Raw genomic sequence first — 121905 nt, forward strand, 5'->3', positions numbered from 1 at the left:
TCCCTCCTTTGTTACATTTCCTCTGCATGAACCTATCCTTTTATTCTTAATATAGGATTGAGACAAGGATATGGTCAAAATGGCTTTGGATTCTCCAAGGCAAGTGGCGGAGACTGCGATGGGAAAAGTCCCCGAACTAAGGGCTCCTAGAGATATCGGTTAAATCAGCTCGGACCCTTCCCTGAAGCAATCTGAGTTTAGTTTCAGAAACGCACCTCTGACAGGGACCCGCTGCAGACAGGCCAACCCGTCTCCATGTGCTGGGGAGCCTCTGAGAACGCCTGTCCAGTGGGCACTGCTGACAGTTTCCCGTGGATTTAGAATTCACATGCAGAAGGCGTGTCTGATGGTGCACATGACTTGCACAATTGTGCTAGTAACTTCTTGAGCATCGTATGAATGTTCTGGGTAAATCTGTGCCTCTTTAGGAAGCATATACCCACAGGAGTCGTTTCCAAACCTTTCTATAATGAGGAACACTCATTAAAGTTAAAAAAATTGTAGGATAATAGTTACTTTTGCTACCCACTGATTGAGAAAACACAGGTGTAATTACAAAAAAAAACAAAACACTCCTTGCCTGGATGGAAGTTAAGACTCAGAGGTTGGAAATCACTGCTTCTCTAACACTGCAATATCTTTAAAGAGCCCAGCTTTACGGATGATTTTCATCTTAATCAGATTGACATTCACCAGTAATTCCAGCCAAAAACACCTGTGCCTGATGTCATGGACATACGTACATATAGTTCACTCAATAACAAATAATTCTACTACATGTGGGACATGTACAAAAAAGATCATAGAATAGGCTATAATGCAAAGCGATAAATTTCAAAGAACTAGAACGACACAGATCAAATTCTCTTCTATATAAGTTAATGGTAAAAAATTAACTTTAAAACTCCCCGTATGCTTAATATTTTTAAACATTTAAATAACTCATAATTCAAATAAACACAAAATTTGAATTATTATAACCAAATGATATTTAAAATACTATGTATCAGCAATTGCAGAGCACAGCAAAAGGAAATGTCAAGGAAGACATCATTTTAATGCTCATAATAGGAAAGCAAAGAAGGCTAAAAAAGTAAACACTCAACTTCAGAAGTTAGAGGAAGAAATGATAGAAGAAATCACAACAGAATAAAAAGAGGAAAATAATATGTATAAACATAGAATAATAGAGGATCGAGAATAGACAAACTGATTAAGGAAAAAGAAACAGTTTAAAAATACAAAATTAGGAGCACAAAAAGCTATATCTAAAAATATCACAGATGATTTTTTAAAATTAAGAACACATTAAGAACAATTTAATAAAAATATATTTGCTAATAATAAAAGCAAACAAATTTGCTAAAAATTTACTTGCCCAATTTACCCCTGAAGAAAGAGAAAGTCTGAATGGTCTCCTAGTCATTAAAGAATTTGAATCTGGAGTTAAATTCTACCAATTAAAAAAAAAAAATAAGCCCAGATTTTTCTGAATATATCCAACATTTTATAGAGCTATAAAATGAATCCCTATTCCCCAATTGTTCTTCAAGGCCAAAATATCCTTGATCCAAAACCAGAGAAAGACTTTGCACGAAAGAAAAATTATACTGCAATCTCACTTATGAATAATATGAAAAAAAATCTTAAACATAGCAAGCCAAATATAGCAGAAAGTAAAAAATATGAACTCCTGCTCGGTTTAGGTTTATTTCTGGAATATAAGGGTAGAATTCACATTGGAAAATCTCTAACTGTAGCTCACCATATAATAGATCAGAGGAGAAAACCATCTCGTCATCTCAGTATTGCAAAAAGAGCGGCGAAGGGAGTTTTAAAAAGGAAGAGAAAGCGTTTGGCAGCCAGCAGGGGACGCTCCTTGGTGGCGGAGGAGGCCTAGTGAGCACTGGCAAAGGAGCTCCTGGCTGTGCTCTGTCCGCAGCTGGGCCTCTCCGATGAGAGCTGGGCCTCTCCGATGAGAGGTCACCGGGCGCCTGGTCACCACAAACCCACCCCTCCCTTCTCCTGTTCGGGGAGCGGCACTGACCGACAACCCCACCTGCCACCTCCGGATCCACCACCACTTTCCCCTGAGGCTGCACATCCCTCGGGCTGCTCCCAGCCAATGACTGACAGCGGTGGTGACAGTGCGAGCCCATTTTGCAGGTGGGACTGGTCTAATGGACGGCTTGGCCTCAAGGATTCCCCCCTGGCCTAATGAAAACTCTCCTGGCTGCACTCAGTCTGAAACCCTCCCTCCCTCCCTCCGGTCCTCCCTCCCTTCCTTCTTTTCATCCTTCCTTCCCCCTTTTCCTTTTGTAGGGGTCATGCTTGCACCCCATTCGGAAGGCTCTCCTTAGCTACCTCTGTTTTGTTCCCTTTATCCTTTGCAGCGTGTCTCCCCACACAGCTCTTGTATGTCTCCCCATCAGAGCACTTGTTTCTGGGAGACTCTCAGCTGACACTGTTGCTGCTCCCGCGCACGCAGCGCTGTGTCTGGAGGCCTGGCCAGTGCAGCCTGCAAGGCCTGATGCGGGTTTTAGGTACACGAGGGTAACTGACTCCGTGGCTCTCTCTGTGCGTTTCTGCTCCCACGGCTCTACTTGAGCTGCTGCCTCCACCTTCCCCAGCCTCCACTTATGTAAGTCTAGTCCATCCTAGGAGACCCAGCTCATCCAAGGGACTCCTCCTAACCCCCCAAGTCGGAATAACCTCTCCCTCTACTAAAGTCAGCGGCACTCCATGGGGCTACAGCACTGGTCACCACGTGTCACTCATAGCTTATTTGTGTGCATGATTTTCTACCAGATGATTCATTCTTGAAACTGTGGCCTTGGCCAGATAACTCCTGAAAACTGCTCATGGCAGTAAATCTTAGAATGGAAGCAAGACTGAAACCTGGCCCGGCTGGCACGGCTCAGTGGTTGAGCATCGGCCTATGAACCAGGAGGTTCGACTCCCAGCCAGGGCACATGCTTGGGTTGCAGGCTTGATCCCCAGTGTGGGGCGTGCAGGAGGCAGCCAATCCGTGATTCTCTCTCATCATTAATGTTTCTCTCTCTCCCTCTCCCTTCCTCTCTGAAATCAATAAAAAAATATTTTTTAAAAAAGATGGTTCCACATGGACTAGGCTCCACTCAAGACTCTTCATATCTGTCCGACTCCCCCTTGCTGCAACATCAGCGTAGTGTCTCTTTTGGGGGGAACTTTGGCAGACAGATGTGGCTGGCAGACCCTCTCACAGAAGGAAAGCCAACATTTCCCGTTATGCTTAATCCAAGATCCTCGAAGTTGGCCAACACGAGCGCTTTTAAACCTGTAACAGCGTCAGGTGGCCGTCCTGAGCTGTCCCCGGGAAGGCCTGCGGCTCCTGGTAGGTTTGCACTTCTCCCGTGTGTCATGCTGCTGTAGGCTGAGCCACTTCCTTGGAGCAGGAGAGGGAAGGGATCGGGGATGGGCATTTGGAAAAATTCCCAAGGTTAGAGGTCAGCACTTCCCCTTCCTGCTATTGAAGTGCAGGCCCAGGCTTTGCCAATGCCCCTCGGCCACGACCTCTCCAGCCCGCAGGTCGGCCCTTTGGTGTGCCAGCCTTGGGAATACCCCCAAACCCTTTCAGAGGTCACCTCCTGAGAAAATTCTGGAGAAACCTGTGGGCCGGGGCCCTGATTCGTGCACCACCAGTAGCCACAGCAAATGCAAACAAACAAGACGTGGGCACCAGGGCGTGCTGGCATAAGTGGCGATAAATTTAGCTTTCAGCTTTGTAATGCTGTCAAGGAGCATGCCAACAAACTTAATTTTCCTCAGAAATGGCTTGTTATTGCCAAGCGTCCTGTTCATCTGATAAGAGAGGAGACGTGGTTTGTGTTCTGTGCACACTGGGTTACTGTGGATACCGGTGAACGGAGCCATCCCGGGATGAGGGGGAACGATGGGGGCAGGGTGACTTGAGGGTCCTTAGCTCTGAGTCTCTGACGCTGAATGAACGAAAAATAAGCAGACAGCACACACTGACATGCCTCGTGTATTCAGGGAGCTGGCCCTACCCCTTAGCTCTTGGTCCCTGTGTTTTCTGGGTTTTAGAGAATAATGAACTTGGAATTTTAAAGGCTTGAGCTTAAATCCAGGTCCCGAGTTTGTAGCTCCATCTCATTTTCCATGGCTTTGAAATGAGAATACCACCGGTAGAAGGTCTCTCAGCTAATAGTAACCTTAAATTGCTCTTATGGGCCCAAACAGTCCAACCCTGAGAGGCTCTGATAAAAGGTTCCTTTGTAATTTTTATGAACTTCGAAGGATACTGTGGGGACCACAGGGCTCCCACACTGCGCTGTTTCAGGGACATCACGTACGCCGTGTCCACATGAATTCTGCAAAGCAGTGGCTCTGGATACTATTAAATGGTATTTATACAAAAGTACCTCCTACTTATTTTTAGAATATATTTTTTATTGATTTAGAGGGCAAGGGAGAGGGAGAGAGAAACATCAGTGATGAGAGAGAGTCATTGATCAGCTGCCTCCTGCAAGGCCCACACTGGGGGTCAAACCCACAACCCAGGCATGCGCCCTGACCTGGAATCGAACCGTGACCTCCTGGTTCATAGATCGACACTCAACACCAAGCCATGCCAGCTAGGCATACATACTATTTATTGATAAACTGACACAATTGTCGCAAATCCATATAACAACATTGCAAGAAGGAATTATCTCCATTTTAGAGATGAAAAATCAGAGGCTCATAAAAATTCAATGCCCCACAGCACTCCAAATAACAGTTCATGACTGAGGGTAAGGAAAGAAGGTTTGAAATCTGCATGAGTTTAAAACTTGGGGTTTTCCCACTATTTTGTCAGTATCAAATACCTTTGTAGTAAATGGGTATTTTTTCACCCATTCAACAGATACTTTTTAAATGCCAGTAATAATAATAGTCAACAACTATTGAACGCACTCTGAACCAGGCTGAGGATACAAGGGAGAAGATCAGCATTGTCCCTGAATAGATGAGGGTTAGTGGCAAATAAGACAATAGCTAATACGTTTGGGCTTACTGTGCGACAGACACTGTTCTATGTTTTACATCATTTAATCCTGGCACCGACCTGCTGAGGCAGATGCGACCTGTGTCTATTTTACAGAAGCTGAGGAACAACAGTAACTGGCTCAGGACTGCACAGCTGGTCAGCGACGGAGCCGGGTGACAGCCATGGAGTTTAGCTGCAGCCGTCAAGCGCTCACCCGCTAGCAACGCCAACATTGACCACGCCAACCATTATTTCGCGCCTGCTGTGACCAACGCCACAAAATAAAGGCATTGTGGTAAAGCATATCATATTGCATTTACTTATTTATACTCAGAGGGCACTCGTATCTCAGCTTTTATTCAGATCTATGTATGCCCTTATGCAGAGAAAGACGTCTAGGCATAGTATGTATGTGTGTTTAAATGTATGTACTTTAAAAAAAAAAAAATTCTTAACCACTATCATCTCTGAATAGTAGCGTTTCAAGTGATGTTTAAAAGTGCATTCTTATTAAGGTGATTTGCATTTGCACTTGACTTGTAAGTATTAAGACCTGCATATATGCTCTTTTTGGGGAGCCCTTCTGGCCCTTGTCTGCTCTGGGGGTGGGGGTGAGGAAGCAGTAGCAGATGGGACAGCCCAGGGACTGAGGGAACAAGTCTTGAGAACAAAAAAAGAGAAGTTGAGAACTTCCATCCTAGAGCACAAATGTATTTATTGTCAGACTATTTTCCCCTGGCAAGTGTTGAACACTTTCTACTGTGTCTGATAGGAAATAGAGGTGCATTTCCCCTGCCGGCCCCCTTTCCCCGTTTACCAGGGGCAGTTACATGCATGTATCAGGCGTTGGAGGCAGAGGTTGTCTTCTTAGAAGAAAAATACTGAATGCCCTGGTTCCATGGGCTGGAATCAAGGAATCAGCCCATGTTGCCATCATCTGTGGAGAATACACCGATAGCATTAATAAACCCAGTGACCCTCAATTCTGAACCTTTTACTCCAATTCCCCACCCCCACCCCCACCCGCAATTTGCCCATTCTTAAAAACGACTGATCACTTCTTTTCTGGAAAGGGAAAGCCATGATCAGGCCAGAATGCTACTCACTGTCTGAGCTTCTCTGAAACCTGAAACACACACACGAAAGGGCCCATGCCCAGAATGTACAGCTTGGTGCGTTTTCACCAACTAGACACGTCCATGTAGCCAGCAGCCAGAGGAGCACCCGGCCAGTGCCACCCAGACGCTTCCCTCAGCACCTCTCCGGCCATGGCCTGGCCCTCCGCTCAGGGGCAGCCCCCTCCCCATCTCTAACAGCACAGGCTGCTGCCACTGTGTTTGAACTTTAGCCATAGAACCTTCCAGTGTGTCCTCCTTCGGGGCTGGTTTCTTCCAGCGTGGTGTCTCTGAGACACGTCCACGCTGTTGTACAAAGGTGGTTCTCCAGCACTGCTCCATAGCAACCTACAGTGCGTGTGAAGTTTTTATCAGTTTTTATTCATTTTTATCCGTTTTTATTCATTCTCAACACAAGAAGCTAAAATTACTCAGGTACTGATGTCAATTTTTTTTTTCCAATTTCCTAACTCCCTCGAGTGGATTTTCCCAATGGTTCTGCAGGGAAACTTTGTACTATAGAAAGAAAGATGTTGGATTCCCGTTAGGTCTGGTTTGTTTAGATTTTTCCACAATGGGAAGCGGAATGCTGCCCGGGAAAGGCATCCACTGCTTATCTCCCACATTTACCAGTTGGTGTGACTGACTTCCTGTACAATCCCCTTGGTGCTTGAAGACAGGAAGAGACAAGAGACGCTGCTGTCTCGGCGCTCCTGTCCTGGTGCCCAAACCAAAGCTGGGGCCAGCCCTGATCATGACCTCGTTTACCCTGGCCTCTTAGGCTGCCCCCTTCTCCTGACCACCGTCTGCCTCCCCGATGGCTCACGAAGGAGCGTGTGGTCATGGCCTCTTCTCCATCAGTAGGTCCACACCACCCAGCAGTGATTTAGCTCAGTGGGTTGCAATGGTTTCTCTATCACTTATCCACACAGCTGGGATCTTCGAGACAGCACGAATAAGGCCATTCCTCAGACCCGGACATGACCCCTTGTGTGTGCTTCTGTCTTTAGATCAGAGATGCTGGGAGATGAAGCATCTCCTAAGGAGAGGAACCTAAGTCGAATGACCTAGGGCAGCGGTTCTCAACCTGTGGGTCGCGACCCCTTTGGCGGTCGAATGACCCTTTCACAGGGGTCACCTAAGACCATCCTGCATATCAGATATTTACATTGGATTCATAACAGTAGCAACATTACAGTTATGAAGTAGCAACGAAAATAATTTTATGATTGGGTCACAACATGAGGAACTGTATTTAAAGGGCCAGAAGGTTGAGAACCACTGACCTAGGGAGACCCAGGGAACCCCCGTGAGAGTATGAATTTCCTGCAGGCAGTGGGAGGCAATGTGCAGGTCCATACTTGCAGAGGGCTGCCGGCACCATCAGCATTCTTGGGCGGGATCACGTGGCTGCACTGGTGAGGCTGGTCCTGTGCATGGGATAGAAGGAGCCCAAACTCTGGCTTCCCTCTGTCTCCCTTGGCAGGAGTTTCACGGTCGCATTGAGAAACTCAGCTTTTCTCCTTCAAAACATCCGTCCGATCCCATTCCTGAAGAATGGCTGTGGTTCTGGGCACCGAAGTGAGGCAACTTAGAGGAGAAGCCAGACTGTGGCCAAGTCCTACCCAGTTGGAGGGCCGGGTAGAGCTCTGTGTCATTGTTACTGTGGTTACGAAAAAGAAAATGAATTAAGTGACGGCACTGGGGATGAGGTAGTTGCTGACATTTTCACTTACCCGACAGTCTTTCTAGAAATCCCGCAGCCTGGCTCTCCAACTCTGGGAGTGTTTGGAAACTGAGCCAACCCAGGGAGGAGAGCTTTCGAGGAGAAGCTCGTCACACTGCTGCTGACTGTGCCCAACACAGAGCCCAGCGGGGCCGGCTTCACGCAGCCTGGTGCCCGGATCACACGTTCTCTGTGCGTGTTTCAGAAGCATCCGTGGCTCCCCAGGGCCCCACAGAGGAACGGACAGTGGCTGAGCTTTTGTTTTCGGCCAAATGGGGTCATGGTGACATGGAAAGCAGGTGCGCTTCCAAGTCAGACTCTGCGGCCGTAGGTGTAAGAAGTGACTCAGCACGTCCTCGCTCTGCAGTCCTGCACAGGGCAGCTCACCTTGTTTAAGCATTGATTTGTCAAGTGTCACTCACACAGCCTGAAATCAATATGTCATACTGTTAATTACCGATCTTAAGGGAGCTTCTCCCACCACATCAGGACCGTAAGGGTTGGGACCTTGTGTCTGGCTCGTTGCTCCATCCCACCATGCTCGGCAGTGTCTGGCACGTGCTCAGTAAACATTTACCAACTTGGTAAGAACCACTTTAATTGAAAAGAGAACCTACTGAGGTTTTGATTAAAATTACATTAAATCTATCCACTCATTCTAGGAGTATTTGTATGTTTAATGACTCGTAAACATAATATATCTTTATATTTATGTTTCCTGTAATGTTTTCAATAAAATTTTATACTTTTTTTGCTATAAAGGCACTGCACATTTTTTGTTAGATTTATCCCTAGGTATCTGAGGTTTTTTAAAATAAAAACATCACATTTTCTAATTCTTTGTGTCGACACTTAGAATTGCAACTTAATTTTGTATATTATTTATTGAGTCATATTTAAAAATTTTTAATTGGTTCTATTTAATTTATCTGTAGATTGAGGTTTCTACTCAATCATATCATTTGCAAATTAAAACTATTGTATTTCTTACTCTCCAATCCTTATGTCTTTTTTTCTCTCTTACCCTTACCGCGTTGTCTAGGACAACTAGAACACAAGAAGTAGAAATAGTGGGATTCTGTATTGTTCCTGATTTTAAAGGGATGTTTCTGGTGTTTTGCTATGAAATTTATTATTATAATCATATAGGTTTTCTTTGTAGATACCATCCTTCACATTATGGGCGCTCCCTATCCTATTTTTTTTTTTAATGGAGGTTGAATTTCATTGAACATACTTTGTGCATTGAGAAGATTACATGTTTCCCTTCATCTGTTAACAGGGACAATTATATAAGCGATTTTCTGATGTTAACCTTATTTTGCATTCCTGGGATAGGTGGGTCAGGGTGCACCACGCAACCTCTTCCTTGTTTACATAGGCCACAGAGGGAAAAGTAAACTCAGGGAAGTGGAGTCACTTGCCCAAGGCCACACAGCCCGAGCATTTGTAAAAAGTGATTATTGAATCTTGTCGTTCTGAGAGATGTAGACTAGGAGTGGATTCAGCCTAGAACAGTGACGGCGAACCTTTTGAGCTCGGCGTGTCAGCATTTTGAAAAACCCTAACTTAACTCTGGTGCCGTGTCACATACAGAAATTTTTTGATATTTGCAACCATAGTAAAACAAAGACTTATATTTTTGATATTTATTTTATATATTTAAATGCCATTTAACAAAGAAAAATCAACCAAAAAAAATGAGTTCACATGTCACCTCTGACACGCGTGTCATAGGTTCGCCATCACTGGCCTAAAAGGTGCTCAGATGTTACCAGCAACCTCTGCATTCAGAGAGAAGCACGCTGCCCCTTGGGTAATGGCAGCTGGAACACACCTTGCCCGGCAGCCCTGCTGTCTGGGACCCAAGGCTCCATTCAGGGCCATGCAGGTCCCCATCGCCTCTTCAGTAAATCCTCAGGGAGGACACTCGGCAAGACAGCTCCCTCTTATCAGGAGCCAGGACCACAGAATTGTCTGAGGGTTAAAAAATGAGACTTGATGCCCTAAGTGGTTTGGCTCAGTGGATAGAGTGTCAGCCTGTGGACTGAAGGGTCCCAGATTCAATTCTGGTCAAGGGCATGTACCTTGGCTGCGGGCACACCCCTAGTGGGGGGTGTGCAGGAGGCAGCTGATCAATGTTTCTCTCTCATCGATGTTTCTAACTCTCTATTGCTCTCCCCTCCTCTCTGTAAAAAATCAATAAAATATATTTTTTTTAAAATGAGACTTGATTTCATTTTTTCCAGCTAAGTGACTTTATGCAGCTGCTATTTTTCCATGCTTTGCTGTTATAATCTGTTGTTTGATATCACAGTGGGAGCATAAATGTATTTTAGTTAATGACCCATTTTGATAACCAAAATATTTGGATGTCAAATGTTCCAAAGTGCTCATGGAATTTCTATTATTCCAGCTTCTATGTTCCACTAGCATTCCCCTCTTCGAATTTAACGGGTTCTTAGCAATGTGGCCTCCAGCACACAGTGACAAAACAAGCAAAGCACTTTTCTAACAGCAAGCAGACTGACCCATCGCGCAGGGCAGGCAGCCAGACAGCCCAAGAGTCCACTGACGGATGAACGGATAACAAAAATGTGCGCACGAGCACACACACACACACACACACACACAATGGAATACCATTCACAGCCATCATAAAGAATAAAATCTTGCCATTGTGACAGCATGGATGGGCCTTGAAGGCATTATGCTTAGTGAAAAAAAGTCAGAGGAAGACAAATACCATATGATCTCACTGTATAAGGAAATTTTATAGGACCAGACAATGAACTTAGGAACCTAGACTTTTTCGTGTTCATTACTTTTTGTGTTACTGAAAACTGTAAAGGAGATTAGAGATACATGCGGAGGTGGCAGTCCTCAAATGTTCTCTACGGAAGGTGAGACCACAGTGTGACAGAATGGTCCATACTTTTAGGGGAGGTTCAGCACTAAGCCTCCCACACACTCCACACTAGGGATCAAGCCCACAATCAGGGCATGTGCCCTGACCAGAATCAAACCCAGGACCTATGAGTCCACAGTCCAATGCTCTATCCACTGAGCCAAACCGGGGCTATCATACCCTTTTACAATGAGCTGGTCAACAGTAAGTAGTGTTTTCCTAAATCTTGTGAGCTGCCCTAGCAGATGAGCTGGGCCTGAGGAGGGTCATGGGAACCTCTGACGTACAGCGGATGGGTCAGAAGCTCAGGTGACAACCTGGACTTGAATGATCTCTGAAATGGGGGCGGACTTATTGGCTGAGCCCTTAACCTGTGGGCCTGAGCTCTGTCCAGGTGAATGGTGTCAGAACTGAGTTAAATGGTGGAACACCAGCTGGTGTCATGGGATGGCCTGGTGTCAGGAGCGCTGTGTGTCAGTGTGACAGGAGAAACCCAGGAGGACTGGGTTCCCCACACAGAACAACATTGAAACTCTCGGGTACTCTTAACCCCTTCCTGTAGCTCTACCCTCACACCTAAGTTTTACTCCTAGTTAATAGCTTTGGAGGACAATCAGGGCCTATTCTACTTCTCACATACTCTCCCTAACCTCTCCTGTTGATAGCTGTACTATGTATACAAGGTTGCCAAGAAATCTGGAAATATAAATGAATACATATGAATGGTTTGTTGATATTATATTTCAGTACATTATAAATACATTATAAATAACTAGAGGCCCAGTGCACAAAATTCGTGCACTCAGGGGGGTTCCTCAGCCCAGCCTGCACCCTCTCACAGTCTGGGAACCCTTGGGGGATGTCTGCAGGGAGCGGACCTAAGCTGGCAGTCAGACATCCTTAGCACTGCCATGGAGGCAGGAGAGGCTCCCGCCACCACCACTGCACTTGCCAGTCATGAGCCTGGCTCAGGGCTTCCTGTTTTGAGCATCTGCCTCTTGGTGGTCAGTGCATGTCATAGAGACCTGTCGTCCTGCTGTTTGGTCAATTTGCATATTAGTCTTTTATTATATAGGATAAGTTTTACTTCTATTTGCCTTTCAGTATGGCATGAATCTTTTATAAGGAAACATTACTTTTATATTTTCATTTTAGCAAAAGGCTTTCTTTTTTAAAAAATATTTTTTTATTGATTTTAGAGAGGAAGGGAGAGGGAGAGAGAGAAACATCAGTGATGAATCATTGATCAGCTGCCTCCCACACTGGGAATTGAATCTGCAACTGGGTCTATGGCCTGACTGGGCATGAAACCACAACCTCCTGGTTCATAGGTTGAAAATTTACCACTGAGCACACCAGCCTATGGAAATTTATTTTTATTAATTACATTGACAGATGGGCTACAAAATTTACATTTTATTGCAATAACTCCAGCTATAGAAAGAGAAGATCACTTATTAAGCACAGTTTAAGTACAAACAAGCCACCCAAATTAAAATCTCAAATAATGCTTTTTCCTGTCTCTTCTTGCAGGAAGGAAAGCAGATTCCCGGTGGCGATTGTGTCTCTTGGTCAGACACTTCACTTTTATCCAGAGCCAGGAGCACAGAGTTATTCAAGGGTTTAAAAAATGGGACTCGACTTGATTACTTCCAGCCTAGTGATTTTATATGCAGCTATTTTTCCGATTATTTATTTTATTACAATCTATTGTTTCATGTCACAGCTGGAGTTCATATGTATTTCAGTAAATTACCCATTTTCTAACCAAAATATTTACAAGAAAAGGAAGCAATTTTTAAGTGTATGTGTCCATTATTAAACTTTAAAGTTTAAAATGACCTATCTACTTAGAGCCATGGTCAGCAAACTGCGGCTCGCGAGCCACATGTGGCTCTTTGGCCCCTTGAGTGTGGCTCTTCCTAAGCCTTAGGAGTACCCTAATTAAGTTAGTAACAATGTACTTACCTATATAGTTTAAGTTTAAAAAATTTGGCTCTCAAAAGAAATTTCAATCGTTGTACTGTTGATATTTGGCTCTGTTGACTAATGAGTTTGCTGACCACTGACTTACAGGATTCGCTCGGGGGCCCAGGCAAGGGCAAGGGCCCAGGTCAGGTACACAGCCCTCCCTCCCCTTCCTTTTGGCTCCGATACTATCTGTGGCCTCAGGGTGTTGACTCTCAGACCTTCCCCTTGGACTCTTTCCTCTGAGACCTCTCTCATCAGTTCCCAGGGACACAACCCTCAATCTCACCTGGCCCGACCAGCCCTGGTTCAGACCTCTCCTGCCAGTACAAGGCAAGGCTCTCAAAGGAGGTCATACATTTCTGAGTCTGAATTTAGGAACCTATCGTAGGGGCAAGATTTTTTTTTTTTACAAGGGAAAAATTCTATATTCACCTGACCCATAAGAAATTCACTATAATTGAAAATATTATTCTCTTTTAAAAAAAATAGTGTATGTGCAGTGTGTGTGTATGTGTGTGTGTGTGCAGTGTTTGTGTGTGAGTATATGTGCAGTGTGTGTATGTGTGCAGTGTGTGTGTGAGTGTATGTGCAGTGTGTGTGAGTATATGTGCAGTGTATGTGTGCAGTGTGTATGTCTGTGAGTTTGTGTGTGTGAGTGTATGTGCAGTGTGTGTGAGTGTGTGTGAGTATATGTGCAGTCTATTGTGCAGTGTGTATGTGTGTGAGTTTGTGTGTGTGAGTGTATGTGCAGCATGTGTGTGTGCAGTGTGTGTGTGTGTGTGTGTGTGTTGGGAGGCAGTATAGAATGCACTTATCCCCTGCAATTCCTCTGTTTAACCTGCTCAGTAACAGAACAGATGAGACCTCTCATCTGAGCCCTGACATTGATGTGAGATGTAGCTTGATGTTGTTTAACTCTTGATTCCTCTTTAATGAGCAGAGAATAAGCCACCGAAACCCAAGAGAAGGGTGTCCGGAGCACTTTCCAGTGAGCACTTGCTAATGAGTGAAATGATGAAGTCCAGGTTTTAGTGTAGTATTGTTTCCACGGAACTTGAATTTGAACTTGAATCCTATCTTTTCCATTTATCATATCAGCTCTGTCATCTCGAGCAGGGCATTCAACCCTCCAAGCCACAATTTCCCTTTTATTAAAAGGTAAGTAACACTACTCTCCATAGATGGATCAGCTGTGCCAACGGGATCTACCTCTTCAAGGTGTGGGAGGACTAAATGAGATGGAGCTGCTAAGATGCTGAGCGCAGGGCCTGGCCCAAGAACAAGAGCTCAGTATAGAATGCAGAGCCCAGGGCCGGCAGCTCATCAGGTTCACACCTCTGCCTCGCTTCCTCTAGGCGCGTCAATCGTCTGCTTGTGGTGCTCGTGTATAAGCAGCCACCACTGAGCTGTGTCGAGGGTGCTGGGGTAGGTGATAACCCTCCTGTGGTTATGGCAGCCTCTGGTAATCAAAGGGCCCCACACACAATATGCTTTGAAATAGTAAAAATACTTTAATGAGAAAAACCACTTCCTAATTCATCTGCCGAGTGAAGAGTGTTTGCTGTGTGTTCTGTCCAACCACTGAGCTTGCACAGAGAACCGGTTTTTTCACTCAGCTGAAGGGTCATGTCCTCTGCGCACCCTTTCCAGATGCCTCTCCACCATCAGCCTGTTATCTGGCCTCTCGCGGGCTCCCACAAGAGCACGTGTATATGCTGCCTCCTCCATGCCGTTCACTGTCTTTCCATGCCCGTCTCCCCACCGGTCTCTGAGCTCCCTCAGGCCAGAGGCAGTGTCTCCCTCATCTCTGTGTCTCCAGGTGATGGTACCAAGCAGGTCCCACAAACACCCGTAGGATGAGTGGAGGGATGCTTGGGTCGGGCTAAGCGGGCATCAATATGGCAATTCGGAGTGTGTCCTGAGAATCCGACTCCTATGTGGGTGGGCAGTTGTGAAATTCACACTTACTGTCTGAGACCTTTGCCAAAATGACAAATTCCCTGGCCTTTCCTTCCCTTTCAAAAACTGAGAGCAAAGATAGAAACAAGGAAGGCCTGATCGGAACACCACAGCCCAATATAAATAGAATTTCAGCAGGAAGAGCTGGAAGTTCCCCCAGCTGGTCTCAGACACCCTCCAAAGCCCTGTGGGAGGGCGGCCAGCTTGGGCCACGGAGGTCTCAGCTGCTGCGGAGGGACAGATACTTCGGGCCATGCGGCCCCAGGGCTCCTTTGCCAGGGAAGTTTTGATAAGCCCCCTTAAGCTGTGGGGAGGTGGGATTGATCACTCATGCCTCACCTCCATGTTGTATCTACATGTAAACATCTCCTTCTATATTGGGCTTTATTTTCAGATGTACCTTGAGCATAAACATAATTTAAAACATCAGAAAGTTTGTGATATGTTATTATTATTTCTCATTTGAATTCTTTATTGTTGAAAGCATTGCATATGTCTCCCTTTTCCCCCATTGACATCTCCCCACCCTTTCCCACCCCCATGATATGTTATTAAATGAAAAAAATCATTGTACTGAATATAGAATTTTATCCCAATTGCACTGATGATGGTATTATGGGTGATTTTTTTTCTTTTTCTGTGTTTTTCTAAAAAAGTTTAAAAACAAGCATGTATTATATTAACAATAAGGGCGAAGGCTATATATATATTTTTTAAGTTCTAATGGGTCATCCTACAGAGGGACCAGCTGTGCACGGAGCCTCCCTGAGAACTTAGCTGCCTTCTATTTGACCGGATGACAGATGGTGCCCAAAAGACACCTGGCGTGGTCTGGGTGCCCACCTCTCTAGCCTCCTGGATGCCTTCCAGCCACCAATGCTGTTGGGAGGCTCCAGGCTGCTCCCCTTATTGGCCTAGAATGTTCTCTCGCCAGTGAAGTGATGCTGACGCTAACTAAGACTTCAGCTCTGAGGGCACCGTCGGGGGCCTTCCTCAGGGCAAGTTCCCATCATGCCCTTTCCTTGAGCACACCTTTTGCTTCCTGCGTTTAATGGTAAGATTTTTCTTTAATATCTTAATGTCCACCCCCTCCCCCGCTCCCCAAATAAAGCAGCCGTGAGCCCCATGATGATTTTGCTCATTCCTGAATCCTTGGTGCTAGCACCTGCCTGGAGCTTTGAGGGACTTACTAGTAAAGTATTTCCTGCCCTAACCGGTTTGGCTCAGTGGATAGAGTGTCAGCCTGCGGACTGAAGGGTCCCAGGTTCGATTCCGGTCAAGGGCATGCACCTTGGTTGCGGGCACATACCCACTAGGGAGTGTGCAGGAGGCAGCTGAATCGATGTTTCTCTCTCATCGATATTTCTAACTCTCTATCCCTCTCCCTTCCTCTCTGTAAAAAAAATCAATAAAATATATATATAAAAAAGTATTTCCTGTGTCTAGACTGCACCACTGGGATAAGATAGAGGACAGAGGGAGGCGAGGGGAGACTTACGGTGCCCCCCAGAGCCATCAGGCCTATCGAGGAACCCGCAGTGTTGGTGTCTGTTCTCTGAGAGATGTTGCCAGGGACTCGCATGGGCAGCGCCCCTGCCCTGGGGATCTGCAGTCTACTATGAAGAGAGGCGAAAACATATATGAACCAGATGAGACTTCTAATTAATTTTTTTGGAATTGTAGGTTTCATGGCCACATAACTGGAAACAGCCTAAATGCTCTATGGAGATGTTGTAGTAAAATATAGAAATGTTTAGAAAAGTTTAAAAATTTCTAAAAAATGTTAAAAAAAGTTTTTAAAATGTTTGAGTTAACTTTCCTGAAACTTAAAGTGTGATATTAAGGACACATTCCCCACTGCCCTGAAGTGTGTGTGCCCCATAGATAAGGATTTGAACTTCAATTACTGACTCAGAGTAAGCATATGTAGCCCCTCGCCCTGTTTAAGATTAACATGTATGCATTGACGTAATTCATTGGTAGCCACCTGAACTGCTGCGGGTACGAAACAGGCTTTAAAAATTGGTCCTGACCAGCCAACAGTGCTCGCCTGTCGAGACAGCCACAAAGGCACGTCCTTTTGCCAGTCTGGCAAGTGACGCCACTCTGCCAGAGGACAGAAGAATGGCTAGTACCTCCCGATCGAGAAGCGACCAAGCTCTCGGGTGAGGAACGTCGGCCCCTGCACCCGGACCAGCCCAGCCCAGGTGCTGGACCCCAGAGGACAACACCACTGGGATCCCGTTTAGCTTGTACCCACAGCATCAGGAACTTTGTGAGTAATAAAGTGCTGTGCAATTTCATATGTTTCATGTGGTGTAATTCCTCCGGCAGCTAATTGAATCATTTTGCGTATGCTTAAAACTGAAGCCTCTTCGCTAGCAACTACTTGAATGTCCGAACACCTGGACAGTTAAAGTTTATCTCAAAGAACGCCTTGGATAACTCCCCAGATCCTTTCCCGGGATCTACTTGGGACAGGAGATGATAACCAAATGAGCAAATGGTGTTCGGCCTGAACAGCTTTGAAACAAAGTCCAATGGTATTTTCCTCCCACTCCTATTCCTGGGATCTTTTCCTACTTCCCTGAAAACCCTTAACATTTAACATCCAACTTAAAACACGTTGAGTCCAGTTTTAGAACCTACAGCCTATCTTTCACCTTCCCTCACACCCACCTGAGAAACTAGGAAAGGGAAAAAGAGGCCATGGGAAAGGGCTGGAGTTGAGAATGAGAGCAGAGGAAGTGGAGGCGAGTGGAGCAAAAGCACAGGGAAACTGGCCTCGCCCTCAGCGCCCTCAGCGAGCCAGGGATTGTTCTGAGCACTTGATGTGCAAACCCAGTTAGTTGTCCTAACACTTCTGTTTGGTGACTGTGGGTGACTGGTTTCCTTGTTTATGAGTGCGCTCAGGGGACTGAGTCACAGGGGGTAACTGGCCCAGGTCACACAGCCGGGGGCTAGTGGAGCCCAGCTGTCTGGCTCCCGGGAGTGTGTGTGTGTGTGTGTGTGTGTGTGGCCTGAACCTGCATCGCTGCCTCCAAGTCCCCTGCCCCCTCTACTTCCTTCATCACCTCCTCTGTCACCAGGCTTTGTGTTTCTGCCATGAAATCATGCCCTTCCTCTAGGCCCCCATGTCCTCAGTGCAGATGCAGCTCCCAGCTCCTTAACGCCTCACGGTCTTGGGCCTCCCTCCAGACCTTTCTGTTTCCTCCAGGTTTAGTCCAGGCAGGAGATGCCCACTGACGAGCTGGAACGCTCGTGGGGGAGTGGAGGCCAGCCCGACCCCGCAAGCCAGGATTCCGAGAGCAGAAGCCGCAGTGACGGTTTTCTGACTTGACAGGAAATATTTGATATTTGCTTGTGTTGTCTGACTGCAAGTCTGAAAAGTAACAATGGCAGCTGACACTGAGCGCCCCTAGGGGTTTCACCTGGGGCTCCAGCGTAGCTGCTACGATGGACTCATCCTCACCCAGCAGCCCTCAGGGTAAGTCTGTCACTGCCCTTCTGCTTCCCAGCCCAGTAAACGGAGGCCCTGAAAGTTTCAGTCACTTGCCTAACGGAGAGCCACACTCAGCCAGGGAGGAGACACACTCTGCCAGGGGGCAGGCACACTCGGCCAGGGGGCAGGCACACTCAGCCAGGGAGGAGGCACACTCTGCCAGGGGGCAGGCACACTCGGGGGGGGGGCGGGGCGGGGGAGACTCAGCCAGGGAAGAGGCACACTCAGCCATGGGGGGAGGCACACTCGGCAGGGGAGGGGGGTGGGGGGGAGGGGAGACTCAGCCAGGGAGGAGGCACACTCGCCCAGGGAGACCGGGGCAGTGTGGTCACAGCGCCCGTCTCACGCTGCGCTACACGCTGTCCACTCCCATGCACCGACCCTTCCACATTTATGTCTTTTTCTGACATAAGAAGCAGAAGTTCCTTCCTAATAATGACCCATGTCTGTTTTTTTTTGTTTGTTTTAAATCCTCACCAGAGGATATTTTCCCATTGACTTTTAGGGAGAGTGGAAGAGAGAGGGAAAGACAGACAGAAACATCCATGTGAGAGAGACACATCTACTGGTTGCCTCTTGCACAAGCCCCGACCAGGTCCTGGGCCAGGGAGGAGCCTGCAATGAGGTACATGCCCTTGGCCGCAATCGAACCCAGGACCCTTCAGTCCTCAGGCCGACACTCTACCCACTGAGCCAAACCGGCTAGGGCCCCATGTCTGTTTCACATTTCATTTCAAAACTCTTTCCAGCAATCTCCCCTGCCCACTGTTGCCAGAATCCCTCAGTGGCCTTTTCCATTCCTGCCTAATCATTGTCCTGCGGTATTTGCTCCCTCCCCCAGAAGCTGCCGGGATCGAAGGCAGGCGCTGGGGCCTCTAAATGAGTGGACAATGGACACTAAGTCTTTACAGTCAAGATAAAGCTTGCTTTCCAAACAAGTGACCTTACGGTGGGGCTCATGTCATCATCAAAGGGGACCTGACCCCGGTGAGGGTGCTCCCCCTGCCTGCTCCTCGGGGATGCCCGGCAGTGAGTCACACCTGCCCGGCTCCAGAGCATCCCCCATGGGAGTGCGACCCCTGCCCCTCGGCCACTGCTCTGCCCGCCTCCAGCTCTGCTCCTGGGTTATCAGCTTTCATTTCGTGGGAAGGGCTGTGGTGGATTTCTGGCAAGTGAGTAGGAAGTTGCTGTTCTAAACAACTGACACTGAGGGCCAGCAGCAAGACTATAAGAACAGGAGGCGCCAGGGCTGGGCAGACAGCAGAACCAGCCGGGTGCAGAAGAGATGGTAAGTCCACGTCTCTTTCCTCCGGGCAGGGGGTGACATGAAGGGGTTTGGGGCTGACTCGGACAGGTAACAGGTCAGGAAATGAGGAATAGCAAGGCTCGCGGCTCTCTGTGGACGAGCCCTCAGAGCTTGTGAGGGTTGCAAAGCCTGCCGTCGCCTGACCCACCCTCCCCGCACTCTCGGGAGCGGAGGTGATTTCCAGGGACTCTGGGCTGGGGCTGGGGTTTCACTGAAGCTGCACGGGTAGGTGTGGCGCTGTCTGCCCCTGGGCTCCTGGCCTCTGGAGTCCAGGATGGCTCACGGGGACTCCCCTGGACCCTTCTTCATCCCTGGGCCCTTCTCCATCCCTGGACCCTTCTCCAGGGATGCTCTCCTCTCTGGGTTGAACGCAAGGCTGAGCACGTGCCTGGGGCTCGCCTACGGCTGCTGGGTTTCCCCTCCCCTGCCTCCTATTTCTTTCTCTGAGCCCCAGGCATCTGCTGGGACTGGTGGGGCATGTCCACGTGGTCTCAATTTCTGCCCTAAGTCTCAGTCCTGCCAGTGACTCAGTTTCCTCCTCTGTGAGATGATTAAATAGTATTCTGCTCTATAGTGTCATTATGAGGATGAAATAAAATTACGCTAAAAGCAAGTAGCTCTGAGCCTGGCCCATAGCTACTGGTAAGTAAAGGTTCCCCACCATGGTTTGGAGAAAGAGAAAGTGCCTGGGTTTAGTGAGGCTTGGGTCCAGGGAAGATCCGAGGAGAAAGGCCTAATTCCTTAACATGAGCCGAGATGAGTACCTCCTGCAGTCCCAGGGCCACAGCCCAGGCAGCTGGGCAGGACCCGTCTCTGTGTTTGAGTCTCTTCCTCTGGGACGCCTCGTACCTGATTCCCCACCGCCCTGCTGCAACTGCAGTGCGCTTTGCTAATTCCTGTAACGAGGACACTTTGCTAATTTGCGTGCCGAGGACTCTGTCGGGAGACGGGTAGAGAACGATGAAGAGAAGAGGAAGGGGTTTCAGCCTGGCCTGAGCTTGAACCCTGATGACATAAGCATGTGGGTCACTCTTGTCTTATCTCTGGCGTATCCTAGGCTTCCTGAATTGGTCAACTTGAATGAATGAGCAGTCATCCCTCTCTTCCTTCTGTTCCCTTCGGGGTCCTCCTCTGTTTCGGGGGGAGGCTAACCTATTGGGTCTTGGTGTTCTTTGAGATTCAGATGAAAGGAGTCCTCTTCCCAGATAAAATGAAAACATCCACATAAGCACCAAACTCCGTGGAAAACCAGAGGGGGGTCCCCAACCTCCATGTGGGGCCCAGGTTGAGAGAGCCCCACCTGTCACCAACCAGGCTTTATGCTCAGAAACTCCTCGTGGAATCCTCAGCTGAGATGGGCTCTGCAGTGAAGTGCAGGGCGCCACGCCCTGGAATTGTTTTAAATGTCACAAAGGCACGACCTCTTCCTTTGCTCTTTAACACATTTGACTTTCAGGGATTCAGGAACCTGAAACCATGTGTGTAATTTGGCTCAAGTTCAGAGAGTGGCTTCAATCAGCCCCTAGGACCTGTGGAGAGAGGTTAAGGTTTAGCAGCGGGGTGTTCTCAGTCGGGTAGGGCTCGGCGGTGGAGCTCCTGATGGAAACATACAGGAAAATGGTGCTAGTGTTAGTCAAGGTTCTAGGGGCTGAGGAGCAGAGCAGGCCTGGATTCTCTTTCATTTATTCATTCTTAAAATATATTAAATATAAAATAGATTAAGTATATTAAAATATATTATTTTTTTTAGAGAGAAGGGAGAGGGAAAGAGAGATAGAAACATCTCTGAGAGAGAAACATAGATCAGCTGCCTCCTGCCCCCCTCCCCCCTCTACTGAGGATGGAGCCCGAAACTGGGGCATGTGTCCTGACAGGGAATCGAACTGGCGACCTCGGTGCATGAGACAATGCTCAACCACTGAGCCACACCAGCCGGGCTGGATTCTCTTCCATTTATACCTCTACCCATCTTAGATCTGTGGCATCTAGTTCTTACTCTTCCTTCCATTACTTGTTTCTCAAAATGCAACTAAATGGTTCATATTTTCCTGGGCTGGCCACTGGCTATTAGAATGTCCAGCTTCAGAGCTCTGTGAGTGGGAGCTTGTCAATCCCTCCGAGATCACAAGGGCTTGCTGTGTAACAGTCGGCGCTGAGAGAAGACCCCCCGAGCTCACCCTAGGGCAGGGGTGGGGAACGGCCAGCTCATGGAGTCCCTTATAAAGTCCCTGAAATCATTGGGTCTGGCCCTGCCAAGGCATTCGGGGTGAGTTAATTAAATGTTTGACCAAAAATAGCAAGCTAATGTTTAAGTTGATAGCTTTGTACGGCCCCCAAGAGATGCTATAAATATCCACATGGCCCTTGGCAGAGAAAAGGTTCCCCACCCCTGGCCCAGAGAGTAGGCGCAGGGTGGTTTCCTAGATGACACTCTCTCCTCTGTCTTTGAGGTGTCTAACGTCTCTGGTCAAAAGGCAAAACAGAAATTTTATAACATCGAGTACAAAACAATCCTTTATACTTGTGGGGAGATAACTCAGCCATTATCCAACAGACTTTTTAAAAAGTTTGGTATTTTACTTTCCTTTTAATGGTGCCATTTCCCCCGAGTAATGGTGACCAGCTGCCTAATTTAAATATATGCTTTAATTCTTAGTGTCGATGTCCTTGGTTTCCTCCGGTTCCTATTTCTAATTTTCTGTTCGGCTTAGAGACCTCTTTTTTCACGGTGTTTCATTTTGTATTTTTTATGTGGGGCTACTAAGATCCGTGCACCAACACCACCACCCAGAAACGTAGGGAAATACTGTTCCATCGGCTGTGAAGCCTGGACGCTGCTAACAAGTTGGATAGTTCTGTCACCTCAATGACCATCACCTGTGCTCCCCGTGCGCACTCCCGCTGGCCCAGCCCCAGCCAGGCCTCTGCACTCTCACGGGGACCGTCACAGCAGCCTGCTGCTTTCACAGAGCACCCTCCTGCTGCTCACTCACCCCTACACCATGGGCAGATGCAGAGGTTCAGGATGCTTCTCTGTCCAGAACCCTGGCCATTGGAGTCCTTCTGCGACTGTCATTTCAGACGCACAAGACCTGGCCCCTTGCAATTTCACCAGCAATCGGTCCAAATCACTACCTCTCTGAAGCCCCACCCCCTCCACCTCCAGCTTCTCATGGCACTAGAACAAAGTCTCATCCCGCTGCTTTGCTTCCCAGGGTGAAACGTCACCAGCTTCATCTCACACCCTTCTCCCCCTTGCCCGTTCCATGCCAGCCACCCCGATGACTTCCTGTTCTCCACACTCTCCACTCTTAGCGCCCACCAGAGCCTTCACCATCGCTTTCCTTCCGTCTTTAATGTGCTTCTTCCTGCTTCTGGCCGCTGGATTCTTCTGGTCACTGTGCTCTTGGCGGCACGCCCCCTGACCTGGCCTCCGTGTCTAACGTAACCACCGGGCCCTCTGTCACACGACTCCACCTGCACTCCCTCCCTGTCACTTATAACTGCCTTCTACATCTCCTGTTTCCTCGTTTCGCACTGTTGTATATTTATTGATGTTTGTTTCATTGTCTGTCTTCCTCAATGGGACAACATTCCATTAGGACAGGAATTACGTTTGTTTTTATCATGTTAACACTAGTGCCTTGAACAAAGGCTGACACATCATCGCATGTAATAAATCAGCAGTCATTGAAGTGCGCGGTGGGAAAAGCCCAGGTGGTGAGAGGGAGCTCTGATCCTGGTGAGGGAGGACGGATGCGGTGATGGCCGCTCCTCGGAGGAGGTGTGTGGACTTGCAGAGCGAGGCACACATGGGAGGAGGGGGTGCTCTGGGCTCGAGGACACAGAGAACATACAGTACATCCAGGAAACTACACGACGTTGTGTTGTGACTTCATTGTTGGGGGGTTCGATGGAGGGGTCATATCAGGAGCTGAGACTAGACCAGCGATTTTCCACCCTTTTGCCTCCTGGCACACATAGACTAATTGCTGGGATTCGAAGGCACACCAAAATATATACATATTTTTTGCCAATCTGACAAAAAATAGGTATAATTTTAAAAATATATTTTATATATTTTTATTGATTTCAGAGAGGAAGGGAGAGGGGGAGAGAGATAGAAACATCAACGATGAGAGAGAATCACTGATCCGCTGCCTCCTGCACACCCCACATCGGTGATCAAGCCTGAAACCCGGGCATGTGCCCTTGACCAGAATCAAACATAGGACCCTTCAGTCTGTAGGCTGACGCTCTATCCACTGAGCTAACCTAGCTAGGGCAAAAATAGGTATAATTTTGAATCGTGCACAGTGGATGGCTATTGTAGTGTTGGCTGTTGTCATTTTTTAAATTGACAACATAAGAGAAAAGAGGCAGTGTCCCTGACTAAGCAGCCAGGTATTGCCTGTTTTAAAAATCCTTGCAGCACACCAGTGGAGAAATGTTGGACTAGACAAATAGGGGAGGTCCCGTCTTAAAGGACCCGGGTGTGTCATCTTGACAGTGAATGGACTGCCCAGGCAGCAGGGCCAGCTGGTGGGTTGTACGTAGTGAAGCAATGCAACCCGATGCTTGCATTAGGAATATCATGCTGACTGCACACTAGAGGAAGGTGGGAGACGGGCAATCTTGAGGAGAGGCGAGGGGTTAGCCGATGAGTGTGCCGGTCCCGGAGAGAAGGGGTGGCATCTAAGGCAGTGCTGTAGGGTGAAGTGGAAATCTGGAGAATGGCCAGGTATCTCGTCACCAGGTGCAGCCAATAGGATCCATGTGAAGGGTTTGGACGAGGAGATCCCCCGTCTTCCTTCCCTGGTCCCAAAGCCAATATTCAGGAACTCCAAGATGGAAAAGTGCCAGGCTTCTTATACAACCATAACCCACTGCCTGGGAGACTTGCCCTGATTTGAGTCATGTCTGCCCCACTATCTAGTCAGCCTGTGGTCAATAGTGCGTGTGACACACACACACACACACACACACACACACACACACACACCATACACCCTGCAACACCCATCACTGGAGCATGGGCTATGCAATTCAGAATTTCTACACAGGAGGGTTTTAGGTGGCAGTCTGGCTGGAAGAGCGATACAGCTTCAATGCTAAGCAAGTGCGTACATTGATAGATGCGTTGGGGTGTGGTGGAGGGGCACCCAGGCAGCAGCGAGGCTTGGCCCGTCACATGCTCTGCCATCTACCACAGCGCAGCATGGATGTGGAGGCCTGGAGGTGCATGAAGGTAAAAGAGTGAAGTGGTCAAGCTCTTGTTTCAAAGTCAGGCTCTGCTGCTGTCATTTCAAATCCATCGTTTTAGACTCTCCAATCTTTCATGTTTTCATGTGCAACACGGTGGTGTTGGGCAAGAAGAGCATTTCTACAGCTGACTTACCGAAAAAGATTTTTAAAAAATGTTCATAGATTTGATGAGATCCCAGCAGAAGGAACTCATAGAAAACAATACAGGCTACAGATCCAAGGGGAGAGAGATATATCCGAGTAGAAATATATATGTACACATGCATGTCTATGGAGCGCTGGACGGTATTGTGATCCCTGCTGAAATGGCCAAGCAGGAAGGCCAAACGTGGGTCTATAAGCCACAGCCCAGCCCAGCACCACGGTGCTCACAGTCCACGGTGTGGATCAGGCCCTTTTCGTGTGACTTCCCATTATCCTTGGGTGCGGCACACCAGTTCCTAAAGGGAGATTATTGCAAAATAATAATGACTGTTTTTTTACAATCACATTACAAAATGTTTTATAGAAGAAAAATATAAATAGCATGAAATAGTTACTCAACACATATGCGTCAAATGAAGGGAGAAACGACACGGCATCGGTGTGGAGTCCAACCAGGTGGGACTCAGATGCAGAGCAGCGAGAAACAGGAAGTGGGAAGAGGGCTTGGCCACCCGCTTAGTGGAAACGGGCAGGATGGCAACCCAGCATAACGGTTCTGGACTGGAGTGTACAATCGCACTGGGAGGACGCTCTCTTCTCGTTTCAGGCTCGCTGCCCGAGCCCCACCTGGAGCTGGAGGTCTCGGGGCGTGGTCTTCATAGCCGCCCAGCTCCTCCGCCTCGGAGCCCTGCTCTCAGGTAACCTTTCTGTTAACCCTGCATGAGGCCCCGAGTGGTTAGGGTAACTTCTCCAAGTGGGAGAAATTAGGGATGGAAGCCGGTTGTGGTGAGGATGGGGAGCTGTCCTAGCCCAGATTCCTGGAAGGAAAAATGCTCCCACCACCATCCCACTGTGAGACAAGGCTTCAGGAAGAACTGGAATGATCCGTCTGGGACCAAGTTCCCCATCCATCCAGCACAAGAGGCCCAGGCCCACGTTACTCTGACAGACCCACAATTTCTTTAAAAAATATTTCCTTCTACTAGTAGGTCAAAGAAAAAGTTTATAGGATACAATATTAATAGTTTCGTCTTTATGCCAATGCAGTTGTAAAATATAGAGGCTTTTTTGTTTGTTTTAAAATATATATTTTTATTGATTTCAGAGAGGAAGGGAGAGAGAGAGAGAGAGGTAGCAACATCAATGATGAGAGAGAATCATTGATCAGCTGCCTCCTACACACCTCCCACTAGGGATCGAGCCCGCAACCGGGCATGTGGCCTGACCTGGAATCAAACCATGACCTCCTGGTTCACAGGACCATGCTCAACTTGAACCACACCAGCTGGGCTAAAATGTAGTTTTTAATAAACATTATGGAAAAAGGGGCCCACAAAGGCAGAGTTCCCTGGAGCTGGTGGAAGTCATAACGCAGCCCTGGCAATCGCAGAACAAAGTCTTGTGGCAGAACAATCAGCAAAGGTGTCAGGAGGGAGGGCCACCAAGAGCCTCACGCGGCAGCAGAGGAGGCTGAGTAGGAAGAAGACTTTATAAACAGGAAAGGGAGCCGTTTCCAGGCCTGATTGCTGATGCCCACCTCTCCGCACGGGAACGGCCCCTGCTCGCTGCGCTCCGCTGGCTGTGATAACACTGCACCGTCATGCGTGCCCTTCGTGCGCTTGAAGGGCACATTCTTTATTTCATTTGACATCACCAACAATTCTTTCAAAGGCCCGTTTTAAATTTTCACAAGTGAGTAAGCAGAGACGGAGGAAGTAATTTATCAAAGAGAAACAGCCGCGAGCAGTGGGATGCGTGTACGACTGCAAGCCAGGTCTGACGTTTAACCCGCCGCTGCCCCAGCCTGGGGTTTCACAGCCAGTACTTACCGAGCCTGGTAAGGCCCAAGCTCTATGCTTGCGGTAAAGGAGCCAGAGCTCCAAAGAGAGCACCATCCGATTCACATTCCACAGGTGTGGACCCGGTCGGAGAAACAGACACTACCGCACACAGCAACAGGGCGGCGGAGGCGGAGGGGAGGCAGTGGGGGCCGGAGGGGGTCACAGAAAGCCCGAGGGGGAGCGTAGCAGGCACAGGTGGCGGCAGCCCGGGCAGCAGGAAGAGCAGGTGCCAAGGCCTGGAAGTGGGAGTTCTGTTTGGCTAAGAAATTAAATGTGGTGGCTGAGGAGCAGGGCCAGCAGGCAGGCTCCGGGGCCTGATGCATCTTAGCTTCCATGTGAGCAGCTGGGATCTGCAGATCCGAGGCCACCACCCAGACCTTTCACATGTCATTTAATGTGAACTTGGCAAATGACTTGCCAGGCCCCCTCCACTTACAGAAGGAGGCGATCAGATGACTTCTAAGGTCCCTTCTGATTCTGGTATCTTATGACCCCACGAGGGCATTTTTCTATTGTGGCTTCATGCTCACTTTTAAGTGAAAGATGGAAACCACTCTTTCCCTAAAACGACCAGATTAGACATAAAGGGTCATGTTTGGGGCACCGGTCCTCTGGTCAGAAACTCATCCAACTCCACAGAGCTGTGCTCATGCTCACGCCCCTCCGGCTAGAAACGTCGACTAACCGGCCCTCCCTCTCCTTCCCGTAGAAATAATGAACCAGACAGAGGTGGCAGCGTGGACCTATCATATCAGCAGCAAGGCCTACTCGTGGAATGCCTCCCGGACGTTCTGCCAGAAGTACTACACCGATCTCGTGGCCATCCAGAATAAAGATGAGATTGCTTACCTCAATGATGTCATTCCTTACTACAGCCATTACTACTGGATTGGGATCCGGAAGATCAATAATAAATGGACCTGGGTGGGAACCAATAAGACGCTCACCGAGGAGGCTGAGAACTGGGCCGATCACGAGCCCAACAACAAGAAGAACAACCAGGACTGCGTGGAGATTTACATCAAGAGCCCGTCGGCCCCCGGCAGGTGGAACGACGAGCCGTGCTGGAGGAAGAAGCGGCCGCTGTGCTACACAGGTAGGTCTTCTCTACTCCCAACTTGTGTGTTTAATAAAAACGCCGTCCCTGGTTCGAGACTACAGCCGCTGGGTCAGTACCATGGAGTCAGAGTCAGGGACATGAAACAGAGTAGACTGCCAATCAAGCAGCATCACTGAGCACCTGGGAGAACAGAAGACCCGGATGAGAGAGAACTGGACTTTTGAAACCAGAAGGGAGTTTGACTCTCATCCGGCCCACCCTTCTCATTGAGTAGCTACTGGACCAGGCGCCCAGGAAGCTGTAGTCTCTACAACGCAGGCCCAGAGCTTTTGCACTCTGTGCCCTAGCGCTGTGGTCGGCAAACTGCGGCTCGAGAGCCACATGCGGCTCTTTGGCCCCTTGAGTGTGGCTCTTCCTAAGCCTTAGGAGTACCCTAATTAAGTTAATAACAATGTACCTACCTATATAGTTTAAGTTTAAAACATTTGGCTCTCAAAAGAAATTTTAATTGTTGTGCTGTTGATATTTGGCTCTGTTGACTAATGAGTTTGCCGACCACTGGGCTAGCGGAAGAGAGAGTGTAAGCTGAGAGGGAACTCGGCCCTGACCCTAGAGACACCGCTGGACATCAGTATGTTCCAGGCAGAGTTACTAGGTCATGAGGCCATTTCCTATCGGTGGCATTTAGTCCCCATGAGGCTCTTCAACGCATCCTTCCATTCCTCTCATTTGCTGACGAGGAAAGGCCTGGAGCCATGAAGGGACCTGCCCTGGGTTCTAAGCCCCCAATGCTGGAGCCAGCTTGACCCGTGCTGACTTCAAAGCTGTCGTTTCAGCCGCATAGGCGCCCACACTCTGCTCTGCATTCTCACTAGACAATCTGAGAACGTGACCCAGGTGACAGGCGCTTCATAGGTTCCCCTCAATGACAACATATCTTCAGGTCGGTGGACTTTGGTGGGGTGGGGGGTCAGGAAAGAGGTGACTGAAGGTGAGATCCTGTGAGCGTATTTGGTTCTCACTCTCCCAGTTCCAGACTAAGCAGACATGCACCAAAGCTTGGTCTTCCCAGATCCAGGTGCCCAGTGCCAGGACTGGCACCATCTTTCTGGGTGGCTGCCCTCTGGGGGGGGCCCTCCTGCCCTGGCACCTGGGCACATGGGAGGGAGTGCCCAGGGAAGGGGCCCACCACCCGGAGCAGGAGAGCCCTGTGCATTCTGAAGCTCCTCCCTTAATAAGCCATCTTACAGATACCACATTGTGCTGTGTATTTCTCATTTCTTTAGATTATAAACACCTCCTCCTAGAAGCCCTCAACAATAGGAACAGCATTAACACTACTATTCCCTCCACTTTCTCCCACTCCTCACCCAAGCCTCTTAGCTGAGGGAAAACATATGCATAAATGCATTGTCATGTAGTCAGGTCCCATACTATAACTAATTTATTTGATATTAAATAAATTCACTAGCTAACAAGCTAGTCTTCAAAGGCCAGGACGGACATTGCAGAATATTCCTCATGCACCTGCTCTCCCAGTCTGCTCCCTGCTGTCAGGGAGCTGACCTGTCTCCACAGGTCCCTGCAGCTGCCACTGGATGTTCTGATATGCCTTGGCTCCCACTCCCCTCCCAACCTCCAGCACCCATGGCTGCTGGGCCATCTTTTCCAGTAAAGGGTGCAGACAATTACAGGACTGGAAAGAGATTGAACATCCCTGGCATGAGTGTTGCCAGCCCTGTGCCCTGCAACACTGGCGAGCATCACTCACTGGCACCATTTCACCCGCGTGCAGTTGGCTTTCGTCCCCACTACCACGAGCGGGCATTTTGCCGTCACAGTGAAAAGGGTGCAGGGAGCCATCAGCTCCCTGTGGGCGATAGATGAGGAACAGACATGTAAACTGCAACAAGAAATTAAGTTTGAATAATTCCATAAATGTCAGGATTTGTCAGACCTCAGAACGGGCTTGCAAAAGAAGATTGAGTCATTGATTTGTCATTAATGTCTTTCCTGGAATTCCAAGGGAATAGAGACCTTGCTAACTGGATGGAGACCCTGGAGTAGACTAGATACAGTTTTCTCTGTTTTCTCATCCCTAGAGCTCAGAGAGCCTGGGGAGCCACAGCCAGAACGAAGCTGTGTGCTCTGTGAGCACCGGGCGGCAGGCATTGCTCCTGCGAGGCCCTGGTGGGCCCAGGTGAGCAGGAGGGAGGGCGAGGACCACGCCTCCTCTACCAGCTACCGCTGCCTCCTGCACCTTCTCTTCACTTTGAACCCTTCCCAGTGCCTCAGTGCAGCGTCACCGAACTCTCTGGTTGTCATGGGAACTCCTGCGGAACCTTGCATGGCTCCTAGACTTAGAGCATCTCCGAGTCGAGAGGAAACATAGAGATCACCTCGAATAGTGCTCGATGTGACCTATGGGTTTCCTCTTTATTTTTTAAATATATTTTATTGATTTTTTACAGAGAGGAAGGGAAAGGGATAGAGAGTTAGAAACATTGATGAGAGAGAAACATCGATCAGCTGCCTCCTGCACAACCCCTACTGGGGATGTGCCCGCAACCAAGGTACACGCCCTTGACCAGAATCGAACCTGGGACCCTTGAGTCCGCAGGCTGACTCTCTATCCACTGAGCCAAACCGGTTAGGGCTGGGTTTCCTCTTGTGATAGGAACCCAAAGTGGACCAACAGACCGTGCCCGGCTCTGACCTCATCAATAAAAACAGGAATGAAAACATTCTCAGCACTCTGATGGCATCAGTTAGACCAGTAACCCTTCACCTACCCTGCAGGGCACACGCCCTCGCAGAGCCTCCTGCAGGAAAGCAGCGCTGGCCCTTCTCCGTCCGCCACCTGGGGCACAGACTCGGTGAGGAGGCCGGTGGGTTAGCTGGCTCTGCACCACCCATTCCCGGCTAGTTAGACCTTCGAAACAACTGCTCATAAAACTGTCTGCCCTTGACCTGGAGCAGGGCTGGAACGCCTCCCATGGCTCCTCAGCTCCTTCACCATGTGGTACTGGGCATAGATTTGAAACGGGCAAAAGATGGAAGAGATGGGCAGGTTGGGTTCCACGCAGGAACTTGCCTGAGGTCACAGGAAGGTCACCGGTAGGCAGCAGAGCCAGGACTGAGGTCATACGTGTGACTCCATGTGGTTCCCAGCCCCATGCTGTGACATCTGTCGGAGGTTCCGGATGAACATGGCGTTCTGAGTGCCGCTGGCTGGAAAGCCAGGAGCTGTTTGGTAGCACACGGAGGAGCTTCTGCCCACCCTTCTCTCTGTGGCTCCCTTTGTCCCTCTGTGTCCACATGAAACACAGCCTATACTGGAGCCACGTGGCACCCTCTCTGGGAAACAGACTGCTCTCCCGGGGCCCGAGGCGCAGTGCCGTCTCGCCAAAGCAGTCTCCCCCGAGAGGCTGTGGCCTGGAGCAAGGATCCCGCTTTTCTCCACACTCTGACCCCTCTGCCCCTGCAGCCTCCTGCCAGGACACGTCCTGCAGCCAGCAGGGGGAGTGCGTGGAGACCATCGGGAACTACACCTGCTCCTGCCACCCTGGGTTCTACGGACCAGAATGTGAATACGGTGAGGCCCCATTTTACCCACATTGCGGTCATGGGCTGTCTCTACCACCTGTCCCTCTGCCCGACTCAGGCTCCCCGAGACACACACTCTGGGTTAAAAACACTGTATCCGTGGGGAGAACATCCTATATAATAAAAGCCTAATATGCCAAGTGTTCAGTTGTCCAGTCGGCCATTCAACCAATCAAAGCGTAATATGCTAATGACATGCTAAGGCCGCTCAACTGCTGCTCACTCTGACTTGCACTGACTACCAAGGGGCAGACACTTCAACGTGTAGGTTAGCTTGCTGCTGGGGTCTGGCCGATTGGACTGAGCTAAAAGGGCTGGACACGCTCTAGTGCACTCCCACCGTCCCGCCCAGCTGGCCAACCTCTCGCATCTCTCCCTGGTCCCGATCAGGCACCAGTGAGGTCCCTCGGCCTGGCCTGTGCCCTCTAGCAATCTGGGACCCTTGGCGGATGTTGGAGAGCTGGTTTTGGCCCGATCCCACAGGCCAGGCCAAGGGACCTCACTGGTGCATGAATTTGTGCACCAGGCCTCTAGTTTGTCATAAAATCTCAAAAGGTTAAAGGGAAGCAAAGCAAAGGCAAAGAGTGAAGAGTGAGTATTTCCCTAGATGCAGCCCACACAGGAGCACCAGGCTGAGCAGGAAGCCTGGGGGACAGGGTTAGAGGGTTGTGCAAACAGTTCCGGCTCTCAGCAAGCCTGGCCTTGTCGTTAGCCTGTGATGGAAACCTGGAATTTTGTCCCCGCAGTGAGGGAGTGCGGGGGCCTGGAGCTCCCTCCACGTGTGCTCATGGACTGCAGCCACCCCCTGGGCAGCTTCTCTTTCAACTCCCGGTGCAGCTTCCACTGCGCCGAAGGCTACACTCTGGACGGGCCCCACGAGCTGGAGTGCTTGGCCTCGGGAACCTGGACGAATAAGCCCCCACAGTGCGTAGGTGCGTGGACCCCATTCCTCCCACCCTCACTGACAACGGGAATGTCTGAGGGGAGGAGCAGCTTTCTCCAACGCACAGCCTGGTAAAGAACTCGGCCTGCAGTGGATGTGGGCTCTGGTTGATGCTGTCACCCATCAACCATGATTGTCATGGTTTGTGTCTGTCCAGTGAGATAGTCAGCTTAAGTCTGGGTTCTCAGGCAAAAGCACTACGCAGGGGCCTGTCTCCTGTTGTTAATTGCAAAGTGGATAGAGTACAATAAGGAGGACTTAGAGAGTGAGTATTATTAATCTGATCTTTTTTATTTGCTTCTCTAAAAAAAAAAGGGAACATAAGGGTGTCTGGCTCTTTCCACACAGCTACTGAAAGTGCTCTCTAAGCCCCAGTCCCCGCCCTGCCTGCCTTTTGGGGAGACAGATGCCCGTCACTCGGGGAGACAGATGCCCCCCCCTGGGGAGGTAGGAAGCTGCTGCGGTGACCTGGGCTTCCCGCTGCTCACACGCTGCCCGTGGTTGTTTTTAGCCATCCTGTGCCCACCCCTGAGGCCTCCGGAGCGAGGACGCATGAGCTGCCTGCACGGCGCAGAGGGACCCCCGCACCAGGCCAGCTGCAGCTTCGCCTGTGAGGAGGGGTCTGTGCTGGTGGGGCCGGAGCTGGTGCGGTGCACGGCCTCGGGGGCATGGACGGCCTCGGCCCCTGTGTGCGAAGGTGAGCTCCAGGCAGCAGGCATGTTCAAGGCCCACTGCCCCCTCCTCCACGGGGCGTGCAGGTGACTGGCTGGCGGTGGAGAAGCTGCCTGCATGGCTGCAGCCTGACTCTCCTCTCCCTTCCTCTCAGCACCTGGGGCATCTGGGTAGGAAGAGAGTGTCTCTAGGAGCCTAAGAGGCCGATTTTACTAGAAACAGAATGTGAGTCTCCCGCCCCCAGCTCCCAGCTCTCAAGCAGGTGCAGACATTTCACACAGTAGGGAGGGTGAGGCAGGTTTCTAAGGTCGAGGGAAGTGGGAGTGAACCTGGGAGGAGCCTGTAGTCCTGAGGACTGGCACTCCCAGGCTCCTGACCTTACAGCTTTGTGCCCCCAGGTCTCCAGGTGCTTCCACCATTGCCCTGCAGCTGTGGGAGGGTCTCTCCCCTTCAGATCTTCTCTCTGTCCCAGGTTGTTGTCTCTAGCGGGGCACTGTCAGCTCCCAGAATCCCCCACACATGAGCCAGCTGTGTTCCTCCCGTGCTGCCTGTGCACATGATTCCACCTGTAAATTCAAGGCTGACCGGCTGTCCATTGAGGGACCGGCACATTTGCTGCACTGGCCTGGCCAGTGAGCCGCAGCCTTGCAGCGGGGAGGGTAGGATGCCCCTGAACTCTATGCATCAGGAAGGAGCTGTGGCACAGTGGGCACAGCCTGCAGCGGGGAGGGTAAGGCAGGGCAAGGTAGCAGGAAGTTAAAACTGGCTAGTGATTCCCAGGATGCCCAGAGGACGGCCGGCTCTGCTACTGTCCGGACATGAGCCCACAGGACATGAGCCCATTGGACATGAGCCTGTAGGGAAGTCACTTCAACTTGGTGAGCCTCACTCTTCTCATGGGTAAAGTGAAAAACATGAGAGGAACTTGGTTCACAAATGCCCCAATTCTGTGACGACCAGAAGTCCAAGCCCAGGATAAGGGTAGTCTTTACTCTGAAAAACACCCAGACACACAGGACCAGCTGTAGATGGAACCGCCTGGGGAGGGAAGGGCACGGGGAAGCCAGTCGCTCAGATCCGAGGTCTCCGGGCTTGACTGCGCTCAGGGACCCGGCGGGCTGCACTTGGCGGCTGAGGTCCCATAGGACGGCTTCCTGTGTCCAGAGGCCCAGCCCCTCAGGACCCCTTTACGGGGCTGGATAATAGAGTCAGCAGTAAGCTTTTCCCTAAAAGTCCAGCCTGCTCTGTGCTTCCTCTTCCGCAAGTAACGCCAGCAAATACTTCAAGGGCGCCCTTGACCTACTCGACACTGCCAGGCTCTGAAGGACAGACTCCGGCCTCAGGGGGCCGCGCTCCGAGGGGCAGGGTTACAGTCCTGCTCGAACAGCAGGACCGGGGGCTGTGGGAGCAGCTCCGACCCCTTCGTGGCCAGAGAGGTTCTTAAGGGAAGTGAGGTCTCGGCTGAGACCTGAAGGGCAGGGGAGTGGCCACGCAAGGAGGCCAGGGAGGTGTTCTGGGCAGTTTCCCTTTGGAAAGGGAGGATTGAGGTTCTGAACACCCTGACAGCATGGGTAGAAAGATGCAGCGTCTCTGGAGGGCTCTTCTGAGAAGAACCTTCCATGACCAGCTGCAGACCTAACGCTCTCCCTTCAGCCATCACGTGCCAGCCCCCGGAGCGCCCCGCCCACGGCAGCGTGGACTGCTCCCCGCCCTCGAGGGCATGGCCGTACAACGCCACCTGCAGCTTCCGCTGTGCCGAGGGGTTTGAGCTGCACGGAGCGGACACAGTCCGGTGCGCCGACGCGGGACAGTGGACAGCGCCGGCCCCGCTCTGTCAAGGTATGGAGACATGGCAGCATCCCTCGGTGTCCCTCAGCCTCTTAAAGGCATCAGGCATCTGATTTAGCATCTGCACTGCCATTCATTTATTCATCAGACAGTAGCAAAGAACCTACTAGGTGCCGAGCCCTCTGTGCTGGACCCTAGGGAGGAAATGGGAGCAAAGCCAGGCTCAGGCACAACGTGGTCATCACCGCATATTGTACTAAAGTCGGGCTGCATTGATTGACACCTGTGGGTGGGTGGGCGTGAAGGAGACGGAGCTAGGAGGCAGGGATGGTATCTGAGGAAGGGCATGGGATGGCAGAAGGATAAAGGACGAGGCATTCAGTCTAGTTCGGTCATTTCCTGCCAATGAGCTTTGGTCTCTCTGAGGCTCAGTGTCTTCGGTAACATGGAGGTGCTGCTCTCTGCCTGGCATACCTGCCTTACCAGTGGGCATGAGTCAGTGTGTGTAAAGCAAGCTTAAAGTGTGCGTAAAGCAAGCTTAAAGCTGCTGAGTGCTTTGCAAAGGCGGGTGCTGGGAGCTCTGGGCAATTTATGTCAATCCCTGAGTCTGACTTAGAAATAGGCAGTGGTTCAAAATCAGAGTCTTGAAAAGAGGTTTGCACACCCATGTCCATAGCACATTATTCATAATAGTTAAAATGGGGAAGCCACCCACGTGCCCATCAGCAGGCGAATAGATAAACAAAATATGGCATAAACATGCAATGGAATATTATTCAGCCTTCAAAAGGAGGAAATTCAGACATATGCCACACCGTGAACAAACCTCTAGGACATTGTGCTGAGTGAGAGAAGCTGACCACAGGAGGACAAATGCTGCAAAGTCCCCTTGTAGGAGGTCATAGCGTAGTCAGGGTCGTGGACACACGGCAGAGTGGCCGTTGCCAGGGGCGGGGAGAAGGGGCCGTGGGCAGTTACTATGTGATGGCTGTGGAGTTTCAGTTCACGATGACGAAAATCGTTGAGGAGGTGGTGGTTATGGTCAGTAGGAATGTACTCAATACCGCTGAACCGCACACTTAAAAATGGTTACGTGGTAAGTGGTAAAGTCTATTTTATGTGTATTTTACCACAATAAAAAAACTGAAAGAAAAAGAGGTCGTGGGGGAGGAAATGGCCGTGCACCATGAAGGGGGGCACAGGAGAGTCATGGGGTGCACAGCAGGTCCCTGCCTGAAAGACAAACACACAGGAGCCCCGGACGCACTCATGTCTTAGCCATCGCGGGAGCCACTCTTGTCATCCAGAAGAGATAGCTGCGTATTTATTCTCTCATGCCTCCGAGACGTGTCTCAGACCCCCGATGAGCTCCCAGTGTTTCCTGCCCTGACAGTCCGGTCTGTGTCTGGTGCAGAGCATAATGGCATTACTACCGTCCGTTACGGCTGCTGCCACTGCTATGGCTGCCACTCCCAATAGCACCCAGGTGACATTCAGGGAGCACGCTAGTCTAACTCCCTGCGGTCGCTACAGCGATTGTCCCAGCTGTAAAGATGAGACCTAGCTTCTGTAGCGTCCATGTGTTCTCTCCGTCTGACCATCTGCTTCATATGACGGAGACCACACTGCAGGAGGGCAGGCAACTTATGCTCTGCTTCTTCACTTCCCATCACACCGTTAGGCACCGCCCAACTCTGTTGAAGGGGAAATACACCCTTTGTAGTGACCCTCCGTGCTCCTCCCATGGACCCACCATCATTCATTTTCTGCCTCTGATCAGTGGCATTTATATTTTTGTTTTCAATATTTTGCTCTTATAGCTAATGCCATGATTAAACCATCTATGAACTGAGGTTTCAATATGCATGTTGATGGCATACTCAGCATAGACTCTTGGGTCCAAAGGTAGGATATTCTGGAAAGTATGGATACTTATTGCTCAACCGGTTAACAACGGCCCTGCCTCTTCCTCAGCCCCCTCGCGATGACAGGACACTTTCTCACTCTCCAGGTTAAGTGCACCCCATTCAGAAGCCCCCATTCTTGGCAGGAACTTGGGCCAAGGGGTGGGGAGCGATGAGGACTTGTGTACTGCCGTTTCCTCGCTCCCTCACTCCCTCCCTTCCTCACCCTTAGCTCTGCAGTGCCAGGATCTTCCGGCTCCAAACCACGCCCGGGTGAAGTGCATCCACCCCTTTGGCGCCTCGAGGTACCAGTCCGCCTGCAGCTTCGCCTGTGCAGAAGGCTTCCTCCTGGTGGGGGCACGCGAGCTCCGGTGCCTGGCCACCGGGACCTGGAGCGCCGCACCCCCCCAGTGCCAAGGTAGGAGGCCCTTCCCACTCTTGGGCATGATCGATATTCTAGTGGGGGTAATGTCTGGCGGCAGAAAGTTGAAATAAACTGGAAGATGCATGAACCTTGCGACTCGGAGCGCAGGTGTCCTGAGGGGTAGGCGGGCAGCACAGGGCAGGACGCTGGGTGGTGGGCGATGGGGTGGCCCTGCCTGCAGCTTACCAGGCCCTTCAGTAGGCCTTGAGGCTGGGATCCAACACCAGGTGAACTGTGCTCACTGGTCTGAACCAGCATCTGCAGAGAAGGCCACAGGCCACACGCAGCCAAGGCCGCTGTCCAGGCTGCACTGGCATCTACCCCAGGGTGCATGGAGTCTCCTGGTGGCATGGCGGGGGGGAGGGGGAGCGGGTGGGGGCCTAGGTCATATCAGGGTGGAGCGGGGAGGGGCAGAATATAGGGTGCTGGCTGAAACACCTTCCAGTTCTGCGTCAGATTGCAGAGATAAGCGTAGGAGAAGGTGAGAGACAGAAAGAGGAAGAAACTCGTCTATAGACGCAAGGTTATGCAATTCTCAGAATGAAAAAGTGCACACTCAGCCTCAGCAGGCCCATCTGTGTGGGACTTGATATGAGACAAAGCCATCATGTCTGTCCCTGTGTGACACACAGCCGGGTCGGGTGTGATCACAGGTGTTTGGGAACTGAAGCACAGACGGATGCTTTTCACACTCCCCTGTCCTTTTCCACGTAAGGAATCGATTTTTAGTTATATTTATGGCAAGTACTGCTTTTCAAAAGCAATGTTTTCCTTTATCAAAGCTACTGAAAATAAGAAAATAGAGAAACATTAAAAATTCTCTCAAATGCCCCCATCTTAAAATAGACACCGTGAGCATTCTTGTATGAATTCCTCCACACGGTCCCCATCCACTTTCCCTACAGGCAATTAGCATTTTTATGATGCGTCCACAGTTTTCATAATAAAATCAAACAGGTAAAATGCTAGATAACTCTGGTTGCTGGCCTTTGCCTTTCCCTTGCACAAGCTTTCAACGTCTGAGTGAAAGCAGGCGGATCTGGTGTTAATGGAGAGGAAACCACTTGCTATTCAGGTCACACACACATGCACACGTGCACACACACACACCACTGTTAGCGCAACAGTAAACAAATGAGTGAATGAATGAATGAATGAATGCCCTCAGCAGCCTGGGGCCTTCACCCCCAGCACAGTGAGCACCACAAGCCCCAGGAGCTGGGCGGGTGCACAGTCTGAGCTGCGTCTGGAGAGACCCGGTGAGGCGGAGAGCTTGCGCCTCCGCTCTCGTCCTGGCCTCCTGGAAGCCTGGACGCGGCACAGAGCCCAGGCGGCTTTCGGGCAGGGGGCCATCAGATCCTTCCAGGCAGCCCCGGGCGGCGGGGGCACGGGTCGCAGCTCATTGCCCCACCGTCCCGCGTGGGCGTGGCGCAGCAAGGAGGCTGGCATGCACCGCGGCTTCCTGTGACCTCCAGTCCCTTCTGCTTTTGGGGCCTTGTTTACTCTGAACAAACTTTCTCCTCTTGAGCATCCAGTGAAATACCTACGTGTGGGCGGGGCAGGAAGGCACCCCAGGCTTGCAATCTGCCAGCTGTTGCAATACTTCTTGAGAGCCTGTTATCTATTTCCCTTTTCAAGGCCCGCCCACCCCTGAGCCCACCCTGGCTGCCACAGGCTCGGCCACAGAATAGCTGGACATGGGCTCCATGGCACCAAGGCCTCCCTGTTTGTTCTCACAGAGGACAGGCTCCCCTCCCCTCCTCCCCGCCACACACACCCATACACACACCCTGAGTGCAAATGGGCTTTTCAAGTGGCAGAAAAGAGATAGGTTTTTTGATAAGTCCATCAGATATTAGGGGGAACGTAGTTGAGAGGGGAAGGGATGAAGGGAAGAGAAAGGTGCAGAAAATGTTGTCAAAACTTTAAGCAGTTCAGGTCGGTGGCTGGAGTAGGGTCCTCTTGCAGCCGCACAACCCCTGCCTCTGCTCGATAGCGCCCCCTGCTCAGTCGGGTCAAACAGGGAAGGATGCCGGAGCATGCGGTCTCTTAGTCTTCATTGTTCCCGTCAGCACGCTCCATCTGGACTTGGTCATCTCACTAACTGGCAGAGGGATAGCCTCACCAGCTGGTGACATTCACATACAGTGTTTTCACCCTTGACCCTTGTGAAAATCCTGGGACCCATGGAATGCCATTCTCCACATTTTTAAGGTAAAGCTTTGAGGCTCAGAGAGGTTCAGTGACTTGCCCAAGCTCACAGAGCATGATCTCCAACCCAGCAAGTCCCCAGTACCTCAAGCTCCACGTGTACAAACTGTGGCAAAGCCCCAGGAAATCCTATTTACTTTCTTTTGCAAGTGAGCAGGTAGAGTCGTTGGAGGCTGGCCCTGGAGGATGAGACTGGGGAGAGAGCTTCTGCAGATGGCCATTTACATGAAGTGCCCCTGTGCGTCCGTGGTTTTTAGATTTCGTTTTCATGCGTGCTTTAATGAACTTGCTTCATATAACTGCTATTCCCTGCAAGGCAAGGATTGTTACTTTCCCATTCCATAGACGGGGCAACTGAGGCTCAGAAGGTTTATTTCCCAGGGACACCTTGCTAGTGAGTAACAGCCAGGATCTGGGCTCAGAGTGTGTCCACCTCTTGGCTGGGACAGGAAGCTTGAAGGGGAGGAGAGTGCTTCAGCCCATTTTCCTACTTCCGGTCGCTGTCCTTGTTTCTGGGGAAGGTCAGCAGGTCAGCTCCTGAAGAAAGTGCTCAGGAAGCAGCTGCTTCCGCTCCTGACCAGGGGCCGCCAAGATGACCACGCTGCTCTCTTCCAACAAAGCACCGCTCCCTCTCAATCACCAAACGCTGCTCTTATGTACTTAGAACACACACACACTCACACACTCACACTCACACACACTCACTCACACTCACACACACCCACACACATTCACACTCATACTCACACACACACTCACACTCACACACACACACACTCACACACACACAGTCACACACACTCACACTCACACCCACACTCACACCCACACTTACACACTCAGATACATACACACACACACACACACACACACACTCACACATGCAGATTTTGGGTTGCAGAGTTCTAAAACAGCCTCTCTCCTCCCCTCTTGCCCTGGCAGCCGTCACCTGCACTCCTCTGCGAAGCCCGCAGAACGGAACGATGGCCTGCGTCGGCCCCCTGGGAGACTCCGGCTATCAGTCCACATGTCAGTTCACCTGCAACGAGGGGTTTTCTTTATCTGGACCCGAAAGGCTGGATTGCACTCTATCTGGGCGCTGGACAGGTTCCCCACCAACCTGTGGAGGTAGGATCACCAACCTGTGTTTTCTATGGCTTCTCTCTTGGGCAGAGCCATAGAATGAGATTTATGTAAAACTGTCTTAAACTAAAGGAAACACACTTTCCACAAAGCCTGTTGACCTAGACCGAAAGCAGCTTCTCTCTCTCTCTCTCTCTCTCTCTCTCTCTCTCTCTCTCGGAAGATAACTTCAGTTGAACATTTAGTTTTATAAAGTATCCTCATGTCAGTATGGCATTCAATGTTTGCCGCAGTTCTATGTTCCTCCCTTACAGCCTTTCTCTACTGCACTCTTCACTCCTTCCTTCCTGCGTTCACCTTCCTGAACACAGCTGAGCCCGATGAACTGACGTCAGGGGTGGCATCGTTTCATCTCGCCCCTCGAGGAGCTCAGGGCCTGACTACCGCTTGCTTCTTTCTCCCCCCACTTCTCTGTGGATATACAGTCCTCAGGGCAGGCTCTGCTCCTTCTTCACCTCTGTGCCCCGGCAGCAGCTAAACAGAGTGAAAGTGGGGGTGGGGGTGGGGGTGACAAATTCCTGTTGAATTGAGCTGATCATTCACTAATAAAATGTATTTAAGCACCAGTCCTACTGAGAGCGAATTAGTGGAACCTTCAGAGGTGGGGGCTGGATCTTGCCAGCTTTTGATTTTCCCCAAAACATCTGGCATGCAGTGTACTCTAAGGCAGAAACGTACTGACTTGTTAATTCATAGGTCACGCTACTTTCAAAAGGTACCATTGTGCCAATTGGTTGTTCAGTGAGCTCAGTGATCATGAGGCCAGAGGGGCCATTTGCCGCTGTGGACCCGGTGCCGGCTGCTTCACAGGCGTTACCACAGTCAATCCACCCAACGGTCTTCACACGGCTACGTTTATGCCCATCTTAGAGATGAAGGCACTGAGGCCTGGAGAGACTAAAGGGCAGGCCAGGGGCACATAGCCAGGAAGTGTGGTGCCAGCATCTGAAGCCAGGTCCGGTCCTACCACCGGGCTGGTGTTTTCTGCGCTGCACCACACTGCCCCCCAGGGGCAGGGTGTCACACCTGGGGCCGTCGCCTGTGAACTTGCTCTTTGCCACCCCCTCAGGCTGCAGTTATGGCTGCTGAAGTGAACTTGAGAAACAGCAGTGCCTGGTGGTCAGATGAGAGAATGTGTTGATAGAAACTCATTGTTAGCATTATATGAAAAACACTAAGATGATATTTATTCTTTCTTGTGGAATGGGCACTAGATTAATATCCCAAGAGCCGTGTCATCCTCTCTGGCATCACATGCCATTTTAGAAGGTCCTGTCACACCCTTAGGGGCAGGTTTCTCCATTCGGAGAGGAGCAGACAAGGTCATCTCGGGGTCTCTTCCCTGGCCAAGAGTCCTGCAGGTGAAAGGACACAAAATGCTGCCACCTGCTGTTAAAAAGACACACAACAAGCGCCTAGGTCGCCAGAGCTTTCGTGGGTGACAGCGTTAGGGCATCACTCATTCACTTATTTCTCATTCATTAATTCCATCAACACTTATCTTGAGTTCTGTCTTCCCACATTCTGTCCTCAGACCAAACAATAAAAAAGCCTTGTGAGAATTATCTCACTCGAGTTTTAAATCACATATGCAACCGACATGGTTGTCAAATCTGTAATTTCTGAAGCCTGCCCCTTCCTTCCCAACTCCCCCCCCGCCCCCCCATCCCCCGTTCATCCACAAGAAGAGACATCTGCCTTCCACCTGCGGTCCCAGCCTGCCCGGGGCCTGGACCCAACCCCGACCTCGACAGCAGCTTCAGCTAAGGCGAAGGGGGGGGGGGGGGGGGGGGATTCGGGGAGGGCTCAGAACTGTCACCTTTCGCTCACGCTTTTATAGCTGTGTTTCCACCTCATTCTCCAAATTCGCTCTAAGGCTTAGCAAACAGCCCCTCTCCTTGTCCCGTACGCCCGAGTCCATGAATTTTTAACCCTCCGCACTGACCCAAGTCCCTGGTGTCCGCATGGTGTTGGCAGCATCCAGGGCACCTCTGAGGGGCGGGGCCACCCTGCGAGCAGGAGCGGGGACAGGGGAGTCATGTCTCCCTCGCAGAGTGCGATGTGAGAGGTCATTTCCGAGTGGTTCCACAGAGACTCCTCTTTCGTTGGAGCCCTGGGCCCTCTGGGGCGTGGCTCTGCCTGCACGGCCCAGCCTCCTCCCTGCGTTTGCCCTCCAGCCCTGACTCGTTTGGATGCACCTGCTCGCATGAGGAGTCATCTTCCCTCCCCTTCCAGATGGAGGTCTAACACCCACGAACCACACCTCCCCGTGGGCCCCACAATTCACACAGCAGGGTTTCAAGTGGGGCTCAACAAGCATTGCCAAGGGGACGAATACATGAGACTTTGATTGACTAACCATTTGCCTCAGGATTGGGTTTACCAATGATGGCAGTCGCACATTTCTGAGTCCTGTGTCTTTCTCCCCATTACATTCTCACACACAAGATTATCACGGAGCAACACATGTTGGGTTACTGACGAACTGAGGGACTATTCTTTCTTTAAACCCAAAGCTGTTCTGAAAGAAATGCCTTCATCAGCGAAGGCTCATTTTGCTTAGCATCTTTGCTTAAAAAACCAGCACCACCTCTGAAATGCTATGCCCGGCGAAGACCTCCGGCGGCGGTGGCCAGCAGCTGCTGCCAAGAGCCTGTGTTTGGCTGGACCCCGAGGACCGGTGGGGTTTTTCAGGGGAAACAGAAGGGAACGCAGGCGGTGTGAGCGAGAGCCAGGGGCAGGAAGTTCGAGGCCCGTTCAGGGCACTCCCAGGGTTGATGGAGCTTGGCCAAGAGGCTCTGAGCTGTCGGGGCCCGGGGCTGTGGAATAAAGAAACAGCCAGGATCCAAACGGAGGAAGCGGCAAGGACAGAGGTGGTCACTGCAGTGGTAGGTGTGCCGAGTGTGGACAGGTGGCAGGGTGTCTGAGAGGAAGCGGTCTTGGCAGGAGGAAGGCCAGGGGTGAGGCCCTGGACCACACCCTCGGGCAGAGGACAGTGGGAGCCCGGGGGACCCTGGGGACTCTAGAGGCAAACGTGTACAGAGAAGAGGATGAGACTGTCCTTCTGGAGTGGGACTGCTTCACTCTCGTGACTTCTGCCCACCCCTCGCTGTGAGCCCACCCATCTTCCTGCTGCCCCTGTGGTAGATGGCCTGTCGTGTTGCTGTGGGATGCCGGCTGCCAAGCCAAACACCCCACATAGTAGGTGCTCAATAAGTACCTGTTGAATGCGTGAATGAAGGAAATGGTGCAAAGCAAAGCTTCCGAATGAACATGCAGGTTTTGACATCCTCTATTTGCTTCTCCAGCCACCAGGTGTCCAGAATTATTCGCCCCAGATTGGGGGAGCCTGGACTGTTCGGACACTCGGGGAGAATTCAACGTGGGCTCCACCTGCCACTTCTCCTGCCGCGGGGGCTTTAAGCTGCAGGGGTCCAGCAGTGTTCAGTGCACAGCGTCTGGGAGATGGACAGCACCCCCTCCAACCTGCCAAGGTAACACAGCGTATCTTCCGGGGACAGCCCCTCTGCACGCTTCTTCCACGATAGGGACAAGCACATGGCTCTTCCCGGGAAACAGCCATAATTTATTATTATTATTATTATTATTATTATTATTAAAGCCCTACTTCTTGTTATGAAACAGGGCCCAGGGAACACAGACTGGCTTTCTAAGTGTATAAGGAGCGACAGGACCTTTTTAATATTTTGATAAAAGACATACTGATTCGTAAGCAGAAATTGTCCTCCGTGATTTTGGCCTCTCCCTCTAAGAGCTTTATGGGGTCGGTGGGTGGGTCTCCTGCTTTGCCAGGAGAGAGTAGGGGTGGAGGAACTGAAGCTCAGAGGCCCGTGTTCTGCCGCGTGCCATGTTAGCGACGAAGCCGGCGGCATCCTTCACGCCTCACGCTCCATGCTGACCTCTGGCCGAGGATCATCCACCTCCCGACGAAGCCATGCACATGTGGCTTCCTACTAAATCCCCTACTTCCCCGCACCAACTCTCCTGCTTTAAATTCTTTTTATTATTGTTGACAATATTACAGATCTCCCCATTTTCCCCTACCCCCTCCTCCCAGCCCCGCCCCACCCAGGTTCGCTCCGTTAACATCAGTGACACTGACCTCCCAGTTTCTTCTAGACCAGCGGTTGTCAACCTGTGGGTCGCGACCCCTTTGGGGATCGAACGACCCTTTCACAGGGGTCGCCTAAGACCATCGGAAAACACATATATAATTACATATTTTTTTTGTGATTAATCTCTATGCTTTAATGATGTTCAATTTGTAACAATGAAAATACATCCTGCATATCAGATATTTACATTATGATTCATAACAGTAGCAAAATTACAGTTATGAAGTAGCAACGAAAATAATGTTATGGTTGGGGGTCACCACAACATGAGAAACTGTATTAAAGGGTAGCGGCATTAGGAAGGTTGAGAACCACTGTTCTAGAAGGATTCTCTCTCCAAGGGAACTTGCAAATTCTCTTCTTCCCCTGATTTTCCATACCGATGAACACCAGCTTCCCTGAACTTGCAAATTCTCCTCTGCACCTGGTTTCCATGCCCATGGTACCGGCTTCCCTGAACTTGCAAATTCTCTTCTGCACCTGGTTTCCATGCCTATGGTACCGGCTTCCCTGAACTGCCTTAGGAGCTATTGCTGGGGCCTCCTCTATGAAAGGAGGGAAGGCAGTACCCCAGGACAGTCTGTCTGCGATGCTCTCTAAGTGCACACATGTCCTCCCAGGTGCGGTGCCGGCGCCCACTGCAGAGGTGCGCTGCCCAGCCCTCGTCGCCCCGGGGCAGGGAGCGATGTCCTGCCAACACCCCCTGGCAGCCTTTGGATTGAATAGCACCTGTCACTTCGGATGCAAAGCGGGATTCCAGCTCCTGGGAGAGGCTGCTGTCCGGTGCGGACGGTCGGGACGGTGGACAGCAGCCACCCCGGCTTGCAGAGGTGAGTGAGGGCCGGCTGCTCGGACGCCGATTCCTCAGGCCCCGAGCCAGTCGGGTCACCCGCCTGCCAAAACCCTGTCCAGCCCCAGCGGTCACTTGGAGTGCCCGCTCCTCCACGAAGTCACACCAATCCCAAGTGGCAGTCGCATGTGGCAAGCGCATCCCTCCCCCGTCCTTTCGCCTCACGCCAAAGCCCTGGCACTCAGACACCTCGTGGGGAAACGTTCGTCAGCGTCCAAAAACGTGTTAGAGCAGCAAGCATGCTGAGCGTAACCAGCTCCGTAAAGCTTCAGTTCCAGTGACGAGGGGACAGCTAGATGGTCCATATTCCCACGATTTGCAGCTAAATCAGAAGACAGTCATGCGTGACCCCCGGCAGGGCGGCCGCCGCGCATGAAACGCTGTCTCTCCGGCTTTGTCTTCCGCACAAAGCACAGCACAGCGCTCTGCGGCGTCGCTACGTCTCGGTGTTTATCTGGATTAAATTTAATTTCTTGAGCGCTAGCTTCCTGTCCACAAATTAAGGTGAATGACTTGAAGTTTCTGGAAAGTTAGTTTAAAGAGGGTGGCAGCCTCTACTTCTTTCACACCTGAGTCCAGCCATGCTGCATCCTTGTGAAATATTTTCATCCTGTTTGACGTCTAACAGCACGTACTGACGTGCCAGCTGATTGTCAGCGGCAGTGATGATAACGTTTAGGGCAACAGCACCTCTGAGAAGCGAGATTTTATAAATAGTGCTTTGTAGGCCCGGCTGCCCGATCCCTCAGCAGGAGTTTCTTGGATGCCACTCTGTGCCCCCTAATTCATTGACTGGCTCCCTCCCAGCGGGTGTCTCAGTCTGTGAGATGTTGGGAGAGCTGATGCGGGTGCCGGGAGGGGCTCGTCTCAGCCCTGACCTTCCCTATTCGCTCTCACCTCTGGCAATGTCACTCAGGTTACATGAAGCCACGGTCTCTCTCCCCTCCTGCGCCATGACTGTTGTCCCCGTTCCTTCCGGCAGCTGTGCAGTGCTCCCAGCTGCACACCGAGGAGCCGGTGCTGATGAACTGCTCCAGCCCTTGGGGCCATTTCAGCTACGGCGCCACCTGCACCTTCCACTGTCCGGAGGGCCAGTCGCTCAACGGCTCGGAGGCAGCGGCATGCGGACCCGACGGCCAGTGGTCAGCGGCCACGCCCACCTGCCAAGGTACGTCTTCATCTAGTTCCAGGAGCCACGCTGACGTGGAAAATAACCAAATCCGGGCTCTTCTCTGTATGTCTGGCAGCGGTCTCGCTTTCCGTCACGGGGTTTTCCCTGCATTTGGTAAGCGTTTCACAATGAATCAAGCCAAGCCTTCTTGCCTTCGCAGAGCAGAGGGGGTCAGAAGCAGCGCTCTGTGTGGGCAGCCGGCCCTCCTGCAGAGCTCAGATTTATGAAACGAGTCCTCTCGTTGCTTTGTAATCTGGGGGAGGTAAGACATCTTGAAGCTTCAAAATGTTTTAGACGGGGGGTGATTATATGCAGCTTCCTCACGTGTCTCAGAGGACCTTTGATTATCACACGCCTCTAAAAACTGAAGACTCCACCGACCTCCTTAACGAAGCCCCACCTGTTATTAAGGGTTATTCCAACCACCATCTTTCTTTCCTCTTTTTTTTCCTCCACAGGGAGGAACAAGTATATTTATAACAGGGCATGACTTGGTACCGACTTGACTTGACATGACTTTTTCTTTCTGTAACTATATTTTTTTATTGCAACAAAAATTACCCAGGGTGTATTTTATTTGCCCAGACTTTCATTCCTTGGGTCTACCATGTGGCCATTAATTCCTTTTCGTCCATCCTTACCCTGCCTCCTTTGGAAATTGCGTTTGATACTAAAGCCTTGGGGGTAAAATGTGGTTTTACGCCTCCCAGGTTGCCAGCGCTGCCAGGGCCTCTGGTGATCCTCCTGGGAGGTTCCTGGGCGCCTCCGGGAGGATGGTCTTTGACACAATGCACCCTAAGTCTGTGTGTGCGCTTGCTTGCAGCGGAGCCACTGACCGTCCAGGAAGCCCTGACGTACGTGGGTGGAGCAGTGGCCTCCACAACAGGCTTGGTGATGGGCGGCACACTCCTCGCTCTGCTCCGGAGGCGTTGCCGACGGAAAGGTAACTGGGGGCAGGGGCGGAGGGGGGGGGGGGGGGGGAGCTGTCCTTCGCTTCCGCTTTCCTGAGGTTTGGGGAGGGCGGGGGACCACAGCTGCAGCAGCACCTGTGAGAGGACGTCTGCATTAGAAGAAAACATGACTTGAGAACTGACTGCCCTCAGTTCTCTTTATAAATAACATTCTAAAAGCACAGATCCTCAGGTAAGGAGACTGAACATGGGCTTGGAAATCTGAACTTTTCAACACCCACCCTCAGTTATCACCAAAACTAAATGAAATCGTGTCTCGATTCTCTCCTTCATCCCCTCCGCTAGTCTTTCATGCCCCCGTCATCTATTGACCAACTGTGTTAGGTGGTGGGACCCTGACTCCTGGTCCCTGGGATGGAGGGACATGTAATCCAGGAGTGGAAATAAGCAAGTGAGATCCGTGCTCACACCAAAGGGCAGGACTGGGTTAGGCACAGTTACAACCCGAGTGCTACAGGGACACAAAACAGAGGTGTCCCAACCAGCCGGGTAGCCCAGAACGGCTCTTTGCAGCTTAACATCGACGAATAGGAGGGATTTGCCGGGGAAAAGCAGAAGCAGTTCCAGGAGGAAAGATCTGGGAGGACCTAGAGGTGAGGCAGCTGGGGAGGTGCTACGCTTGGCAGTGCAGGGCATCCGGCCCCAAGAGGCCCATGAAGGAAGGGAGAAAGGAAGCTGGAGGCAGGAAGAGCCACCCTGCTCATGCCTCGGTCTGAAAAGATGGATGTTTGCATGGACATGTGTGGAGCTAATGCCGGGTTTAAGCCGGGAAGGGACCAGAGCGGATGGAGATCCTGTAAGGGAAACGTGTTTATCAGGCTGCCCACCAAAGAGAGCTCTGGCATGGGGGTAAGAGGAGGGACCATTTCTTCAGGGTCAGAACATCCTTCCTCTGCCTGGCCCAAATGCTCAGCCTGTCCCTAAGGTCAGACACCTCTCTGGATAAGCTTATGGGGCTCCTCGCCCTCCTCATGGAAAGTGACCAGGAGTGACCAGGGGCATCAGAGGGGCCGGGACTGTGCAGAGCCAGGTGAGGAAGCCAGGTGACAAAAGCACCTGCTGGAGTCCCCCTGGAGTTAGGGAGTCCCCCTGGAATTAGGGAGTCCTCCTGGAGTTAGGGAGTCCTCCTGGGATTAGGGAGTCCTGGCTCCTAATCTTCCCTGCTCAGGGCAGGACCACTTGGTCCTTGCTCTATGCTCCCTCCATCACAAAACCACCATGGCCCCGAGGCTGGCTGTGTAGTGCTCTCCTCTGGGACAGACAAGGAGTAACACTGTTTAAAAACCAAAGGTTTCCCCCCTCCCGCGCCCGCCGCCCCCCGCCCCAGTCTCTCCATGCAGCATCAGTGCTTGCTTAACCCAACTCAGAAGGCAGACAGACACAAGAGCTCCTGAGACCCAGACATACGCTCCATGCTACGTCGGAACCACACTCTTCCTGCATTTTCCCCAAGTTCCTTCTTAGTTTAGAGACATTTCCAGGAAACCCTCTGGACCAGGGAGCAGGACCAGCAGGCTCATCCTCCCGTGTCTTTAATAATAAACACATGTATGTGTGAGGATGGGGGACTTTCCCTTGATGTGACTGACTGGATGTTAAACTTCCTAGGATTCTGTGGTCGATTTCAGGACAGTGCTGCCTACTCTGTCCCTCCCCTGCAAATTCGTTATCACATTAAAGGCTCAGTGATGCCCTGTTATAAATATACTTGTTCTTCACTTGACCTGATACTTTAAAGCTTTGTTAGCCACGAGATACTTTCATCGATAGGATGGCTGCTGCGTGTTAAGTTCCCTCTATCGTGGTTCCTGGTTTAGGTTAGGACAAAAGGCCCTTGATCGCTGACGTTACCACGGAAGGAGACGGCCACTGTTATGTTGGGATGGGTTTCTTTATGCCATTAACTTGCCCAAGTGTAGGCTGAGGGATTGTGACACAGGATGAGTGACAGAGGCCTCGAGTGCCAAAGAAATGGGTTTTTGAGAACCAGTGATCTCAACCACAACCACAACCAACCAAGGGGCAGGAGGCACCAGACCCAGGAGGGGAGGCTGCTACTGAAAGGGCAGAGGGGAAAGGTGAGAGGTGAGAGGACTCTGGAGTTACATGTCAGGTGTTCTATTTAGCCTAGAACAGGTAGGCCCTGCCTCTCAGGGAAGCTGGTCCCTTTAATGAGTCACCTGAAAAGCAGTCTACCTACCGACTCCCCCCAGTAACTCCCATCACGGGTGACCTTTCTCCTCACCTCGTTTCCTCTTTAACCAATCACTTCTTGCTTATTTCAGATGACGGGAAAGACCCTCTGAACCCTCACAGGTAAGATGGAACTGTTTTATGACTGAGTTCATTTTTCTAGTCTGACCTTTTAATTCGCCATAACATGTCAGAATAATTATACATAACACCCCTTCCTTGCAACAAAACGAAATGCACAGATAATATATCCTAACTACACATGTTTTAAAAGTCAGAAAGTGCCCTAATTATAGAATAAATAAAAATAGGAGGGAAGGTGAGTTACTGTAGAAATAAAAGGCTAAAGCTAGGGCACTGCACTGGTGGAGCCCATGAGGTCATCAGAGGCACCTTCGGGTAGAATTAGGAAGGCAACAGCCACAGAGGACAACTGACGGGAAGATGGTAACAGTGACTCAAAAAGCCCAGAGGCATTGCCAACCTGATGGATAAGTGACGCATGATTGGCAGAACGTCTGGAAAACCTGTTAAAATCTTCCTTCAACTCACAAGGCAGTTGCATTTTAGAAGATGTAAAAAAGCAACACACGCAAAACACCTTATTTATATGTGAAGCAGTGAAGTTCTGGGCTCGGAGACTCTTTCACCTGCATGAATATCGCCTAGAGTAGATACTCTAAAGTCGTACGGAGCGTAGGACAGTTGTTTTGTGTCCGTGCATATTAGGGGTCCAGCATCCCTGTCCCTGCCGCCAATGTCAATAGAACTCTTGATCGTTATGAAAATTAAAAGGCGCCTGTAGGGGGCAGTACCACCACACCTCAAACACTCCTACGGGGATCTGAGGGTCAAGTATCAAGCTAGGGATTTTGTAAGGACTTCCTCTCACCAAGAACAATCTGCAGCCCTGTAGGGGGCGTAGCAGGCATTCAGCACCCAAGGCATCAACAATGGCTGCACCTGGGTATGAAAGGAGCTGTTAAGGGGCATCTAGATAGCCCTGTTGGCGTTTCTTCTTTCCCTTTTAAAGCCGAATCCCAGGGGTGGGCGGTAACCCTCAGTCTGGAGAAACTCTGTCCTGGACTGTGGTCACAGGCTAAGCACCATGTGGTAGGTCATCTTTGTGTTTCTGTTCTTTAGCCACCTGGGGACATACGGAGTTTTCACAAATGCTGCATTTGACCCGAGCCCTTAAAGTAAGTTACCAATGAAGACTTATTTAATTTATTTTAAATATATATTTTTATTGATTTCAGAGAAAGAAAGGGGGAGGGAGAAACAATGATGAGAGAGAATCATTGGCTGCCTCCTGCACGCGCCCTACTGGGGATCAAACCCCCTAACCCGGGCATGTGCCCTGACTAGGAATCGAACTGTGACGTCCTGGTTTGTAGGTTGATGCTCAACCACTGGGCCACACTGGCCAGGCATAAAGGAAATAGAAAAGCAAGGTGAAGGGGAAGATTTTAAAGTTTGGCTTTATACAATCATGAGTTAAATTTTAAGTATGTAGTAAATTTTCAAGCCATGAAGGAAACTGTGTTGGCATAGAGGACAGGCATGACAGTAGAATGACAATAGAAAGAGCGTTCATATGAGGATTTTCACACCTCACACACACACACACACACACACACGGTGACACGATCTAGTGACACTTATTTCAGGATGGATGGCATTCCTTTCAGTGACTCGTAGTGACATTAACACTGTGGCTTGAGAACCAGAAGTCTTGACCACTGGAAAAATTTTACAAACTCTTACAGAAACAATGCCCCCGTGGCCTGCTGGGAAAATGAAAATAGCCTGACACGCCTCTCCCAAGCAGCCCAGGGAGCAGCTGAGTCTAAGAAAAGTAGCCTCGATGGCAGAAAATCTGTCCTCCAGAAAGATTCTATTGGGCCTTGGGGAACAGATGTGAAGAGAGCTTTCTTTTATTTTTTTAAAAGGGAATGTAATTAGTATCTTTTGGGTCATTTTCAGAGACCTGTCCTCTCCTGGTCACCTCACTCCACCTCCGAGGACGCTATTGTTGAACATCGGGCTTCCTACGAGACTTGACGGACTGGAGCACCGGCTGCAGTTTTCTGTAAATGCTTGTGAGGAAAGGACAAGGCGTTTCCTTTAGATCCGCTCTGGACCAGAGCAGAAGAAACGGACTCTCCACGCACCGCCTTCCTGCCCCCTCTCCGGGCCGCGTGCTGCTGCCGGCTGGCACTAGAATACTAATGAGCCAAAGCTCAGAGCCTCTGAGCCACCAGAAGACCAGACTGCGGAGAAAGAATGGCTCCTTAGTTCTGGACTGGAGGGAGGCTTCCTGGACTTTCTGGAAGGAGCCGGCGCCTCTGCCTGGAGGGGTTTCTGTAAGGCCTCTGGGCCCCCAGGGCTTGTTTATGACCCGCCTAGACCTCTGCTGCTGAGGCATCCAGAGCGGCCTCCAGGGGCACCAGAGACTGCAGACGACCAACCGAGAACTGATCGAGAACCAGGACAGGACGGACATGTCACTGTGATGCTCCCTCCAAGGTCACTTTCCCCCAAAGATCCATATTCAAAGGTGTCATTAAAAGGTTTCCCCCAAATGCCATGTTATAGTGTCCGATGTTTCGTTCAATAGGGTCTGTGTCCATCACTTTGTTTACATTAATATAATGAACAACTTCACCGCTGGACCCTTCCATCAGCCGGCAATTATGTCGTACCACCTTCCCACAGGGAGGAAACCAGAAAAGCACAAAGAGTCTTCATCCCCTGAGTGTCCTCGGGTAGAATGGGTGTGTTTTACACATTCTTCAAGTGTTTGATCGTCCTAGCCAGTTTGGTTCAGTGGATAGAGTGTCGGACTGAAGGGTCCCGGGTTTGATTCCTGTCAAGGGCACATGCCTGGGTTGTGGGCTTGATCCCCAGTGTGGGACGTGCAGAAAGCAGCTGATCAATGATTCTCTCATCATTGATGTTTCTATCTCTTTCTCCCTTTCTCTGAAATCAGTATATATAGAAATGACAGGTTTGATAAACAGGCTGTTGAAAGTCACACAGTGTTATCTGGAACTAATCAAACATAGCTGTCTCACCTCTGTGACTGCGGCAATGAGCATGCCGTGCAGACTGAATGACACAGACAAACATGCCAATAAAAATGGTGAAACAGTCTAACCAAAGGTCACAGGACTTTTGCAAGAATTTTGATAGAAACCTTGGGGTTGAGGGACACAGATCTTTTAAAGGTTCCCAGATATGCTGTCATTCATATCTCTGACTGCCAGTCACTAGGCGAGGTCTGACGGGACCATGCCGATCAGCCCTGTCTCCGGAGTCAGAGCCTACTCTTTGTGAAAGCTCCCCAGGGAATCTGGTTGGGTCCCCAGCTGATATTATAGATACCGGGGTGTCCTGCCCATGAAGAGCTTCTGACCTAGTTGGGGAGACAGCAGACACCCACCCAAAGTACTAGAAGGGAACCAACATGACATGTATGTGAAGAGTGTTGGAGGAGTTCACAGAATGGAAAGGCCCATTCGAGCCCAGAATCAAGGCGACAGCAGAACTCTGATCGGACTTTAGAGAGTGGAGGGAGCGGGCATTCTACATTATAGAATAATAGCAGCCAAGGGGCAAAGGCAGAGGGCGGTGTGTAGGGGGTGAAGCGTTGAGGAGCTTGGCTTCATCTCGACCTCACGCAAGGTGCCCATGACAGTTCATTGAATCTGCTGAGACGAATCCTAAGGCAGGGGCTTAGGAGGCACGAAGGTTCAGGGAACGTGGGACAAGCCATCATGATGCTTCAGACAATATAACTCTCTGATTCTCTATCAATAGCAAAACAAGACCTTCAGGCAGAGTGAAAACAGACAGGCGGCAGAACCATAAGGGACTCTGGAGGCAGGGAAAACACAACCCTGATAATGAACACGTGCTCAGTGCCTTCCCACTGCCAGGAGTTACACACATTACAGTGTCCTTTTATCCCCACAACGACACTATCAGGGAACTGTTATCATCTCGCCTATTGGGCAGATGGCAAATCTGAGCTGCAAAGAGGGTGAGTAACTCAGCCAAGACAACACAGCTTGTGAGTGGGACTGAAACCTGGCCCACTGTTTCTCCCAGCCACACTCATGAAGCCCTCCTCTCTGTTGCTGCCTTCAGTGGCCACACGCCCGGGTTAAAACAGAACTGTGCGCGGGCAGAAGTCCGGTCAGTGGTCCAGGCCAATGGGCCCCGGTCCCGTGCTCATCCCCTTGCTTCCTCACCCGTTGAAGACACATCCCTGTGCCCAGGCACAGTGCACATGCCCTTTCCTCGGGGCAGGACAGTGCTGTGCTTAAAAGTGTTGGTCCCATTGCACTGGGAACTGCAGAGGGTCTGGAGAGAGTGAACTTCGCCCCGGGCAGTTTTGTGATGGGTCAGTGGTTCTCAACCTGTGGGTCGCGACCCCTTTGGGGGTCGAACGACCCTTTCACAGGGGTCGCCTAAGACCATCGGAAAACACATATATAATTACATATTGTTTTTGTGATTCATCACTATGCTTTAATTATGTTCAATTTGTAACAATGAAAATACATCCTGCATATCAGATATTTACATTATGATTCATAACAGTAGCAAAATTACAGTTATGAAGTAGCAACGAAAATAATTTTATGCTTGGGGGTCACCACGCCATGAGGAACTGTATTAAAGGGTCGCGGAACTAGGAAGGTTGAGAATCACTGTGGTGGGTGCTGAGGGCTCGGCTGCCTGGCTTAGCTGCTGGAAGTGCAGGAATCAGTTTTGCCTGTGGCTTATGCACCCCGGCACTGCCCCACCTGCTGGAGCCTCTGAGCTCTGCGCTCTCTTCACCTGTCCTGAAACAGTCAGGAACCTGGGCGCCCTCCTCTTGTCTCCCGGGGCAGTGACCTGCCAACCCCTCTTCCTGGAAGGGCCCAGGAGGCGGGACAGCCCAAGGCTGAGGCTGAGGCGCCTGCAGAAGCTGCAGGGAGGACACTGCCACCCACAGCCTCCAAGCTCACTGCAGCAGGGACAGCAGACGCCCAACGGTGCAGCCAGAGCAGAGCGTGGCTGGGGACACCGAGGGCAGGAGCAGGAAAGAACCATGTCGCCAGGCTGCCCTCGCCTGTGGGTCCTGCTGGTCCTGGGCTCCAGCTGGGCAGGCTGGGGGGCCCCGGGGGCCGAGGCCGCGCGGCTGAGGCAGTTCTATGTGGCTGCGCAGGGCATCAGCTGGAACTACCACCCGGAGCCCACAAACCCCAGGTAAGGCAGGGGTGGCGTTCCTGGGCTTCTGTGGGAGCCACTCGACCCCTCTTAGGCAGCGCTCCCTTTGCTGATCCTGCTCGGAGTCTGAGGATATTGAAAAGATGCAGTTTGATTGGCTAGCAGCTTCTTTCAAGTTTGCTGATAACACAGTTTAGTTAGTATGCTGGATTGTTGGTTTAATGTATTGATTGGTTCAAAAGCACCAGGCACCCACCCCCTCGCTAGCCCTCTGCAAACTCCTGTTCTAGAATTTTAGTGGTCTAGCATTGTTATGGAGCTTCTAGTTGCATTTATTCCATTCTCTACATCGCTTCATCTTCTAAAACTAAACCTTGTGCTTTATTATATGCAGATTATTCAATAACAACTGTCATCATCTTGTTGTTTTCTTATAAATGACTTTCAAAAGCATCATTAGTCCCTAAAAACTCAACATTTTTATTCTTTTTTCCTCACTTAATCTTGGCAGTTTGAGTGGGGTCCCTATGAAAAGGCAGAGATGCAGCTAAGAGGAGGTTTCAATAATAAAACTCTATCTTTGAGTCGGAAACCGCTTTTCCCAATTGAAAGGCTAAAAATAAAACTTCCCAGAAATGAGACAAATTACAGGATTTGCTCAATATTTCCAGTTGGTTATATTTTTACTTGTTTTAATGGTAAATCTCTTAGTGTGGCTCATTTTTTTAAAAAACTTAACATCGGACTTTGAATGATTGCGAAAGACGTGTTCCCCTTTTACAATTACAAAGCGATCTACCAAGAGATATTGTAATATTTTCAGTCTTTTCGTGTATAACCTTAACCCTTTTAAAATTGCCTTAGTAAGGTTTATTTTGGAGGGTATTACATACTCTCTTGGCCTTGTAATAAGAAATCCCTCTTTTTTAAAAAAAAATACAAATCATCTTAAATATTTCATTTCAAGGTGATAATCAAGATCCCACACACACTGTACGGAGCTGCCATTAACTAAAACTCCCAGGAAGATAAGTCTTTCCAACACTGATCTTTCCTGCTCTTGAGAATACTGACTTGGTTGCTGGCTTTCCTGTGGCCGCTGTGCTACGCTTGGAAACGTGGTCTTTCTTCCATAGTTAATGCTGAACGCTGGGGGCAGGACCACAGAGGTCAAAAGTCGGATTCACATGTTGAGTCCACAGGGAGCCACTGTTGGTGGTGCCATCCTCTTGCTCTGCGGCTGAGTCCCCAGGATTCTGGGAAGAGTCTTTCTTCTGGTATCAACTATTGAATCAAAACCATAGAAGGATAAACCAGACCAACGCTCCATATTGAACCTCAAATCATGTCATTTCCCTCTCACTTTCCTGCGGAAAATCTGTATGACTGGCTGCTTACATTAAGAACTTGCTCTAAATTGTCCTACACTGAGAACTAACTGACACTATAAGGGAATCAACATTTGGCAATCAATCCCACCCCTTGCCAAAGTCCATTTTAGCACAAAGCGAAGATCTTTCCCTTTAGTTCATCTAAAATTAGCAGAGCAATGCCTTTAGAGGTTAAATATATCTATTATTCTTGCTGCAGGCCTGAAGTGACTGTTTCTAGAAATTTCCTTAAGAAAACTTGTTCAGTCATTACATGCACATAGTAACAGATATTTTTAAAATGCATATATAGCCCTAGCTGGTTTGGCTCAGTGGATAGAGCATCTGCCTGTGGACTGAAGGGTCTCAGGTTCAATTCTGGTCAAGGGCACATGCCCGGGTTGCAGGCTTGATCCCCAGTGTGGGGTGTGCAGGAGGCAGCCAATCAATGATTCTCTCTCATCATTGATGTTTCTCTCTCTCCTTCTTCTTCCTCTCTGAAATCAATAAAAATAAAAATGCATATATATTCATCATGCATATTATTTGAATTCCTATCATCTCCAGATTATTTTCCAGGAGCCATTCAACTTTTTCAAAATCAAAACAAATATGCCTCAGTATGCTCACACAATATATACAGTCAAATATGTTAGAAAACACACGTCTATTCAACTTACTCCACATAAAAGACTGAGTTTTCCTAGTAGAGCTTTTACGCCATCATCTATATTCCTGTATTTAGAGATCTGAGGTAGGGGAGGAGGAACAAATTTTCAATTTTACTAACAACCAAATAAATAAAAATGGAATTCCACGTTAGGGATAACATCAACATCCTTGGGCTCTAAGAACTCTAGAGGTTGTTTAGTTCATTTTCAACTTCCCTGTCCTCACCTCCTGCTCCCCCCACACCCTGAGCACCTATATTCCTAGTGTCCAGTTCCTATTCCACTGCGAACCCACTGCTTCCTATAGCTGGTCGTTCCAAAAGCACTTATTCTGCCCCCAAACATTAACACAGTTCTTATATCTCACAAAAAATTACAAAGATTATTACAATTACAGATTTTTCTGTTTGCTGGGAAAACCTGAAGTCTGAGCACCAACTTTTATTAACTTTTAAATTATTACTAGCTACCTCTAAGTCCTTTGCTGGTAGCAACTTATTTAATACTCATAACAATTCTGAGAGGAAGATTTTACTATTATTCCCATCTCACATTTGTAGCAACGGAGGAACAAATGGGTTTAGTAAGCTATTCAAGGTTACACAGTTAATAACCACATGGTTTAAACACAGACACTCTGACTCCCTTGTCCGCCCAGCCAATGTAACACGCAGAGGTCATGGCCGCTGGGGATGGTCTCCCACGTATGCCCTGACTATGGCTGGGCCACTGTCTCTAGGTTAGGAAGCTTGACAAAGCCAATCTGGTCAGCTGGTTTGACATTTTAAGAAATGTCCCCCAATTCTCTTCCCTTTACCTTTATCTTTGAGTTTGAGAGGAGGGTAGGAATGAAGTGTCCCAGGAATCTCCTCCCTCCCTCTGTGAATTCTTTACCAGGAACACAATGGGTCCACCTTTTCTGAATCTTGGCTCTACCCCTTATCCAGGGACAAGTTACTTAAACTCTCTGAGAGTTTGTTTGCTCATTTGTTTGTTCCCAGCATGAATCCAGGGCTTTTACTCGACTACCATAGCCAACCTCTCAACTGGAAGTAGGATCCACCAAATCAGTTCTTTACAACGTTGCCCAGTAGCTACCTCTGTATTTGACTGACCAGCTGAAAATAGCCCACATATTTATTCATAAAAGATGTGATCATTTTTTAATCATTTAAACTCTAAACCTAAAGTTTGGGTTCACATGACCATCTTGGGTTCTTCTTCAGAAAATTGGTTCTGAGTAACAGGATCAGTTAGGTCAGGCTTAATTTGTGACAGAATGATGATCACTGCAGAATATTCTTGAAGAGACCAACAATTATTGTTATCAGTCTCATTTATTGTTCATATTTATAAAACCATGGGTTTCTGAAATATAATTAAAAATACTATTCCTCCTAGGACATGAGAGATTTCTTTCCTTTTTTTTTTTACACGAGTAGATGTCAGACATACATTTAAAATTAATTTTTGTATTTTATTTCCAGTTTGAATCCTTTTGCAACAACTTTTAAGAAAATTGTCTACAGAGAGTATGAAGCATATTTTCATAAAGAAAAACCACAATCTAAAACTTCAGGTAAGCATGAAACACATATTCTCTAATTTGATATTATCTATATTTAAAATATCCATTTAGTGGTATTTTATAGAATGTGAGTTTTTGTTGTTTTAACTAGTATAGGCTACATAACTTGTGGAGCCCAGGGCAAAATGAAAATGAAATTCACATTATTGAGAATTTCAAAGCAGTGACAGCAAAAAATGGAGGCAAGCCGGGCCCTGTGTGGTTTCACAGGCCACAAGTCACACGCCCACGGAGCCAGCTGTTTTTAACCTTGACCAAGAAGCTGAAAAGGCCTTTTAAGTGTTTGAATTTTTATTCATTCATCTGACAAGCTGTGACTGAGCACGTGCTCTGGGCGGGGCCTTGCACTGGGTGCTGTGGGTGCTGTGGGTGCCACAGGGGACAAGACAGGCGGCCCAGGCTGAGGGTGCGACGAGCCTGAGCTAATGGTCCTCCCTCCCTCTGGCTCCCTGCACTCATTCAAAGGAACTGCAAGTGGCTGTTCTGGGTTCTTCTGCGTCTGCCTTTCCCGGCTCCTGTTTCATTTAGTGTACTCTGCACAACAGCTATCATTTTAAAAGAAAAGTCTTCTTCCTTCCTTAGTTCTTCTTTAACCAAGGAAAGCGGGTCGCATGGGTTGGGGTTTGAAATATGCACCATATTTTCACAGGAACGACAGAGTCAGCAAGCGAGAACTTCCTCCAGTTGGGTCCCTGGTCACTGATTCACTGGGCCTTCCCTGACCAGTGTGGCCTGCACTGTGTCCCAGGCTCACTCTTCTGCCTCTCTATCATCCCACTCGCCCCCACCTCCTCTGATCTCCCTTTATCTCCCCTCTTTCCTGGACGGGAGCCTTCCCCATTAGCAGTAAAACAAACGACAGCTATGTTCAGGTTAACTTTCATCTAGAACAAAACTCCCCTCCACCCTGCTTCACTCTCCTTTCTCTCCCCTCTCCTTCACTATCAATCGCCCTCTGAAGGGCCCACTTCATTCCCTGTGGTGTCACTTCCTCTCCCTGCGCTCCCTCTCTAACCTGCTCTGAGGGAGCCCACTAGAACGACTCTCAGAAGAGGCCCCTGTGGCTGTGGGGACGCCAGAGCCAACGGTTTCTTTCCAGATCTTTCCTGACTTGACATTCCTAGGACAGTTAATGCTTCCCTCTGGAAACTCCATCTCCTTTCCTGGGGGGAACTCAGAGATAACGCCTTCCTGAAACTTGCCCCACATGGGAGGAGCGACAGGGTGGTTCTGAAAGGGAATGAGGGGTTGGAGGATATTTTGGAGTTTTATAAAAAAGAACACAGTGACTTAGAATATCTAAGGGTTCAGGGAAGAATCCAATAGAAAAGGCGCAGATAAAGTCTCTGAGGGACGGAGTCAGGCTCAGAAGAAACAGGGCGTGATCAGCTGCGGTAGGAGACACACTGCCTTCCCTGGGGCCCGGAGGTTACTCATCAAGTTAAGTTTGTAGCCCTGGGCAGGAGGGCAAGGCTCTCCCAGCCTCTGCCGCGGAGTTGACTCACGTCCATAACTCAATTCCAACCTCAGCACACACCTAAGAGCTTTTTAATTAAATTAAACTATAGGTGGGTAAAGGGAAAGCGAGCCAGGAAACATTAATGAGGCCTGGGGAAAAATAAATCGGGCGGGTGTTTAGAGCCCTGTCTTTTGTGGCTTTTGCCAAGTTAACTGAACTTGAGTGCCACTCTGTGTGAGCCATTGGGTCGAGTGCCATGAGTGACAGAATGGACCAGAGCCAGGCTGGAGACCATCCGTTAAGCCATAAGGAGGCCTTGATCGTTTCGGGCGAGGTGGGTACTGTGATCAAAATCCTTGGAGATGATGAACTTTTGTAGTGATTTCCTGATCCAGCCTCATCAATTAGAGGTAGACCTTGATAGATGACTCATGTTTAAGCCCTGTGCACTGAAAACAGTATTTTTCTGTTTGTCTCTGTATATCTCCAACAGATTTGTTGTATATGATCTCTGAGGCATTTTAACATCCATTTTTATGCAGCCTCTTCCTAAACTCCCAAAGTTGCTGAACTATGAACCCCTGGAGGGCAGGGATGACATCTTATTCATCTTTGGATCCTGGTAGTAGTTGATACAGGAGGCAAATCTGGTGTCCAGGGAAAGCCTCAGATACTGATGAGGAGACCTGGGTTTGAACACTGCCCTTGACTCGTGACCTTCCCCTCCCAGCCTAGTTCTGCCATTCGTACCTCCCCCTGTTTCCACTCGTCAGGTGGGTGTGATTCTAGCTGAGGCTGAAGGGGAACCGCCATGCACCCCACTCCATAGCAGGAGCCCAGACCCCGATGCAGTACTGGAGGTCTGAAGACCAATGCCTGCCCAGTGGACAGGGGGAGGGAGGGACTGGGGCCATTTTCAGGAATTCTGTCTTGTGCTTTTGAACAGCTAGTTTTGAGTCTTTGCACCTTTTCAAAGAAAATTATGATATGTTTGTCCCTGAAGGTTCTAAAAGAGCTGCAACGATGGGCGACCTGTTTTCTATAATGCGTTCTTCACCTGAGAGCAGGGGGTGGGTCAGCTGACCTCCCTGTGGCCGTTCCCAAGGCCCCAGCTGCAGGAAGTTGGGCACTGGCTGTGCTACCTTCCTAGGCTCCCAGTTTGACTTGGGCCCTGGGGAGGGGGGTGGGAAAGGTTTCAGGGCATCTGGCCTACAGGGGAGCTAAGCAGCAGCTCAGGAACATTCGGCCATGTGTTTGCCTTCACGCATGAAGGCGTTTGAATTGCCTTGATGAAAACATTCCTTTGTTTTGCCCTAATTCTGAAGAAGCAGAAGGGAGGCCAAATAAATTCACTGCTGTTGGAGGTCTCATTAGGTTAAACAACTTATAAGGCTTATTCTGGGCATCTGGTATGTGCAGCCACGAGATGCCAACAAGCAAATCAACCAAGCAAGGCCACCATGGCAACGAAATGCAGGGACAGTGTGAGCAGAGTCCACACACATGGGCCTCGTGGGCATCCCGGCAGGTGGGAGCAGCCAGCGGAGCTTCGCAGGGAGCTAGGGCTGAGCGTAGCAGCCAGAAGAGAGGGGTCAGCCAGGATCAGAGTGGTCAGGAGTCAAGGCTAGTGTAGACTGTTCCAGGAAAGGGGGTCTGTACCCGCCCTGGGGAAGGTGGTAGAGAAAGCGTTGGTCCAGGAGTCCAGAGACCTGAATGTCAGCCCCAGCAATGCCACCGAACCACTGACTGGCCCTGAGCAAGCCGCCCTCCCTGCTCCCGTGGTAAGCCCCGTGAAGCCAGGGAGGGCACCTATGTTACTCAGCATTGCAAGTCTGACCCAGGAAAAAGTGGGCGCTCAATTACTATTTGTTGAATGAACAAATGAATGAACGAATGAATGAATGAGAGATGGGAGGTGGTTACAAGCTCAGGATCCAGTCAGACAGGTTTCGCTTTGCCCACAGCTCTGCTCATGGGGGGCAAGCTAGGGAAGCAGAAGCAGGAGGAACGCCCGAGGCCCAGTTTCCTGCTCTGTAAAACGAGGATCTTACCATCTACCTTAAAGACGTGTCGGGAGGATTAACGTGAGGATGGACATGCGTGACTATCCTGCAGGGACGGTGGGTGGAGCCCTGCGATCAGCACCATCCTCGCTGCCAGTGGGTACGTGTGAGCTCCGTGGTGCTGACGCCTGCTGCCCGCATGATGCCTAAAGGCCAGAAGCCAACTCCATGAGACCTAGTAGGTGGCTTGGAAGTGGGGGCAGTCCATTCCTGCCACCTGTTGACATAAGGCTCTGGTGACGGGTTCTCCAGCTTTCGAGGATATTGGTGTCACGCAGGAGCACATGCTCAAAGGCAGGGCCCCGACTCCACCCGCAGGGACCCGTTCACTGAGGCTAAGCTGGTCCTTGGGAACCTGGGCCCAGGTGATCCTGCAGGGGACCCGGGGACTGCACCTTGGGAAGCTCTAGACTGTGATTCCTCAAAACTCGGATCAGATGTCCTGTCTCCTCACCCCCCCAACACAGGGCTGGTCCTCCAGCTTCTGCCCGTAGCATTCTGCCCGTAGCTCAACAGTTTGAGCTACCTGTGTCCATCTCCAATGGGCTGTGGCTCCTTGAGGACAGGACCTGGCACAGCCCCTGGCGTGTAGGAAGGGAAACCTCTCTTAGCTCCTGCACCTGACCCACTGTCCTGCTGTGTTCCCATCGACGTAGCTGATTATTAACTCAGTTGCTCCGATTAGAAGCCTCGAGTCATCCTGGATTCTTTCTCTCTCATGCCACATCCAACACGTCAGCAGATGCTGCTGGCCTTGCCTCCAGAATTCAGAGCCCAACCTCTGCTCACCGCTTCTCTGGCCCGATGTGCTGTTGCCCCATCTCTATCACCAAGTCCTGCTTCCACTCTCGTCACCACACAGCAGCGGGGGTGAACTTTTTGCCTGTTTTTTTTTCTTTTTCTTTTTTAGGATGGACTTTTAAAATGCATCAGACCCCACTTCCCTGCTGCACAAAGCCGCCTCGACTTCCCATTTCATTTAGAAGAAAACCCAAGGTCCTTGCTGTGACCATAGGGCCTTAAGGGCCCTGCCCCCACCATCTCTTCTCACTCTGCCCAGGCTGGGTTGTTTGTTTTGTTTCCTTTATTTGTTTACTGTTTTTTGAAAATATCAAGCTCACTCCTGCCTCCAAGACTTTGAACTTGTCCAAGAACTGTGTGATTTGCTCCCTTACTTCACTTTGTCCCTCTAAAGTAGCTTGTCACCCTCCCTCATGTCACCCCGGACAGTTGAAAATGAACATCTGCCCTAGCCTGTTTGGCTCCGTAAATAGAGGGTCGGCCCATGAACTGTAGGGTCGGCCCATGAACTGTAGGGTCTTGGGTTCGATTCCAGTCAAGGGCACGTACCTCAGTTGCAGCCTAAGTCAAGAGGCAACCAATCAATGTGTTTCTCTCACATCCATGTTTCTCTCAGTCTGTCCCCCTCCCTTCCACTCTCTCTAAAAATAAGTAAATAAATAAATAATGAACATCTTTCTTTTCTTGACCAAAACGGTAGGCCGTCTCTAAGGAATGACAGTGGGTCAGAATTGGGGGACACAGTGAGAACGGCCGCTCCTACTCCTCGGCTTGCTTTGAGCCAAGCCAAGCGTTTCTCCCTTCCTGTCCTTAGCGGGCTGCACGCAATGCTGAGCTTATGAGGTAGTAAAGCCTTACAGATGGAAGATAAGCAGGTCAACCTCAGAACCTGAGGGCTGACCACAGTCACTCATGGGATTCTCTGCATGGTGTGTGTGTGCATGTGTGTGTGTGTGCGTGTGTCAGCTCTGTCTTTTGTAATCCTGACATAGTTATCTTTGCTTCCCTAGGACTTCTTGGGCCTACTTTATATGCTGAAGTTGGAGACATCATGAGAGTTCACTTTAAAAATAACGCAGACAAGCCCTTAAGCATCCATCCTCAAGGGATTAAGTACAGTAAATCCTCAGAAGGTAAGAGGAGTTTCCTATCCTTCTGACAGGAGAAAACGTACAACCCTTTGACACCATGTCGAGCACTGAAAACCATTCTATTAAGCACATGTCACAGAACTCCCCTCAACTGGTGAAGAGGAAAATGATGGTTGTGTAAGCGTCAGGGGAGTGAAGGCATCCTGGAGTCATCTGGGCCTCAGTGCTTTGTAGGTTCTTGTACTTCACTCCTTGGGCGGGCCAATTGCCTGCTCTCTCTGAATTCCAGTATGTTCACCTGCACAGTGAGAGTGATCACATGCACATTGCAGGACGGTGTCAGGCGGGTCTGCAGACTTCTCTGTAGAGAGAGAAAGCAAATATATTTGGCTTTGTGGGCCAGGAAATCTCTGCTGCAGCCACTCAACTCTCCCTATCAGCACAAAAGCAGCCAAAGGCACTATCTGTATCTAAGTGAATGAACATGGCCGCACCTCAATAAAACTTTATTTACAAGAAAGGGAGCTGGCTGGATTTGGCCCACGAGCCATCATTTGAAATAGTGACATAGGACTAGCCTGGCACAGAGATGACACTTAAGTAGCGTTAAACTTTTGGACATAGTGAAGTAGTTGAGAACAAAAGCTTTGAAGGAAGACTTAGGTTCAAATTCCACTGTTTGTTTCTGGCTAAATGATCTTAGCATCCCTGAACCTCAGTTTTCTCATCTGTGAGGTGGGAATGGTTATACCCTCTCCTAAGACTGCTTTGAGAATTAGATGGGATTGTTTAGGTATTGTACAAAATAAACATGGTTCCAGGAACCTGGTAAAGGCTCAGTAAAGGATGTCAACGATGATGATGATGACAGTGACAGTGAAGATCATGAGGATGATGGAGATAAAAGTGAATATCACCTGTTGTTGATATTTTTCTGATTATTTCCACTATGCTTATGTTCAGACCACAATAAGCAGAATAGAGTTCTGCTAGGAACTGATATAAGAAATTGTGTCCATATTGTAATAGATGTTAGTATCATGATGCAAATATAACTTTAGACCTTTCTCGATTCACAAATCTTCCTTCTCCCATATGTTCCAACCACCATACGTTTAAAGAGAGTAATTGAGCAGGAGAGTGGTTCACAGGGCAGGGTCGGAGCTTGACTGCCTCAGACACTAACTGAGTGATTTTGGGAAAGTTACGTAACTTCTTTGTGCCTCATCTTTCTCATCTGTAAAATGGGAATAATAATCAAGACTTCCTTTTTTGTTGTTGTTAATCCTCACTCAGGGATATTTTCCCATTGCTTCTTCAGAGAGAGTGAAAGGGAGGAAGGAGAAAGACATGCCCCGACTGGGGGTGGGAGGGAACCCGCAACCCAGGTACATGCCCTTGACCAGGAATCAAACCCACGACCTTTCGGTGTGCAGGCTGACGCTCTAACCACTGAGCACACTGGCCAGGGCATGACTTCATATAGGTTTGTTGTCATGAAATCTTAGCACAACACCTAGCATATAATAAACATTTGATAAATATTAGCTATGATGGTAAAGGTGATTATTCAATCAAAATTTGTTCAAATTATGTCAATATCTCAATTAAAAATTTTTAAATGTGTCCAAATAACTTAACATTTAGATGACAATTTATGGATTAGAAAGTGACTTTTACATGTATTATTATAGTGTAAATTATTGTCAAACTCATTTCTACTAAGGGATACGTGACTGCTAACAGGTCAATGAACTACCCTCCCTGGGGACATGTGCGTGAGCACATACTCTTTGGCTTGAGGGAAAACAATGAAGCACGAACTGTGAAATGTCAGGCACCTTAAGGAGCCAGTTTGGCAGGACTCTGGGTGAGGTAGCGTGAGGAGGAGTCTCTTCTATGTCCCCCAAATCACATGATGTCATAGAACAGCCACTTAACCTACATGTGAGGCTCCCCGACGACAGTGTCAGGATTCAGCACCCTGGTGCCAGCAGGGAGAGCCCTCAGGATGTCCCATGGAGGTCCTGTTTTAGACGTGGGAGGAGGTACGTGCTGTGGACTTTGTATTCCAAGCTGGGCTGTTTGCACGGGAAACAAACCTTGCAACACCGTCCCTCTTCCTTTCTGTTTATTTGTTCCTACCACCCCTCAGCCAGCAGTCATTCCTGAGCAGAGGTTTAACATGCGCACACCGCTTCCGCTGGTCACCTAACCATTGCCCCTGGGGCCAAGTCTCTCAGAAAGTAAAGACATTTTGGTGGGAAAGTCACGTCTTGCCTTAGGAATGAGATGCAAATCCAGCCAATAGAGAAAGAGTGTCCTTCCTGGCAAAAGCCAAGTCACATTTTGTTGTGTCCTCTTCCCTGAAAGAAAACATCTTCCTCTCCTCTGACCCTCACCCTCCCCCCGCCCCCCCCCCCCCCCACACCCTCCCGCTCTGGTTTGAATGATTGTTGTTTCAGGGGTGGAGAGGAACTATGTGCTGAGCCATCTCCATGAGAATCCGGGTTTCTTTATCTTAGAGGCAGATGTTTGAGAGATGGATGGTGGGAGGTTGAGACCAGTAAAAGGCTTAAGAGAGGACTCAGTCTTTGTCCTTGTGGCTGCTTGATCTAACCAGAACCAAAGCAACCTCGAGAACAATCCTCCTTATCTGGGAGCTAATCCTGGAGCCCCACCCGGGATTTGGAAACCTGCTCTCATCAGCTGGAAGGGAAGGACAGCCACGGGAAGAATGCCGGCTTTAGCGCCAGGATGGCCTCGCTTGGAACCCTAAGTAAATGTTGGCAATGTCCTTTACCACAAACCCTCAGTTTCATATCTATAAAATGTAACTCCTTCCCTCAGAGGTTGTCACAAGGATTAGTCAGAATCAAAGTAAAGGCCCAGGCACGGTGGGCGCACAATAAAGCTAGCTGCTGTCACGGGGCTAGCCCACGGCTATTCATACTCGGGCATGGCATTTTGTTCCCAGAAGCTTAGACTGAACGAAGGCCTTGGCCTCAGACAGTGTCATCTACCTGAATGAAATAAAAGGCTCCCATCGAATTCAGATGCCGAAATGAACTAAACTTCCCCCAAAACCTCAGCTATCCCCAGCACATTTTGAATAATTGCAGTTTCCAGGTAGTTTGAGGTTTACTTCAAGTGTCTAAACAGTGGTCTGAGATGTTTTCTTTTCATTGCTTTGGGTATGAATCTTTCTAAATGGTATACTTCCCCAGGCCTTTCTAAAACAGCGGCTGATGGTCTGTTCGAGGCGTTTATGTCTCTGGATCTATTTTTGTTCATCAGTTTATGTTGGTCATTAGATTCCACATATGAGTGAGATCATGTGATAGTTATCTTCTCTGACTGGCTTATTTCGCTTAGCATAATGCTCTCCTGGGGGGCAGGGGCAGGGGCAGGCTGGGAGAGGACAATGGGGGGAGAAAGGGGACATAGATGAGACTTTCAACAATAAAGAATAAAATATAAATAAATAATAAAACAGAGGATGAGAAGCAAAATTCGAGCCCCTCTCTAAGCCGTTCCTTCCAGTCCGCTGTGAGAGCTTACAGACATTCACAAGTGTTAGAACTGTGCGCAGGCTGAGTCAACAGTCTCTAAACGACAGCTGTTATCTGCCTGTGGTATGACCTGCAGGCGAAGACCCCGAGCTTTCAGGCAGGGGCTTTGTACATGGTTTTGTAACCAGAGTTGCCCGGGAGCCTTGTTTCTGGCCTTCTTGCCGTGGCTGTCATTTGAATTCTTGGCTGGAAGTCTGGGTGCTGGACAGGAAAGGTGTGCCCGTCTCACCCTGGCCTGTCATCCATGAATTGGCAGCATCTGACATGAAGGCTAAGTTGTAGCTTGGTGTTACCCAAATGGTCCCAGTGGCCCCCTCTCTCCAGATGTGCGAGAGAGCACCCCAGTAGCACGTGGGGCAGGGATGAGTAACCCCTGAGAGAGCAGGATGGACAAGCCATGATTTGTAAAATGCTTACAAGATCATTTCCTTTAGAGATGTACTTAACAGGAGTGTGTTTTAAACCGCAATCACAACTGTACCTAGGCATTTTAAAACTTTCTGTCACTAAAAGAGGTTTTTCTCTTTTTAAAAAATATATTTTTTTTATTGATTTCAGAGAGGAAGGAAGAGGGAGAGAGAGATTGAAACATCAATGATGAGAGAGAATCATTGATGGGCTGCCTCCTGCACACCCCCTCCTGGGGATCGAGCCCACAACCCGGGCATGTGCCCTTGACCAGAATTGAACCCAGGGCCCTTCCGTCTGCAGGCCGATGCTCTATACACTGAGCCAAACTGGCTAGGGCTGTCACTAAAAGATTTTTGACTTGAGGCTAAAACTTCAGAAATTCTCTGACTAGCATTTGGTGACTGATTGTAATGCTGCACCTTTGAGCACATTTTGTTGTTCAGGAAAACCTTTGAAATTCTTTGTGCAATTACCTTTAAGAGTTTGTTTCAGAGTGAATCTTATCTTTTTATTTTATTTATATTCTTATATTTTAAATGTGGGAGTTGCATTATAAATACTATAGTACAAAATTCTATAATATTCCACTTTCTGCTGGTAACCCAACTCTGTGAATAAAAAATTGAAAAATAAAATTTCCACCAGGGATTGTTGTTTGCATTTAAGTGTTGCCAAATTGTCTATATGAAAACAGTCTTCTAGGTTTTTCCAAAATGTTCCAATGTTTGACATAATATAAGAAATTACATTTTTCACTTTTTATCTGAATATTTTGGCCTCATCTAGACACTTCTCTGAGTATATAAGTACCTGAAACAAACTGTAATGGCTAATATAGCAATTCTCATCAATCCCAAACATATGGATCCCCTTCAGTGGAGAGCCGCATGCGCTGTGCACTGGGCCAGGCTCCTTAGACACATCAGCATCCAGTTTTCCCTTTGCCTCGATGAAAGCTTCTAAGGCAGTGGTTCTCAACCTTCCTAATGCCGCGACCCTTTAATACAGTTCCTCATGTTGTGGACCCCCAACCATAAAATTATTTTCGTTGCTACTTCATAACTGTAATTTTGCTACTGTTATGAATCATAATGTAAATATCTGATATGCAGGATGTATTTTCATTGTTACAAATTGAACATAATTAAAGCATAGTGATTCATCACAAAACAATATGTAATTATATATGTGTTTTCCGATGGTCTTAGGCAACCCCTGTGAAAGGGTCGTTCGACCCCCAAAGGGGTCACGACCCACAGGTTGAGAACCAGTGTTCTGAGGGCACCTTTTGGCCCTAGCTGGTTTTGCTCAGTGGATAGCACATAGGCCTGCGGACTGAAGCATCCCAGGTTTGATTCCGATCAAGGGCACACGCCCAGTTTTCGGGCTTGATTGCCAGTAGGGGGCATGCAGGAGGCCGCTGGTCGATGATTCTCATCATGAATGTTTCTCTCTCTCCCTCTCCCTTCCTCTCTGAAATCAATAAAACTGTATTTAAATAAATAAATAAATAAATAATAAATAAAAGCACCTTTTGAATCTTCAAAGTCACACTGAAGCATTCACCCGGTTTACTAAATGGAGAGGAAAAGAGCTGTTCAAAAAAATAACAAGGTGGATGTCATGGCCGAGCATCCAAATGGAAGACCAAAGGGGCTCTTCATGTAACTTCACTTCCCCAAACGGGAACACCCCATTTTACACTTGGAAAAAAGTACTGAGAGCCCTTTGGCAAATAGCTAGTTCATCATGACAAGAGTGAACAAATTGCCACGCTGACTAAGGACTGAGCAGGAAGTGAGCAGAACTGAGTAAATATAAAGTGAAGGGCCACCCTTGTGTAAAGAATTCAGTCCAGCGAGAAGCTGAACAAGGACTTTTTGTGCTTTAGCACAATGGTCTTTCCTGTCCATTCCTCTTCTTTTCAGTTAAGACTTTTCACTTATTTTGATTGCAAAGTTAAAATTAGTTTTCCCAAAAATACATTTCATAATAGCTGTTTATATGTTACACCTCATGTAGTTTGCAAACTCAAAGATAAAATATGCCTGCTTTGTTCTAGATTAAAGATAAAGTAAAATACTTTGAAGTGAAAAGAAGAAAAGCATTGATAAAATTATCCCCAAACTATTTCACTAGTAATCCTCATTCAGTATAATTACTCCATGTATAAGTCTGTGCTGTTCACTATTTGGGTCTAGATGCCCAAAATTCACCTTTGAGTGAATCATTCATTCAATTATTTAAAGTTTATCTTATATTTAACTAATATATGAATATGAAATTCTCAGTATTTTATTTTGGTCAACTAGATGAACATTTTTAAACCACTATGTGTTCCAATAAACCTGAATATGAAACCCTGATCATTTAAAAATAAGTTTGCTGTCATTTGAAAATCAGTCATGCTGCTATGGCTAGCACATGTAACAGCCTCTTAGGTGACTCTTAGATATTTATATTGGTTGGTTCTCATTACATATAAACAATGTGTTCTGAAGTAGCCCTGGAAGAACTCTAGAGGTGAAATTTTTAGCAACGAGGGTGCCAGCATGTACCCACTATTAGATGGGCTATGAATCCTTCAAGGTCTCAGCCTGTCTTTAGATTTGTGCCCTGGTGCCTGGCACAGAGCCTAGAACATAAATGGTGGTGATGATGGTGGTGATGATAGTGATGACATGATTATGATGGTGGTGATGGCGGTGATGATGGTGATGGTGGTGATGGTGGTGATGGTGGTGGTGATGGTGATGATGGTGATGGTGGTGATGATGGTGATGGTGATGATGGTGGTGGTGATGGTGGTGATGATGGTGATGGTGGTGATGGTGGTGATGGTGGTGGTGATGGCGGTGATGGTGGTGATGGTGGTGATGATGGTGATGGTGGTGATGATGGTGATGGTGATGATGATGATGGTGGTGGTGATGGTGATGATGATGGTGATGATGATGATGATGGTGGTGATCATGATAATGATGATGATGAAGATGATAATGAGTACTGAACTAAACTGAGGACCTGAGAACTGGATTAGAAAGTGGAAACTATGTGTTATTTTCCCCTTGCTCTGAAATTTATTAATTTTACTGGTGACTGTGAGTAATTACCTAATCTCATTACCAGTTTTTACCTTCTTTAGAATAAATATATCACCACCTTTAATCTTTCTCACATGTGTTAAGAGAACTCAAGAGCACTTAAGATACATCTTATCAGAAGTGAAACATAAAGAAAGAGGCCATATCAATTGTAAAATAGCTGGGAAAGGAAATAACCCAAATACCGAGGTATATTACCACAGGCAGCCACACATCTAGGTGCCAGACATTTTGCATATATTTTCTGGTCTTCATACCAATCAAAAATAAAAATATTATTGCTAGAACAAAGATTATATTATGTAATAATGAATGAGAAAACTGAGGCTAAAAGGGAAGCTAAGAAACTTTCCTAAGTTCGTGCAGTTAGCAGGTGGTACAACCAAAAATTACAGTTCTGACACCAAAGCTCCTGGGATGTCTCTTAAATTAAGCAGGAGAAAGTATCCTTAGTCATATAATCTCACAAATATTTAACTAAAATCGTGATGAATGCTGTTTTATATATATAACTAGAGGCCTGGTGCTCAAAAATTTGTGCACTCGGGGGGGTCCCCCAGCCTGGCCTGTGCCCTCTCGCAGTCTGGGACCCTTCGGGAGATAACGACCTGCTGGCTTAGGCCTGCTCCCGGGTGGCAGAGGGCAGGCCCAATCCCTAGGTGCAGCCCCTGGTAGGGCTCAGAGCAGGGCCGATTGGGGAGTTGGGGCGCCACCCCCTGTCATGCACAGAGCAGGGCGGATCGGGAGGTTGTGATGCCACCCTCAGTCATGCTCAGGGTAGGGCCGATTGGGGGGTTGGGGCACCGCCCCCTGTCACACTCAAGGCAGGGTCGATGGGGAGGTTGCGGTGCCACCCCCTGTCACGCACAGAGCAGGGCCGATCAGGGGGTTTGGGAGCTCCCCCCTGTCACTCACAGAGTAAGGCCAATAGGGGAGTTGGGGCACCGCCCCCTATCACACACAGAGCAGGGTGGATCAGGGGGTTGGGGCGCCACCCTCTATCACCCACAGAGCAGGGCCAATCAGGGGGTTGGGGGGCCGCCACTCTCACACTCAGGGCAGGGCCAATGGGGAGGTTATGGCTCTACCCCGTCACACACAGAGCAGGGCTCGTGGGGGTAGGGGGGTTGGGGCGCTGCACTCTGTCACACACAGAGACGCAGGGCAATCAGGGGGTTGGGGAGCTCCCCCTTATCAGGAACAGAGCAGGGCTGATAGGGGGTTGGGGCGCCTTCCCCTGTCATGAACAGAGCAGGGCGGATAGGGAGGTTGTGGCCCCGCCCCCTGTCACACACAGAGCCACAGGGCAATCACGGGGTTTGGGCGCTGTCCCCCATCATGCTAATCCCGGTGCCGGGAGGCCTCGTGGCTCCGCTGATCCCGGTGCTGGGAGGCATATTACCCTTTTACTATATAGGATAGAGGCCTGGTGCATGGGTAGGGGCTGGCTGGTTTGCTCTGAAGGGTGTCCTGGATCAGGGTGGGGGTCCCCACTGGGGTGCCTGGCCAGTCTGGCTGAGGGGCTGAGGGCTGCTTTCAGGCTGGTGGGTGACTGAAGCTCCCAACCGCTCCTTTTTTTCTTTTTTTTTTTATTCTGGGCCAAGGCCTCTGCTGCTGAAAGCAGGTATCTGGTTTGTTTCAGTTCTATAATCGAAACACTGTATCATCTCCAGCTCTGAGATCCCGGCCGGCTGAAACCTGGTTTCTGGGGTTTTGTTTAGCTTCTATATTTGTTACAATGTTTCAAACTGCCAGCTCAGAGGTCAGCAAGGCAGGTGGGGAACGTTGGAGTCCTCCTTCACTGAAGCAAGCAAGCCTCATGTTCGCTTCCAGCTGCCTGGCTGCCGGCTGCCATCTTGGCTGGCAGTAAATTTGCATATCACCCTGATTAGCCAATGGGAAGGGTAGTGGTCGTACGCTAATGACCATGTTTCTCTTTTATTAGATAGGATGCTGCTATGTGTATATATACTCATATCATAATCACAGATGATATACAGACATATACACATCTATATTGTGAGATATATAATCAGAGATCAGGGAATGAGTAAGCTGACATTGAAGCTGATATCTGAGGAATGAGCATGCCTTTATCCAAAGAAAGAGAGGAAGAACTTCAAATGTTCTCTCTCACCCTACACAGAATACCACGTTTTGTCCTTTTGAGAGCTCGTGAAGGCAATGAAAAGAATTCCATTTTCTAGTATAGGCATTCCCTGTCCTGTTTTAACAGTTGAAACACTGGATGCATCATGTCCAGAAATATTATTTCTTAACCTCATGAGGCCACGAAGCATGAAGCACTGACTAAGGGCTGGCAGCTGGGTTCGAGATGGACCCTGTGGACAACTCGCCACACGTGTTCCAGTCAATAGACAAGTCCGCCCTGAGAGGGTGGCTTCTCTTATCAGCCCTGTGTGTGCTTTGCTACAAAAGCTATTTTGCAACTTTCCAGAGATAGTCCTTCCTGTTTATCAGCAGAGACTCTTCCACATAAATGCTTTCTTTTCCTGTTTGATTGAGACTGAAATGATATTATTACTCACTGGAAGTCATTTGAGCTTTTAACATTTCTCAGCCCCTGATAATTTTAACACCCAAACCCTTCTTATCAACACAGCGAAAGTTCAGTCTACAGTAAAGATTGGTTATCGATGTCATAGTACTTTTTGGGAAAAAGGGAAGATACAACGAAATCCCAGTGAAACTTTTTACTAGCACAAGGGTCACAAACTCAGATATTCTGGTCACCCAGAGAGTAACCAGAAATAAGTCCAGTAGGCATTGCTGATCAGAGAGCTGTATCCTATCTGAAGGGTCATCAGGACTCAGGACCAGGCCAATTCTATGCAGGAATTAGGTCAGTATCACCAGATGTCCAGGTTTTGTTGGTTTTGTTTTTAAGAGAAACCAGCAATCCAGATTCTTATATAATATCTCCATGTTGTTAATGTTGGCATTGAACTTGTTTTAACACCATGCAGTTCTAATGAAACGTACCCATGAGTGACTTGATGACCTTGGTTCTAGCTGCGGGACCTTAAATCCTAAGAGTTCAATAAACAGTCATCCAGCTCTTGTTCGTGCCAGGTACTGTGACAGGCACCAGAGATTCTAAGACAAATGCAACCCAGCACCTGCCTTTGAGGACCTCACTCGGGTCACATGTGCAGGAGGCAAATAATTATTATCTAGAAGGATAAGGTGAAATTAATCATGGAATATCACACATATTCAATTAAAAACCGTGACGTGTGTTGTAAAATAAAAATGTGCATAGTGCAGTGAGAGATCAGGGAAGCAATAAGCTTGCATTAAAGTTGACATCAAGCATGAGCACACACTTATCCAAGGCAGAAAGGAAGGGAAGAAGAGCACCCTGGGCAGAGGGAATATCGTCTGCAAAGACCTGAGGGAGGAGGGAGTGTTGTGTATCAGTCCAGGGAACTAAAGGGGCCCGAGGGAGTGATACACAATGTACGGGGGAAAGAGTCACACGTAATAGAATGGAGAGAGAAGTAGGGATAGATCATGGTCAGGATTTTAAGCAGGAGCACGGCAAAGTAAGATCTGGGACTTTAAGGGATCATTCTGTCTACAGAGTGGGAAACAAAGCAAGGCTAACAAGCCAATAGTGGAGATAATCAGGAATCATAAAAAATACTCAATCCAGCCCTGGTTGGGTGGCTCAATTGGTTGGAGTGTCCTCTGTACACTAAAAAGGTTGTGGGGTTGATTCCAGGTCAAGGCACATACCTAGGTCGCAGGTTCGATCCTCAGTTGGGGCATGTATGGGAGGCAATGAATTAATATTTCTCTCTCACATCTCTGTCTCTCTCCTTCTCTTCCCCTCTCTTTCTCACTCCCTTCCTCTCTCTGTAAAATCAATAAAAACATATCCTTGGGTGAGGAATAAAAAAATATTCAACCCAAGAAAAATCAAGAAAGAAGAGAAGGAACAAAGACCAGATGGACAAATACCCAAACATATAAATAATTATATTAAAAACAAATGGGAAGAACCATACAACTAAGAGACAGATTGTAAGGCTGGTTAAAAAGCAACATCCAATTGCATGCTGAACTCAAGCAATCCACTTTAAATTAAAGACAAGATAGGTAAAACAATAGAGGATAGAAAAGATATATCATACTAACACCAATCAAGCACAAGGGGGTATACATAAATGTATTATTCCATTTTTATTACATTATTGGAAAAAAAATACAGTGACAGAAAGCAAATCAGTGGTTCTCTGGGCCCAGAGGGTGGGGACAGCATTGGCCAGGAATGGCACAGGAGGCAGAAGTTTTGGAGTGTAGAGATGTCATGTACCTTGATTGTGTATAGGACTGAACACATTTGTCAAACCTCAACAGATATACTTAGAATTGGTGCCTTTTATTGTATATAATTTATAACTCAAGAAAGATGGTGAAAGGCAAGGAGGAATAAAGAGGAGAATAAAATAAACAGGGAAAGGGTAGGAAAAACAATAAAGCATTTTTGTTTTCAAAGAGTACAGTCACTTCAGTAAGAGTAGTTTCCACTGGCCCTTTACCCCATCATAGAAAACATTTTAGGGTTGTTTTTTTTACCCAATTATCTGCCCACATCTACACTCTGAAGGTCTCACCTTACACCTCAAGGAATTTATCAAGCTCTGTACCAAAGATAACTGTACCCCAAAGGGAAATTCTGATACCAGTTGGTGATAGTGAAACTTTCATCCAATCAAATGAGGACTGCCTCAAACAGGGGAAGCTGCCCATCCCACTATGACGCTGACCTCTCCCTTTCCTGACCTCACTCGCTCCATCTCTAGCCCCATCTTCCTTCTATGGTTGAAAGCCACACCCAACCCTCTGCAATTCTTTTAATCTTCAGAATCTCAATTCCCTCTCTTCAATAAGGAAGACCAATTTCTACATCCTCCCCCTCTCCCACCAGCAGAGAAAAATGAGTAGGCATCAAAGTGTTAATGGTGGGTGTTTGGGTACACAAAGGACCAAAGCAAGACATCTACATTTCAGAGGATAGACACATTTCATACTCTAAGGACAAGTAGGCTGCCTAAGGGAGCCAGACTCTAAGACTCTGGGGAAGGACTTGGGACAACCAGGTGGTAGAGATGTGACAAAGCGGTAAGACAGGGTTGAGGGTGGCAGCAGTTGGAAAGAAGAAAAGAAAAACTTACAGATAAAACAAAACAATATATAAACAGCTCGGTGTATAGCTATATCCCATGCTAACGGGCGGTTACATGGAAGATGTCTCGTCAAGCACCACAGAAAAGATATAATCCATTCTCATATTGTGAAATGATTCCCTGATCAGAGATGATTCAATTCTCTGATTACATTTGAATAATAATTATTTAGAGACCCTGGAAAATTAACTTCCTACACCTTAAATAATGTACTAGTAACATTTCTTATTCACGTCAGATCACATGGACTCAAAGCCTTACTCATTACATAGACATGGAAGTGGATGCAGTATGAATCTTTTCAAACAACGGAGGCTCGCTGTAGAAAGGCATAGCTACCTCTATAGAGGCCTCATGTTCCTCCAGCTTGAGAGTGATGGCACGGCAAGCCTCACGCACCGCCCAGGTGTTTTCATGACCTTTACTTCTCCAGGTGCCTCCTACTCTGACCACACGTTCCCTGCTGAGAAGCTGGATGATGCTGTAGCTCCCGGCCATGAATATACCTACGAGTGGACCATCAGTGAGGACAGTGGGCCCACACAGGATGACCTGCCATGCCTTACGTACATCTACTACTCCTATGAAAATCTGATACAGGACTTCAACTCTGGGCTGATTGGACCTCTGCTTATTTGTAAGAAAGGTAAAAAAATGAACAATAGCAAAGCTGTTGGAGTGGTGAGGAGTACTATACTGGAAAGGCTTGGGGGATGGGATCCTGGAACCTCTCAGCAAATCGAGCAGAGGGAGGAGGGTGGGAAGCAGACCATTGATGGACATTGGCATCAGAGGGACTAGAGTCCTCCTCTGATCCTTCCAACCCCTCCTCCATCTCAGTCCTGGAGCCTCTGAGTAAATCCCTGTCTGGGAGTTGGTTCTGAGGCCACGCCTGTGTGGTCTGCATGTTTACCTCAAGGCCAAGTCTTCCTGCAAGTGTACAGCAGCCTGCCCTCTGCTGACAGCACTGGGGAAGAGCTTTGCCTAACGTGTCCGAGGTTTGGGTTGGTAATTTGGTCTCCAAACACACAAAACTCTAGCTTCCTTTCGCGTAAAGAGTGGGACACTTTGGGCAGCAGGTTGCAAACACACTAACTGACTTTTATAAGAAATTTCATCGTCTAGGCCTCTGAGGAGCCAGCTTGGATTTTCATTTTACCTGAAAAGAATTCAGCTCATCTTTCATGAAAACAAACGATCACACGAACTGCACTGTGGGAAATAATGGGATGAACTCGCCGTCTCTCTGCACAGACGCGCATACCATCCCTTCACCAATTCCTAATCATTTATTCACGACACAAATACATGTGTTCCTTGCCTGGCACACAGAGGATACTGGGATGGCATACGAAAAAGTCAAAACTTATAAAAAGCTCTTCTTTCATTTTACTTTCAGCTGCATTTTGTCCTTATATGAGAATTCACCTTGACCCTCTCAACCAGTTCTCTGGTGAACCATTCCATGAACAGCAAGGTGGCCGGACGAAACTTGGAGAGCTGGGCTTTTACCAACCAAGATCTGGTACCTGTGTGTTCGTCTGCTGACACAGGAGGAAATGATACTTTTGCCAAAATCTTGACAGTCACCAAATGTTTCCTCTCTATGTCAAGTCAAATTTATCTTCAAAGCCCTATTCCTCAAGGCTATGATGCGCCAGAGAAAATGTTTAATGTGGCAGCAAGATTTTCATAAGCCCCTAATCATCATTACTTGATAAAGATGGTATTTATTTTTATTTTTTTATTTTCATAGATTCTTAGAAGAATTCTTAGAGGAAGGGAGAGGAGGGAGAGAGAAACATCAATGTGAGAGCTTAACATTAATCAGTTGCCTCCTGTACATCCCCTACTGGGGTCTGAGCTTGCAACCCAGGCATGTGCACTGACTGGAATCAAACCAGCAACCTTTCGGTGCATGGATGACGCCCAACAACTGAGCTACACCAGCCAGGGCAAGATGCCATTTTTAAAACAAGAATTGCTCCGAGTTGACATCACTAAGATTGGTTGCTTGCCTTCAGCTCTGCCACCTAGGAACAGCAATTGAGAGTTTTCTACCTGGGGTGGTATTGACAAGCACATCTTTTCTTTCCCAGGCACCCTCACCGAGGACGGGAGTCAGAAGATGTTTGACAGACAGCAGGTGCTCATGTTTGCTGTGTTTGATGAAAGCAAGAGCTGGAGCCGCTCATCATCCGTCATGTACACAGTCAACGGCTATGTGAACGGGACGATGCCAGGTAACGCGCGTTCCCAACAACACTTAGACTCGTTAGTGCCTTAGGCCTGCTGCTGGCCTCCAGCACTAAGAAGGTGATGGTACCCATTACTTTCAACTCTTAATCAGGAAGGTAAGGTGATCTAGCTCAGGGTCCTCAAGGTTTTAGCATTTAAAATAATATTTTTATTGATTTCAGAGAGGAAGGGAGAGGGAGAGAGAGAGAGAAACATCAATGGTGAGAGAGAATCATTGATCGGCTGCCTCCTGCACGCTCCCTACTGGGGATTGAGTCTGGGCATGTGCCCTTGACTGGAATAGAACCCGGGACTCTTCAGTCCAAAGGCCAACGCTCTATCCACTGAGTCAAACCAGCTTGTTTGAGATTTTGTCATGTTTTTTAAACCAGCAAGTACAACAGACAAACTGGAGGCTACTAAGGGAAGGGTTGTGCAGCAGTATTGGATGGAGAGCTCTGAGCAGGTTTCACCTGGGCCTGCACTTCCAGGAAGGCCTCCAGGATATCTATCAGCTCAGTCTCCTTCAGTGAGTTCTGTGGCCCCTCTGCACAGAGGAAGCCTTCAGCCACAGAGGAAGCCTTGCAGGACGGATGTTCAAGGTCAAGTCCTGGCAGAAAGGGTCAGCAGGGAGAAGTCTATAAAAATACGGTAAAGATGAGCAGGAGGCTCGGAGAAATACCAGCCTACGGAAGTACTTCTAGCACTTCAAACGGTGATAGATGAGAACTATTCAAAGGCATTTAGGACCTTTTCTCTTTCTATCATAGCAACTGCTAAGAGAAAAGGACTGACTCCCACCTACACCACTTTTACTTCTATCTGATAGAAATGCTTAGAACCAAAGATCCTGAGGAAAAAGCAGAAAAATTAAAATGTTGCTTTATTAAATTTCTCACAGGTCCTTCTCTATATCTGAAAAATCACAAATGGCTTCACTTACCACCAACCAAACTTGTCAGGAGTTGAGGTCTGGACATTGCTTTCAATTGTTTTCTATTTCATTTCACTGCATCTCTGCCTGGGCTACTACAAACACACCCCGATGACTCTCGGCTTTGATTCAGCGTCCAAAACGTAGTTAACTGAGGCTCCTTGCTCATTTCACTACCTTAGTGTGGCCCTTGGCCGTTAGTTGTCGAGATAAGCTAACTTACATAAGTGGATTAAACATCTCTCCTGGGATAGACGGTAGTTAAGAATTTGTGGTTTTTTTGTTTGTTTGTTTTTTACATTTCAAACTGCATGCCCAGTACTATGGACCTTCGAGGGGTGTATTCCAAGGAGAAGCTGTATCTGTGTCCTGGCTGAGTGAATCATCTGTTAAATATGCAGAAGCCCCCAGAAGCAAACCATAGGCACAAAAATAAAAGTAATAACTTGATCAGGGCATGGAGTATATGAATTTGTAGTTGAAAAAGAGAGACCAGTTGGGGTTAAGAGGGGCAGGGAAGGGAAATGGCGAGAGGAGAAACAGAGACGTTAATGCTTGTAAACAGCCTCATGAAGCATGTAGACTGAATAGTGGTGGTAAATGCTAATACAGATGTACTGAATGCTCCAGTCGATATGAGCATCTCTTTGGGGTGCTAAATGCTTCCACCAAAGCCTACCTTTCAGCTTCATTCTGAGGTTCTAGCTTCTTGTTCTCATCATAATGTCTGAATCCCTGTCTTGTTGTAATGGTCCCCCCCAAAAAAAGACAAGCCCTCAGCCCCTTTGTGGGTAAGAGACTGATCCTCAGCCCCACGACCCTACCTCTATGGTAGCGCTTGCTGCAATGAGGTGTGACTGCTTGTATCTAGTGATTATGGATCTGAAACTTAAAACCCGGGCCAAGGAGAGAAGCCAGGGTTGGAATCTCCCACGCAGCGAAGGAGCATTTTCCCAGTCGCTGTGGGGCAAAGAAGGAGCAGAACTCAGCCTCTGCGCTCAGTTCCCATTACTCCGCCCATGAAGTGCTCCCAGGGGCCCAGCACATGAGGACTTGTCCTCTGCGTTTTAAGGAGAGCCTGTGACCCACGGAGTAATTCACTGCTGTCTCATTAAAGCGATCAGCAAGGGGTACAGGCGCAATCGGCAATCCTTAACCACCTTCACACTCTTCCTCAGGCAGAGCTTGCGCCTCTCTCTATCCTGCTGAGACGTTAGGCTCTGAACGCAGCCCTCGTGGAGACTGGCGACTCCCTCCAGCTGAGCCCAGATTGGTTCTAGGTGACCAGCTGCCAGGCTTGCTCAGGACTGTCCTGGTTCTAACAGTGAAAGTCCTGCATCTGGGGAAACCCCTCAGTCCTGGTAACCCAGGATGGTGGTCACCTACCTGGCTCCCTCCTTGGCCTAACCCCTTAGCAATCCCTGTCTCTGAACTAACGCCCCCTCTCACGGCTCTGCTCTCACTTCTGTAGTATCCCTCACCGCAATGAGTGGCAGCTGCTTGCTGGCCCATCTCTCAGATGTCTGCGTTTCCAGGGCGGGCACTACCGCTGAGTGTCTATTCCTCAGAACCTTGCACAATAGCAGCTACTTGATCCATTTGGGGTAAAGAAGTTCTTACCACAGAGTGCTGACTGCCTGGCTTTGCCCCCATCTCTCCTCCTCTCGCAGATATCACCGTTTGTGCCCAGGACCACATCAGCTGGCATCTGATTGGCATGAGCTCTGGACCAGAACTGTTCTCCATTCACTTCAATGGCCAGGTCCTGGAGCAGAACCGTCACAAGGTCTCAGCCGTGACCCTCGTCAGCGCTACGTCCACGACTGCTAACATGACGATGGGCCCGGAGGGGAAATGGATCATCTCTTCTCTTATCCCCAAGCACTTTCAAGGCAAGACACGCTCCCAACAGTCTTGCTTATGAATGTAGGATCCTTCTTCCCAGGCGCTAACTCCCTCTTTATCCTTTGCCTTCTTAAGCCACCCACACTCCAGTCATACCTGTCTTGGTCCCTCGGAAGAGAACTTACATTCTCCACTCTTAGATTTACAGCTTTACTTGGGGATGAAGGAAGGGGAGGAATCAACAAAGACTTTTTTAAATGCAGCAAAAGCTGAAGAGGTCTCTACTTCCTTGAAAGGAAAAGGGAGGAAGGAGAGAAATGCACATAGAGATGTTCTTTCTTGTGGTATTTAGCATGTAGCTAAAAGAAAGATCTGGATGCCAGAACAAGGCAAACGTGCAAATGGATAGAAGTGCCAAGTTGCAGAAAGTGTAGAAGTTTTAACATGAAAAGACTGTGTTTTAGAAAAAAATGAGCACAAAGAGGAACCCAATGACTATACACTGAATGGCTCAAACCTAAAACCTAAGCAGCTGAGGAACGAGCTTGAAAGAGCATCAGTGAACTCTGGTGGGGGAAGGTCAGCCCAGGTTGTTATGTGGTTCCATGTAAACAAAATACTCATTGTTCTATTACACATAGTTGCTTTGAAACTATTGGGAGGAGGTTTCCTATAAGTAGAGACTAAATTATAAGCCAGTGATATTAGTATAGGAAATTATTTTGTTACCAGAATAATATGTACAAGCAAAACACATAAGAAAGAAGATTGGGACCATTTCATTTTATAAAAAAGATTTATTTTATTAATTTTTAGAAAGAGAAGAAGAGAAAAGGAGAGAGAAAAACATCGATGTGAGAGGGAAACATTGATCAGCTGCCTCCTGCACACTCCCAACCGGGGATCAAACCCGCAACCTGGGCATGTGCCCTGACCAGGAATCAACCCTTTCAGTGCACAGGACAAAGCCCAACCAACTGAGCCATGCTGGCCAGAGCTTGGGTACTGTGGTATATTTTTGCACTGAGCAGTCAAAATCATATTTGAACAATTATATTGTCACCCAAGTGATCATAAAACAACAAAACTAACATTGTTGAGGTTAATTGCTTTTGTATTAACTTACTTAATTTTTAACAATTTCATACAGTATTACTGTATTCTTTTGATTTTACAAATAAAGGGGCAGATGACAGGAAAAAGGAGACGTCAACTAGACCTAAGTCATAGGGTCTTCAGGGTCTGGAAGCCACAGATGTTCCTGCTCTGGAAGAAGCAAAGGCAATCTTCCCAGATTTCCCTCCCAGCCTGTCCCCTCTCTCCCTTGCTTTCACCATTATCAGTTAACCTTTCCACCATTAAAAAGTTACAGTTTGATCAGCTTTAATTCCTTCTCCCCAATTCTTTCACTGTCTGTATGTACTAACTCAGCTGGGATGCAGGCTCGCATCAACATTGAGAACTGTGCCAAGAAGACGCGGAGTCCTAAGTGGCTGACGCCAGAGCAGCGGCGGCACATGAAGAGGTGGGAATACTTCATCGCTGCGGAGGAAGTCATCTGGGACTACGCACCCTTCATTCCAGTGAACATGAACAAGTGAGTGGGGGGTTCTGACCACTGTGCAAAGGTTCAGGCATGTTCCATGGGGTCCTGGGTGCACAGGTGAGGTGTCAGGAGTTGACAGCTCTCAGGGGATTACATGTTTTGGATTCCGTTCAGGTCTTGTTCAAAATGAACATGGAATTACCCCAAACTCACTAAAGGAAATAATAATAATAATGATGATGATAATAATAATAATAATAGCCGAAACCGGTTTGGCTCAGTGGTTAGAGCATCGGCCTGCGGACTGAAAGGTCCCAGGTTCGATTCTGGTCAAGGGCATGTACCTGGGTTGCAGGCACATCCCCGGTGGGAGATGTGCAGGAGGCAGCTGATCGATGTTTCTCTCTCATCGATGTTTCTAACTCTCTATCTCTCTCCCTTCCTCTCTGTAAAAAATCAATAAAATATATTTTTAAAAAAATAAATAATAATAATAGCAGCTACCACTTGTTGAATGTTTGCTATTGCCAAGCACTGTGTTAAATCCTATCTAAGAGCTTCACTTTATCTCTAGAAGTGAGAGACAGCTCTTATTTATTAAGTAGACTAGAGGCCTGGTGCACAAAAATTTGTGCACTCGGGGGGGTCCCTCAGCCCAGCCTGTGCCCTCTCACAGTCTGGGACCCCTCAAGGGATGACCACCTGCTGGCTTAGGCCCACTCCCCAGGGGATTGGGCCTAAGCTGGCAGTTAGACATTCCCCTGGCAGCCTGGGCGCTCTCGGGGGATGTCCACTTGCCAGCAGGGAGCAGGCCTAAGCTGCAGTCAGACATTCTTAGCGCTGCTGAGGAGGTGGGAGAGGCTCCCACCACCACCACTGTACTGGCAGCCATCAGCCTGGCTTATGGCTGAGCAGAGCTCCCTCTGTGGGAGTGCACTGACCACTAGGGGGCAGCTCCTGCATTGAGCATCACTATTGCACATACTGACCAGTCATTCCTAGTCATTCTGCTGTTAGGGTCAATTTGCATATTACCCTTTTATTATATGGGATAGAGGTCTGGTGCCTGGGTGGGGGCTGGCTGGTTTGCCCTGAAGGGTGTCCCAGATCAGGGTGTGGGGCCCGCTGGAGTGCCTGGCCAGCCTGGGTGAGGGGATGATGGCTGTTTGCAGGTTGGCCACAGCCCCTTCAGGTTGGAGGTCGCCCCTGAGGTGCCTGGCAAGCCTGGGTGAGGGGCTGAGGGCCATTTTCAGGCTGGCCAAACCCCCTTCAGGGAAGGGGGTCCCTGCTGAGGTGCCTGGCCAGCCTGGGTGAAGGGTTGATGGCTGTTTGCAGGCTAGCCAAGCCCCCCAGCAGGGACCCTCACCCCATGAGGGTGTGGCCAGCCTGGGTGAGTGGCTGATGGCTGTTTGCAAGCTGGCCACAGCTCCTTCAGGGTAAGGGTCCCCCCCTGTGGTGCCTGGCCAGCCTGAGTGAGGGGCTGATGGCTGTTTGCAGGTTGGCCACAGCCCTTCAGTGTGGGGGTTCCCACTGGGGTGCCTGGCCAGCCTGGGTGAGGGGCTGATGGCTGTTTTCAGGCTGGCCAAACCCCCTTCAGTGTGGGGGATCCTGCTGGGGTGCCTGGCCAGCCTGGGTGAGGGGCTGATGGCTGTTTGCAGGCTGGCCAAGGCCCCCAGCCACCCAAGCTCCCAGTGTAGGCTGGCTGGAAGCAGGTATCTGGGATTTATTTATCTTCTATAATTGAATCTTTGTTGCCTTGAGCAGAGTTCCACAGCCAGCTAGGGCAGGCGGGAAGCTTGGCTTCTTCCATCACTGGGGCAACCAAGCCTCCTGCTTTCTCCAGCTCTGTGGCTGCCGGCTGCCATCTTGGTTGTGTTAATTTGTATATAGTCACTCTGATTGGCTGGTGGGTGTGGCTTGGGGCATAGCGGAGGTGCAGTCAATTTGTATGTTTCTCTTTTATTAGATTAGATTAGGAAATAGGTCAGAGATATTAAGAAATCTGGAAATTCAAATAGCTCTGAAACACCTGAAAAAAATATTCAGGCTCACTCACAATGAGAGAAATGCAAATTAAACCTCTCTGAAATACTATTTTCATCCATCGGACTCACAGTCCAGGTAGTATAATCTCTTGGCAACGCTGTGGGAAACAGGCACTGTCATTTTGCTGGTGAAAGAGTAACTGGAAGAGCTATCTAGAGGATAATCTGGCATTTGTGTCAAAATTATAAATGCCTATACCTTTTGGCCCAGCAATCTCACCCTGGGAATTTACTATAGAGCTATACCGTTCACCGGAAAAATGTTGTACATACAGGATAGTCACTCTACCCTGTTAGTAATAGCAAAAGATTGGAAACAACCCAAAATGTCCATCAATAGGAAATTGGTTTAATAAATTATGGGATATCCATACATAGATTAACATGCATCTGTTTTAAAAGGACGCAAGCATGCTTTATGTACTAATATAAAAAGTCCTCCGTTGTTAAATTAAAAAGTCAAGGGAGCAAGATGGCAGAATAGGGGTTCCCCCACCCCTCTCCCTGACGGCAACAATAGTTGTCAGCCATCCACAAACAAAAGTGCCTTTGTGAGAGCTGTGTAATCCAGGTAGAAACTTACAAAATCCCAAGGAAAGCCAGGACCACGGAGGGCTGTTTTGACAAGGCAAGTCCATGCTCAGGTGGTAGTTTTGCTCATTGAGGTCCAGGTTACAAGCCTAGAAGCAGCCTCATCCTCTTATGGACTCAGCTACAGCCCCTGCTACAACATCGTTTGACAAGCAACTCAGGAGGAGTCAGCCCTGTCCATGACCCTGGAGGCTGGCCTGCAGACCTTGGTCCCAGTGCAGATCTTGAAGTGGCCCTGTAGCCCAGCTCCAGCCCTCCCACCTGCAGTCCAGAAGCGGTCCTGCCCATCAGGGACCTACCCAGGGACGTGATGGGAGTCCTCCCAAGGACCAGATGGGAGCCATACCCATCTAAACACCTGGTAACAGGCCTACCATTTGCAAACTCCACTGAGGACCTTAAAATGAGCCATTATTCCAGCACCAGCTCTACTGACTAAGGTCCCGGAGGCAGTCCCATCTTCCACGGACCAGACAGGACCCATACCCATCTGAGCTCTTGGTAAAGTCTTGCCCACCAGCAGCCATGTGACCTGATCCAACCTCACTTGATTGTGATCCTAAAAGCAATCCCATCAGTCAGGAGACCTGTCGGGAGAAGGTCTTTGCCTGCCAAATTCAGTCTGTAAAGGCTGGAAGAGGGTGTCTGCTTCTTCAAATGCACAGACACCAGCCCAAGGTGACACAAACCACAAAGAATCAGGCAACTATGACACCACTAAAGGAAACTAATACAGCTTCAGGAACCAACCTCAAAGCATTGGAGATCTATGAAGTGCCTGGCAAATAATGTAAAATACTCATCTTAAAGAACCTCAGTGCAGTGCAAAAGAACACAGATAGGCAACTAAACAAAATCAGGAAAACAATGCATGAACAAAATGAGAAGTCTAATAAACCATAAGAATAACCAAATAGAAATCTTGGAACTGAAAAATACAATAACAGAACTGAAAAAATCAATAGAGGGCTTTAATGCCAGAATCAATCATGCAGAAGAAAGATTCAGCAAACTCAGAGACAGGTAATTTGGAATTATCCACTTACAGGAACAAGAAGAAAAATGAATGAAAAAGGATGAGGAAAGCTTATAGGAATTATGGAATATCATCAAAAGAACTAATATGTGTACTGTAAGAGTCTGAAGGAAAAGAAGACAAGGGGGCAGAAAGCTTCTTTAAAAATAATAGTTGAAAATAAAATAATAGTTGAAAACTTCCCAAATCTTGGGAGGTATATGCATAAAGATTATCTGTGGGGTTTTTTTTTTTTTAGCTAATCCAAGAGCAGAATTTCTAAACACAAGGGTTTCCCCATCCTACCAGGGTCTCTACTTGAGAAAATGGTTCATTTTTTAATATTTCATTTCACTTTAAGAAAATACAGATCTCTGCACTTGGATAATTTCTCCAACCAAATTGGAAAACATTATAAGAAGGTTGTGTACAGACAGTACCAAGATGAGACCTTCACCAAACGCCTGGAGGAGTCCAGAAACAATGAAGACGGGATCTTGGGCCCTATTATCAGAGCCCAGGTCAGAGACACGCTCAAAGTAAGTAGCAGAAAGGTAGGCCCGTGCGGAAAGAAATTAAATAACAAAAGACATTATAAGTACTGGCTGTTTTTTTTTTTTTAAAGGTGTCCATGTAATTTTTAATTCAAATGCAACTTTTTGTTTTTATTTAGTATTTGCACTTATTTATAGCTTACTCCATAATACAAAGAATTGAGATAGTTTATCAAATTATAAAGGAATACAATAGTCAATGTAATTGGGGTGAATAATATTGGAGACAAAGAAAAGAAAACCAAGGATAAGGTAAGTATAATGATGCACTTACCATATGATCTTATAAGGTTGTTTGCAAATTTTGTCCTGAGCTTTCTAGCAGCTGAAGTAAAAAGGGAAATCTGTTAGGGCCAGAGTCACAGTAGTCACAAAAGAAGCATAGCGACCAGAGAAGAATTTGTCCCATGGATTCTTGAAGAGAGGGTGCTATTGATGCAGTGGATAGATTCCTTGATAAAACCCCTATAATTGGTATAATAAATAAAAATATTGTAGAACCTTATAAAAGTGTTTCTCATTATAGCTAAAAATATCACAGTAAATGCCATTGAGAAAAAAAAATCCTTCACTGTGGTCTTGGTATATAGTTCTCTGAAGCCTGGTCTCTGATGAAGACACACGCAAAGACTTGCATATTTATCATGAGGACAGGGTGTTGTTTAGATAGTTTCCTTTAATGCTATGTCACATCATCAAGCTTTTTAAAATATATATTTTTATTGATTTCAGAGAGGAAGGAGGAGAGAGAGAGGTAGAAACATCGATAATGAGAGAGAATCATTGATGGGCTGCCTCCAGCATGCTCCATATGGGGGATCGAGCTCACAACCCAGTCTTGTACCCTGACTGGAATTGAACCGTGACCTCCTGGCTCAAGAGTTTGATGCTTAACCACTGAGCCATGCCGGCCGGGTTCATCAAGCTTTTTATAAGCAGGGGAAGCAGAGGATTGAAGGTTGCAATCTTTGGCCAGATTCTAGAATGCAGATTATCTACAGATGGAGAATGACCCAAATGCTTTGGCAATCAACCAAAGATACAATCAAGGTTCTCTTTGGAAGATTAAGGAGCATAACCAGGACTCCTGTGTGGATAATGCTCCTAAAATGATGCCCAGTGCTTACCAAGACCATACTTCACCGCTGCAGGGAGGGAATTAGGAGGGCATCTGCAGATAAGGCCAATTCTGCTCATTTGAAAATAACCAAAGCACCAGAAGCAGCCTCTCTCTTCCCCCATCTCTGATCCCTCCAAGTTGCTCTGACCCCTCCGAGGTGTATAAATACAGCTCATTGGAAATTGAGGATCCGGCTCTTAGCCATGCCCTCAGGACACGGCTTTAAGGACAGGGGTTCTGGGAGACCTGGCCAGCGGGAGGAGGAGGTCATGGTGTAGAGAAGAGGAGGAGCAGAAAATGAACACAGATGGGGTCTGAGCTGAAAGGAGAAGGGAAGGAGATGGGTACCAGCTCGGAGCGGGTGGCGTACTGTGAGGAAAATGTCATTTCTAAGGTCAGATTACTCTGTGAGGCGAAACTCTCTCAAATGCTTCTGCCCGGTGATGGAGAGATTGCTGCTCAGATAAACAGAACAAGATTGCATGCATGCACACACTGTCCAACAAGTGAGCGTGCAAAGTTAACATGGAATATCATCAAAAGAACTAACATGTGTACTGTAAGAGTCTGAAGGAAAAGAAGACAAGGGGGCAGAAAGCTTCTTTAAAAATAATAGTTGAAAATAAAATAATAGTTGAAAACTTCCCAAATCTTGGGAGGTATATGCTCGAAATCAATCTTAAGTCCCGAATAATGAATCTGAGTTAACTTTGTAGATCACATTCAAAAATATGGCCAGCCGCGCCTACAGCATTTACCCTCATGGTGTGACCTTCTCTCCTTTGGAAGAAAAAGTCAACTCTTCCTCCGCCTCAGGTTTGAATCTTTCACTTCTGCTGAATGAAGCTATTGACCTCTGAGAAGCTACCATATTTTTCTACGGTCCCTCTTGCTCAGTAGTAAACCTTGTGCAGTCAGGTAGTGTCTATACATGGGCAGGAACCCTAAAGGCCACAAGGAAACCCTACTCATCTCAGGGGGTTATTTACCCTACAGCAAGCATGTCAAACTCGCGGCCTGCTGCCTGCGGCCCACAACGAATATTTTTGCGGCACAGCCAATATAACAGTATGTAAGAAACATTTTAATAAAAATTTTGTAACTTAATTTTTACACTATCCTGTTATACATAATTATTAATAACAAACTGCAACGTTCACTAATTACTGGTTACTATAATCGTGTTGCATTCATTTCCCTTATGCGCAGGCGCACCATTTCTCTCCACTAATACTAGCAGCCACTATTTTAGCAGCCGATGGCCACGTCATTAGTCTTGTACTGACTTGTTTGGTGTGCGCCACAGGAAATATTTCACTTTCAGAAAACAAGAAAAACAGGTTTATTAGTGTTATGCTTATTAATTTGTGCAGTTATTCAGTGTCTGGTAAGTTAATGGTCAAGAAAAATATTAATTTTTATTAAAATTGTCTATTATTTTATGTTAATGGTGAATCATTTATTTCAGCATGTATCTATCAAAATAAACCTACCATAATTTCTATGAAAATTAAAGCTTTTGTTTCTTTGCAGCCCACATATACTTAAGCCTTGTTTATTTGGCCCATGTTAGCCTTTGAGTTTGACATGCTTGCCCTACAGCATCCTTTATTAGTGCCATAGTGGCCTCTAGGGGAGCAAGATCTGATGACTACATGCTATCAAGGGATCTTAATATTTAAAAAATATTCCTTTCCCAATATTAATTGCTTGCCATGAAAGCTCCATTGTATCATTCATTCATTCTCATAAAATAATTTTGAAAATGAAAATAATTCTGACTATATTTTCTTTCAGGCAGTAACACCATGGTCAGAGCAGTTCAACCAGGGGAAACCTACACTTACAAATGGAATATTCTGGAGTCTGATGAGCCCACAGACAAAGACGCCCAGTGCTTAACAAGACCGTACTACAGTGATGTGGACGTCACAAGGGACATTGCCTCTGGACTCATAGGGCTACTTCTGATTTGTAAGAGCAGATCCCTGGACACGCGAGGCATACAGGTATTTTGTCCTTGACGTAACCATTCAGAAATTCCAGGAATTTCTTCTGGCTGGAACAGACTAGGTCTCCCTGCTAAATAACGGAACTTTTCTGGAACAGAAAACATTAGGCTAAGTAGTAGTCCTCTTGGGTGTGACTGAGATGACATTGACTCCTTTGGGAACTTTTTGTCTTGCCAATTTTCACCCGGACTCTCATTGCAGAAGGCAAGTCTACAGTGTGAAGCCATACTTCATTCTAGTTTCAAAGTCCAGGTTTTTTGTTATTGTCTGTGTGCTGAGCAAGTCTCTTAGCCTCTCAGTTTCTTCCTTACATGAGATTGGTAATACCCATCCTAAAAATTACAGGTTGTTTGGGGGCTCAGGGAGGTAGCACCTGGCAAGAGTATAGGCTCTGTACCGATCCTTGTTACCTGTAGAGATCTGCACTAGAAAGAGATAAGAGAGAAACGCAGGAGACATAGCTCCTGGTGAGGCTGCACCTTGACGATGGTCCATCTCTAGTGAGACTGAATTAGACAAAGACGTGGATCTTCTGACTTGACCTTCACTGTAGAAGAGTCTCATCTCATTAAGCTCCATTACATTCACAGACAATTGGGCAAAGCTATAATTTTTTTTAAAAGGGCCTCATCCAAGGCATACAAAATAAATATATGCCTAGGAAAATCAGAAACGAACATTAGAAAGACCCTGATTTATTGACCTTGGAAAGGAAACTCGTAGGGAGAGATATGAAGCTTTCCTGTTGCAGCCTCCTGCTTTATCCTTTGCAATTGTTCGTAGCACACCCTGTCGGCCGATCAGTCCAATGGAAAGGTGTTCCGTCACAGAGATAAACAGAATTACAGTTGCCATGACAAATGGAATTTTTCTATTAGGATATTTTAGTTTCTGAATTTCCTGGTCTGCTCTGTTTGCTTTTGCATAATACCTTCGGCTCTAACAAGGGCTTTGCACACAAGGGGCTCTCCCCAAGGCCTAAGTGTGTGGCTTCAGTGACCCCGAGGACCGCGCCCTGGGGCGTCTGGAGCTGTGGGTCGCTGGCTGGGATGTTAGAACACAGCGTTCCCCCCCCCCCCCGCAGAGGGCAGCAGACATCGAGCAGCAGGCTGTGTTTGCTGTGTTTGATGAGAACAAGAGCTGGTACATTGAGGACAACATCAACAAGTTTTGTGAGAATCCTGAGGAGGTGAAGCGTGACGACCCCAAGTTTTATGAGTCAAACATCATGAGCAGTAAGTCGGAGCATGCTCCCCTCTCTGTCCATCACTTCTCACCCACGTGGTTGAAGCGCGCCGTGCCTAGAGGCAGACATGGATGAGAACCGACACATCTCAGCTTCACCTTCATCCAGGGATTTGGTGATGAAATCATATAAAGGGTGACCTTTTTACAGCGAGAGGTCAAAGGCTTGTTATCCTTATACGTCTTCTCCTGCTCCGTGTGTGTGTGTGTGTGTACCTGTGCGTGTGCTCTGGGCAGAGAAGAACAGGTGAGGGATGGGGGTGGTAAAGGAAGGGGCTACAGGCCTTGGTCTGTGGTATCTGGGGTGCAAAATAGACATTCTGGGTGCAAGGTGATACTCTATGGCCAGTGCAGAAACAAAATAAGTAATTCAAAACTAGATTTTTCAAATCACACTAAAAGGGTTAGCCAGGAGTTTTGCAAAGTCATTCTGTGGGAGGGGTTTGAAGTGTGTACTAAGACACTCAGAAGAGTAGGTATTTCCTGAGCCATGTGCTGCAGTTTTAAGTACAGAGCCACTGCGATGGGAAGTCTGGGTTTAACCTTGTAGATACATGTTAGACCTGGTAAAGCTGATCTCAGGTAATCACTGCTCTGATGCAACCACATTAACATTGAGGCATGTGTTTGAGGTGTTAGGCACGTGCCCTCGTGCTGGCGTGGGCCTGGCATTCTAACCGATCCGACTCTTTCAGCCATCAATGGCTACGTGCCCGAGAGCATCTCCATACTCGGGTTCTGCTTTGACGACACCATCCAGTGGCACTTCTGCAGCGTGGGGACCCAGGATGACTTTCTGACCATCCACTTCACGGGACACTCCTTCATCTACGGGAAGAGGCATGAGGACACCTTGACGCTCTTCCCCATGCGCGGGGAATCGGTGACCGTCACGATGGATAATGTGGGTGAGAGCCTGGCGTGGGGCAGGGGCTCCTGGTCCCTAGGTCTGCTGCAGCTCTCCAGGCTCAGGTCCTGGGCTCAGCTCTCAGATCCCTTGCAGGCTTCCCTTTTGATACTTGTCATGATTTCTGTTTGGGGAATTAATTCAGTTTGGCCTCAGTGGGTTCAGCCCTTTAATGTGGGTTCCGTTCATCCTTCTCTGTAAGTGAGAAGTAAAGACACACATCCACAGAAGATATGGCATGACTTTGAGGAGTAAGCGTGACCATTCAGTCTCAAAAAGACATTTCTTTTATCAAAATGTCCTTTCCAGTTTTGTAAGACAGCCACCTGTGCTAGCGTTAGTGATCACCAGGTATAGTGCCTGCTAGGCTGGCCTCAGTCACGCCACAGCCCTGGAAAGGACGTGGGCTTTGGAGTTCATCAGCTCTGGGTTCAAATCCTGCCCGGCCACGCAACACCTGTATAACTTTGGGCAACTGACCTGACCTCACTGAGGCTCAGTTTATTCATTTGAAAACACACACACACACACACACACACACACACACACACACACAACAGCTGCTAACAGAGCTGCTTTGGTCATCTTACCTAATAATAGACAAACATGTAAATTGACCGTACCTTCACTATGCTAACCAGCCAATCAGGAGAGTATGCAAATTAACCTAACAAAGATGGCGGTTAATTTGCATACATAGGCTCCAAGCGGTGGAGCGAAGCCTGATGGCATGGGGGCCGGAGCAGTGAAGCCTACGGCCCCGGGGCCGGCTCTGGCTGGAGCCCAACCAGAGCAAAGGCCTGGGTGCCGGGTGCGGAAGAAAACTGGTGCCAGCAGCCAGAGGAAAGGAAGGCTTATTGCACAAATCTCTTCATGCAACAGGCCTCTAGTTAATTATAATATGTGCCAAGTGTCCAGCACTCAGTAGACACTCAGCAAGTGGTAACCATTGTACACTTCCCAGGAAATCTTCAGTGTGCCGGCAAGTCACACCATTTCAGAGAGATTCAAACTTGCCCTGGACCCACATGAATTATTGGTCAATTGGAAATACCCAAATGCCCCCGTTTTGGGGAGTAGGTATCACCATCCTCCCCCCACTACAATCCTCAAACAAGATGTGCAGCTAACAAGACAGAGATGGTTAAAATTCGTTTTATTCTCAATCCATACCTTTTAAAATCTATTCTGAAATATTGACCCTCAAACTATCTGAGCTAAGACGATTTTTTCCTCCCTGCACTCCGCTGACCAATACCTTTGGTCTATAGTCTGTTAAACGAGGTAAATGCATTGATCACATGCTTGGATGTCACAGCAATGTCAAATTGCTCAGAAGTGTCCTAAGTACCTGGCTCTCCATTTTCCTTCTGGTGGCACTGTGCACCCGTAACCAGCAGTTCACAGGGAAGCAGAGGTCCACAGGCCACACTTGAGTATCCCTGGCCAAAGTTTGTTAAGAATTATCTGCTACAACAAATGCTAGGGACTTTCTGTCTTTTTCTGGACTTAAAGCTCTCTATGCTGTCTGTCTCTCTTCTCTAGGAACTTGGATATTAACTACCATGAATTCTAATCCAAGAAGCAAAAACCTACGGCTGAGATTCAGGGATGCTAAGTGTAAGCGGAATGATGAAAATGAAGAATATGACTTTGAAATATACAAACCTCCACCATCTATACCGATGACTACACGGAAAGTGCATGAGTTTCCGGAAAACCAGGGTGAAATAGATGAGACTGAAGAAGATTACGATAGTCACTTGGCTTCGTTATATGGACTTAGGTCATTCAGAAATTCATCACTGAATCAGGAGGAAGAGGACTTCAATCTTACTGCCCTAGCCCTGGAGAACAGCTCTGAATTCATCCCTCCAAGTACTGATACAGCCGTTGATTCAAATTCTTCTTCCCCAAGTGACAGCGAGCTCATTGACAATAAATTTGCAGAACCTAACAAAACCCTTCCTCACCCTGAAACCACCACAGCTGGTCCTCAGGTGTGGCACAGCTTAGAAAAGAGCTCAGTTCTCGGTCCTTCCACAGCAGAGAATTCCAGCCCCTATTCTGAAGTCCCTAGAGAGGATCCTCTACAGCCAAAGGTCACAGGGACAAGCCTCCTACCACTTGGTGCAGAAGGATTCAGAAGCCAAGGGAATGCTCAACATAAGGGATTGGAGGCAAGGCACAGGTTCTCCCGGATGAAATTTCTAGGACATAAAACAGGGAGATATTTAAGCCAAGGCAACTCTTCTTCTATCATGGGGCCCTGGAAGGACCTTCCCAGTGATCTCTTAAAACACAAGACTCTCTCTAAGAATTTGAATGGGAAATGGCATTTGGTTTCTGAAAAAGGTAGCTATGAAATAATCCCCGAGGCTGATGAAGACATGGCGGTTAATAAGCTTCGGAACAGCCCCCAGAATGCCTCAAGGACATGGGGAGAACGCATCCCTCTTACCAACAAGCATGGAGAGCAAGGTGGCCACCCAAAGTTTCCTGGAATTAGACATAAATTTCTACAAACAAGACCTGGAGGAAGCAGTAGAGTGAAGAACAGCACTTTTCTCATTCGGACACGAAAAAGGAAGCCTGCACGCCACACTCCTCTCTCTCCAAGGAACTTTCCCAGAGGAGAGGGCAACCTCACCCTCCCAGATGCCCTTCACAAGGTCAAGGAGACGTCTCTTCCCACCGACCTCGCCCAGACATTGCCCCGTGGGAATCTCAGCCTGGTAGCCTCACTTCCCTACCATAATCTCAGTCTCCCAGACAGCACTGGTCAGACAAGCTTCTCACCAGACATGTATCAGACAATGCCCCCTGAACAGTTCTACCAAATGTTCCCGAGTCAAGACTCTGATCAAACACAGTTCCCTCCAGGCCCCAGTCATGAAGCTTCTCCAGAGCCTGGCCAGATGCCTGACTATGATGGAGGAACCCAGTCCTTCCCTACCAACACTGGACAAGGGTCCCCTTCCTTAGAACGTGAAGTCTGGCAGACAGCCATCCCTCCAGAACTTAGTCAGATGACCCTTTCCCCTGACCTCGGCCAGACAACCCTTTCCCCTGACATCGGCCAGACGACCCTTTCCCCTGACCTCGGCCAGACGACCCTTTCCCCTGACCTCGGCCAGATGACCCTTTCCCCTGACCTCGGCCAGATGACCGTTTCCCCTGACATCGGCCAGACAACCCTTTCCCCTGACCTTGGCCAGATGACCCTTTCCCCTGACCTCGGCCAAATGACCCTTTCCCCTGACCTCGATCAGACGACCCTTTCCCCTGACCTCAGCCAGGAGACCCTCTCTCCAGACTTCAGACATGCAACTCTCTCTCCAGACATCACTCAGACAGGCCTTCCTCCTGATCTCAGGCAGACATCACCTCCTCCAGACCTTGGTCAAACAGCCTACGCTTCCGAATCCAGTCTGTCCTCACCTCTTCCAGAATTTAATCCTACTTTTCCTTATTCAGACTTTGGTCAGATGCCTTCTCCGCAACCATCTCCTTCACTAAATAACACTTTGATAGCAAGTGAATTTAATCCACCCATTGTGTTTGGCTTCAGTGGGGAAGATGGAGAGTACATTGAGATTACACCGAAGGAGAAACAACAGAGCAGTGAAGAAGACGTTTATGAAATAGTTACTGTGACCTTCGATGACCCTTACCAAACCGATATTAGGATAGACATCAACTCCTCCAGAAATCCGGACCGCATTGCAGCATCGTACCTCCGCAGCAGCAACGGGAACAGAAAATATTACTACATTGCTGCGGAAGAAATATCCTGGGATTACGCAAAATACGCACAAAGGTTTGGCCAGTGTTTTCATCTCTTCTCGTTTTCCCACTACTGCCAGAAAAGTAATTTCAACAGTCCAAGGAGATAATTCTGGGCAAACTAGCTAAGCATAATTTTGTTCCCCTGCTGCAACTTGGTGCCAGGTACTCTGTGAGGCACTGGGAATAAAACTGTGAGCTAACTAGGCACAATCCCTACCTCATGGGGCTTTTCCTCTAGGCCAGTGGTCGGCAAACTCATTAGTCAGCAGAGCCAAATAACAACAGTACAGCGATTGAAATTTCTTTTGAGAGCCAAATTTTTTAAACTTAAACTATATAGGTAGGTACATTCAACTTTAAATTCATGGTTTTCATCTTCCGTTTTTCTTAGCTTCTTCTTTGTAGCCATCTCAAACAGGGAACCTAAAAAGACGTTTCATCTACACTAATAAAAGACAAAGATGTTAATTGACCATACCTTTGCTACACCCTAATCCATGCCCACCAGCCAATCAGAGTGACTATATGCAAATTAACCCAACCAAGATGGCAGCCGGCAGCCAAGAAGCTGGGGCAAGCTGGAGGCTTGGTTGCCTGGGTGATGGAGGAAGCCAAGCTTCCCGCCTACCCTGAGCCAGCTGTGGCCTCCGCTCATGGCAACAAAGTTTCAATTATAGAAGGCAAATAAATCCCAGATACCTGCTTCCAGCCAGCCTCCACTGGGAGTTTGGGTAGCTGGGGGTTGTGGCCAGCCTGAAAACAGCCATCAGCCCCTCACCCAGGCTGGCCAGGCACCCCAGAAGGACCCCCCCCCTGAAAGGGGTTTGGCCAGCCTGAAAACAGCCATCAGCCACTCACCCAGGCTGGCCACACCCTCATGGGGTGAGGATCCCTGCTGGGAGGCTTGGCCAGCCTGCAAATTGCCATCATCCCCTCACCTAGGCTGGCCAGGCACCCCAGGGGGGACCCCCACGCTGAAGAGGCTGTGGCCAGCCAGCAAACAACCATCAGCCCATCACCCAGGCTGGCCAGGCACTCTTATATAATAAAAAGGTAATATGCAAATTGACCCTAACAGCAGAACGACTGGGAATGACTGGTCACTATGACACACACTGACCACCAAGGGGCAGATGCTCAATGCAGGAGCTGCCCCCTGGTGGTCAGTGCGCTCCCACAGGGGGAGCTCTGCTCAGCCACACGCCAGGCTGATGGCTGCCAGTACCGCGGTGGTGGTGGGAGCCTCTCCCGCCTTCTCAGCAGCACTAAGGATGTCTGACTGCAGTTTAGCCCTGCTCCCCGCTGGCAACTCGACATCCCCTAAGGGCTCCTGGGCTGCCAAAGGGATGTCTGACTGCCAGCTTAGGCCCAATCCCCCAGGGAGTGGGCCTAAGCCAGCAGGTGGTCATCCCCCGAGGGGTTCCAGACTGCGAGAGGACACAGGCTGGGCTGAGGGATCCTCTCAAGTGCACAAATTTTTGTGCACTGGGCCTCTAGTTTTATAATAAAGCCACCAACACAAAAGAATTACAATTCTTAAATTGATAACGAACATACCTGTAGGATTTGTAGCTGGTTGGACAAATACAGGTAACTTTATGCTTCGAGTAGGTACTTTTGTCACCGGCACTCGATTTGCGGACACGACTAGCACTAACCACTGCACAATGACACTGCTGACTGACTGGCTCACTCAACTCATGCATGAATCACATGTGCCTCCCCCTGCGCTGGGTATCCCTTGGCTCGCCTGTGCCGAATTTCCCATTGCTTGACTGACCAACACCCCCAACTTCTTCTAATGCCACTTCAAAATAGACTCGCCCAGGCCAAAAACCGACTTTTGCGCATGGGCCACAAAATTTCAATCGCACTGTATGTGCGCACCCACATGTGGTATTTTGTGGAAGAGCCACACTCAAGGGGCCAAAGAGCTGCATGTGGCTCACGAGCTGCGGTTTGCCGACCACTGCTCTAGTGGCAGGTCAGATACTAACAGATAATCACACAAATAAGTGATACATACTGTACTGTATATACTACAGAAATGCTACAATGCTATAGGACTTTACTATATGCACTATAGTACTACTATAGAAATGGAGGAATGCTATACAGAGATTTGACCTAGCCCAAAGGCTCATGGGAGGACTTACCTAAGAAATGGTATCTGAACTGGCAGCTGGGTAGCTACTGGTTGTGTCTTTAGTCATTTCTATTTTCATTCATTTGCTCATCAAATATGTGCTCAATATCTTCTCTATGCTGGATGCTATATTCAGAAACAGAGACCATTTCCTAAATTCTTTGAATGGTCTTTCATTTGTTCTTGTAAACAAATACTGTCATTATCATTTCAGTGACATGGATAACGAAGACACTGATGAGTTTCCAGAGGACACCATATACAAGAAAGTTGTTTTCCGAAAGTACCTGGATGGCACTTTCACCCAACGGGACCCTCGGGGAGAGTCTGAAGACCATCTTGGCATTCTTGGTCCTGTTATTAGAGCTGAGGTGGATGACGTTATCCAAGTGAGTCCTTCCCACCAGCACCATAGGGTTGTAAAGGCGATGGTGGCAGGAGAGAGCTATGTGATTTAGTTATTTTCTTTTTTTTAAATATATTTTTATTGATTTCAGAGAGGAAGAGAGTGGGAGAGAGAGAGAGAAAGAGAGAGAGAGAAACATCAATGATGAGAGAGAATCATGAATCGGCTGCCTTCAGCACGCACCCTAGTGGGGGACCGAGCACACAACCCAGGCATGTGCCCTGCTGGGAATCGAGCCATGGCATCCTGTTTCATAGGTCAATGCTCAACCACTGAGCCACACTGGCTAGGTGGATTTACTTATTTTCCAAAATTAATAAATAATGACATTTCTTCTCCAAGACAGTTGCCAAGTATTTGGCAAACCTCGAGAAAAAAATAAACTTATGATTCTATTTCTTCCTCTGCTAAGCTCCTGCTTATTCTATAAGGACTATTCCGTTTCCCCTAGGAAACTTTTTTTAATTCCCTCCACCCTTTCTAAACATTCAGCCGAATGGCTCCTCCCAAGCACCTCTCTCTAACCCGTTCACGTGTGATGTACGACACCTTTTGTCCCCAGAGGGTAACTTGAATTCACATGTGCAGTCTCTTCAGCAGCAGGCAGAAAGCTTCCTGTGACAAAAGCCAAGCCTCATGACCTTCAGATCCAGAGCTCCTATCAGTAGCATTGCATCTGCTGATAAGGTCAATAATTTTGTTTTGGGCGAGGAGCAAGCATGGCTTGGCATTTCTGGGGGAAGCTGCTGGGGCCCTATCTCGCAGGATGCTAGTAAAGTTAGAGGAAATAATGTACATAAGTTCCGTGGCAACTGGCATTTTGTTAAGCTTAAGTGTGTTGTGGATCCTTGTTTTTTTCTAGGTTCGTTTTAAAAACTTAGCATCCAGACCGTATTCTCTTCATGCCCATGGGCTTTCCTATGAAAAGTCGTCGGAGGGAAAGAGTTATGAAGATGAGTCTTCCAAGTGGTTTCAGGAAGACAATGCTGTTCAGCCAAACAGCAGCTACACCTACGTGTGGCACGCCATCGGGAGAGCGGGGCCAGAGAACCCCGGCTCTGCCTGCCGGGCGTGGGCCTACTACTCAGCAGTGAACACGGTAGGCACAGCCATCAACGTGCTGTCATTCTCTTAACTTATAACCCGAGGCTGCTAAATGGAAGGTGAAGGTTACTTCTTGTTTTCTTTTGGATGTTTTGTTTTTATTTTTAAAATTGATTTCAGAGAGGGAGAGAGAGAGAGAAAGAGAGAGAGAGAGAAAGAGAGAGAGAGAGAGAAACATCAATGATGGGAGAGAATCACTGATTGGCTGCCTCCTGCAGGCCTCCTAATGGGGATCGAGCCCACAACCAAGGCATGTGCCCTTGACTGGAATCAAACCTGAGACCCTTCTGTCTGCAGGCCGACACTCTATCCACTGAGCCAAACCAGCTAGGGCTGAAGATTATTTCTTGCTAAATGCTTGTCTTGCTATCTGTGAGGAAGGTGTAAGGATTGTGGCCAACACCCCACAGCTACCATAGCAGGGACCTCCCTGCAGACCTACAGAGATGACGGTGAGAGAGAAAGGTGTGCTCAGTGAAGAGGAGTGAGGGTTGCTGAGAGGGCTGGCCCAGTCAGACAGACCACCTTATAGAGGAAGGCATTTATTTGCAATTTCCTGGAGTGAATATGAGCTGTCTTCTCCTCTTTCTCTGTGGAAGAACTACAACGTCAAGACCCCTTCCCTCTTGTGCATGGTAGGGAGAGTACCGGCCTCGATTACAGTTCCTCCCCTGTCACCCACTGTGTGGCACTGGGCAAATTTCTCATCCTCTCTTAGCCTGGGTTTCCAAAGTTAAACATGAGATAACAACATACGTCACACATAGTTGGTCATATTTGTTTAATAAGTGAATTCTTTTTACCATATAGGATTGTTGTCAGAATTATATAAGTGGCTATAGGCAAAATATTTAATATAGTAGTAAGTGCTCAATAAATAGTATTTGTTATAGCATCAATATTTTATTATCATTATGATGACTACCATGTCACGATAAACAACTCAGCAAAGGAAGGGGATAGGAATGCCATAGATCCAGCTTTAGGAAGCTACTCATTTGTCCTCCTCACAGTCAGGCCTCTAGGAAGGTTCCCTCTTCCATGCGATCAACGACCGATCGCCAGAAGAGCCGAGAGAGTGCTGGCAGGGTGTGTGCTCCATTCCTCCTGCTGTCTTACAGGAACGGGACATCCACTCGGGCCTGATAGGCCCCCTTGTGATCTGCCGGAAAGGAACGCTGAACAGGGAGAGCGGAATGCCCGTGGACATGAGGGAGTTCATCTTGCTTTTCATGGTCTTTGATGAAAAAAAGAGCTGGTACTATGACAAGAAACACCAAAGTTCCTGGAGACGCGGATCCTCAGAAGCAAAGCCCTCCCACACGTTCCATGGTATTTTCCTCTGATTAGATCCGATCTGGGTGTCGGGGTGACAGGGACACCTGCCCTTAGGTCTCCAAAGATTAGGCAGGAGATGCTTCTGAGGAACCAGGAGCGACCACGAAGCCAGGTCCCTACACGTCTTGGGGGGCTGAGGGGGCCCAGCAGGTGACACCCCAGGCAAAGGAACGCGGGAGGGTCTGAAAGACAAACCCACAGCAGTGCGCCAGTGCGCCTCAGTTAAACAGACATTGACGAGGACTTAGCATTATTCTGCAGTTTAAGTGCTTAATAGACTGTTTCCTGATCTTTAAAGGAAAATGATGTCTGTAGGAGAAGCAACCACCTGTGCTTTCAGAAATCACAGCTTTAGTATTCAGCAGCTCCCGGTGGCACCAAGCACAGGTGAATAAAACAGGCCGCCAAATGCTCTCAGCTCCTCTCCCTCCAACAGCTCACTGGCTTGGCTCCTGAAATTCCACAGCGGTGCCTTTCATTTTGGAAGAATAAACAACAAGAACAACAACAAAAACTTCCCTCACTTTAGTCCCAGTTAAATGCGGGGTAGCACTAAGCTTTATCATTGAAATATAGGAGTATTTTTAAGGTGATCTGCTGTACCAGGTGCTACACACACACACACACACACACACACCCCACTGAGGGGAGAGTGGATACATCTCAGAACCCTGGGCATCCAAGCTGGGAGGGGGCAGAGCAGCTGGCGTTTGAATGAGAGAACCAGCATGAGTCACTGCAGCTGTGGGTGCTTAGAGATGAATCCGACCTCCTGACTTGGCCTGGTTCTATCTCTGACTTTAGGGGGCCTGAGGGTGGCACTGCACACCCCCTGACGTACTCTCTCTCCTCTAAACACTGGAGTTCCCTTATCTGGCCACATCAGCCTTTTCTACTAGCAGCAAAGGAAACTTCAAACTGCTAATGGAAAGGCTGTGTGGGTGAAGCACAGACAGGAGCCGCGGAAAGTCCAGGGAAGAGACAGAGAAAGTTCTGGGAGAGGAGCTCACCCACCCCTGCTGCAGGCTGATGTAGGAGCTGGTGGAGAGAGAGACCCTCCTAGGCCCTCGCAGCCTCTCTCCTGTGCACACAGATTCTCATGCGTTGCGGTCCTCTGTCCTTTCAGCCATCAACGGGATGATCTACAAGTTGCCTGGCCTGAGGATGTACGAGCAGGAGTGGGTGAGGTTGCACCTGCTGAACGTGGGCGGCTCCCGGGACATCCACGTGGTTCACTTCCACGGCCAGACCCTGCTGGAAAACGGCACTCAGCAGCACCAGCTCGGCGTCTGGCCCCTGCTGCCTGGTAAAGATCTGGGCCATGAAAAGAGGTCCTGGCTAAACCACCCAGAGGAGGCCACCCAGCGTCCCCAAGTCCCCTCATCCCCCTGGGCATTTACTGCTGAGGGTCGAGATGGGCTCTGCGTGGAACCCGGCAAAGCCACACCCCAGAGCTGCACTCAGGGTGTAAAAGGCTGGGAGGGCTCACACTGCTTGCGGCACCGGCTAACAGTGTGGCCCGACTCCATTCAGCAGAGAAACCATGTCCGGTGCAGGCTCTTCCCAGCCGCTGCGTGCCACGCGGGGGGCTTACAGGCGGACTGACCCCCCTGGGGCTCAGGCAGCGTGCGGGAGAGAGAGGGACGTTTGCCAGGGCTGCGGGGAGGGATGGGGTCTTAATTTCTTGAATTCTACCCCTCACTCTATCACCCTGACATCTTTGGGTAAGTGACTATAGGATTCTTCATCTCAAACAGACTCATGAGGCTCTTTGGAGAAAAAAAAATTTTTTTTAATGATTATGAAAGCTAAAGAATAACAGGGGTATTTAGAGCTTTTTGTGTGCAAAATAATAAGGTTTAAACAAACTAGTCACATAAAAGGATTCTTATGTGCCAATGCGTTGTTTGTAGGTGTGTGTGTGTGTGTAGGTATGTGTGTATGTGTGTGTGTGTAGGTATGTGTGTGTATGTATGTGTATATGTGTGTAGGTATGTGTGTGTAGGTGTGTGTGTGTGTGTAGGTATGTGTGTGTGTGTGTGTGTAGGTATGTGTGTATGTGTATATGTGTGTAGGTATGTGTGTGTAGGTGTGTGTGTGTGTGTGTGTGTGTAGGTGTGTGTGTGTGTAGGTATGTGTGTGTATGTGTGTGTGTGTAGGTATGTGTGTATGTATGTGTATATGTGTGTAGGTGTGTGTGTGTGTGTGTAGGTGTGTGTGTGTGTGTGTGTGTAGGTATGTGTGTGTATGTGTGTGTGTGTAGGTATGTGTGTGTAGGTATGTGTGTGTATGTGTGTGTGTGTAGGTATGTGTGTGTAGGTATGTGTGTGTGTGTGTAGGTATGTGTGTATGTGTATATGTGTGTAGGTATGTGTGTGTAGGTGTGTGTGTGTGTGTGTGTGTGTGTGTAGGTATTCGTGTGTGTAAGTATGCGTGTGTGAGAGGGCTGATGCCACTGATTCTCCGCTGCAGTGGACACAGGAAACCCAGGAACCAGCTGAACGCTGCCTGGGAAGCTCGGGGAGGCATCCCGGCAGGACTCTGGGTTGGGAGCTGCCCTGTGAGTCAGCCTCAGGCGGAAGCACAGAAGTCCCCATGGGCCCGTTTTGGCTCAGGGTCTGGAAAGGGAGAGTTCTTGCTTGTTTCAAACGTGCCAGTGACTCACTAATAAAGCCCTTTCTATTGAGATCAGGGACAGAGGCGATTGAGTCAGACACACTCCTTACTTGTCACCAGGGAGACCAGGCCAGCCGGCCGCCCAGGAGCCCAGGAGAAGCCCTGAGAGGCTGGGGTGGGCTGGCTGTCTAAACCTCAACCCTAAGGATCTCATCCCTGAGGGAAAGGCTGGACGTCTTTTTAGGGTTCGAGGGGGGTGACCATCAGCTTCTCATTTTTACTCACAATCTTGTTTGAAGGGGTGACCATCAGCTTTTCATTTTTACTCACAATCTTGTTCGAGGGGGGTGACCATCAGCTTTTCATTTTTACTCACAATCTTGTTTGAAGGGGTGACCATCAGCTTCTCATTTTTACTCACAATCTTGTTCGAGGGCGGTTATCATCAGCTTTTCATTTTTACTCACAATCTTGTTCGAGGGATGACTATCAGCTTTTCATTTTTACTCACCGCCTGGGAAATGCTCACAGCGGTAGCTGGCAGAACTGAAGTACTAACTGGCAGTAGTAATCGCCAATGTGAGCATGGATAAGCAGAGGTTTCAGAAACTCACTCTTTCCAGGTGTCCTGAAACAAGTTATGCAGGCGCCACCCACGTATGTAAACTTTATCAAACATTTGAAATGTGGAGATGTTTTACTTTAATTTTCTTGTATGAAAAAAGAAAAGCTAGTGGGATGAAGAGAGGGAAAGGAAAGATGGACAAGTGTTTGAGGCCCAGGGATGGGTCACTCCGGGTTGTTCTGGTCCTTAGGACCGTGAAGCTGTGTTATGTGTATGTTAACTCATAACATTCTGTTCAGATCAATGAAAGCTTCTTTCTAAAAGGGATGCTGGAGATTTTTTAAGGTTCTGGGTGATTTATTTGTCCGTGTGTGTGTGTGTGTTGTTTTGACCTGTGTGTTACACTTCTAGTCCTGCATAGAAATGAATGGATAACACTTAAGTTCTATCCTAAAGCTCCCTGGGATGCAGTGATATTAGGATCCTTTGATCGCTGCCAAATAGTAACCTGTTAATCTTTGAGTGTGCAATGCTGTCCTTCACTCTCTATTTTAGGTTCATTTAAAACTCTTGAAATGAAGGCATCAAAACCTGGCTGGTGGCTCCTAAACACGGAGGTCGGAGAAAACCAGGTAGCAGGGATGCAAACGCCATTTCTCATCATAGACAGAGGTATCAGCCAAGAGCCGCGGGACCCTTTAAGCAGGAGAGTCCTGTTGCTAGAATATTGCTGACCTTTAGACAGGAAACATTCAACTCGGAACTCTGATATGACAAAGGCACATTCTGTGGCACTAGTGTTTTCGTTCTGGCCGCGGTCTGATTATACTGCAAACATCAGTCATCCAGGAAGCTTAAACCAAATGGTTCGGCCCAAAGGCATTCCTCCCAGTTGGGGAACCAGCGTACAGCATCCTCCTTCATGATGTGTGACCCCCTGGAAAGTGCATGTAAGAAATCCTCCAGGCTCCTAGCACAGAGGAGGAAAAGATACGAGGAGCTCAGCAATCCCCAAGAGTCCCTGGACTCAGCATCCCAGGACTCAGGACAAATTTCCATCTGTCTGTCCGGCCGGCCAGCCAACATTGATCAAGCACCCGTTGAGTACCAAGCATGGTGTCAACATCCAGATAGTTCAGTGGTTGCATCCCCTTCGCTGGTATTCCTGTCCAGGGATGCAATCAGGATGTAAATAACCCTGAGGGATAGTACTTAATGCTATAAAGTGGTTTATGTTAAGATATAAGCAGATGGAAATTGGTTTAAAAACAAATTGCATTTCAGGATTTCAGTTATTTTCCGATAGGGTGTCACTATGTCTATTAAAGTAGCAGTCTTGTTAGTGCACTTACCATTTTAGGGTCGGATGCATTTAAGTCAGGGCTATGCAAGGCAGGTAACAATATCTAATTACTGACCCACCACAAGTATGATCTCTAGCCATGGAGTTATGCGTTGTTAAATGTACTTTCTAACCAAACATTATTCCTTGTCCTGCTTTTTTTGCAGAATGTAAGATGCCACTGGGACTAAGCACAGGCCTCATAGCTGATACCCAGATCAAGGCGTCGGAGTTTGTGGGTAAGCGGCAGCAGCGTAGCCTGTGAGAGGCACCTCCCCCAGCTGTGCAGGATACAGCCTGCACAACCAGGCATGCCAGCCGGGCCTGGAGAATCTGGGCATTGCTCCTCTCCAGGCTTCCTCCACCACAACATAGCACAGCAGCTCCATTTGGGGTGGTGCTTGGTACAGGAAGGAGCGCTGTGGCAGGAGCTAAAGCCGCTTGGCACCCTTATTGCCGCCACCCTCTCTGGTGCAGGATGTTCCTAAAGAGTCTCTCCCAGGAAAGACCCAGAGCGTGGTCCCTCTCCATAGGCAGTCTGACCTCTCCGCAGAGTGGGCAAGAGGACACAGCTTGCTCTCATGACCATGTGCCCTTTTCCAAGACTCTCCCCATTCACCCCCATTCTGGCTTGGGTCACACATGATATTCCAGCCAGATTCACGGCGCCTCATCGGGCACGTGTTAGAGGCCCCATTAATAGGACCCTTTGCTGTGCCCACCACTAATCTATTCGAGAAACTTTGTTGATGCCCCACTGTGTGTCAGGAACTCCTCCTAACTGTCCTCACTGCTCAGAGCCCTTCCCAAGATCAAGGGGTCAATTGCAAGGACCGTGAGGCTCCCATAAATCCCTCCCTGGTCTTCCTGGTAGGCAGGCACACTCAGCAGCGGCCACAGTAATTTGCATAACTGAGAGGAGATAAACACGACCTGTATCCAGGAAAGCAGGTGGGTGGCAGGTAGCAGCTGACCAAGCACAGACCTGAAATCAAGCTTTTGTCATCCTGGGTTAAGTCATCCTGAGCGTGTTCCACCTGCCTGGTCTTCTAACTACACAGAAGGTCCTCCGGGATCTGGTTTTCCACTGGGACTGATCTCGCTTGAGAAATTGCTAAGTGTGTGTGTTTTTTAATTCAGAATGCATTTTTTCTTCCTTTGGATTTAGGTTACTGGGAGCCCAAATTAGCAAGATTAAACAATGGTGGATCATATAATGCATGGATGACAGAAAAAACTTCAGAATTTTACTCTAACCCTTGGATCCAGGTATGACATTAATCTGATAACATTTACTGCTATCTATATACATAAAAGCCTAATATGCAAATTATCCCCTCGGGAGTTCAACTGGGAAACCGACAGTTCGATTGCTCGTTATGACTTGTTCTGACCACAATGGGGAGGTGCAGAATGAAGGAAGGCCCAGGCCAGCAGCCGGCAGCCAGGGAAGGAAGGCCCTGGCCAACAGCCAGAAGGCCCCGATCGGCCCTGATTGGCCCTGATCGCCAGCCAGGTCTAGGGACCCTACCCGTGCACAAATTTCATGCACTGGGCCTTTAGTTGTAATAGTAAAAGTGACACTGATTTAATAACTTCTTCTTGTTGCTTCTTTGCAATGTTGTTAGGGGAAATAGCAATTACTAGGTGCCAGGTAATATTCTAAACTAGAGGCCCGGTGCACAAAAATTTGTGCACTGGGGCGGGGGGTCCCTCAGCCCGGCCTGTGCCCTCTTGCAGTCTGGGACCCCTCAGGAGATAACGACCTGCTGGCTTAGGCCTGCTCCCGGGTGGCAGAGGGCAGGCCCAATCCCTAGGTACAGCCCCTGGTTGGGCTCAGAGCAGGGCTGATTGAGGAGTTGGGGCGCCGCCCCCTGTCATGCACAGAGCAGGGCGGATCAGGAGGTTGCGATGCCACCCTCAGTCACGCTCAGGGTGGGGCCAATTGGGGGGTTGGGGCACCGCCCCCTGTCACACTCAAGGCAGGGTCGATGGGGAGGTTGTGGCGCCACCCCCTGTCACGCACAGAGCAGGGCCAATCAGGGGGTTGGGGAGCTCCCCCTGTCATGCACAGAGCAGGGCCGATCAGGGGGTTGAGGAGCTCCCCCCTGTCATGCACAGAGCAGGGCCCATCAGGGGGTTGAGGAGCTCCCCCCTGTCATGCACAGAAGCAGGGCCCATCAGGGGGTTGGGGAGCTCCCCCATGTCACGCACAGAGTAGGGCCGATAGGGGAGTTAGGGCACCGCCCCCTGTCACACACAGAGCAGGGCAGATCAGGGGGTTGGGGCGCCGCCCTCTATCATCCACAGTGCAGGGCAGATCAGGGGGCTGGGGCGCCGCCACTGTCACACTCAGGGCAGGGCCAATGGGGAGGTTATGGTTCTACCCTGTCACACACAGAGCAGGGCCCATCAGGGGGTTGGGGCGCCTTCCCCTGTCACGAACAGAGCTGCAGGGCGATCAGGGGGTTTGGGCGCTGCCCCCTGTCACGCTGATCCCCGTGCTAGGAGGCATATTACCCTTTTACTATATAGGATAGAGGCCTGGGGGCCGGCTGGTTTGCCCTGAAGGGTGTCCTGGATTAGGGTGGGGGTCCCCACTGGGGTGCCTGGCCAGTCTGGGTGAGGGGCTGAGGGCTGCTTTCAGGCTGACTGAAGCTCCCAACTGCTCCTTTTTTATCTCTTTTTTTATTTTATTCTGGGCCAGCTTTAGCTCTGGCTCTAGCTCTGAGGCTTTGTATCTGGTTTGTTTGCCGTTCTATAATCGAAACAATGTGTAACTTCAGCTCTGAGATCCCGGCTGGCTGAAAGCTGGTTTCAGCTTCTTATTTGCAACATAGTACATAGTTGCTTAGAGTTGCAACTCAGAGGCTGGGCAAGTCAGGTGGGGAACGTTGCAGTCTGCAGTCCCTGGAGCAAGCAAGCCTCATGTTCGCTTCCAGCTGCTTGGCTGCCGGCCGCCATCTTGGCTGACAGTTAATTTGCATAAGGATATGCTGATTAGCCAATGGGAAGGGTAGCGGTCGTACGCTAATTACCATGTTTCTCTTTTATTAGTGTAGATAGATAACATCCTTAAAATGAACCCTCTGAGATTGGTTCTAATAATATCCCATCTTCCAGATGAAAAAACTGAGACACAGAGGGGTTAACTAACTTCTCAGCGTCAAGCACAGCTTGTTAGTGGTTGAGCTGGGATTCAGGTCCTCTGTGCTCAAATACAGACTGCATTTTATTAGTTTTCTAAGTAAAACCTGAGGTGCTGGCTCTTTAGTTCTGAAGAAAGCTGGTTGGTTGCTCAATGAATTACGGTGGCGTGTGACTTGTGGACAAGGACAGTTCTGTTCAGTGGCTTTGCTATGTTGCAGGTGGACATGCAAAGGGAAGTCGTATTCACAGGCATCCAGTCCCAAGGTGCCAAACACTACCTGACGTCCTACTTCACCACCGAGTTCTGCGTGGCCTACAGCTCCGACCAGACCAACTGGCAGATTTTCAAAGGGAACAGCACAAGGAACGTGATGGTCAGTGTGCACGTCTCTTTCAGAGTCTCCAGACTCACCTGATGGTCACTATAACTGACCATGACTCTTTGCTTTTGTAAAAATACTTTTCTAGGCATTGGAAACACGGAGGGCTTTTCTAGGGCCTAATGAAGGAAAGTGGTAAAATGATAGGTCTGTATATTACAAATTAAAGAGATACGCCTGACTTCTGAAATTTCAAAACTCCACAAAACTTTTTAAAAATCACTTTATTGCCCTAACCGGTTTGGCTCAGTGGATAAAGCGTCAGCCTGCAGACTGAAGGGTCCTGGGTTCGATTCCGGCCAAGGGCATGTAGGAGGTGTGCAGGAGGCAGCTGATCGATGTTTCTCTCTCATGGATGTTTCTAACTCTCTATCCCTCTCCTTTCCTGTCTGTAAAAAATCAATAAAATATATTTTTTTTAAATCACTTTATCATCAAATGAAATACCCGGACTTTTCAGATTGGCAGATGGTGTACGGCAGCATAGAGCATCTATCTGATCTGGTGCTTAAGGGGCTCATGTTAAAAATATGCCATCAAGAGTTCTGATGTTACTAATTTTTTTCCAATTTTCTATATTCTCCATGACTAACTTTCTATATTATCACTTAGCTATTTCTAGGATAGATAAGCAAAATCCTAAATGGTGGCTCTTACTAATCAGTATCAGAGAGAGAACATAGATTTCAGTGAGAGTCTCTAGCTTAAAGAATTTTACATCTAGATTGATGAGAGATATTGGTATGTAGTAGTTTTATTTTTTCGTACTGTCTTTTCTGGTTTTGATACCAGAGTAATTCTAGCTTCACAAGCTAAATTGGGAAGCGTGCTCTTTTTCCCTATTTTGTGGAGAAGATCGTCTAGAATTGGTGTTAGTTCCTTAACCATTTGGCAGAATTCACCAGTGAAACCATGTGGGCCTGGAGATTTCTCTTCCAGAAGTTTTAAGATTACAAATTAAATTTCTTCAGCAGTTACGGGCTTTTCAAATTATCTGTTTTTTATTGGGTGAGTAGGAATAGTGTTTTTTCAATGAGTGGATCCATTTCCTCTAAGTTGCTAGATTCATGTCTGGAGTTGCTTGTCCGTCCCTTATCATCCTTCTGACGTCTGCAAGGTCAGCGGTGAGACTGCCTGCTCACGTCTGGTGCTGGTCATTTGCGTCTCTTCTCCTTCTGCTTTGTTGGTCTTGTTAGAGATTTGCCTTTTTTAACATCTTTTCAAAGAACTGGCTCTTTGCCTCATTACTCTTTCTAGCATATTTCTCTTTTCTGTCTTGCTTACTTGGTTGCTTAGTCTGAGTCTACCTCTGTTTCAGCTGGATATCTCATGATGCTCTGGCAGGGGAAGCGCATGGGGCACGGTCTCCTACTGCCGGGGGTCCAGCCCAGGTTGCCCACCTGCCAGGGACTCCTCCTCTTTGCTGCTGGTGGGATGAGATGCTCTCCACGGACACTGCAGCGGTGGGAGCCTTGGTAGGAGCTGGCCCCCACCTGGCCTTCCGACACACCCCAGTGAGGGCACAGAGGTGCCTCATCGCAGTTTCACGCCCATGGAGGTCAAGGCTCCGCCCTTGGCCTTTGCTGCTGTTCGATGAGGAGAGTCCATAGTTGTTTCTGTGGAGCTGAGCTTGCTGGAGAGCAATGATTGTCTAAGAGAGCTCTGTCATGCTGGGCTGCCCTCTCTTGGTTCTGAGGCTAGAGAAAGCAGGGTCGTGCTGGGGCTGTTTCTGTCTGTGCTCATTGGTGTTTCCTGGTTGCTGGCTTCTTTTCTTCCAAGTCTGGGGTCTGTGGGGCCAAAAGGAACCCAGGGAGCCCATGACCATGTTGTTCCTAGGGTCCTAGAACTCTAGCCATTCTGCCTTCTCTCCCCCTTCCAGAGCGTTCTCATGGTTTTAGTTGTGCTTAACAGGAGGAATCGGGAAAAGTACATTTGTTCCATATTCCTAAAGTGGAAGCATCCTTCAATATGTTTTAAGACCATATTGATTTAGTTCTGGCCACATGAAAATTTAACATCATCATATTAAATGACACCAACATTTTACTATAAAATCACTTTACAGAGAATTTTTGCATAACTAAGCTTATCTCTTTTCCTCTAGTATTTTGATGGCAACTCCGACGCCTTTACAGTAAAAGAAAATCTGTTTGACCCACCGATCGTGGCAAGATACATTAGGGTCTATCCAACCAGATCCTACCACAGACCTGCCCTGCGCCTGGAGCTGCAAGGCTGCGAGATTAATGGTGAGGAACCAAGATGCGTGACTATCTTACCACCGCTCAGAGAGTCCAGGTCGGGAGGTGCGGGAGAAGGGGAAGGACTTTCAGTTCTCTTCAATCACGTAGGCTCCTGAAGCAACGTTCTGGGAAGCAGAGGTTCCATTCAGGTAAACGCTCATGGTGACTCAGCGGACACAGGTTCTCCCGGGCAGGGGGCGGGTGCCATCTCTGTGAGCAGCACCTGGATGGCATGGTCTCCGCCCTGACCCCCAGGGAGGGTCCCAGCTGAGAATGACCTCCCTCAGCCCATTTCCCAGAGAACTGAGATTCAAACTAGGCCTGGCTCTTCCCAAGTCCTCGAGGACACTCATGTAATAACAGCATCTGGCCACATTCCCGGCATGCGTCAGTATCCAGTGAGTGGTTTTGCAATCTACCTCTGCTTCCCAACTTCCTGAAACCTTGACCAGGCTCTGTGTTGTTTCACATCCTATGTAGGTACCCAAGCCTCTTCTGTGTTAAGCTGCTATTTTTCAGGGGATGTAATGTGACCTGTGGTATAAATAGATGTAGGGGATCACATGTGGCCATAATAAAATTCTACGATGTAGGACAAAGATGTTTGAGAGTCATAATAACTATTCTCCCTCTCTGACTCTTCCAGTGGTGCTTTCCAAAAATCTTTCACTGTAAAACACATACAGAAAGTAATACCTGCCTTGGGCCTGGGGTAATAGAATAAAGCAGCCAGCCCAGGGCTTGGCTGATCCAGACCCCGCCTGGCTACTCACGGCTAAGGGGAGGGAGAGCCCACTATATAAGCACCTGAAACTCGCTGTGGCAGCCTGCTGGGAAGCCACAGCACCTTCTCTCAGGGTGGAGGGAAGAGCCACGCTCATGGTAGAGAAGGTAGCCGAACCTTGGAACCAGTTTCTTATCTGAGCAGGCAATGTTACATACACTCTTGATATTCATGAGGGATGAGGGATGGGCATTGTGCCAGTGCCCAGGTAGCAGGGGCTTGTACCATCTCCAATGAAATACAGCTTTCGTACAGGCAGCCGCACTCCTTGGAACAGCTCCATAAATCATTGTTTTCCTCCTGTGTGGTGCCTGATGTAAGCGGTAGTTTGATCAGCTCGTAGAGTCAAGCTGACTCCCTGAAATGGGACAGTCAGCTCTGTTCACCCACACAGTTGATTGTTGTGATGGTTGCTGTTGCTGGCACTCTGAGGAACAGTATTCCTTCTCTCCTCTGCGCACAAAATGGGGTACAGGGAGTGCTGGTGGTGCGTACTAATCCCATTACTTTTCTCTCAACAGGATGCTCCACCCCACTGGGTATGGAAAGTGGGAAGATAGAAGGCGCGCAAATCACAGCTTCCTCATTTAAAAAGTCCTGGTGGGGAGACTACTGGGAGCCCTCCCGTGCCCGCCTGAATGCCCAGGGCCGTGTGAATGCCTGGCAAGCCAAGGTGACTATCCCTGTTAACACAGTTCTCTCCGCTTCCAGGAGCAAACAAAGGAACACGGGGGGCCTGGGAAGCCAGACAGCACCCCCTGTTTCTGCAGGTTGTGATCCTGGGCCTGAGGACGAGCATGCCTGTCGACTTGGGAGCTTTCGCTCTAACGCTGACTCGCAGAGAAGTTATCATCATCTTTGCAGTTCTTTGTCGAATCTTAATTTAGCCAGGGGTGGTCAAAGGCCAGGGGATAAATATTCTGGGCTTTATGAGCCATACGTTTCCTGTCAAAACGACTCATCTCTCGTTGTAGCGGGAAAGCAACCGTAAACATTATCATGGCTGAGTTCCAATAAAACTTTATTTACAAAAACAGGTGGTAGGTCAGATTTGGCCTTGGGCTGTAGTTTGCAAATCCTCTTTGAGACAACTTACATTAGCACTAAGTGATTTAGATTTCCAACATCTCTTCTTTCCCCCACCATGCCCCATTTAGCAATACTTTTCATTTTCGTAGGAGTGCCATTAAAATTCTTTTTTCCAATTTTTCTGAGAACTTTGTGACATTCCTTTAGACCAAGCATGTCAAACTCAAGGCCACATGCCTCGAGGCATGCGGCCCACCAGCTGCAGTTTGAAATGCTTGCTTTAGACAATTGGCCGCATAGTAAAATGGGGCAAAACCAGGAAGTAAAACAGTGGTCTAAGTTGGAGAAACAGCTTTTATATTGCCCCTGATATCACCCACAGAGTAATTCAGGTGACAGTTTTAGGGTGACTTAATAACTGACTCACTTTTATTGCACTCCTCAACTGACCGGAGGCATCCGAATGACATCAGAAATGAGAACAAGCCCATCAACCAATTTAATCCAAGTTTCCTGTTTTCTCTCCTCCTAACCCTCCCTAAGGTGCCCACTGCAATTCCCTGGACTTGCTAGGGATTGCCACCTCCTGTCCTTAAATTAGGTCACCAGAGACGCTAGTGGAGTGACTAGAAGACCGTGGGCCCTGTACAGATAGTTTTGGGAACCAGTATCTATGCCTTGAAACTCATGTCTGGACCTTCGGAGGGTCACCAGAATGTTAGAACAGCAAGCATCTGATCTGGATTTTTTCCTTTCAAATCTCAACACAAAGGAGATGAAATAAATACTTTTGTTTAGACTTCTTGTTCTCCTCAGAAATCCCGTTCTCCCCATAGGCAGCTCAGTGCTCCTTCCTCCAACCCAAACACCTCATTTTGCAATTCTGCAGAGGGGGGAACTGAGACCCAAAAAGATAAAATAATAAAGTTAATAATGTCACATTACATTTATGTAATTTTAAAAAATCATAAAAATAAGAGTAAAAGGTTAAGGAGAGAGAGGAAGAAAGGTGTTTCCCAGATGACACTTTAGATTTGTTCATGGTGCAACCTTGTCCCCCACCCTCCATGGTCCAGCCTTTTAAAAAAAACTTGCTCCGAATACAATATGCTCTTAGTCTTTGTGAAATAATAAAGGCTCCAAAGAGGAAATGCTAATTTTAATTTTTAATGCTGTCATTTTAAATCTGGAATTCTAGGTCACAATTATTTGTTTCGCTTAAACTATTAGCATGAAGTGGGTTTATAGGGTCTCTTTAGAGAGGATGAAAATCTAAGCGAGACATATGTAGGCCTACATGCAGCTGGAAGGGTCTCTACCCCTTCTATGCCTAAAAAATAGTTTTGCCTAGAAAACCCCTCTAGCTACCTATATTCTGCTTCACTAGTACCACCTTGGTTTGAAGACACTGCAATACCACCAAACGCCACTAAAGGGTATAACAGAATTAATAAAAATCATCCAATACGATACTTTTAATCAAATTAATTTTCTCTAAAGATATATAAGGTATATGACTATGTACATATGCATGTGTATACATATGTGTATACGGGCATGCACATATGAGTGATGTTGAGACAAATATATCAATGTTCACTATTTCATTATTTCATATAGAACTGAATGAGACTATGGGGCTTGATGAATCTCCCAGAATTGAAAATTCGTCTCAGATTACTCTAAAACTCAATCTGTCCTCTGATCCTCCTCCTCCACATGCGTAGCACCAAGCATGTATCTAGGCATTTTATTTGGCCAGAGGTGGGACAATTACTGTGCATATCAAGCCCTAGGTGTAGCTTTATCAGGTCTCTCAGTGTATTTGAAATACCTGAAAAGAAGAAATTGGACTATGTCTCCTATTGGACATTAACAACGGAAAGGAAAGTGGGCTTTTCTAAAATAAAGACAGGATACTATTCCATTCTTTCCCAGGTAACCCTTCAGTAATCAGTAATATCATCATAGCATTTAAACCAACTTGCTTACCAGAATAACACTTAACTATAATTTATCGGGTGAATATTTTTCCCCAGTCAATTTAATTTACTTGTTTATTTAACAAATATTTGATGAACACCAACTGCGTGCCATGCTCTGTGGTAAGTGCATAGCAACGAAACTCATCGGCCCCTGTGCTCAGGGACGCAGGGATACAAAGATGGACCCAGGTCATGATTGCACATGTGTGAATGACTCCGGAAGAAGTTAGCATACGTGTTGTAGCAACAAACAGAACAGGGAAGGCTTCGAGGAGTCGTAAGGGATGAGACAGAAAAGAAACCCTTGGAGCTCTGGCATTTCTGAGTAACTTGGTCTAAAAAAAAAGCGAAGGTTCTGGCATCTGTCTTACCCATGCGTTCTCCTCATCTTCACAGGCAAACAACAACAAGCAGTGGTTACAAATCGATCTGCTCAAAATCAAGAAGATAACTGCGATTGTTACGCAGGGTTGCAAGTCCCTCTCCTCTGAAATGTACGTGAAGAGCTACACCGTCCACTACAGTGACCAGGGAGTGGAATGGAAGCCTTACAGGCAGAAATCCTCCATGGTGGACAAGGTACAGGGTGGTATCCGGGCAAAAAGGAAGCCGTTAGAAAACGGTGCTGTGATGAGAATGATACCTTGCATTTGCAGATAGCTCTTTGCATTGGACAAATACATGCTGGCAGGTCCCCCCTGTAAACCCTAGCTCTGCAGGTAACTGGTCTTGGGACAGGGACCATGCACATTGCCTCCTGCTTTGACTGAGCCACCTGTGAAGCAGTGAGAACAAAGCTCCAGGGTCTGATGTGAAACATCCTTACCTCTAATTGAGAGAGATGGAGCTCGGGCTGCTGTTGACTTAAACACTTATTTCCCACACTCCTGGAGGCTGGGTCCCAATCAGGGTGTGGGCCCTGTCGGGTTCTGGTAAGAGCCTCTTCCTGTTATGTCCTCATGTGGCCTGCCCTGTTGAGTCCACGCAGAGCTCCCAGGTCTCCTCCCCCCTTCATTATGTGTATTAATTCCATTTAATTTATCCTAGTTACCTCCCAAAGGCCCCAACTCCTAATACTACCTCACTCATCTATAATAATAAAAGCATAATATCCTAATTAGACCAGATGTCCTTCCGGACCAAGCCAGGGCTGCAGCTGCCAAGGCTGCGAAGGCCTACTCTTGCACGAATTTCGTGCATCGGGCCTCTAGTTTTACGTAAAGTATCAAAGTTTATATATGAATTTTGGGAGGACACAAACATGCAGTCCATAGAGGGGTCCAGAAACTCTACCACTGCATTAGCGTTGCCTTGGATATGCTTGTTGTTCATGACTGATCACACACCCATGGCCATAAGTAACCAGCCCCTGGGTTGGCTGTTTCTCTGACTTGGTTTGGTTTATTTCTCACTGTACCAGGATGTCCTCCTGGCAGGATAAGCATCATTGTCAGAAACAACTGTGGGTTAGCTTCTGCTGTGTGTGAATCATGGGGAACTTTCTGGGGATGCAAAAAACAAGCAAAAAAACACACCAAAAAACAAAACAAAAATAACGGAGCAGGGACACAGTTTTAGCTGAAACTATAGGGTATATCCAAAAAGGAGGACTATAGATGCATGGTTGCATTTTATTTTAAATATTGGTAAGAGCTAACCATGTATCGGTGCCACTATCTGTCACTTACTAGGTACTTGTTATATGTTTACAGACTTTTGTTAATTCTTACAACTTCCATAAGGTAAAATTTCATTATCCCCATTTTGCCAATGAGGAATCGAGAATCAGAAAACTTAAGTAACTGGCTCCAAGTCACTCAGTGGAAAAGGGCCTGAGCGCAGAGCTGGGCTTGTAGCTGCCCATATACCGATCAAATGTTTTCTCCTCCTCTACTTTAACTCAGATCACCAGGGAGGCGTAATTCCTAATGAGGCCTGTCTGGAGCAGGATTTCATTGAGGGTCACCTCTGTGTTAATGTTGTCTGTGTTCTTGGATACCTTCGATTTGAACAAAAATAATTTTAAAATTCACTGTAAGATTTGTGTACTCATTATACTACCATTAAGGATTTTCTCATGTTTTGCTTTCAGATTTTTGAAGGAAATAGTAATATCAAAGGGCATGTGAAGAACTTTTTCAACCCTCCAATCATTTCCAGGTTTATCCGTATCATCCCGAAAACGTGGAATCAAAGTATTGCCCTTCGCCTGGAGCTCTTCGGCTGTGATATTTACTAGAATTAAATATTCAGAGAGACAGGAAGGACTCTTAAACATATCAAGCCACTTAGAGTGGGCAATGTATTTTATAGCTATGTTAAATTCTCTATTAGAGAATAAAATTTTATATGTGAAATTTTTATAATGTAACTCCTGGCTACCATTAATTGAGATGATAGCTGGTATTTTTGCATTAATTTGAATGTAAATGGGAAAATAACAAGAACCAACAAGAAAATGGCTTATCTTTCACAATGATTAAATATGCTCTATGAAGTAATATTCTATTCAAGTAGTTAACATGCTTCACCATAGTTCTTTTAAACCCTGAACATATTAATAAAAGAGATAATAATGTTTAAAACCATACCTGGGTAGCTGTCACTCCTACATTTTTCTTTAAAAAACATACACTATGGCCCACCTGGTGTGGCTCAATTGTTGAACATGGACCTATGAACCAGGAAGTCATGGCTCAATTCCCCATCAAGGGCACATGCCTGGGTTGTGGGCTTGATCCCCAGTGTGGGGCGTGCAGGAGGCAGCCAATCAATGATTCTCTCTCGTCATTGATGTTTCTCTCTCTCCCTTCCTCTCCATTCTTCTCTGAAATCCATAAAAATATATTTTAAAACACACACACACACTATGATTTAAGAGTAAAGGAAACAAATGAGAATTTTTAATGTTGACTTTTTGACAGTGGAGAGAAAAGCAATCTTATCGTGTGAACGAAGAAAGCTTCAAATGCCCTGTCCTACCCACAGGACAGTGGTGGTTCTGACCCCCCACGAGGAAAATGCAAATAAGCATCTTCTCAGCAGCCCCGTTGGCCTATGAATCTGACCTGCTCTCCCTTGAGCTGATGGCACAAAGCGGATGTTCAGCAATAGGGGTCATTAAACATAGAACTCGGACTTTGGCTTCATTCCAACTGACATTACGTGGCACTGTTTCGAACATAGGCTCACCTAAGGGACAGCTGGTGCCCACTGGCCCAGTGCAGCGATGCCAGTCAGTCCGGGCCCTGGCCAACTTAATGCTCTGGGGTCACTCTCTTGAAGTTCTTAATAATTTTTGAACAATGAGTCCGACATTTGCAATTTGCAAGAGGTCCCTCTACTGTAGAAATGGGTGGGATCTCTTCTTACCTACCGAGGTATAATAGAGGCAAGGAAATCAGGCCGACTAGCAGGTAAGGGGAGAGACGAGAATGGAGCAGAGATCCAGCCTCATTGTCCACTGCATGAAGAGAAAGGGCCACGAAGTTTCAACCGCCTGCCTGGGGCCATTGCTAGTTTGAGTCAGAGGTGAAACTGGAAGCAAGATGAGCAGACTCCCAACCTCTCCTTCAGTCTGGTTTCTGTTCCATAAAGTGGAAATGATCATGATAACAATTATGATTCATCCTCCCCAGACGGGTCGACATGAATATGAATATGAATTATTAATTGATATGAAAATCACTTTGGAGATCAATCAAATGTTTGGGTTACATCTGATCTGTGGAGAAATGTTAAAACAGCTTTTAGTTTGAAATAAAACCATGTATTTTTATTCCTCTCTTTGAAGTCATGTAGATGAAATTACAACTTGTGCCGTATCCTCCACTGACATAACATACTCCACTCTTTGTTATGTAATAACTGGTTGCTATGGGAAAGAAATTAGTGACTCACAGTGTCCTCACGACTTGGAAAAAGAAACAAACAGATACAACCTGAGCATTATTCATCACTGGAAATGAGGAATCGGGAAAGAGAGGCTATGCGCGTATCATAGATACACAGGGTCAGAGGAAACACGGCATTAGTTCTCCGGCATTTTTTCAAGTTGCTAAGAGAAATTACAAACTTGGTGACACTTTTTAGAATAACTGAATAGTCACTATCTTTTGAGTTCAGAACCATTTGGGCAAACTCAACAAAGCACTATGGTGGGCATTGTGGGGGAGAAAATAAAACAAATAAAACACACCACTCTGGCTCTTCAAACACTTGTTACCTAGTTGGTTGGATAGAGAATACAAGCTTAGGAAGCAAACACAGACTATAGGAAGATTTCACCCTGAGGAGTCAATGGTAAGAATTAAATCAAAGGAGTAACCCCGGGAGGGTGGAGTCAGCCTGTGGAAACTTTTGGAAAAGGTGATTTGACCCAGACCTTGAACACATTGGGCATATATTAAGGTGATCTTGGCAGAACCCCAAAGAACCAGACTGGAATAAAGGTCAATGAAGACCAGAGAAGTAGAAGAGCTTTATACTTAGATTCAGGTCCCTGTAAGCTTTCCCTGACATACCTAACCCTTCTCCCCACTCCCTTGGTACACAATCTGACACTGTGGAGGGGGTACCCACCTATATCCCTCCATCTCCCACCCCCACACCATGCCCATAAGTCCAGTCTGTTTGCAAAGTCAAAAGAAATAAAAACAACAGCTACCTGGAAGGACCCGGGGATCCGACGGTGAGGTAAGAGAAACATGCAGATACAAAACGTGTCCCTAATCTGCAAACTGTGAATGACAGACGGTGGAGACCAGGCTGAAAGTGAGATATATTGATAATGTGATGGATGCACACTGGCTCGCTCAGGTTGAGAGGACCGGACATGCTGCTCAGAGGGAATGGAGCAGGGAGAAAGCGGGTAAAAGTGTGTCCCGTGTGGGAAACTGGCTAATTGAGATAAGAGAGTCACACAGGTATATCTGGTTAATGACAAGTTGTTAGAGTGCTGATGTGATCGTTATATTTTGTTGTGTTTTCCCACTCGCTCACATCTGAGCCACCTCAAATTCATCTGCACGTTCATACTTTACATTTAGGGGCAGCTTCTCATTGTCTCAAGAGTGATGTACAGATACTTTCATACATTCACCTGCTTTTTTTGGCAAGGAATTTGGTAATGGTTTTACTTGTCCTATTGATCTCAACTGCCTCTAGCAGCTGTTCCTCCTTGTTGACTGAGAGGCTTTCAGGAAGTCTGGAATCTGGCAATGATTCCACAGATGTGACAGGTGGTGTAAAACTTTCATTTTCTGAGGAGACAGTGACAAAAGCTACATTTCTATGTGGTGCTTAGAATAGTCCTTGGCACAGAGTAAGTGCTATATAGGTACTGATTATTACTAATGTTAACATGATTAATAACAACAATGGTATAAATAGGCATACTATAAAATCAATATAACGGCGTTCATTATTATGAACAATTGTTATTCATTTCTGCTGTATTCAACACCTTGTGTTACACCACTCATACTTTTTAAAATTGTGGTAAAATATACATAACAAAATGGTTGAAATGGCAAGTTTTACCAGTGTACAGCTTGGTGGTGTTAGGCACATTGACACTGCTTTGCAATCATCGTTAATTTTTTTAGATATTTGTATTGATTTCAGAGAGGAAGGACGAGGGAGAGAGAGATAGAAACATCAATGATGAGAGAGAATCGCTGATTGGCTGCCTCCTGCACGCCCCCTACTGGGGATCAAGCCCACAACCCAGGCATGTGCCCTCGACCGGAATCGAACCCAGGACCCTTCAGTCCGCAGGCTGACGCTTTATCCACTGAGCCGAACCGGCTGGGGCCATCATCACTGCTTTTTATAGCCGCTCTATTTTCTACCTGTAACTCCATGCTTTTCCCTCTAGGTGGAGAGTCTGATTGAACTGCACACCCAGCCAGAGTTCAGAGCCTTTCACACTGAGGTCAGGCTTTAATTATCCAGGCTAAACAAAGAATTGCACAGTTGCATTGACTTTCTTCAGTGGGTTTAACTGACCTAATTATGTTTTCTCTGAGGTAGAGGCTGAAAATTTTTTAACAGTAGATGCAGACATTAACATTATATCCTGAGTCCACAGTCTTAGAATGTGATCCAGAAATTATTGTAAATTATCCACAGACAAATTGGATAATGTAAAACAGTATTAGGTAGAAATTTACTCAATGAGAAAATTTAATTGTTTTCCAATTGGTTTAAGGAGGCTTAAAACAGGGAGAAGTAGGCCCAGCCGGTATGGGTCAGTGGTTGAGCATCAACCTATGAACCAGATAGGAGGTCATGGTTCGATTGCTGGTCAGGGCACATTCCCAGTTTGCAGGCTCGATCCCCAGTGTAGGCCTGTAGGAGGCAGCTGATCAAGGATTCTCTCTCATCACTGATGTTTCTATCTCGCTCTAGCTCTCCCTCTTCCCTTCCTCTCTGAAATCAATAAAAAACAAACAAACAAACAAACAAAAACAGAGTAGATAAGTTGCTAAAGTCTAAATGGGAGAGAATGGTCAGCATGCTAAATTGTAGTACTGTCTAGATCAGCCGTGGGCAAACTACGGCCCGCAGGCCGG

The 121905-nt window shown here is 48.1% G+C and overlaps 2 protein-coding genes across 2 annotated transcripts; both read left to right on the forward strand.

The window, feature by feature from the left end:
- The first annotated feature begins 19425 nt into the window (after positions 1-19425).
- Positions 19426-52423, forward strand: SELP (selectin P). Its single transcript, XM_070395709.1, has 16 exons — positions 19426-19498; positions 25533-25623; positions 27476-27862; positions 31314-31421; positions 32179-32364; positions 32887-33072; positions 34701-34886; positions 36972-37157; positions 40317-40502; positions 43826-44011; positions 45274-45483; positions 46486-46671; positions 47498-47617; positions 49931-49961; positions 50982-51037; positions 51825-52423. The coding sequence occupies exons 1-15, from the start codon at positions 19496-19498 to the stop codon at positions 51034-51036; spliced, it is 2307 nt and encodes a 768-aa protein (XP_070251810.1). The 5' UTR covers positions 19426-19495; the 3' UTR covers position 51037; positions 51825-52423.
- A 2516-nt stretch (positions 52424-54939) lies between these two features.
- On the forward strand, positions 54940-119071 carry F5 (coagulation factor V). Its single transcript, XM_070396570.1, has 25 exons — positions 54940-55097; positions 58587-58678; positions 64021-64143; positions 76835-77047; positions 78501-78644; positions 81244-81465; positions 82850-83015; positions 86977-87154; positions 89006-89105; positions 90087-90298; positions 91386-91536; positions 92242-92454; positions 93999-96273; positions 98603-98777; positions 99657-99893; positions 101020-101230; positions 102363-102542; positions 104973-105089; positions 105927-105998; positions 106928-107028; positions 109128-109283; positions 111394-111538; positions 112838-112989; positions 115727-115909; positions 117423-119071. Exons 1-25 carry the CDS (start codon positions 54940-54942, stop codon positions 117567-117569), a joined length of 6123 nt encoding a protein of 2040 aa, XP_070252671.1. The 3' UTR covers positions 117570-119071.
- The last annotated feature ends 2834 nt before the right edge of the window (positions 119072-121905 follow it).

The sequence above is a fragment of the Myotis yumanensis genome, unplaced genomic scaffold, assembly GCF_028538775.1.
Source record: "Myotis yumanensis isolate MYYU_CA2020_CCGP unplaced genomic scaffold, mMyoYum1.0.hap1 SCAF_17, whole genome shotgun sequence".
Taxonomy (NCBI): Eukaryota; Metazoa; Chordata; class Mammalia; order Chiroptera; family Vespertilionidae; genus Myotis; species Myotis yumanensis.

What these genes read in the sequence shown, in the direction of transcription:
- SELP (XM_070395709.1), top strand. An exon ending in CGGACCAGAATGTGAATACG is followed by an intron (nt 31,422 to 32,178) that starts GTGAGGCCCCAT and finishes TTGTCCCCGCAG; the next exon opens with TGAGGGAGTGCGGGGGCCTG. An exon ending in GCCGGCCCCGCTCTGTCAAG is followed by an intron (nt 34,887 to 36,971) that starts GTATGGAGACAT and finishes CCTCACCCTTAG; the next exon opens with CTCTGCAGTGCCAGGATCTT.
- F5 (XM_070396570.1), top strand. Translation starts at nt 54,940, where the DNA reads ATGTCGCCAGGCTGCCCTCGCCTGTGGGTCCTGCTGGTCCTGGGCTCC. An exon ending in GTACAGTAAATCCTCAGAAG is followed by an intron (nt 64,144 to 76,834) that starts GTAAGAGGAGTT and finishes TTACTTCTCCAG; the next exon opens with GTGCCTCCTACTCTGACCAC. An exon ending in TCTGCTTATTTGTAAGAAAG is followed by an intron (nt 77,048 to 78,500) that starts GTAAAAAAATGA and finishes TTTCTTTCCCAG; the next exon opens with GCACCCTCACCGAGGACGGG.